At 37.3% G+C, this 144179-nt stretch overlaps 1 long non-coding RNA gene across 1 annotated transcript; it reads left to right on the forward strand.

Annotated features, from left to right (window-relative positions):
• Positions 1-9916: 9916 nt before the first annotated feature.
• Positions 9917-95386, forward strand: LOC144233716 (uncharacterized). Its single transcript, XR_013335736.1, has 3 exons — positions 9917-9966; positions 12386-12485; positions 95324-95386. It is a non-coding gene; the product is annotated as an uncharacterized LOC144233716 (long non-coding RNA).
• Positions 95387-144179: the final 48793 nt, after the last annotated feature.

The raw sequence follows: 144179 nt of genomic DNA on the forward strand, positions 1-144179 counted from the left end.
CAATAGGTCATGCTCCTGCTTTCCTCTCCAGCTCCTCTCTGCATATTTTCCTCTACCTGAACACACCTGCTGAACTTTACCTCCTGGGTAATTCCAAATTTTCCTTCAGGTTTCAGCTTTGACATACCTCACTTTAGAAAGTATTCCCTGAGTACATGCTAAGATGCCTCAAACACAGCACATGCCACATTAAATATGATGATTCCTTGTTTATCTGTCTTCCATTAGCCTCAAAGCTCATTAGATCTCTATGCTAGATCTTGTTCATAGTTAAATTTTCAGTGCCCATCAAGTTACTTAGGACACAAGAGGGAATAAATAGTTATTTAACAGATGAATGAATAAGTAAGTGTACCTCCCAACAGCCTAAGAATATCAAAAATTGATACAATGTGTCAGCCTGATGCTAAAGAAATCAGTCATGATAGAGATAAAACAAGATTTGTAGAAATGTTTTACTTTTGAAAGATAATTTATCTTAATTTATGGAAATATTTTGAGAACAATATAAAGAACTTGTATGCACTGAGCCACTCAAGAGTAACTTGTTGATAGAATGCCTCATTACCTCCCAACATTTTATTGTGTATTTAAAAAAAAAAAAAAAAAAAGGGATTTTCCAACATAACACATTATAGAGAACTAGAAAATTAATTCAGATTACTATCTAATCCTCAGGCCCCATTGAAGTTTCACCAATTAATCAATAGCTTTCTTTACAGAAAATGGTCTAGTCCAGTATCACAGGTTTCATTTAGTCATTATAGCTCCTTAATCACCTTCAATCTGGAGCAGTTTTTCAGTCTTTCTTCTATTTCCATGATCTTGATAATTCCAAAGATTTATGGGTCAGTTATTTTGGGAGGGTAACGAGGGGTTAGTATAATATCCTCCATTCTGGATATGTGAGATGTTTTTCATGATTAAGATTAGATTAGATTGACAGGAATATCACAGAAACAATATTGAATTCTTATATTTGTGTTTTATCAGATGACACATGATTTTAATTTGTCCCATTATCGGTGATGTTAGTGCTCATTACTTAACCAAGGTAGCATCGGCTAGGCTTCTCTACTATAAAGTTACTTCTTTCCCCCTACCTTGTAATTAAGAAGAAACTTTTGAAAAGGTATTTTGAAACAATGTAATATCTTGTTTCTCAACAAAATTTCCATGTATCTATGTATGCATGTATGCCAGTCTGTATAGGTTTCTATATTCTGTTATGGGTTAAACCTTACTACTATCATTATTTATTTTGCTGCACAAACTGGCCCCTATTATCCAACTTAAACTTCTTTATCTGAATTTTTTTTTTCACATTCAAAGGAACCTTTGAGTGGTTCCTTACTTTTGGGCACAATAAGATATTCCAAGCTCATTTTATACTTTCCTTGCTATAGCCCTGGAGTTATTCATTTCTCTGTGGAGTCCTGTTTCATTTTAATGGTGAATGGTATTTATGATATTTTGATCATTATGCTGGTGTGGTATCATTTATGCAAATTGTGTTCATTGTCATTGGATACTGCTGTTCCCATACCCTCTCACTGGATGGATCTAAGGAGTTTATAAAAATTACACTTATATCTACATTTATTTATGCGTATATTTATATTATTGAAAATCATGATTTCAGGGCACCTGGGTAGCTCAGTTGGTTAATGTCTGGTTTCAGCTTAGGTCATGATCTCACAGGTTCATGGAGTCAAACCTGATGTTGGGCTCTGTGCTGACAGCTCAGAGCCTGGAGCCTGCTTTACATTCTGTGTCTCCCTCTCTTTCTGCTTCTCCCCTGCTTTCTCTCTCTCTCTCTCTCTCTCTCTCTCAACATTAAAAAAATTTAAAAACAAAGCAAAACAAAACCCCATGAGTTCACAGTGATATTTTCAATCCAACACCATAAAGTTAGATGATTCTTCTTTTCCAGATTAATAACTCCCTTTTACAACACTGAGAATCCTGGCTCCCATGATACTAAACATGTTTACTTAATTCCTCAGTTTTTCCTGTATAGAACTTAAATTCTTTCTCTGACAACACACTCCTCCTGTACAGACCCTTCCTTACTTTTCTTGGGCTCTGACATCACTTGACTTACCACTAATGCTGTTTCCTCCTGTATTGTGTCAGGATTGGTCAGTGTAATCAACAGAATATGTGACAGGTGATGGTATGTCACTTACATGGCCAGATCATAAAAACAAAGAAGCAAACTCCAATATTGTGGCTTCTGTCTCTTTCTTTTGGCTCATTTGTGCTGGGGGAAAGCTGGTATCACATCATGAAAAGAGGTCCATGTAGTGAAGAACTGAGGCCTCATACTAGTGAACCATTTTCAAAATGACTCTTTAAGTTCCAGTTAACCTTCAGATGGCTGCAGCACTGGCCATAAGCTTGACAGCAATATCATGAGAAAACCTGAACCAGAACCACCTGATCCTGAATTCTTAACCCTCAGAAACTGTGAGAGTTAATACCTGTTGTTTTAAGCCACTATGTTTTGGTATAATTTATACACAGTGATTGATAACAAATACAATGTTAGTAGGGTGACTAAATCATCTTGCTTCCCTCCTAATGTTCTGGGCTTAATACTGAAAGTCCCATAACTTAGAAAATCCCTCAGTCCTGGGCAAACCAGGACCATTGATTATTCTACATGTTAGCTACAATATAAAGTATATGTACACTGTAGATTCATGAATTAAAGCACATAGCAAATAGCAGCAACTTAATAACCAGTGTAGTTGATATCATCTTTAAAATGAAATAATTAAAACAGATGATTCTTAAATTCTTTCTCAGCTCTAAATTAATCTTATGACTTAAGTTTTTGGGTAGCAGCTATAAAAATAATGCCGAAAACTGGTAGGCTGAAGCTATTAAGTATATTTTAATGCAAGTATTAAAGATGTATCATTGCAATAAGGGGATGTCTTGAATCAATTCATGGCTCATGAAAGAATCTCTGAAACCATGGAATTTTTAATTTAACTCCTGCCTGGCTGAAAAAATTTTAGGTTCTCATCTTAGTGTTTGATCTTTTTCTTCCTTTGTTGTCCATGTGAAATTTTCCAAAAAACACAAGTTAACAATCCCAGGCACCTATCATTTAAACAAAAGACATCATTCTTTTCCCCCTCAAAGAACAAATTATTACCTAGCTCGGCAAAGTGTAAAATTCCCCATCTCCCTTTTAACTCCTGAGATATGTTACTATTATGGACCTCATAAGCTCTTTAGTATGGAAAATGAAACTTATTTTCTCCTGGAAATCTCAGGAACTTAAAAATCAGATAGAGGCTGAGTTTCCAAGGGAGAACAGAGGGCACCTCCAGAATCTGTGGACACTAGGTCCTTGGAGGAAAAAGACTGTATGAGGGAAAAAGAGGATGGAGAAACTTGTGAGGAGCCTGTTGAATCATAATTAATGTGGAGGGAATGGAGTTATGACAAAGTCATTTTTGCTGAAGGTAGCTATGTAGAAACCTGGGGCAATGAGATGATGCTGTGGATGGTCCAGTGTTTTCAGTCTGATATCCAACAGTGGTTCTACACAGCCTGGAGGAGCAGAGACAACCATCCCAGTAGCCAGGGAGGTACCAGAGTTTCTCCCAATTTGGAATACAACTTTACTGGACTTCTTGTTTGTACTGCATTGAGTCCTTTTGAGGTACCATGTGATGTCAGGGACTTTAAGGCAGGCAAACAAGAGGTAAAAATGGATCTTCTGATGTGGGAGTTTAAAAATATGTCAATAAGTTATCCAACACTACTCCATGTAAAAGGTAGAACTTAATTTCCCTTATCTTGGGTGTGAGCTATCTTTAGTGATTTGCTTCTCATGAATAAAGTATGGTGGAAATGATGTTGTGTGAGTTTTGACATTATGTCATAATAGGCATTGTGGCCTGCTTCTTGCTTTCTCTCTTGGATCACTAGTTCTTGAGCTGTGAGGATATTCAAACAGCCTTGCAGAAAGGTCCATATAACAAGGAACTAAGCCTATGTGCCAGTAGTCAGCAAGGAGTGGAACTGAGGCATCCTGCCAATAACCATGTGAATGAGCCACCATGGAAGCAGATCCTCTAGTTCCAGTGAAGGCTTCAGATGACTACAGCTCTGATCAGCATCTTGACTGCAACCTCATGAGAGGTGCTGATGCAGAATCATGTAGCTAAGCAACTCAAATTCCTGACCCAAGAAAACTATGAAGTAATAAATGTTTAAAAGTTTTGTAACAATGAAATTTTATTTTATTTGTTTTATTTTGTTTTGTTTTATTTTATTTTTTTTACTATTTTAGAGAGAGAGAGAGCATGCAAATAAAGAAGAAGGGCAGAGGGAGAGAAAGAATCTTAGGCAGGCTTCATGCTGAGCTCATTACTGGGCTCAATCTCACAACCTTGGGATCACAACCCGAGCCAAAATCAAGAGTTGAACGCTTAACCAACTGAGCCACCCAGCACCCTAGTAACCACTAGGTTTTGAATGAGTAGTAAACATATCTGTCAACCCAGAGATGAAATCTCAAGCTTGTTTTATGAAAATTTAGTGATATAAAGGAATATCACTCTATTTATCCTCTGAGTAGTATGTTGCAAATCATGTGGATCTAGTATGATAGGAACGCTATACACAATGGGAGATGATAACATACTTCCCAATTTATGGACTCGGTAGGCCACTAGGACCTTTCCAAGCATTTCCTCTTCTGCCCTACTCCATCATCATAGGGAGTCTTGTCTCTGGAGACTAGTATTCTGATGTCAGTAAACCCTGGAACCATCATCTAGTTTCTGGACCCATGATTATATTCAATTAGAATAAACCAATATGAGAAAGTTAGTCTATGGAGACAAGCAGGAACAGAGAGAATGAGAAATGGTGGTGGGGGGGAGTACCTAAAGACCTTAGTTTTTAAAAGGGCCCAACTCTATTTTCTACATTTGGGTTCTGTGAGATTCCACTGTATTCTTTCAATTGTTCCATTTATATTTGAGCTAATTTGAATGGTTCCCTTTTCCTTGCAACCAAATGGTCTCTAATTATTGACAGGTATGTACTCATTGCCTTGGTGGGATGGCCAGAGGTGAAGTAGCTGTGGATCAGGGAAGTCCCAGGGCTCTCCATGCAGAGGCCTCATGCCCCAGGAGGACAGTTGAAGTGGAAGTGGGTGCCAGCCTGGGGGTTTTGGGGCTCTCCATGTAGGGGGCACCCTGGCAGGACAATTAAAGCTGAAGTGGGTGCAAGTTGAGATTCCAGGGTGCTTTCTGCAGAGGGTGACCTAGTAGGGCAGCTGGAGCCCAGCTGGAATCCAAAGCTGGGGGTCCCTGGGCTTGCTATGTAGGGGGTGCTCTAGCAGGGTGGCTTGAGTTGGGATGAGGGCCTGGGGTTTCTGGGGCACTTCGTGCAGTGAGCACCATGACGGGGTGGGAAGAGTCAAAGCGGTGTGAGCCTGGACTGTTCTGGGATGATTTGCACCTGTGTCACCTTGGCAAGACACCTAGCTGTAGTAAGAACTGACCAGGGATGTCCCAGTGTGTGTCATACTGAGACTGGCTTGGTGGGAAGACTTTGACTGGTCTGGGCTAAGGGCCCAGGGCCCACTAGGATGCCTGAACCTTGCTTTGGCCTGCACATCAAGGTGAAGGGGAAACATAAACTATAATGTTCTCTGGCCCCTCTGACCCAGAGAGTTCGAGCAGCTCCTCTGTTGTTTGGCTCTGTTCTAGGGCTGTTTCTTTTATATTCTAGTTGCTATTTTAAACCATGGCTTTTTTTTTTCTGTGCCCTAAGGCAGACAAATTTGTTCCTGGTCCCTCAGTATTATCCCTCTTCACTGCAATTCCTAGTATAGGAGTAGTGTTTCCCTTCCTTATCATGTCTCTGTTTCTTTTGTTGTTCTGTATGTGGTCTTTTTGTACAGAAGCTGTTCAGTCAGGCCTCAGTTCTTCTTCAGGCAGGCTTCAGTTCTTATTCTATAGAATATCTGCTCTATAAATAGGTATAGATTTGGTATGTCAGTGGAGAAGGTGAATTCAAGGTCTATATCAAATGATCCCTGTAAGACAGCATCCCAGGGCCTTGTTGCTGATCCCTCTTTTCTACTCCATAACAGCATCTGTGGAACAGAAACAAATGTCCATGGGTTCACATTTCAGCAAGGCTAGTTCTTGCAACACAAGATTGTACTACATGCATGGATCTATTCTTAACTCAAGACTTCTTCTTATGGCAAGATAACCCCTAACAAGCAAGTCATTCCTGGAAAGCTTCAAAGGATAAGTCCAAGGTGAAGAGCACTTATTAAATAGCTGAGTTAAAAAAAAAAAAATAGAAATATGCTCTGTTTTTGAGTAAAATGTGTTCTAAACATTCTTATATTCTGTGGGAAATAAATTATTTCAACCAAAAATGATTCAAAACTATATATTTCTGAATAATCAAAAGGTCTCTAAGGTTTTTCATCTGAATTTCCATAAATGGTAAATATTTGAGAAAGATCATATGAAGTACCCATAAAAATTTCAAGAATTTAATTTAAAATTAAAAATAAAATGCAAGAAAACAACAACAAAAAAAGAAAATCAAATGCTTTAGTCTCAGAATAAAAAGCCTGTGAATAGTTTCCCTGGGAACTGAAAGCCCTGTGAGCCTCTCAGAGGTGCTGCATTGATTCCTAGCTGTTAGGTGGGGGAATGCCATTTTACAAATGCAAAGTATATTAGACAAACATTTACTGGCAAGTTTCCAGAAAAAAGCACCCCTTGCATGGAGGAAATTCAACATAGCTGAGATTACTGTTGAAAATAAGGAGTAATTTTTACAGGAGGAAAAACCTTGCCTGTGCCACCCACATTCCAAACCATGCTGTTGATTTCACAAAGGGTTTGTTTACTGGTTCAATTGTGACCTGATTTAGGCCCCCAAGGATTGCCTGTTGGCAATTCTAGTTGATAATTCAATTAAAAATTTTTTAATGTTTATTTATTTTTGAGAGACAGAGAAAGACAAAGCTTGAGCGAGGGAAGGGCAGAGAAAGAGAGAGGGAGAGAGAGGGAATGCCAGGCAGGCTCCATGCTGTCAGCACAGATCCCAACATGGAGCTCGAAGTCACAAACTGTGAGATCATGATCTGAGCTGAAGCCAAGAGTTGGATGTTAACTAACTGAGCCACCCAGGTGCCCCACAAATTTAATTTTAGTTCAGAGGTGATTTAAATAAAAGCCAATTGTTTAGGTTGTCAGTACTATGAAAACATATAGAAGGAAACACACATGCACACAATATTCCAATAGGAAGACATTACTACATTTTCACAGAGTTTATTTAAAAGTAATTTTTCTGCTCAAAATTTCTTCTTCTAAAGACTCAAAATAATTTCACAGCACACCTAGTGAACAATTTTTTTAAGAAATTTGAGATGGAGATCTTGGAGATCAGAGCAGAAATGGGAAGTAAAAGACCATTCAATCAAACAATTTTTTTCTTAAAATGTTAAGGAATCTCTTTGGAGGCTCTAAAAGAAGCAGTTTGGTTTCCCATCAAATTTGGAATGCTGAGTAGATGTATTAGTTTTGCACTTTTGGAGAACTTGGTGGGATGGAAGAACACAGTGGCATTTGGGGTTTGGCAAAACCTCTCAAATTATTTTTCAAACACTTTTGGTTTGGCAAAGGCAGATTGGATTTTGCCAAATGTCTTTTTCCCTACTTTGGAACTCAAGTGTACTTCAAGGAAAATTTAATCCATATGCTTCTGATTTACTTACTCTTAAGTCATCAAATTATTATCTTGAAACAATTGATTAATGCTCAAGAAAATCTTAACTATTTAATAAAATTGTTATAAAGCCTCTTTGCACTCCATTCCTTCTCCTTTGCCCTGAATGTTGAAGTCATCTGATGTCAGCATTAAATCAAGCCAAAAGTCTGGAAAATTTACTTTGTGCTTTCTATTTAGAGTCCTGTGAGTATGCAGTGGTTATAAGATTAGCCAGAAATATAGCCTATTGTTAGCAGATGATATGATTACAGGGTCATACAATTTTTGAGTTTAATCTTTTCTCCAGTACAAGAGTTCCATTTTCCATCCTTCTGAGCAATCAATCATGCACCTTCCATATCAACACACAGCAGGAAATGGGCCCTTCCATTATTGGATAACTCTAAATGTAGGTTTTTCTTTAACTTGTGATTAAAGTTCACAGTAGGTAAAGTGGTTATTATTCAGGGAGATTATGCAATGGTTACCTGGGAAATGTCAGCCTTCCCTGGTGTTATGTCTCTAGGCTTATGGTTAGGCTCTTTTGCCGGTGTGGGAGTCATAGTGACACTGCAGGTCCTCAGTGCTGTGAACTGATGTCATTTATGCATCCAAATCTACTTTTTATTCCTATCTTTTTAGCTCAAAGATACAAAGCCTACCCCCAACCTTGTGTAGCCAAAAGACTCACTCATTCCTTCAGCGTTTACTGACTACTACTCTGGTTAGCAAATGAAAGGTATTGAAGCCAAAAAGACAGGAAGAAGTAAAATGGATATTGAATGCATATATCAAGTTATGTGATGTTCTGAGCTTAAATGGTAAAGTGAGATTGGTCAGTGCTATGTGGTGGAAGTGCTTTCTGGTGATTTCTGGCTAAGCAGAGGCAGAGAATGGCCATAGTAAGAATCCCTTCATAAGAGAGGTATCAAGATTATGATGATTGCATGTTCTCAACTGACCCAGAAGCTTCTAGGAAGCATAAAGTCCTTGCACTATATATGGCAATGACCTCGCCCACAAGAAAGTGACTTTTGTGTAGGGGCATAATTGAGAGTTGTAGGGAGACTGACTTGAGGTGCGGACAGCAGTCTAACTTAGGGGCTGGCACAAGGTGTGGGGCAGTGAATGGATAACCTAAGTAAAGAACACCAGGACATGCAGCTGATTCACATCCTAGTTATGCAGAAGAGATAGTTCCAGTTTTGCTGTATGCTTGCCTTGAGCATACAGTTCTTAAATAAAGCTGTCTTCATGTTTGTGTTTAAGAGTTTCCTATTATCTCCATAATGCCCAGATATATGGACCAAACACTATGCTGTAGAGTCTTGGTGATAAAAACTATGTGCCAGGAGTGTATATTTTTATAATTTTCCTTATAACATTCAAGGAAAAGATGATATAATAAGTTCTATGATAGGACAGAGTATAAAGGGTGCTTCTGGCAGAGGCAATTGAGATTACTGAGTAGATGTAGATGATAAAGGACAGAGAAAAGCCAAAAGTACCCCTCGAGTTTCTGTAACTGAGGTAGTGATGGTTCCACTTACTGTAAGGGGTAATTCAGTAAAAGGGTACATTTCAGGGGGAAGGTAGTGAGTTCAATTGTGGACATCCTATGTCTATGGAACAGCCAAATGGAAACATCCAGATATAGGTCTATAGTTCAGAAAACAGACATAAATCAGGGAATTGTCAAAATATGGGACACTTTTTGATTATTGAAGCAAATGTCCTTTTTCTGAAAGTATATATACAGTGGAAAGAGGGGTAAAGACAGAATCTAATAGAAGGGCTTCCTGTCTGATGTAAAGCGGTACTGATTTCCATGAGATAATAATCCCCTCAAATTTAGAGAAGCTGATTGGGATTAGCAGTGTCCAGAGTCCCCGGGATGTTTACATCCGGATGTTGTAGCCATTCAGTGGAATGTTTGGCCATACTATTTCTAGTAATTTATATCGCATTCCTTGAAGTTGGCTAACGTGGTAAGAGTCTTCTGTCAGTTTCATTGTTGCGAAACTCAAAATATAGTCAAGGATATAATCCACCATCTCAACACTTACTTTACTTTGAACTTCTTTTTTTTTTTTTTTTTCTAGAATGGAAGTGGCCAACTGTGGTGTTCCTGGGGGAACTGATGGTCCAGGTATCCAAGAAGCACTGGGTGCGGCCAGTTGAGTGAGATGGAAGGTAGGAAGGTGGTAGGAAAGGCAGGAAGAGTAGGTGCAATTCAGGTGGTGGTTTTACATCTTTGATTTCACATAAAATCAATAAATTTGTCAGTTTGTGGTCAGTGTGGAATCCAGACTACCTATAATACCGCAAGTACTTCAGATGGGAATCACCATTTTGAAATCTTTGATATGAAAAAGTTCAATGAAATTAGAAATTTATATTTTCACAAGAAATGTTAACATTACATTTGTCAATGAAAGAAAAGACAGAGCTGTTAGACTCAGGAAATGTAATGTCAATGCTTGTAAACATTTGAATATTTGCCAAAATTAAGGAAATATTTTTATTATCTATATGTGACAACAAAGATTTTTGTTGATTGTGACTATCAGGAATATGAAGAAATCATCACTATAAAGTGTTGACAAGTAATTGTGCGTAGCATTTCAAAATTTAAAAATTAATATTTTTGAATTTTAAACAAATTCAGTTCTAGTTTAATACCTCTTCTAGTTATTTTTATTTTATTTTCTTATAAATTATGCAATGTATAGAGAAGGCAACTGATTTTTTTCACAAATACCATTTAGACACTTCCAATCAGTTTCCAATTTATCCTAGTACGTTATATAAATAGTTTTATTATCCATGTGGTTTATTAGGTAAAAAAGATTAGAAGGCACTGATCTGTGGATACCAACATTTAAGAGGAGAGTAGAAAAAGAGTAGCTCCTGAAGGAAGTTGACAAAGATTAACTAGAGAGTAGGTATCAGATAAGCAGAAAGTAACATCACGGAAATCAAGGGAGTTAGAGGATATGAATAACAGTATCATAAAGCATGGAGACATTGGATAAAATGACTCTGACTACCCTTCTCTACTTAGCAAAGAGGGGATTATTGATGATTTTAATGAGAACAGTGTCAGTGGGGTTCCCATGGCAGATTGTGGTTTGCAACAGGTTAAGGAGTAGAGAGAAGTTAGGATGTGGAGGTGATAAATATATATCTACTCTTTCAGGATGCTCTACTTTGAAGGAATGGAAAAGATTGCAACCAGAGTGAGAACCATTAAAATTGATAAAAATTGTAATGTTTTCCTCACAGAACTGGAAAAGAGTACATTCATGAGTTGACATAACACAACCAGTTGAGAGAGAGTATTTATAGTTATAGGAAGAAAGGGGAGATAAATAATGGAGCAGTCTCTTGAGGGAGTAGGAAGAAAGAACAGAGTACAGGGAAATGGGTTAGCCTTAAAGGGACACCCCCTTCTTGGAGCTTATAGGGACAGAGATGAGTATAAGGTTCTGATACCAACATATAACAATGTGGCTACAAATAGTTGCAGGCATATGAACCACATAGTTTTTATTTTTTCTCAGTCTATTAAGAGGTCAAATTAATCTAGGAGAAGAGAGCTTGAGAAGAGTGTTAAAGTCTGAAGTTTGGTGAAACGGACTAAAGACCTTGGTTTTATAATGTTTATAATCTAAAAAGATGGGTGATTTTCTCCAGACATATTTATCACATATGAGAGTGGAGAAGACAGACAAGATTGAGAATTACAGAGTAGCCTCAGGGCAGAAGTGGCTTGGAGAGTGAGAGTGCTGTAAGACTGTTTGAAGAGACAGACCGTAGGGTTCACATAACAAGGGATGGAAGTGAAGCTGCTGGATCTCTCCAAGGTAATAGAGGGACTAGGAATGAACTAAGTGTCAGAGTTGTCGAAGAATGAAGGAACAGAAGACAAATTTTGTGCAACGTTTGACAAAGTTAGGGGGCTTTTATTTACAATGAAATGATTCTGTAGATACAAGAGAAAGGCTGGGAGAAATGAAGGGCAATGGAAAGAAGACTCAGGAGAGAGGAAGCACAGGGCAATAAGAGGAGAGATGAGATGATCCCCAAGGCTTGCATTTTAGATAGAGTTATAGGGGTTCTACAGCTGCAGTAACAAGAGGAATCCATGAGGTCAACAGGACTTACTTATCCAAAGAGGATGGAGGCTGGGCTGCAGTTGGGGAAGGGAGGCTGGCCATGGACTCAGGGTTCTCAAAAAAATATGGTGAGGAAGTGTTTAGCTCCATAAGAGGTGGAGGTGGACGTGGGGAAGATGAGGACAATTCAGCCTTAGAGATGGCACTGCTCAGTGGATTACTCATGCTTCAAGTCCTCCAGGATGCCTTCTCTGACACCTATAGGTAGTAAGAAAACATTTTGTCAGAAAGGGACCAGGCAAAAAAATATGACACATCAATTGCTAGATTGGGAAGTAGTTTTGTGTCATCTCAGCTTCACTTTTTGGGAAGCGTTCTGGACAGAAGGCTCATGAATCACAGTCAGCAGGTCAGGCTAGAGCTCTATACAACACTGGGAACATTGCCACGTGCAAACCCAATGAAACTCTCAGAGTACAATCTTTTGCCTCCAGGCCAGTCCAACTAAAACAATTCTGGCTCAAAAGAAAAAGACATGTTACCAACCAACTTTGGGACTTGAAATGGAACTGGAAAAATATCCTCAGAACAGAGGTAGGTCTTGATTCATCCTTTTTTTTCTGAAAGAATTAAGGTTTGATTAAATATTTATTTCTGTCCTCCTAAATCTGCTACAATAGAGACCATATATGATTTTTAATCATATGATTATTTTCAGTTCTGCTGCTATATGTATCATTGATTTTGCCGCACATATCTGAGGTGTTTAAATGAAGAGGAAGTGCTCATTTGTTGGGGAGCGCTATATGAAACATCTTTCCCATAATGGCATTATGAAGTACTTTTATTTTTATTTATTTATTTTTTTTATTTCTAGGAGAGAGAGAGAGACAGCATGAGCAGGGGAGGGTCAGAGAGAGAGGGAGACACAGACTCTGAAACAGGCTCCAGGCTCTGAGCTGGCAGTCAGCACAGAGCCCGACGCGGGGCTCGAACCCACGAACCGCGAGATCATGACCTAAGCGAAAGTCGGACGCTTAACCGACTAAGCCACCCAGGCGCCCCTATGAAGTACTTTTAAAAGCTATCAGGCATAAGTAGAACAAAATATAAGTATAATATCTATTTTTAGTTATACATCTTTAAAATATTTTATATAAAAATGGAATTTTGTTTTTGTCAGATGCTTTTCTTATCTTCTTTTCAACTGTTGACTGCACTAGGAAAATGATAGGGAGAAAATAAGGAAAGAAACAAAGTAAGTATTCGTGCAATATTATGTATTTAAATAATAGCTCTACTAAATGCTTGAATCCATCTCCTTGACTCCGCCCAGTCTCCTACTCATCATTGTTCTTGTTCCTTTCTTTACATTCCAGAGGGCAGACAGAAAACATACCTGGTGTTTCACGGTAATCTTTTTCTACACACTACGAAAGACAGAGGCCTTCTCCTTGGGAGAATACTCATGTGCACACACACACACTTACACACACACACACTCACACACACAGGCACACATACACAGTTTTGAGAAATTCATGCCTTCTGGCTCTATTCACCCCCTTGAATCCCATTCTTCGGCTCCCAAATTAAGTTCCCCTACTCTATCCAATGGGAATTCAGTACAGAATGCCATTTATTGCCTGGGACTATGATAGTGATCTCTGCATCCTTGCAGTGCCTACTGTCTTGCCTGGCATAGAGAAATCATGTTTGATATGCTACACTGTAAGAAAGACATGCCATTTTAATTAGGGGCGCATAGAGAAGAGTTGTTAGGTGAGTGCTGAGGTGAGGTGAAGCTGTTGGAGCAAAGGCAGGGTGATTACAGATTGAAGTTTACTAGTTGTTTTCTCTTAGATCGCAGCCAGCTGACTAGAAAGACTGAAAAAGAAGGAGTCTTTGGTTAAAGAAAGGATTCCTAAATTTTTGAATCTGGACTCTGCTGATTGCAGGAAAATATTGGATAACCTCAGAAACCAAAGAAGCTTTTGAAGAGTGATGTGGGTAAAAGAAATACTTAAAGGAGTATTGAGACAGAGTAAATTACAGAGGTACCAGTGTGAGGACTACTGTCCTCAAAGTTTTTCAGCTGAAGGTTGGCCTCCTCATGGTTTTATACAGCAAGACAAGGCTTCCAAAGTAGTGGGCTCAGAATAGTCACTGCCTGTATTGTTCCCTCCCAAACAATCATTGATTCCACGACCCTGTCCCGTATCCCCTGAAGGAACAGAAAACATGCTGCATTGGGGACTTTTCCACCCAGAGTTTTTGACCAGTCACTGTCATTGTCATAGGAAAGCTTTGGCCTGCTTTCTCTGCAGCCAGTCTCAACTGGAGCGGGTGTGCTCAGCTCCTGCCAGAAATGAATTCCTTATGTAGATGACTAAAATAAAACTGCTTGTGAAAAGCTAGTTTATACATTAATACAGAGACATAGTTTTAGCTACAATTGTATTTACAGGGAAAAAATAAACAATAGAAGAAATCATCAAATAACACTCTCCTCTTCTTTCTTCCTGACCCAGCTTTCCTTCCCTTTTGTGCTACACCCACAATCTCTTTCTGCACAGTTTATTTGACCAAAGAAGCTGTTTAATCAGCTTGGAATATGTTAGCTGAAAACAAATTTATTTGATCAGGAGAGGAGTGTCAGGAATCCTTTGTCTTTAATCTGAAAAAATGGGGACTAGAATGATGTTTACCACAGAGACAGAAGAAAGACATCATAATTTGATGTTTTCCATCACTTTTCGCTTGTGTTCCATTTAAAACAAGGTCAGACCCTGATCCTTACACCAGCTGAAAGCCAAAAATCACTCCAAAATTTGTTTTTGTTTTTGTTTTGCTGTTTCCCAAATATACCCATGATATGTCAATTTAAGAAAACAGAGGGTCAGACCTTCCTATAGACCTTTCCATCTAGGAGAATTTGAAGGAGAAATCTGTTTTGTGACTTTATATGTAGTTAGGGGACACATGATACTGATCTACTGGAGCTTAGAGGAAAATAGCTATAAACTCTCCACCTCAATTTGCTGGATTATTTCACCCTCTGTCATGATATAAATATCTATGACATTAGAGAAAGAAGCTTGATCTGAGATATTATACTCATCAAATATGTGCTAATTATTATTGAGTCACAGATTGATAAAATATGATCTAAATAGTTGTTAGTAATCAGGATTTAGTTTTCCTTTGGCTTACTTTTTCCCATCTGGTTTTGGTTTTGTGATTGCCTTTCTGGTCCTGAGCAAATGTAGTAAAAAAAAAAAAAAGATTAAGAAAATAAAAACACAATATGATTTGTGCATCTCATCCTTTCCACCCCTCTAAATATAGGAAATCCAGACTGAGTAAGATATTACACTAGAGACTCCTGTATTAAATACCCCAACCAGACATAAAATAACATATTTCATTCTTGAATGCCACATTCGACAGAGAAAAATTATTTCACCCCACCTAGATATTCTGTGAAAATGACATGGAGAGCAAGAAAGAATAAAAGAGAGACAGAGAGAGAGAGAGAGAGAAATCCAGCAATGAGAAAAAGCACAAAAATGTATTGGTTAGCATGGCCAAGAGATTGGAGCTACATTCTTGGGGTAATCATCAATTTTCTTATCTCAGAGGACTCTCGTTGACACAATAAAAGCAAACACTCTCTGTGCATTCTTGGTTGCCTCCAACTTGAGCCCATGGAATCCATTCCAGGTCTCTTGGTCATGACATGAAAGTAGTAATAGTAATAACGATAGTTCACACACACTATGTGCCAACTGTTGCATCGAGTACATTAAGACATTATCTTTGGTCCTCCCAATAATCCTCTATGATAGCTTGTATTTTTATTATTACAGGTTTTATTGAGGGGGAAATCAAAGCTTGGAGAGGCTAAAAGATTTGCGTAAGGTCGTAGAATTAGTAAGAGTGTAGAACAGGATTGGAAACCATGTTTGTGTGTCAGCAGTTATCCTTTAGCCTAGGTCTCCATAGTCAGAGGAATGTATCTATCAGAAAAAGAAAACTACCTAGAGAGGCTGGAGCTCTCCCTCCTTCTGATTCCCAGTTTGTGCTACACATGTCCCAGCAGCACGCTAATCATTGTAGTCCACCTCATCTGTCTTCTTGTCTATCTCGTCCACTAGATGGAGCTCCTTGACAGTGAATCCAGAACTGATAATGCCTGACACCTAGTAGGTACTTTAAACAATGTTGTTGGGTGTAAAATGCTAATAATGATTATATGCTGGAGATTTCTAATAGTTAGGACCAGTTGTGCCTAGCTAATTTTGCATTCTTTTCCAGATATTTAATAATTTTGTTTGTAATTGCATACCAACTTTTGAAAAGTAGGCAGGTGCAGTTGAAAATACAATCTGATGCATAATTGCCATTACTATAGTTGGCATTTGCAAATTTAATTCTAATTACAGAATTAGCTGTTGTGTTGAAATGAAAAGAAAGCGTTTGAAGTTAACACTTTAATAGGAAGTTTATGCATATTTACTAACTTAATTATAGAACTATCATCAAGTAGTTTTTGAATATCTAAGTCACAAATACAATTAGCTTTTTTTATGGAAAATTTAGTCTTACTTTAATAGAGGCTTGTTTCATTCACAGCATCCCATTGTACTAAGCTCAGTCCTCAGATGCCCTCTAGTGGTGATAAATAGTAACTAAAAAATAAAATAAGTGAAAACAGTGGATTTATCCAGTAGTGGCTTTTTTACAATCAATAACCACATCTGTTCTAATTATTATATAGATCAGATATGATGAAAAAAAGAATTATGCCTTTTATTTTTAAGTGTAACATCCTTCTAAAATGTGGTATGAAAAATAATAGTAAGGGGTACCGGGGTGGCTCAGTCGGTTAGGCATCTGACTTCGGTTCAGGTCTTGATTTCATGGTTCGTGGGTTCAAGCTCCGCGTAGGGCTCGAGCTCCGCGTAGGGCTCTGTGCTGGCAGCTTAGAGCCTGGAGCCTGTTTCAGGTTCTGTGTCTCTCTCTCTCTCTGACCCTCCTCTGCTCACGCTCTCTGTCTCTCTGAAAAGTAAATAAAACATTAAAAAAAAAAAAGAAATAGAAAAGGAAAAGAAAGATAGTAGACAAAAAATTAATTTTTTAAATTTAAAAGTCCAATGTTTTTCCATAATGCCATACTACTTCCTAAGAAGCAGAAGAAGAAAACTCATAGCCATGTGAATAAAATCAACCCTCAGCCTCATGAACAAATATGCTCCAGCCAGCTGATCAAACCAGTAGTTTTTACTAAGAAAAAAAGCTTTCATAATGCTCTGCACATAGTGAGCACTCAATAAATAATTAATTATTTATTTTGTACTCTGTAAACAATCTTCTAATAAATCTTGATTGAGTCTTTTAAAAGTTATACTGGGGAAATCTGAATTTCTATCATGGAGAAAATTATTATTTATCTGCTTTCAATTAATTTATTTCAAAATCATTCCCAGAGGAAATTGTTTCGTTCATATGCTAAAAACAGAAACAACAATGACTATTTTAAAGGTCTACTGATTTAAGTTTCTTGCAATATTGTTGTAAGAATCACTTCTCACAACTTATTAATTTAGACTACTTATGATTCAGAGATACTTATTATTTTTCAACATACTGGAAATTGATACCAACCCTGCTATCTTAAATTTGTATAGGACCAAACTATATTTCAGTAGTCAATACTCAAACTGTATCTGATGACAGTTTCCACTTTGGAGATAGAGAAAGTAGTTTGGAAATACTTAGGAACATACAGATGTAATTCAACATGCCTTTTCCACAAGATGTCACTATGGTACCTATGAAATATAGTCATAGATGTATTTATCTGTATGTGACCTTATTTTTAAAAAACAATAAAAAAAGACTTATATTTAGGTGCATGATCCTGAAATGAAGCACACATAGGAGATGACTGAATTTACAGATATCTAATATATACTATATATGTATTAAAGCAAACATACTTGTTTGGATGTATATTGAAATCTTAGTAATATATATCCAAAGGAAAGTATAAAACTGATTTTATATATATATATAGATATATATATGTGTGTGTGTATTCAGGATTATTCATTTTTAGACAAATACTCTAAAAGTACATGGCATGTCACTTACATTGTGACTCTTCTCACCAAGGATATGATACATTCATGGACGGTTACAGATTGAGGTTATATATTTAATGTACATGTGTAATGGTTAAAGGATGAATATTGAGTGACTTTTGAGTGATGAACAACTGGCAAATTAGTGTCTGTCTTTTGTTTTTTATTTAAGTAAGTTTGAGGTTAAGAGCCAAGAAATCGTTCAGAGCAGAGTTCAAAATCCAGTTCAGCCACCTGTATAACCTCTAGCAAGTTAATTAACCTCTTGAGCCTGCTTTTTTATATATAAAATGGGGGTAGTAATATCTATCTCACTGTAGTTGCTTTGAGAGTAAATTGAGACAATGCATGTAAAGCACCTAGCACAGAAGAGATTACTTAATAAATAACAGTAGTTATTATTAATTTCAAGAGGGAAATGTTAATTAGAATCAGATTTTATGCTTTGATCACAGGCCTTTGCATATGAAAGATGAGTGTGGTTCACAAATGTGGAAATCTTATTTAATCAAATTCAAACACATCTATAAAAATTTAAATACTTGTAATAGCTGATATTCTAATGGTCTTTAATGAAGGTTTTGTTTACTAACCTCAACCTTCTGCTTGAAGTGTAATCAGAGTTCTGGCCTTGCTTTTAGGAATGATTCTCTCCTGCTAGCGACAGGAGCTGAAATTTGTTTTAAATCAGGCAGCTGCATGGAGTTAATCATCGTTTGATTAATTATTAGGCACACTGTGGGATTTCTTTTTGTCCGTTAGTGTTAGTCCTGCCTCGGACCATTGTATGATCCCCTGTCTCTAAGTCTTCAATAGCTCCCCAAGGCTCTGAGTACAAAGTGCAAACATGGCAGATATCTTCAGCTTGCCCAGCCAATGGAGTTAGCCTCAGATGTTGCACCCCAGGTATAGTCACCACTGGCTGATCAGCCACACTTTACAAATGAGGGATCTGAATGCCTGAAGGCTGAAATAACTTGCCCAAAGTAATACTGCTCCTAAAAGACTGAGCTGAGACTAAAAACCAAGTGTCCTATTGGCACCATCTCTGGACAAGAAGGGTTCCTAATCCCAGAAAGCCTGGATTATCTTTTTCAACCTAAGTGCTGTTAAAGACATAGACCAGGCTGGGACAATGAAGTCCAGCATACTCACTCATCCAAAGCAGTCAGTTTGTACCCAGGTGTATGAAGAAAAATATTTCAAGGGCTTTAAGAAATACACTTTTTGTTTATTAAACAAAAACTTTAAGAAATAAACTTCTTGTTTATTAACAAAAGAATAAACTTTTTGTTAGGTATCTTTATTTTTGTTTTATTTCTAAATACAATGATTTTTTAAAATTTTATTTTATTTATTTTTAATTTATTTTAAAATTTAAAAAATTGTATTTCTAAGTACAATAAATATTACAATATTGCTAATCTTTTCTGTAAGGAAAACTGACCTGTTGGCTATTCTGTGGTTCAGAGAGTACCCTGCAGGTGGTGACTCTGAGCTGTGCTAAAAACAGCCCAGGTTATGTTGTAGTAAATCTTTGCTACTCAAAAATGTGGTCTTCAGTTCAGCAGCCTTCAAAACACGTGGGGACTTGTTTGAAATGTAGACTCCCATAACCGCCTTAGATCTTTTGAATTGGAATCTACATTTTAACCAGGTTCCCAAATGACTAGTATAGACACTAAAATTTGAGTAGCATCATCTTAATCTTATATGAAAGAGCCTCATGGAAGCAGTTTTCTGTTTAGATTCCTTTCTAATGCTCTGGCTGGTTTGACTATGGGAAAAACAGGTGAAATCCTTGGCATAGTTATTGACACTTTTTTGTAATTCCACAAGTGATACTTTCCTTCTTCCTTCTTTAGATTTTATTGAGTTTAGGCTGTCTGGCAAGGAATTCGTTAAAAGAAAAAACTAGACAAAAATGTTTGGTTTTCTCTCTTTTTTTAATAGTAAAAAGAACATTTATTCATTAGAGGAAATTTGAATGCTATATGTATAAAGAAGACAATAAAACATTTGTAAATATAGAGCAATAGCTGCTATTTTCCACCTTGGCTTATTGTCTTCTAATATATATAAAAATTTATTTAATAAATATTATTCAATAAAATATANAGCATTTTGCCCATTTCTGTGCACCATTTGCTCAGTTCCACTTGCAATCCCAAAAGATAACTACTCTTATTAATATTTTATGTATCCCTCAGGAGATATTTTTATGTTTAATCAATTAAATAGGAATATATGTACTTTCTCCATTTTAAAAAATGTTTCATTTATTTTTGAGAGAGAGAGAGCGCAAGAGAGAGAGCACACAAGCAGAGGCAGAGGATCCAAAGTGGGCTCTACGCTGACAGCAGTGAGCCGGATGCAGGACTTGAACTCACCAACTATGAGATCATGACCTGCTCCAAAGTAGGACACTCAACCGACTGAGCCACCCAAGCATCCCTGTACTTTCCCCATTTTAACACAAATTATAGCTTTATTCTGCATAGTTTTACACTTTATGCATATGTGTTTACAGTGAATGTCCACCGTTATGATACATTTGTAAATTGTGTTTCACTTTATTCTACCATAAGCATTTTCATGTTTTTACAGAGTTTTCATAAATGTCATTTGAAATGACCACACTATGTTTTATACATATATTTGCAATAACTTACTTAACTAGTAGAGGTTACTGTGCACATTTTGCTTCCCCCATCAAGTGCAGATACCTTTGTGATGAAATTCTTTGTGCATAGCATTTCTCCTACCTGGTAGATATTGGGAGGAGCTTAGATAGACATACAACAACTAACTGCTGCTAAGATCCCAGAGAAGCTCAAGTCTTGGTTGTTCAATTCTTTTTCCATATTGTGGAATACTCTATAATGTACTAAAATATGAAACATAAAGAAGAATTTAAGCTTGCAGCAAATAAGTCTTAATTAATTCACACATAAAACAATGGGAAGAGAAGTGGATACTTCCATCCAGCAAAGGATTAATTCATATTTGGTAGAAGGAAAAGGATTACCTATGAGTCAAGTAAAAGTGAAAAACAAAACCTACCTAAGACTGAGAAAATGGCAAAGGCACATCCGTAGGAAATGAACACCATAGGGGAGTCCATTCTTGCTACAGGAGGAAAAAAGATTAGAAAAGGAAAAGTGCTTCACTGAGAAAATGTCTCAAAGTCTGGAGAACTCAAATGGCTGAGAAAACACCTTTCATCTCTGAAGCAATAGACTTAGAAAGTATCTAACAGAAATAGTTCTTGGTCAGAAACTATGAGACAGATTCACTAACCAGAGCAAAGGCAGAGTGCCATAGCTTATATCTCAGCAAACGCTAGAGCAGGAAGCAGCTGACCATTGAGAGAAAAGATTGTTTTCAGTTTGAGTTGTGGAAACACACAGAGAAAAACATGATTTTGGAACTGTTGGGGAAATGCCCATTCTTCTGGTGAGATGGTTAAGGGTAGCCAGAGCCAATGGAGAGATGGAGTGGGGAAGGTAATGCCATTCAATCCAATCCCATTTTAAATTCAGCCCCAGAGAGCCAGTCAACCAGGGATTAGAGGAAAATTGAAGCCTTAATTATTTGTGATAGATTCCAAAGGGAAGAAGTTCTTAGAAAAGACATGGAAATTGGAGAAGGATATATGTATATCTATCACCTAGCATGCTGAAATAGCAGAAATTGTCAGATGCAATCATGAAGAAATTAGAACGATGTTCTCTCATTCTCTCACATGACCCCTAGGAAATCTGCAATTTTGACCCTTTGTAAGTGGAAGTTCACTTATCCCCAAAATGTTTCCAGAGACTGCACTGCTATAGGTTAATCCAATCAGCATCTCACTCTTTAGATTTCTCAGTCATGAATAGGGTACCAATACACCAAGTCTACCAAATTCTAGGAGACATACTTAGTTCCAGAAGCCATTCTGCCCTGGGCTGCAGGGAAGTAAGTACTTGATCCCTTCCATGGGTAGATATTAGATGAAAGTTCTCTTTTGTCATGTCCACCTCTTGGCCAAATGATCCCAACTCTTTTTATAGGATGAAGGTGAGCTAAGGGATGTAAAACTGGTTCTTGACCAGTCTTGAATGCTTTGCATTCAAAGTTTGATGCTCTTGCACTAACACTTTCATATGTGGTGTGATCAAAGCATAACTTTTGTTATTTTCAATAATTGATAGGCACATGCCTATGTAATTAGTTGATATTCAAATTCACATCAGTTCTAGAGCTGCTTTTTAGTGTCTAAAATAATGAAAAGCTTGTATGAAATGTTAGTCTAAGAATAATACCGTTTAGAAAGTTCTTGAATTTCCTTGAATTTTATTTTTATGTCAAAGAGCTTGTGTGTTCTTGAAGACTTAAGTTTTGAGACTGGAAATAAATTTTATTTTCTAGAAGAAAACATCTATACCATTTTCTAGAGGAATAAGGAAATGAAATCCCACAGTGAGAAAACAATTTACGTTGGGGGTTGTATATGTATGCGTAAGTTTCTGGATGTCTATGACATAAATCTATGTGGGAAAATGTCGTTTTGGGATTACATTTTTATGTTATGAGACAGTAGGATGGAGAGAAATGAGTTGACCTTCAGCATTCTCAGATTCCACTGCTTTCTCCTGCTTGTGGATAACATGCCTAAAAACTAAATGTGCACACTAAAGCTGCTTCTTGGCAGATATGGATTATATTCTAAAGGGATACATAGAAAGACCATTGCTCAAATCACTTATTTATCCTGCATATCTCAGTGCACTTCCAAATTATTATCATATACAGGTTTACATAGTTCTCTGTAATTGCCCTTTTGCTGTTTCAGTCCTAGATGAACTTCACTTTGAAAAAACTCTTAATACAATTCAGCATGAGTAAATTAGTAAATTGGGGTTGGGGTCTTACTTGTCTGATATAAAATAACTTTTTGCTTTATAGAAGAGTCACTATGAATTTTTTCTAATATCAAATATTTTTCAGGGTAGTTTTAAAAATTAAATTTACACAAAATTGGTCCAAACAACACATTTTTAGTAGCCTGAATTTCCTTAGGGGACACTAGGGTATATGCAGTATTGAGGTGCTCCAATTGTCTTATGGGTAGTGGAGAAAGCCAGACGGGGAGAACATAGGCAGGTTTATTCCTGAACAAATATGAGACTAGTCCTGTCTTTGAGGGTTTACATAAGTAGCTTTGGTAACTTTAGAGTTCTCATGTGAGCAGGTAGAAAATATGAATAAAATGCTTACTTGTTAATGCTCATATACTCTCACTTGTCCCCACAGATGGACCTGAGTGTGGAGTAGGAACTGAAGATATTTAGGATATGCATCTTATAGGGTTTCTTCTCCTTTGGGTCCTCATCCTCTACCAGGATCACTTACTTTTTTTTTTTTTTAATTTTTTAATGTTTTATTTATTTCTGAGAGAGAGAGAGACAGCGTGAGCAGGGGAGGGTCAGAGAGAGAGAGGGAGTCACAGACTGAAACAGGCTCCAGGCTCTGAGCTGGCAGTCAGCACAGAGCCCGATGCGGGGCTCGAACCCACGAACCGCGAGATCATGACCTAAGCGAAAGTCGGACGCTTAACCGACTAAGCCACCCAGGCGCCCCAAGGATCACTTACTTTTAAAAGCATGTTGAGATCTGGCAGCTTATCAGGATCTAATAGCATTATATAAATAAATAAGCAAGATGAGACTGGCACATGAAGCCCCATTAAAGCAAGCCAAGTCTTGTTCTAGCATGAAAAGTAGGGAAAAACCAAATGTTCCTTTGCTCTCCTTGAAAACAGGGCTCCTCAAAGATGGGCATTCAATAAATTGTGCTTAATAAAAGAACGACTTTATCAAATGGTGCACAGTGAGTCTGATACAACATTAGTCCGGTCTCTAAAGCATAGCATCAATATCTCAAAACACGAGTACTTGGAGGGCAGAACCCACCCTTGCATGATTTTTAGCCTATCCTTCTCTTCGCTGTCTCTGGTGTCTCTCTACTACCTTCAAGTATATAGGAAGGATTATATATCCACTTTGAGGTTAATAAATGATTGTCTATGATGATCAGATTAGAGTCATTTATTTGTAACATCATAAATGTCTGAGAAATTTTGGTGGTGCCATTTTGCTTTTGAATTTTAAGAATTACATATGACATAGATGTACAATTTAGAAAAGACTAGAAAACAGATATGTTAAAAATAAGATTATTCACTATGGCACTCATTAGATATAGAAGATAGATATCTCTTTGTACAGAAATGAGATCACACCATATATATTGTCTTGTTTTTTCCTTTGTTACAAACTATGAACATCTTTTTTTGTGGCGTGATTTTAGAAGTGTCCTATTAACATACTCTCTGTCTCTTATGCTCTACACTAACAAAGATTAATCTACAGATTTTTTAAAAACTAAACTTGGTAGTTCTTTCTTGCTCCTAATAAATCACTACCATTTATTATGCCTCTGGGATCCAGCAAACAGTGTCACTTCTGCATGTGATGTAGAAAAGAAATGGGTTCACCTAAAGAGGGAAGTTAAGTTTTAAAATCCAGCTAAAAGTACATACATAAAACAGTAGCAAAACCTCAAGGGAAAGCTGAGTTTCAGCAAGAGCATGAGGCATCATGAAGAACATGGCACAGCCACCACCTTCCCCCTGCTCCAAGCCCTTGTACAGGTGCAGAGGGAGGCCTGGAGTTTGCTTTCTCTTCATACGGAGAAAGATACAAAGAGTAGGAAAGAGGCAGCTACTCCTATCGGTGACATTCATTCAAAGAGATTATTTGGATTTCAACAAATTTGTGACTGTGGTCCTAACAGTAAGCTCTGGTGTAAGTTTATGAAATTAGTGCCCAGGAGAGACCCTGACTGTATCAAGCACTGTGCTGCTGGAGGCAGAGTTGCTCCTCAGAGACCTCTGGCCAGGGACTTTGTTTTTTCCCCTCCAACTCCATTGAGGAAGTGACCTCAGTGATCAGACTTTGCTTCAATAAACAGAGAATCTGATTTATTTTTAAGTATGCATCTCTGTGGTTTTCAGTGTGTTCATGGGCTGTGCAATCATCACCACTATCTAATTATAGGACATTTTCATCACTCCGGAAACACCCAATAGCTGGAACTCTCCATTCCCTTCTCTTCCTATCTAATCTCATTTCTGTCTCCATGGATTTGCCTTTTCTGGGCATTTCATATAAATGGAATAATAAAATTTGTGGCATTCTGTGTCTGGCTTCTTTCACTTAGCAAAATGTTTTTAAGACTCATTCAGTATTATAGCATGTATCAGAACTTTATTCCTTTTTATGGCTGAACAATTTGCCATTGATATACCACATTTTGCTTTTCCATTCATTAGTTGATGGACATTTGGGTAGTTACCACTTTTTAGCTATAATCAATCATGGCGTTATGCATCCTTGTGTACACCTTTTTATGTAAACATACAGTTTCAATTCTCTGGGAGAATCTGATATATTTATCATTTTTAAACAAACACACAAAGATTTGGGAACTTTTTGTTTTCAATTTTTATGTAAACCCAAGACTGCTCTAAAAATAGAGTCTACTGCACACCTGGTTGGCTCAGGTCATGATCTCGTAGTCTGTGGGTTTGAGCCCAGCATGGGGCTCTTTGCTGACAGCTTGGAGCCTGGAGCTTGCTTCGCATTCTGTGTCTCCCTCTCTCTCTGCCCCTCCCCCACTTGCTCGGGCGCGCTCTCTCTCTCTCTCTCTCAAAAATAAATAAACATTAAAAAAATAAAGTCTCCTGATAAAACATGGATTATTAGTTCTTAGTGTCAGTGACATTACATCTGTGTGTGAATGAGCAAATGGCATACCAAGAATTTGGTTGTTTTCTTTTCATCCCCAGCTTTATTGAGGTAGAGTTGACAGATGAAAGTGTATACATTTAAAGTGTACAATGTGATGATGTGTCATAGATGTATATATTGTGAAATGATTACCTCAATCAAGTCAAATCAACATATTGACACCTCACATTGTTACCCCCTTTTATGGTTAGAATCTTAAGATCTGCTCTCTGAACATATATAACACAATATTATAAACTCTAGTCACCATGCTGTATATTAGATCCTCAGAATTTATTCATCTTATAACTGAAACTTTGTACTCCTTCATCAACATCTCTCCATTCCTTCCACCCCCACATCCAGGCTTTGGCAATAACCATCCCACACTTTCTTTCTGTGAATTTTATTTCCTCTTCCCCCTCCTCCTCCTCTTCTCCTTTTTTTAAATATTCCACATTCAAATGATACTATATAATATTTGTCTTACTGTCTGTCTTATTTCACTTAGAATAATGCCTTACAGTTTCATTCATGTTGTCATAAATAGCAGGATTTCTTTCCTTTTTTGCTGTTAAATAACATTCCAAAATATATATACATCATATTTTCCTTACCCATTCATCTACTGAGAGACACTTGAGTTGTTTATATTTTTGGCTACTGTGAATAATGGTACTGTGAGTATGGGAGTGCAGATATACTGATTTTGTTTCCTTCACAATACTGAATTTTTTTCCTATGAGATATGTACACACGGATATGATCTTGTAGATCATATTGTAGCTCTACTTTTAGCTTTTTTTTTTTCTTGAGGAATCTGGAAATTGTGTTTCATAGTGACTGTACTCATTTGCATTCCCAACAGTATACGGGTTTCCCTTTTCTCAACATCCATGCCAACACTTATTATCTCCTGTCTTTTTGATAGTAGAAATTTGACTATTTTCTCCGTGCTAATCAGAGTGACCAATAGTCCCATGAAGAAACTAGACATGAGGAAAAAGCTAGGCCAAGAATTATTGCATTTTTCCCCAGCTCTGTGTGGTTTTGTTAAGTTTGTATTATTGGCTAAATAAAATTGAACATATAGTAAGCATAGGACAGTATGTATCCCTTCCCACATCCGGCAACCTAGAATGCTGCCTGTGATATTTTTTCCTTTAAAATACGAAATATTATGATACAACACTAGTTGGCCTGAGTAAGTTAGGAAACAGAGATGAGCATAAAAAAGAAGTTAATTTATTTTCACATAAATTAGATAGCATTGTTGATATTTCTTTTTACAAAACATGGAATCATATATAGCACAGTTTTTGTTCTGCTTTTTTTCCTAAGCAATGAAATGTGTATATTTCAGATGCATTTGGTTAGAATTATCTACTAATACAGTACTGTTTTTCTTTATGCTTTGCTGTAACCAAATTTAATAGTATTAAGGCTTTGTTTTCCCATGGAAGCAAAATTAGGGGAACAATTCTCTTTCTAGTTCAAAGCAGGCACTTCCACTTGTTTTATCTCAGGGTCAAACAGTGCTAGCCTTACATGAGGCGAACAGGATGAGGTCTGTCTTAAAGGAACATGCTGACATTTAAAAATAAGATCAGACTTGTCTGGAAATGGTAAGCGAAAATCAGGAGGAAATGCGAAACCAGGAGAAGAGTCTGGTTTTGTTATAGGATAAAAAGAGTTGGTGAAAGGAAGTCTGTGGTTTCACTGTGGTGGTAGAAGTTACCTGAAGCCTGGAAAATCTGAAAGCTGAGAAAAAGGGAATCCATTGGAGCTTATGGTATGGAACTCCCAGGCCCTGCTACCATAACAACAACAAGACCCTGGCACCCAGGTCTTGCCAGCAACCTAAGGTTAATGGATGCTTGATGGTGGTCATCTGTTCAACAGACAATTTATTTGTCATTGTGATTTTAACCAGATGCGATATGGTCTATTTCAAAGATGATATTTTACCATAAAAGATATAAAACCATCTATAATACATATTTATCCGAGAATAATTAAAAACATCCGTAATCAGAATGATAATAAATTCATTCATATGTCTCTTTGCTTGAAGAAGTGTGAAAGTATCTCTTTTTACAAAAATGGAATGACAAATTCTTGCTATTGGTGTCCTGGTTTTTCCCATATTACTAATCTATGGATATGTTTTCTGTGGCATAGTTTTGGGGAAGTACACCATGAATTTGGTGATGTCTCCTCTTAGCTGTCAATTCCAACCTCAGCTAATTGAATTAAGACATTTTCTGGATAGAAACAACAGTTCCCCATCATGCTTCTGGTCAGTCACTACCATATGACGTGTCTTCAAATGCAATAAAGAGCACTGGTTCTGCATAGTTAAAGGAAGAATGCGACCACCTAAAGGGGCATATGGAAGCTAGAAGAAACCAAACTCCAGCTGTAACTACAAGAAACTGTGGAAGAATACCGAAGAGCATTGAATACTTGAAAGGAGAGTTGGGGTGGGGAGTAGAACTTGCTCATTAGGAAAGAGAAATAGAAGGGAACAGGGTTTTCTGTTTAGTACTGAAGTCACGAGAATTTTTAAAAATGAGGATGGTAAGAGAGTTTATATGAAGAGCTGGCAAAGGGTGATTCTTCATGTTTTGCCCCACTCCCCACAGCTACTGGTGTAGATGGTTCTGTGCATGTTCTGAAGCAGGGCATACTTTCTAAGCACTATGAAGACAGACATATATTTAATAAGATTACTTAGCAATAACCAGTGTTTGTTAATAGCAGGGTTGATATCAAGTTCACTTTTGAAAGTATGATTTTACCTTCTAGATATTCAAAATGGCAGAAGGAATATGGGTTTATTTAAGAAAAAATAGAAAACACAGACAGGCAACAAGTAATAATTACACATTATGTTGTCACATAAACGTATAGGTATTTACCTATGGGAGATCATACTGTGATCTAGATTTGGATTTTTCCAAAATGAGAACCTGTAAGCATGTGGTTGATGACCTCATTTTTGAGGCACACAACTATTGCAGTGGTATTTTTTCCCTGCTATTAATTATACTTTTCAAGTTTTTTTCTGAATTGGACAGGTAGATGTATTTTCACTTCTTTCCCCCAGCCAATCACTACAATTCACTTATCATCATTTGTCACAAGTCATTCCAGCTGTGTGTATAGTAAAGAAAAGACTTCTCTATCTTCCAGGATCATGCTGATATTTTAAAGCCCAATTAGATCCTCTAAACAGGTAGAAGAACACTACTGTGAATAGAACACTGGAAAAAAGAGTCTGGTCAAGAAATATGGTAAGTAAGGGGAATTCTGGGCTTTCACTGAGAAAGCTTTCACTTTTCACTTAAAGACTAAAACCCCTGGAAGCTGAAGAAAGAGCAGGTTGTGGAGTGGTGCATGGCAAAGTCATCATCCCATCCCGTTTTACCTAGCACAAAGTTGTGGACATACTCTGAGATTAATGGAATACTTACATTGGCTAGGATAATGGTAGTTTTAAGGTATTAGCTAGCACTGAAGTTAAGATATTAGTTAAGACATGTTAGATAAAAGTTAAGATATTATATATGTTTATAAATGGCCATAATGAACTTTAGGGAGCTGTTGGACTCAGTTTCAGTGTTACTAGAGGAAATGGATTTCTCAAACGCATCCTGAGACCAAACTAATGATCAGAATCACATCAAGTGTGGCAGTGGCACAGCAAGAATTTAACTTTTTATTTTTCCCACAGTTGTGTTAAGATTCTGTCTGGCCAGCAAGTGTTGGGACCCAGGTGTATACCCTGTAGGGAACCTAGGAGTAGGGAGAAGCCAAGCCAAGTTCAGCTGCATCTGTGCAGTTATCTCACTTCCACTGTTTCTGAATTTTTGGCTGGTAACCTGAGAAAATACAACAGGGTGTTTACATGTATGCAGTCTCTTCCTGCCAATGTACAATCCACCTGAAGTCATCATTTGCCTTTTTAATGTTTATAATAACACAAAAAACGGGTTTACTTAAGGAAAAGAAAAGGTAAACCAGGAAATACTGATTAGCAAAAATAAAAACTTACTTATGATGACCCAAATGAAAGATAGTAATATAAATATATTTTCACAAATAGAATCATCTTGTACATACTGTTTATATTATGCTTTTCCTCAAAAATGGACTGGTAATATTGTTTCCCTGGCATTATTTGAATTGCACTCAAAACTGAGTGCTGTTTCTTCTTTATCCCATTCTTTAATGAATATTACCCACTGTAAGGTTTAATTTTCCTGTTAAGGCAGTCCTAATTCCCTTTCCCACCCTATGAAAGGCAATAAACCCCACTGGCATAACATCCAACAAAATGATGTTAGAGAAGAAATTCTGACCTCTAGAACTGAGTTCTTGTGAAAACTGCCACAGAAAGAATAGCAGAATAATGGACAGGAAATAGAACGCTAAAAGACTCCATTCTTCTTGCAGCAGGAAAGAGGGGCAAAGAAAAGGGACAGGACTTTTCCTTTGGTAGTGAAATTCATTCAAATTTCAGACAATGCAAAAGCTACAGAGAGTGAGTGCATCACAGAGGAGCACAAGGCACAGGTTTTCCTCTGTCTAGGAAAATATTGGGTCATCAGCCAAAAGTTAACAAACACTTATGGATGGTTATGATGAACAATGTGTTCAGTAGGCCATCTATTCTTTTTAAAAATTTTGTTTGTTGTTTACATCCAAGTTAGTTAGCATATAGTGCAATAAAGATTTCAGGAGTAGACCCCAGTGATTCATCCCCTATGTATAACACACAGTGCTCATCTCAACAAGTGTCTTCCTTAATGTCCCTTACCCACTACCCCTCTAGTAACCCTCATTATGTTCTCTGTATTTAAGAGTCTCTTTTGGGGTGCCTGGGTGGTTCAGTCGGTTAAGCGTCCGACTTCAGCTCTGGTCATGATCTCACAGTTCATGGGTTCAAGCCCTGCATCAGGCTCTGTGCTGACAGCCAGCTCAGAGCCTGGAGCCTGTTTCAGATTCTGTATCTCCCTCTCTCTCTGACCCTCCCCTGCTCATGCTGTCTCTTTCTCTCTCTCTCAGAAAGAAATAAAACATTAAAAAAAATTAAGTCTCTTTTATGTTTTGTCCCCTCCTTGTTTTTATATTATTTTTGCTTACATTATTTTTTCTTCCCTCCCCTTACAATAATCTGTTTTGTATCTTAAATTCCACATATGAGTGAAGTCATATATTTGTCTTTCTCTAATTTTGCTTAGCATAATACCCTCTAGTTCCATCCATGTAGTTGCAAATGACAAGATTTCATTCCTTTTGAATGCTGAGTAATACTCCATTTTATCTTTTTGGCTCACATATTTGGGCTCTTTCCATACTTTGGCTATTGTCAATAGCATGGCTATAAACATTGGAACCCCTTGAAACAGCATACACGTATTCCTTGGATAAATACCTAGTAATGCAGTTGCTGGGTCATAAGTTAGTTCTATTTTTAATTTTTTGAGGAACCTCCATACAGTTTTCCAGAGTGGCTGTACCAGTTTGCATTCCCACCAGCAGTGCATAAAAGAGAGGATCTCTCTTTCTCTACATCCTCGCCAACATCTGTTGTTGCCTGAGTTGTTAATTTTAGCCATTCTACCTGGTGTGAGGTGGTATCTCATTGTGGTTTTGACTTGTATTTCCCTAATGATGAGTGATCTTAAACATCTTTTCATGTGTCTGTTAGCCATCTGAATGTCCTCTTTGGTAAATTGTCTATTCATGTCTTTTGTCCATATCTTCACTGGATTATTTGTTTTTTGGATGTTGAGTTTGATACATTCTTTATAGATTTTGGATACTAATGCTTTATCTGATATGTTATTTGCAAATATCTTCTCCCATTCCATCAGTTGACTTTTAGTTCTGCTAATTGTTTCCTTTATCTTGCAGAAGTTTTTATCTGGATGAGGTCCCAATAGTTCATTTTTGCTTTTGTTTCCCTTGCCTCCGGAGATGTGTCAAGTAAGAAGTTGCTTCAGCCAAGGTTAAAAGAGGTTTTTGCCTGCTTTCTCCTCGAAGATTTTGATGACTTTCTGTCTTACATTTAGATCTTTCATCCATTTTGAGTTTATTTTTGTGTATGGTGTAGAAATGGTCCAGGTTCACTTAGGATTGTTTGTTCTAGCTATGAAGAATGTTGGTGTTTTTTTTTTGTTTTGTTTTGTTTTTAATAATCTCAATTTTTTTTTTAATGTTTTATTTATTTCTAGGAGAGAGAGAGAGAGACAGCGTGAGCAGGGGAGGGTCAGAGANATTTTTCCATTTTTTCATGTATCTTCTTCAGTTTCTTTCATAATCTTTCTATAGTTTTCAGTGTATAGATTTTTCACCTCTGATTAAGTTTATTCCTAGGTATTTCATGACCATTATAAATGTGATCGATTCCTTGATTTCTCTTTCTGTTGATTCATTATTGGTATGTAGAAATGCAACCAATTTCTCTGCACTGATTTTATATCCTGAGACTTTGCTGAATTAATTGATCAGTTCTAGCTGTTTTTTGGTGGAATCTTTGGGTTTTCCATATACAGTATCATATCATCTGCAAAGAGTTAAAGTTTGACTTCCTCCTTGCCAAATTGGATGTCTTTTATTCCTTTGTGTTATCTGATTCCTGAGGCTAGGATTTCCAATAGTATGTTGAGTGACAATGGTGAGAGTGGACATTCCTGTCATGTTCCTGACCTTAGGAGGAAAGCTCTCAGTTTTTCCCCATTGAGGATGATATTAGTGGTGGATCTTTCATATATGGCTTTTAAGATCTTGAAGTATGGTATTTCTATCCTTACTTTCTTGAGGGTTTTTATCAAGAAAAGATGCTGTGTTTTATCAAATGCTTTCTCTGCATCTATTGGGAGATGTAGTTCTTGTCTTTTATTTATTTTAAAAAATGTTTAATAGTTTTTATTTTATTTTTGAGACAGAGACAGAGCATTAACAGGGGAGGAGCAGAGAGAGAGGGAGACACAGAATCTGAAACACGCTTCAGGCTCTGTGGTGCCAGCATAGAACCCCATGTGGGACTCAAACCCACAAACCGCAAGTTCATGACCTGAGCAGAAGTCGGACACTTAACCGACTGAGCCACCCAGGCGTCCCTTGTCCTTTCTTTTATTGATGTGATGTATTACATTGATCGATTTGTAGGTATCGAACTAGCCCTGCATCCCAGGTATAAATCCCACTTGGTCATGGTGAATAATTCTTTTAATGTATTGTTGGATCTGGTTTGCTAGTATCTTGTTGAGGACTTTTGTATGCATGTTCATCAGGGAAATTGGTCTGTAGTTCTCCTTTTTAGTGAGGTCTTTGGTTTTGGAATCAAGGTAATGCTGGGTTCATAGAATGAATTTGGAAGTTTTCCTTCCATTTCTATTTTTTGGAACAGCTTCAAAAGAATAGGTGTTAACTCTTCTTCAAATGTTTGGTAGAATTACCCTGGAAAACCATTTGGCCTTGGACTCTTGTTTTTTTTTAAGTTTATTTATTTTCAAGAGAGGGACAAAGTGTGAGTGGGGGTGGGGCAGAGAAAGAGGGAGACAGAATTTGAAGCAGACTACAGGCTCCAGGGTGTCAGCACAGAGCCTGATGCAGGGCTTGAAATCACAAATGGTGAGATCACGACCTGAGCCGAAGTTGGACACTTAATCAACTGAGCCAACCAGGTACCCGAGAGATTTTTCATTACTATTTCCATTTCTCTACTGATTATTGGTCTGTTCAAATTTTCTATTTCTAGGGCGCCTGGGTGGCTCAATCAGTTAAGTGTCTGACTTCGGCTCAAGCCAGGATCTCACAGTCAGTGGAGATCTGCATCAGGCTCTGTGCTGACAGCTCAGAGCCTGGAGCCTGCTTCATATCTTGTGTCTCCCTCTCTCTCTGCTCCTCCCCAGCTCTCACTCTGTCTTTCTCTCTCTCAAAAATAAATCAACATTCAAATATTTTTAAAAATTATTTTCTTTTCTTTTTGTTTCAGTTTTGATAGTTTGTGTTTTAGGAATTTGTCCATTTTTTCCAGATTACCCAATTTATTGGCGTATAATTGCTCATAATATTCTCTTATTATTGTTTGTATTTCTGCAGTAGTGGTTGTGATTTCTCCTCTTTCATTCTTGATTTTAATTGTTTGGGTCCTTTTATTTTTCTTTTTGATCAAACTGGCTAGAGGTGTATCAATTTTGTTAATTCTTTTAAAGAACCAGTTCCTGGTTTCATTGATATGTTTTACTGTTTTTTTGTTTGTTTTTGTTTTTGTTTTTTTGTTTTGTTTTGTTTTGTTTTAAGAGCACTCATTTCTGCTCTAATCTTTATTATTTTCTGTCTTCTGCTGGCTTTTGGGTTTTATTTACTTGTTCTTTTTCCAGTTCTTTAAGGTGTAAGTTTAGGTTGTGTATCTAAGACCTTTCTTTCTTCTTTAGGAAGGCCTGGATTGCTATCTACTTCCCTCTTAAGCTGCCTTTGCTGCAACCAGAGGTTTTGGCCTGAGGTGCTATAATTTTCATTGACTTCCATGTACTTTTTAATTTCTTCTTTAACTTCTTGGTTAGCTCATTCATTCTTTAGTAGCATGTTCTTTAGTTTCCAAGTTTTTTCTTGTGGTTGATTTCAAATTTCATAGCATTGTGGTCTGAAAATATTCACAGTATAATCTCAATCTTTTTATACTTGTTGAGGGCTGAGTTATGTTCCAGTATGTGATCTATTTTGGAGAATGTTCCATGTGCACTAAAGAAGAATGTGTATTCTGCTGCTTTAGGATGAAATGTTCTGAATATCTCTGTTAAATCTATTCAGTCCAGTTTCTCATTCAAAGCCATTGTTTCCCTGTTGATTTTCTGTTTAGATGAGCTGTCCATTGCTGTAAGTGGGCTGTTGAAGTCTCTTACTATTACGGTGTTATTATCAATGAGTTTCTGTATGTTTTTTATTAATTGATTTATATATTTTGATTCCTCCATGTTTGGAGCATAAATGTTTACAATTGTTAGATCTTTCTTGTGCATAGATCCCTTAATCATTACCCTTCTCATCTCTTGTTACCATCTTTATTTAAAATCTAGATTGTCTGATATAAGTATGGCTGCTCCAGCTTTCTTTTGGCGAGTAGGTCATTTATTTTTAATCCCACAATGAAGAGATATTTTATTTTCAGATTTCTAAGATTATGCAAAAATACATATTATTTTGAGAATAAGTGTAATGAAGGAAATTATTACTCTATATGCTGTTCACTTAAGTAACACTGTCCCTTATTTCCTTTTCAAAACTGGGTTCATTGTATATTTCAGTTTTTAGCTTGTTTTCTCCTCTTATCAATACATCTTTTTCAGTTACACAGTGACTTGTTTTTCTATTTGACCCGAAACATGGTAATTGAGAGAAGGTCCATACCCTCCAGCTGCTACAACACCTCCAGTTGCCCTTGTTCCTTGATTTACTGTCTTGATTGTTCAATTCTTCCTTCAATTTTGTGAGATACTCTGGGATCCTTTCAATAAAATCTTCCTTCTATTTAAGTTAGGGAGTATTTAAGCAGAATACATAAGTATTATGGGAAATATGAAGAAAAACAGGAAGACACTCTGATCTAGTAAAAGGTGTTGCTCTCCAAGGGGCTAGATGAAGTTTAAAAAAAAAACAAAAACAAAACCCTTCATTTGAAACTGCATGAACAAGAGAGAGAAACTTACAGAGAAATAGAATGCCATCAAACAGAGAATTATGACTTGCTGTAGCAAGAAAAGATATTAGAAACTATGGACTTGGCAATTTCATTAACTTAATAAGTATTATTCAGGGCTTGGAAATATTTCAAACAAACAAACATAAAAGATGAGATTGTGGGGATGAGTATATTATCTAGGACTCAGTCATTTTGGTGTAAGAAGAACCAAGAATCAAACAACAGTAACCCTAGATTAAAAACTCTCTGAGGATTTTCCAGCTGGAAAAACCTACAATTTGGGACATTTATTGGATTAAATGCCAGGGAAGAGGCAGGACACTGGCCAATATAGTAAGAAAGAAGACAACATTGAGAATTGTTTCCTCAAAAAAGATTTCTTAACCTTTCTGTAATTTGCAAATATTCTAAATTAACCATGAAAAGTACACACTTTTGGGATCCCTGAGTGGCTCAGTCAGTTGTGTGTCTGACTCTTGATATCAGCTTACATCATGATCTAGCGGTTATGAGATGGAGCCCTGTGTCAGGCTCTATGGTGAGTGCAGAGCCTGCTTGTAATTCTCTCTCTCTCTGTCTCTCCCTTTGTCCCTGTCACCCACTCGCATGCTCTCTCTCACTCAAAATAAAAAAATAAACATTAAAAACAATACCCACTTTTTATTAAGATTTAAAAGCTCACTAAAAAATTAGTTAGCAGTTGCCACTTCAGAAGGAAGAGCGTGTAAGCATACCAGCTTTTTGTAAATGACTTGTCATATTTTTCACTTAATTTTTTTTTACTCACTCAATTTGTTAAAGAAATAAGAAGACCATTTTGAATTAAACTAATATTTATAGGTAAATAAAAGTGAATGCATTAAGTCTCTAGGATGAGTCCATTTTCTATTAAGACACACAAAAAATTTCCAGGAGAAAAAGGACCATATGTAAATCCTTTTACATTTTGTATATGGCTGTGAACTTAAATTTACCCATTTAAGTGCCCTCAAATTCAAGTGTGACTGCCTGTGATTGGTCTGTGTCCTATTACATCAAGTTTTAAGCTTGCTACTATATTTACTGCCAATAAGTGTTCAGAGTTTACTAGGGCACTAATGGATTTTTTAATGTTTATTTACTTCTGAGTAGGAGAGAGAGACAGAGAGAGAGAGAAAGAGAGACAGAGTGTGAGTGGGGGAGGGGCAGAGAGAGACGGAGACACAGAATTTGAAGCAGGCTCAAGGCTCCAAGCTGTCAGCACAGAACCCAACGTGGGGCTCAAACTGATGAACCATGAGATCATGACCTGAGCCAAAGTGGGAAGCTCAGCTGACAAGCCACCCAGGCGCCACAGGGCACTAATGAATCTTGATCAGTGATCTCAATTCTCTGAACTCTTCAACCATTGTGTTGTGTACTTTTAGAAATATATTTTCATCTCTTCTAGTTGGCATAAAGGTCAGTACATTCATGGGCAATAAGAAGTCATCAAGAAGTTTAGATAGACTTCTGTCAGTCTGCTTTTCAGAAGCAATTACCATTATTGGGCCCAATTCCATTGGTAGTCTAGTTACATTAGTTTTAGAATAGCAGTTGAATAGTTACGTGTTTGTGGAGTTTGCATACCTCTGCTTTTGCTCTAATACATTCATAAAGAGTAATGAATCTAGTGACTTCCTTTGAATGTATTAACTATGAAATGGAGGCAAGAGAGTTGAATGGTCACTGAAGCCTCTTTGAAACTTCATGCTAGGGTAAAGGGATAGGAGGTATAAAAAGGAGGTATAAAAAGGAGGTAAAAAAAGGTATAAAAAGGAGAAGTATAACTATGGAGAAAAGCTGATTTATTTTATTTTTTTAGGCAGGGTTCCCCAGAAAAGCCTGAGAAAATGGAAAAGGGACTTTCATTCCCAAGAGCAATATTATTTGTAGCTTAAGTTAATTAAAGCCATATCAAAAATTCTCTATTCTTTATAAATGTTCTTTGGTGTGGCTTTGTGGATTTTCTTTTACTTTACAATTTATGTTCCATTTGAAAAGTTACAACCTTGTCTTGGCTGAGCTGAAAGGAAAGGCTGACTTTCTTTCCTTCAAGCTTCATGATTTTAAACAGCGTAGGTCAAATCTGCCAGCAGATTCAAGGGCCTCATTTAGGAAACAGAGGTAAAGAGAAAAACTCAGAGATTAGGTTGTTTAATGCAAGAACAGATTTTAAGGCAAGAAGCAAGATGGAAATTGAGTAAAAGGATCAATTTTTCATGAAAATAATGTTGGGGTACCCAGAACTCCTTTTTATCAAGTACTAAAGTCCAATTGACTGTGTTCTGTTGTGTGCAAAATTACTTTTAGAGCAGATTTATGGCCTTGCGTGAAGTTGCTTCTGTGGATCATCTCTGGCAAGAAGCAGTATAGTCCATATCTTTATTTAGCTCCACAGCTTTAATGAGGTCAACTCCACCCCCAACACAGTTAATTCTTAGTATACTTTGCTCTATACCTAATTGACATTTAAAAAATTCTACCTCAAGTGCTGCTCAAGGAATATGCTTAAACACATAGTTGCCAAGTAGCTAACAAAATCTCTGGGGAGCACCAGAAGGACGTGCTCTACATATATGGAGAAGCTTAAAATCCTTCTCTGCATTATCATTGCATCAAATAATAGTTTCCTAGATCATTATAACTGGCTTCCTATAGAAATGCTTTTATTGAATTAACTGTTTTCCTTAAGTATGTGTAGTGTGTATGTTGGCATAATCAGATCAGATGTCTTCTTTCTGAGTGAAAGATAAAAACTGGTTAGTTTGATTGATTCAGACCCCTTGGCTCAATCTTTTTTGCCATGCGAGGAAAGGGGTACTGAATCAAGCTTTTTCTGGCACAAGAACATTGGGTTGACATCACTTCAAACTCTTTCCAAGTACGTACACTTTTCTCTGGGTTTAGGACGCAGACTGTTCTTTACGAACCATAGATATGCAGTACTTTCCCTCTTCAGCAATCTCGGGTTCCCAGGCAAAGAAGCCTGCTTTTCAAGAAAAGCTATAAAAACTTGGAAATAGAAAACTGTTGACTATATGTCATTTCATTATCATTCTGGAATGTCATCTAACAGGCTTACTGAAGAATTATCTAATTCTCTCGAGAAATATACCTTTGGTTTACTATTTGCTATTAATTAGAGCCTGAACTCTGTATAGTTAGAAAACTGATAGATTACAAATAATTTTTACTAGTAGAAATGTAATGTGTTGTTTTCAGTAGGAGAAAAAACCACCCAGAGATTATGGTTTTATTGCCCTCTAGGACATCAACCAGTTTTCAAAAATCTAATTTATCAGACTTGTTTCATCACTACTTTCCTGACTGACTGTATAAACCTCTGTTCTGCATGTGCTCTTTGAACCAGCTTCTCCACCCTGCTGGTTCCGTGATTCATGAGTTAAATTTTTGACACATGGTCTTTTTAGTCTCTTTTCTAAGGAGCTCTCTTCTTGGATCTCTGTAAGCCATATTTTTGCTTCTGATGATTTTTATGAAAGGCAAAATGGTGTCATGGGCAGATAATCAGTTTTAGAGTCAGATTTAAGCTGGAATCAGAGCTTTCTCTGACATATTAGCATTGCAATATTGAACAGATCACTTAACTTCTCTGGTCATATTTTCCTCTAAGATAAAATGAATCACATGTGTTGCAACAATTAAATTTTTCAGTTTCTTCTTCAATGTCCTCTTCAGTTCTAAAATTCTCTGATTGCAACATTTAAGAGCTTCTTATTCCCAATTAACTTTTAACTCATAAATTTAAGTGCACAAAATTATTTTCTCCTAGTTCACTGCTTGGTTATAGAAAAGCAACATTCGGTTGAGCTGAAAAACAAAACAAAACAAAAACCAACTCAAATACCTTTCACAAAGCAGGTTCATGAACCCCCTGGATGCCAGGTCACCAGGCAATCTTCAAGTCACTTTCAGTTCCACTGGAAGTATCCATTGCTTCACTACAGTTTAAACCTAAGTATCTAACAATTCAGGGGTTTGACACTTAACTTTAAGATAAAGATAGCTTACAGGTGAAAAACTTATTACAACTTGTGCCAACGTCCACTGAAAAAATACCAGATGAGGTTAACTGATTCCTGGGGCTGTGATATCATCTTCAAGGACAGGCATTGGCAGATGGTGTTGTCCTAAGAAGTTATACAAAAATGAGATTTTCTAATAAGAAATTATTTTTCTCTGTTTCTATGGACTAAAAAAACTGATTTTAAAGTTTCCTTATATAAAATTCCCCAAATAGGGGATAATTCATCCCTACTTAAGCTCATGTTTGTGAGCTTAAAAGTCTGTTCCTACTTAAAAATTTTTTACATTAACACCAAAATGTATTTTAATAATGCTCTTTTATAGATATTGGCATAGTGTTATCCTGATAACATTTCTAGCTTTAGTTTATGTGTTTTCACTTTCTTGAGTAATTTAAAAGTTAAGGTGCAAAGTAGAATACTATTAATAACTGAAACATTTCCAAAGACTTCTTTATACTATGATGCACTTAAGACATATATGGAAGATGTGTCCATTTTTATGTTTTACTAGTTTGTTTTAGCTAGACAGAAGTTAGAATCTTATGCAACAAAATCAGTTGTAAAATAAGTGACAAGTCCTACTCATAGTCAAGGGGAAAGGATTAAACGGGCATGAATGAGGTGGGGATTACTCGGGGCCATTTTAGAATTTGCTCACTAATATTCATAAATGAAAAGTGTCACAAAGTATTTAACCTATGATTAAATACAGAGATGTAATATTTTTCAATGAAATTCTTGCGTCTAAAATTTAAGAATTTCTTTTTTGGTATTTCAACTTAACTCAGCAACTATGTTAACTTAGATTTTATTGTTTTTCCTATATATAAGTGATTTCTTTAAGCTGTAAATATCATTGGAAATAACTAGTTTTTATTACAAAATTTTAGCTGGAGATTTTAAAAATCGCTCCATTTTTCCAGGGGCAGTAGCTTTATATAGATGTATTAACTCTCATTTATTAGTATCAACTCATCTCTACCCAGTTTTTGCCAATGAAAATACTACTCTCAGATTTGTTCTTTTTTTTTTTCTTTTTTTTTTCTGATTTGTTCTACCATGGATTTCTTTCCTCCCAAAGATAAATTAAATATCTATTTCACTGTGCTTACTTTTAAAAGCTATCTTCAGGATTTTACATTTCATGAAGTCCTCATGTATATGGTTAAGTTGGTTCATTTATGATGGCATTTGAATCAATTGTTGCATAAAAGATTCTGTCTTATACTATTGTTACCAAGAATATGATTTACATGTAAGTGATGTATCACTAAATTCTACTCCTGAAACCAATATTACCTTATATGTTAACTAACTAGAATTTAAATAAAAACTTGAAGAAAGAAAAAAGAAAATGATTTACATAGAGAAGAGACTGGAATTTTAACAGGACAGTCCTCAGTCTTTATTCCTTCTTATTTAATCACATAATAAAACTAAATGTTTTAATGTTAGTACAGTGTACTATAGACTGGGGACAGTAGCCATGGTAACTTGGGAGCTTCGATTGTGTACGCCAAAAGTGCAGGAGCGCCTGAGCAGAATCATGATCTACATTACAAATACGTCACAATAGAGACAGAATTGTGGAATCAAGAAAGCACAGAGTGTCACAGCTGAAAACTTTTGGGTCTTCTAACCCAACCTTGAGTTTTTGATTCAAAATTTTATGTGAACAATTCGACATCTAATTGCTCACTGTAGAAGATCCACTGAAATTTATTTATTATATTAGTAAGTCAAATTTGTTAACCTTCAATCAAAAGAATTGTGTGCATTTTTTTTAAGAAATGGTAAGATTTTAGCCACTTTACAATCATATCTTGTTTTGTTACTAGATGACTTCCACTTGGTTATGCCAGTAGCATGTAACATTTAAATAAGAGCTTTAAGTGTTACACTTAAACCAGAAATCATGTAATCAATCACACCATATTAAAAATAGCTATTATAAACTATTTATTTCAACTATCCGCCTATTTCTTAGTTTCCAAACAGTTTCTAAAAAAATTACATTAGTTAAGTGTAGTATACAGATATAACTAGCATAGCTTGTAATATATATACATATATATTCACTTTTTTTAAGGTTTTTATTTTTTTATTTTTTACNGTAGAATTCACATCTACAGAATGGACTCGTTGATGTTTAAGCAAGCTGGCGACCAGAGTTAGTCAGGTCAGTGTTCTGGGGAAAAAAGAGAGAAAAGAGAAAGAAGGAAAAAAGAAAAGGGAGGAGGCAGCTCTCAGGCTGGAATGGGCGTGGCGTGATCCAATGCCTCAGGTGGGAGTTCTGCCTTGGCGGTTGTGGGGAGGAGAGTGACGGTGCTCCAGTCCCTTCTTGAACCAAGCGCTGCACCTCGCTTTTTTGGGCGTGTAAACTCCCAGTACCGGTGGCGCAGACAAAGTTGGTTGCACTCTTCAACCCAGGCCAGTTCCAATCTCCAAATCCCAGTCTGTGCGACCTGCTTATATGGCCTTAGACACAGCTTCCCAGGCAACCCCCTCGGGCAATTCCAGGCCCCCTGCTGAGCTCTGGGTGGAGTCAGAATCGCTGCTTCCTTCTCTGGGTTGGGCTGGCGAGTATGGGCGGGGGCTTGCCTGCCGGGTTCACCGAGCCCGCTGGAGTGAGGAAAACCAGGTCCCTCTATGGCTCGTCACCCGAAACACGAACTTACAGTCAAATTTCTCAGTTTTTAGCTCTTCCCTTCCCTCTGGAGCCCCAGCCAGCCAGGAGTGCAGACGCCCGGTGTTCGCGCGGCCCTTTCAGGGGCCCAAGCCGCCCGGGAGCTACAATGGCGGCAGGCGCGCAGCTCCTCTGAAGTCCAGCTGCCAGGAGCCAGCACAAAGAAGCAGTTTGTGTGCTCAGCCCCCCCGGGACCAGTTGGCGTGAGGGGACCTGGTGTGTACGTATTTGGCAAGTACGGTCTTTCTATGCCCCGAGTGGAGGTTTTTCTGTTTCAGACTCTCTCTTTTTCCCCTCACTCCCTGCAGTGGGGGACCGCCTTCTACCCTGGAGTCTCCAATCCCCGCCTGATTTTATCTTCCCCGGTTCGCACTCACGTTAGAAGTCTTTCTCAGTGGATTCTGCGTCCTTTTTCTCCCAATCTCTCAGGTTTTGTAAGGTTTCCAATGGCTTCAGATCTTTTCTGTGTGATGTATGGGTGCGAGTGCAAGTAAGGAGCTCCTTACTTCTCCGCCATCTTGCCCCCTCCCCCTATATATTCACTTTTATAGCATCTACCTCAAGGAATATAGTTCCTTCTCACTTCTTTCGAAGAGTTTCATGCAAAGTAGGGGGAAACAGTGTATTATTCCAGATTCTATAGTCTGGAGAGGACTACAAAGAAGCGCATCAGAAGAATACAGATCTTTGGAGTTTTTAAATTTAGTTTTGCTGATTTTTAAAAATTACAATCATAATCATTATCATAAGTTCATGTACATAGGTACAATGATAATATAGGTACATTTTAAAAAATTGAGTATTATTTAACTTTGCACAATTAAATGGTAATTCCCTCCTCCCCCTATTCTCCCCTCTAACACTGTAAGCAGCCTGGCATGTATCTTCCTAGTCATTTTATGTGCATATACATATATGTGAAATGTTATAAAAATTAGGTCATTTTTAAAAAATATTCCATGCCTTTTCCCCCCCAAATTCAATAATATATCTTGTTGGTAGATTAACAGCTCTCTCATTCTTTGAAATGATGACATGGTAATCTGTAGTTTGGGTATATAATAATTTAACTCTTTTTCTAACTCATTGATGATCGATATTCAGGATCTCAGGTTTTCCTTATTATCTTATATGTGTTTCTTTTTATTTAATGTAATGTGCATTACAAGTTATTCAAGAGTATTCAGTGTGTAACTTCACATTACTCTGGTTGAAAATAAATTAATTTGTTAAGAAAATATTCCTTTAGTAGCTGCCATATTCTGAGAAAACATTGCTAAGTACTTAGGGATCAAAGAAGTGTGAAATAGAGGTTTACCCTTAAAGGCCTTATAATATAACAGAGTGCTGTAAAGAGTGATGGATCCAAGATCTTGAGCCTAATTATTCTAATCTCATGTTTTGATTTAGAAGTGCTATACAGTGCTGTCTCCCTGAAAAGATTATTTAACTAGATAAAAATTAATCATCCTATGATTATTGGTTTTCTATTGTTATTTATTACATTACCACAAATTTACCAACTTAAAACACATTTATGATATAATGAGGGATAGAAACAGAAAAATGTCCACCGTTAGCACAGAAAGCCGACCGATAGTCTGCATTGTTTCAATAGAGATTAAATATGTGCTGGTCCTACAATCTTAAAGAGTCTTATGACTGACTGACATCTTGCTGATAGTTAATGTTGAGCTGAATGATAAGCACCAGAGAAATCTTGTGAAAGTAGTTTTATGAGTTGAAATTCGAAGAAAACCTTTATGATCTAATACTTCCTGCTTGTCTCCTTCCCCTTAAACACCAAGCATATAACTACCCACTTCTTATGGCAAAAGTGCATCTTTTTCTACCTTGGGTCTGATCCCCTTGCTTATTATAATAAAAGCACCTTTTTTGCACCAAAAATGTCTCAAGAATTCTTTCTTGATTATTCACTTGAGACCCCACATCATTATACACATTCTACAGGTCAGGAACTTGCACATGGCTTACCTTGGTCTTCAGTTTTGAGGTCTCTCATGAGGCTCCAATCAAGATCTTCACCCGGGGTCTTACCTGAAGCTTGTATGAGAAAGGATCTGATTCTAAGCTCATATGTTTGTTAGTGGAATTCAGTTCCCTGTCAACTGTCAGACTGAGGGACTACTCTTTTCCAGAGGTTGTTTGGAGGTAACCCTCAGTTCCTTGTCACACTGTCCTCTCCTTTTTGTGGCTAATGAAGGGGAGCAAAAATATGCACACATACACCCCTCATCCCATCGTATGCCATGTTAGCATAAGGATTATTCTGAGCTGAAGGCAATTGTGAAGGATATATAAGAAAAGCTTTACGCCATCCCCCATTTGCCTAAAAGAAGGCCATAAATTTGTAAAGTTGTCCTCTCTTCTCTCTACCAAAAGGTTAGAAGTGAATTACCAGAAAGAACTCTAGACCTTTATCAACTCAAAGGTGGCATCAGAGAAACCTACATAACAAATTCTGCTAACTCTTTTCTTCCAGTACTTCCTCCATGTATTTACCTTCCGACAATTTGCCACCTCTAGAAACTCAAATTCCTATCTTTAGAGTCATTTCTCTAAAAAGAATATTATTATTTTGTTAAAATTTATATAAGCCCAAATTCTAACCACTCCCTTGAGTGTCTTATCAGCGTGCTCCCATGTGTATGTACAATACATGTTAATAGACTTCTGTTTGTTTTTCTCTTGTTAATCTGTCTTTTGTCAGTGTAATTTATAGGGCTCCAGCTGGGAAACCTAGGAGAATGGAGAGAATTTTTTTTTCTTTTCTCTACGCTTATTTCATCAAAGCTGGCATGGGAGAATCAATAAAGAATGTCTACTAGCAGAACAGAAATTATAATCTTATGTAATGAAATCACAAAATGATATTGTTATCTTTGCCACATACCAGTGGTTAGAAACAAGGTCCTGCTCTTACTCAAAAGAAGGGAATTACACAGAGGCATGAGCACTAGGAACAGGGGATCACAGCTGTTGGGCAGGAAGGGGGAGGCTGATGCATTTTAGAGCCTGATCACCACAATTCACAAACAAAAATTGTCACAAAGTTTTATCTGTAATTAAATTCTAGAAGTACAGATAACGGATACTAGAGAAATCAATGTACCAAGACAGATGAAAAACTATTTGTGTTACTTAGCCTAAATTGCTTATTATGAATTTATTTCCATATCTGTAAAACAAATAATGGACTAGAGGACACCTAAGGTCCTAAACCTCTATGGTTGTCAGATTACTTTAGTGAGTCTCAGAGTTCATAGCTATAACATTAATTTATGATTATTATCTTTCTGGGTAAATTCAGTCACAGAGTCTGCAAATAGAAGGAATTCATCAACTTTGAGATATTCTTATTCCCAAAAGCTATTAAAAATATTCACAATATGGCTAACAGTAATTTTTTTGTTTGGCATATGTAGAATGCTGATTTACAGTCATGTTTCAGAAAGTATCTCCCACTCTTTGTAAAACACAAACACAGAACTCTGGGCAATGGAAAACCAGTTCAGTGCAGGCTGTTGGCCTGTGTCTATGAGCACTGTTTAATAAGAGCTCTGGGTCAACTGAGAGTAAAGGGAAAAAAGTAATTATTTCCTGTTTCACTCAGAAAAAAGGAACCACGCTCTGATACAGATACTTCCTAGATACTCCCAAACTAAAGATACAGAAAATGGATCCCAGTGAAACTTAAGGGGCCATACATAAGTGGAATCATAACCAGGAGATTCACTAGACACCATTATAAAGCCACAGCATTTGAATTAAAAAGGTGGCAAAGACAAAAAGCATGCTTTGCATTGGCAAGTTCTGAAAAGCGAGAAACATTAGATTCTATCAAAACAATAGAAGACACTGCTTGCACAGTGTCTGAATAAGCAAGTGGAACAAAGTCTACCTAAAAAGAGAGCAAAAACAAATTGAAATTATCCCACTGTGGTATAAATCCCACTGTGCATTCTTTTATTTTTATGTTTTATTTATTTCTGAGAGAGAGAGAGAGAGAGAGAGCATGAGCAGGAAGGGGTCAGACAGAGAAGGAGATACAGAATCCAAAGAAGGCTCCAGGTTCTGAGCTAGCTGTCAGCACAGAACCTGATGCGGGGCTGGAACCCAGGAACCGTGAGATCATGACCTGAGCTGAAGTCAGGTGCTTAACCAACTGAGCCACCCAGGCACTCCTGTGCATTCTTTTTGGATGCATTCTTAACTGGTGGAAAAGAATGCATAAAAGTAATTTCTAAGAAACAAATTCAACTTTCAAATCATCACTCTTTTACAAATTTAAAATTTTACTATTTTCTTTTACAATTGTATGTCACTTTCTGGAAAGTCAGGCTGACTTTGCCATCATGTCAATCAAAGTAATTCTATCTTGAATTTTAGATTTGATTGCAATCTCCTTATTATGTTTCCTTAGTCATACCTCTGGATAATAAATCTGCAATCTCTGGATGTGTGTGATATTTGAACTTCCTTTCTCTTGTTCCCTTGAGTTTTGCCATTCTGATTTATTGAAAGGTATTTGAAATGACACCTTGAACTTTTGCAGTTGAAGAATGATTCTGCTGGAGTCTTCTCTAGGTGTCGGGAGAAGCCCATTCTCCCTGTGGGACTGAATAAGTAGTAAAGAGACCAGAAGGGAACTTCTTTAGCCTGGCTCCCACAGCCCTCCCCAGACTGAACCTGTAGAGGGGAAACGTTTTGTATAAGTCAGCAGCTGGTGCAGACAGTGACTCTCATGCTATCTTCATGTCTCCAAATCTAAGGCAGCTCTATTGAATTGGGAAGCTGTAATGAACCAGAATTCCCATGGGAAGTTTCACGACTCTGAACAGCTCCAGACAAGTGCCTCTCACAGAACAGGTGGCTTTTAACCTGTACAGGTACACCTGGGGTCACTAGTGTCATATTTTGGCGCTTCATGAGTATGCTTCCCAAGATACAATCAATCGGTTTTGGAAATGTCAACGACAATGTTTAAGACGCTAATTTAAAATGAGGGGAAAAACCACAGAATTTTAGATTTAGAACAGAGCTTTGGAGTTCAGTGCTTCTTAGATTTTCCATGCGTGTTGCTAAAAGATAAACTGAGGCATGTTAAAAATGTTAGGATTTTATTTGAGCCTAAATTAATTCCAATCAGGCAGTGCCAAAACTGGATGTGTTTAGGCATGTTCTACCAAAAAGAGCTTGAAGAAGGACTTTTGTAGAGAAAAGGTGGAAGCAAAGTAAGGAAATTATTGATTGGCTATAGCAAAGACCGCTGTTTTTGATTGGTTGTCCTTAGCCTTTTGATTTAGAAACTTTGAGGTCACCACAGCATTAGAGTTACATTGGTCTAAAGACCTCCTGATTTAATTAATTTAGCCAAGAGAATTACTTTGGATCTTGTTAATATGCAGATTCTAATACAGCGGGTCTGAGTGAGGTCCAAGGTTCTTCGGTATGTCTGGTAGGATTTAGGCTGACCACACTTGGACTAACAAGGGCCTAGTTTAACCCTTCGTTTATAGGTGTTTAAGGATTGCTTAGAATCAGATAGATAGTTGGCAATAGAACCAAGACTAAAGGCCAGATTTACTGTTTTTCTTTGCCAAATATTTAATAACCTTCTTTCTCTCTTTGTCATATCCTCAAAATTTAACATTATTAAGTCTCAATATATGTAGATTATAAAGGTATCCAATTTACTACCTATGCTAGAGGGTGTGAATTATAATCATTGGAGAATTTTACTTCATTAACGTTTTTTCTTAGAAGATAGAACTGAGCTTTCATATTTTCCTTAACTAAAAGGTGCTTGATTATTTCTGAATGCCTTAATTAATAGGAATCATAGGAAAAAATTGAGAAATTACAAATTTCAACCACATACGTGAGATCTTAGGCAAACCACATACCTGGGAAAAAACCCATATTTTATAATTAAGTGTCCTTCTTCTACATGAACATTAATACATAAACACATAAAGAAAAAACAGTGAAATGAGAACAATGAGAAAGAGAGGAATGGAAAGATACAAGCAATGTTGTGAACTAGAATACTGCTCTCTCCATCACAGAAGCAAATGAACACACAGAGAGAGTTTGAAAAGTGTATTTCAATAATGCCAGATCTAAAGCAGAAAGAAGGAAAGAGAACACAGAGCTCCATATCCCAGTGTGGAATCACAGATCGACTCTGAAACAACCGAGTTGATTTAAATTATTTGGCTTGAGTGTATCTGTTGTCTAGAAGTCCAGCAATTTAATCATTTGAATATCGAACATCACCTAAAAGCAGGGCTGAAAATTCTTTCAGAAAGGGAGGTCTCTTTACCCCTCAGGGCCCAGTATAATTCTCACAAGAGTGCACATGGAGAAAGTGTTGGAAGTTATTTTCTGGGTCAAGCTCTGCATTACAACAAATATGGATTCAACCAGAAAAGTAAGCCTTAAATTGCTTATTTAAAAAAAAAATGTAACCACAGTTCTTTTGCTGCTGCTTACATTGTTACACAAACAAATAAGTCCTTTTAATTGGCCCACCCCCAGGGCAAACAGCTCACCCCAGTAAGTAATCATGTGGAAGAGTGGAGTCTGTGGAGGTGGGGTGCATCCTGCTGAACAATCTTTGCTTTTATTTTACCAACTGATTTTAAAAGGCAGCATTGTAACTTGGTATTAAATATTTACGAATTATATTAAGGTAAGATTGATTCATTTAACAGACATAATGGAGTGGGGAAGCCGCATGGAGTGACTAAAGGGCTTCACAGTGGGAAATCCTTGCTAGCAGGCATCAATCCGCACCTGGTAATGGCCATGAATAGGCTCGCAGTCTTGCTATTTAAATAAATTGATGTGCAATTCATCTGCTGTTTAGAGCCATTGGAAATGCACTGCACTAACTCTATTCCTTGGCAAGCATCCCAATTAAGTGCCTGGGTCATTTATTAGAGTGCCAAGTTCAGTTCAAGTTGCTACCCAGTTTTTACCATTTACGAAAATGGCAATTTTTTCTGAAAGGGGTTATAGGGGGTGCGGATGGGGGGTGGAGCAGCAAGTGTAGTAGAAATAAAACCTGGACTCAGATGGGTGCAGTTCAAATTCTGACTTCACCACTAGAAGCATATGTCATTGAATCTCCCCAAAGCTTTTTTTTTTAATCTCTGTAAAGGAAAGAATAATATGCCTGCATTACCTGCTTGTGAGGCACAAAACAAGATAATAAAAGTGAAAGCACATTTCAGTTTAAAAAGTGCTATTCAAAATTTTGACTTATCACTACAAGCATAATTCTTGCAAGGGTACCATAAGTGCCTTCCATTCATTTCCCCTAGTGTTCTACATTCTTCCCTCCCCTCCCTTTTCTGTCTTGATCAGACAGTCTCAGAACTGAGAGGAGAATAAAAGTGTCAACCTTTTAAAAAGCTTACGTCTTATGATGTAAAACATAGGCTTGTATTTCTTCCTGCTAAAATGTTCATACTAGTCTTGTACTTTTATTAGCCACTTCTTGGTGATACATAAATCACTAAGAGAGCATTTTAAAAGTACGTAAAATTGGTATGATCGTACAGAGCTGCTAGTTAATTTGAAATTTTTATTTATTTCATAATCACTTTTAATAGATTTCTGTTGATTCCAGTTATTTTGAAATGTACCATTCTTTCTTCCATCTTGCCCAATTGGAGGTGTTTGGTGAATTGGTTGTGAAATATAGAAATGTGATTTATGTGTTTTAATTTTAGAGAAATATAACTTAAAACAAATTAAATCCATGTTTGTAATTGAAAAATAAGTTCTAAAACACAAATTGCTTCATGAATTGTCTCCTATTGAAAAGTTTGAAATAAGCAATACTATGAGCTATAACCCTTTGAGGTCCACATTTCTCTACTGATTCAATTAAAGTGCATAGTAGCCCACTAAAATGCTATTGATAGAAATGTATATTAGGAATTGTATTGATTTAGGTTATTTACTATTCTAATCTCTTTGTTGTTTCCTTTTTTAATTATCTTGTGCACATTATTAAAAATAATTAATAAGATGGTTGAATATGGTTTGCTGAATGTTACTTACTCATTACTATCTAATACTCTTTAGCATCCTTTGTGACTAAATCTGATGTCCACCGTAGCCAAATTAAGATATTTCCATTGAAAGCAACCAGTGTGATTATAATTCAACTACATTCAGTGAGACCCCAAGCAATGTTACCTTCTATATAGCAAAGTGATATTTTCTAAAATTTTCACTATAGTCGGGCGACTGCCATTATACGAACTATAACTCATCTGTCTACTCAGCCTTCCTCTACTGATTTTTATCTTTCTTGGCTAACTATCACCAGAATAATGGTTTCTACAAGAGTCTAGTTGGTATCAAGTTCTTTTTGCTTGGGAATTAGCACATGCAAAGAAGTATTGGTTATACTGATAAGGTTTAGTGGAAAAATAGCTGGCCACTCTTCCCAGTTTTAGTTGGAACAGAGTTTCCAATATTTCTCAACTCAACATACTTCATAGGATAATAAGACGTAGTGGTAGAGGCTGATTGGGGGATAGCAGGATACTGCTAAAACAGACTGCTGCCTATCCGGATTTTTGAAATTAATAGATGCTCAAGTCTCTGGTTAATTTTTTAATGTAATAAAAATCCAACAGAACTCACAAATCTCTTCTTTAACTCCTCCACCTCTCCCTACAGTACTATAATTCTGTGGTTATATTTTTGTTAAAATATAGTCCTCAGGGGTGCCTGGGTGACTCATTCGGTTAAGCATCTGATTGTGGCTCAGGTTATGATCTCTCGGTTTGAGAATTTAAGTCCTGTGTTGTCCTCTGTGCTGATGGCTCAGAGTCTGGAGCCTGCTTCAGATTTTGTCTCCCTTCTGCTCTCTGCCCCTCCCCCATTTACACTCTGCCTCTCTCTCTCAAAAATAGATGAACATAAAAAATTTTAAAAAACCCACATAGTCTTCAAAATGTAAAAAATCATGCTACTTATACAAATATAAAATGAACACATGCCAAGATTTTATTAAACTTATTAATTAATGAGGGAACCATTAAAATGTTATAACTTATTCAAAGGAGAAGCTGACAAACAGACCTCTATAGGCAATCTGGAGTGATGAAATTAATTTGCTAACAAAAGCAAAACTGATCATCCTATGGGCACTAAGGTCATGTTTGGAACCATTTTTGCTATAGGGTTGATATTCATTCTATTCCTTACCAGACAAAATATAATCGCATTTTTCAGGACAAGAATTATTTGTATTATCATCAAGTTTCTACAACTTAAAGAATTATAAAAAATAGCCTTGTCAAAGACAATAAAAAAGGAAGACCCTTAGAGCATCAGATACCTCTAAAGGATTTGTAAGACCATACTCAGCATTTCATTATAAGGACATTCAGTAATTGTTTGCCCATTTCAAAGTCTTTCATAATTTGTCCTAACATTTGTAACTGGATGATACTATTGTAATCATATCAAGATTCTCCAGCTCCATTTCTACTAAAGGGTCAAGCTCCTTGACCACTAGAAGCCATTACCAAGGCTGTGAGTCCTTTTTCTATATTTCCTCTTACTGCTCTCATATCTATGGTCCTCTTACTAGCCACATCCCACTTCATTTCCCATAAATGCATGAGCAATCACTCCTGGAACTATAGTCTGTAATGCAAACATTTTACTAATGTTACTAATACAACATCATGAATAGAAAAGAAAGAATCTCTAAAAGAGCTCAAACAATGGCTTTATCCTTAGAGTATCTCTAAGTTTGAGAAAGAGAAAAGAGAGAAATGCATTCCTACTAAAAATAGAACACCACATGGATGGAGGTTCACTCTCTTTCTATACTCCAGCCTTATGAATATGTAATGTAGTCTGTTTTCCTTAATAACATTCTTCCACCAGATATCTGTCTGCCTCTGTTCCAGAATGTTCTACTCTCACTCCTTCTTTCTTGCAAACATTTTCTGGAAAGGGGGGACCTCAACCCAATCAATTCTGACTACATCCTGGAAAATTTATTTGGCCAGATAGATCCCAAACAAGCCCAGCCTTACTCATACTGCCATAATCAGACTCAACACATTGAAACCTATTGGATTTGGAAAACCAGTGCTGAGAGTTCAGGTGTCAGAAGTCTATACATAGAGCACACTTAGGGATCATTTATAAAACTACCTGCCCTAGGGCCTTGAGCCTGGAATGCCAGTTTATAATAGAGATTTGCCCTGGGCAGATAACCAGAAGTAGTAACGGAAACATGGGCTAAAGATGACTTGGATCACTTGAGGGCCAATAGCCATGTTATTTTAGTCACGAAGATGAATCCCAGGCTAACTCCTACATGAGAAATAGCCCATGGAAGATCCAGCAACAGAGACTGAGGAGTATTCCAAAAAGCCAAGACATATGAAGGGAATGTGGACAATTGACTGGAGGCCAGAGGCCAAAGGCCAGAGTGAGACAGTAACCCTGACCTAAAACTAAAAGGCTTGTCTGTTTGTATGTTACTCTGGGTCATGGGTTGGCTCCATTGCATGCAGTATGTATATGGAGGAGGGTGATTTTCTGCATGGTTAATATGATGTTTTTCTGTATTACAGATATGTAGGATTGGTAAACACTAAAGAGGAGTCAAGCAGCTTGTAAGAAATATTGTCTCCGAGATAACTTATAATTTCTGTAACAAAAAATTACCAAAGAGAAATGACATTTGGAAGCATAATTACTTGCCACTGAGGTTTTGAGTGTATAGTGCAGAGTCTATTGTGAAGTTCTACCCTCAGATATAGGACCTCTTATGATTCCAGGTGATTAGTGAACCCACTGCCAAATATCTGTACCTATCATGAAGCTTTTCTGGATTCATAAATGATGAAAAACATTGTCTTAAATTTTGACTTTATTTTCCCTCACAGAACAACGAAGTCAATAAAAGTATGATTCATTTATCCTTAAATAATTAGGATCTTGGTTTTTAATAGCTACTAGATTTTGAGAGTCAATTGATTCCATTTTTTTTTCTTTCATAGCTTATTTTCAAATTGGTTTCCATATAACACCCAGTGCTCATCCCAACAAGTGCCCTCCTCCATGCCCATCACTCTCCTTCCCCTCTACCTCACCCCCCATCAGCCTTCAGTTTGTTCTCAGCATTCAAGAGTATCTCATGGTTTTCCTCCCTCTCTCTCCACAATGATTTTTCCCCTTCTCCTCCCCCATGGTCCTCTGTTAAGTTTCTCCTAATCAAGCTAAAAAGTGAAAACATATGGTATCTGTCTTTCTCTGACTGACTTATTTCGCTTAGCATAACACCCTCAAGTGCCATCCACATGGCTACAAATGGCCAGATTTCATTCTTTCTCATTGCCATGTAGTATTCCATTGTATAGATAAACCACATCTTCTAGATCCATTTGTCAGTTGATGGACATTTAGGCTCTTTCCATGATTTNTTCCTGTCTCACATTCAGGTCCTTTTTCCATTTTGAGTTTATTTTTGTGTATGGTGTGAGAAAATGATCTAGTTTCATTCTTCTATAGGTTGCTGTCCAGTTCTTCCAGCATCATCTGTTAAAAAGGCTGTTTTTTAACAGATACTCTTTCCCACTTGGTCAAAGATTAGTTGGCCATTCATTTGTGGGCCCAATTCTGAGTTCTCTCTTCTATTCTACTGGTCTATGTGTCTGTTTTTTGCCAAGAGCATACTGTCTTGATGAATACAGCTTTGTAGTAGAGGCTAAAGTCTGGGATTGATATGCCTCCCATTTTGGTTTTCTTCTTCATTATTACCTTGGATATTCAGGGTCTTATGTGGTTCCATACAAATGGAATGTTAGAATTGTTTGTTCTACCTTTGAGAAGAATGCTGGTGCAATTTTGATTGGGATTGCATTGACTGTGTAGATTGCTTTGGGGAGTAATGACATTTTAACTGTATTTATTCTTCCAATCCATGAGCATGAAATGTTTTTCCATTTCTTTTTCTCTTCTTCAATTTCCTTCATAAGTTTTCTCTAGTTTTCATCATCTTATATCTTTGGTTAGGTTTATTCCTAGGTATGTTATGGCTTTTTGTGCAATTGTGAATGGGATCAGCNCCATTGAGGAGGATGTTAGCTGAAGGTTTCTCATGAATGGTTTTTATGATGTTTAAGTAAGTTCCTTCTATCCTGACTTTCTCGATGGTCTTTATTAAGAAGAGATGCTGTATTTTGTCAAATGCTTTTTCTGCATCTATCGACAGGATCATATGGTTTTTATCTTTTCTTTTGTTAATGTGATGTATCACATCGGTTGATCTGCGAATATGGAACCAGCCCTAGACCCCAGGAATGAATCCCAGTTGAACATGGTGGATAATTCTTTTTATGTGCTGTTGAATTCGATTTGTAAGTATCTTGTTGAGGATATTTGCATCCGTATTCATCAAGGATGTTGGCCTGTAGTTCTCTTTTTTTGCTGGGTCTCTGTCTTACTTGAGAATCAAAGTGATGCTGGCTTCATAGATGAGTCCAGAAGTTTTCCTTCCATTTTTATTTTTTGGAATAGCTTGAAAAGAAAGGGTATTAGCTCTGATTTAAATGTCTGTTAGGATTCCCTGGGGAATTCCTCTGGCCCAGGGCTCTTATTTGTTGGGAGACTTTTGATAACTGATTCAATTTCTTCACTAGTTATGGGTCTGTTCAGATTTTCTATCTCTTCCAGTGTGAATTTTGGTAGTGAGTGTGCGTTTATGAATTTGTCCATTTCTTCTAAGTTGTCCAGTTTGTTGACATATAATTTTTCATAGTATTCCTTGATAATTGCTTGTATTTTATAAGGATTGGTTGTAATAAGTCCATTTTCATTCATGATTTTGTCTCTTTGGGTGCTCTCTCTCTTCTTTTTGAGAAGCCTGGCTAGAGGTTTGTCAATTTTGTTTATTTTTTCAAAAAACCAACTCTTGGTTTCATTGATCTGTTCACCTGTTCGTTTTCAGATTCTATATTGTTTATTTCTGCCTTGATCTTTATTATTTTTCTTCTTTTACTAGGTTTGGGGTGCTCTTGTTGCTCTCCTTCTATTTCCTTTAGGTGTGTTGTGAGATTTTGTACTTGAGCTTTTTCTAATTTTTGAAATAGACCTGGACTGCAATGCACTTTCCTCTTAGCAGTGCCTTTCCTGCATCTGAAAGAGTTTGGATTGTTGTATATTCATTTTCATTTGTTTTCGTATATTTTTAATTTCTTCTCTAATTTCTTTAGTGGCCCATTCGTTCTTTAGTAGGGTGTTCTTTAACCTCCATGTTTTTGGAGGTTTTCCAGACTTCTTTCTGTGATTGATTTCAAGTTTCATAGCATTGATCTGAAAGTGTGCATGGTATGATCTCAATTTTTTTATATTTATTGAGGGCTGCTTTATTTCCCAGTATGTGATCTATCTTGGAGAATGTGCCAGGCGCTCTTGAGAAGAAAGTTAATTTCATGGCCTCAGGATGTAGAGTTCTAAATACATCATTTCAATCCATCTGGTCCAATGTGTCATTCAAGTCCATTGTTTCTTTAATGATTTTCTGTCTAGTTGATCTATCCAGTGATATAAGTAGAGTACTAAAGTCCCCTGCTATTAGCACATTCTTATCGATAGGAGTGTTTCTGTTTGTGATTAATTGTTTTATGTATTTGGGTCTTCCATGTTTGGTGTGTAAACATTTATAATTCTTAACTCTTCCTGATGGATAGACCCTGTAATTATTATATAATGCCCTTCTTCAACCCTTGTTACTGCCTTTACTTTAAAGTCCAGTTTGTCTGATATAAGCATGGCTACTCCAATTTTCTTTTGACTTCCAGTAGCATGATACATATTTCTCCATCCCCTTACTTTCAATCTGAAGGTGTCTTTAGGTCTAAAATGAGTCTCTTGTAGACAGCAAATAGATAGATCTTGATTTTTATCCATTCTGCTACCCTATGTCTTTTGATTGGAGCATTTAGTCCATTTACATTCAGTGTTTTATAGAAAAATATGAGTTTAGAGTCATTGGGTTCTCTGTAGGATTCATGCTTGTAGTGGTGTCTCTGGTACCTTGTGTTCTTTGCAACATTTCCGTCATAGAATCCCTTTTAGGATGTCTTGTAGGGCTGGTTTAGTGGTGACGAATTCTTTCCATTTTTGTTTATTTAGGAAGACTTTTATCTCTCCTTCTATTCTGAGTGACAGGTTTTCTGGATAGAGGATTCTTGGCGGCATATTTTTTTCTGTTCATCACATTGAAGATGTCTTGCCATTCCTTTCCAGCCTGCCAAGTTTCAGTAGATAGGTCTGTAACTACTCTGATAGGTCTCCCTTTGTATGTTAGGGTCTTTCAATCATTAGCTGCTTTCAGAATTTTCTCCTTGTTCTTATTTTTGCCAGTTTCATTATAATATGTTGTGCTGAAGATCGATTCAAGTTACATCGGAGGGGAGTTCTCTGTGCCTCCTGGATTTCAATGTCTGTTTCCTTCCCCAATTTGGGGAAATTCTCAGCTATAATTTGTTTACAGACTCTTTCAGCGCCTTTCCCCCTCTTCCTCTTCTGGAATTACTATGATAGGGATATTATTCCATTTGACTATATCACTCAGTTCCAGAATTCTCCATTTGTGTTCCTGCATCAGTTTATCTCTCTTTTTCACAGCTTCCTCTTTTGCTATAATTGTGTGTTATAATTCACCTATTCTCCTCTCTGCCTCTTCAATCCATGCTTTGGATGCCTCCATTTATTATGCACCTCATTTATAGCTTTTTTTTCATTCATCACAGCTATTTTTAATCTCCATAGTCTTTGTAGCAATAGCTTCTCTGATGTCTTCCATGCCTTTTTCAAGCCTAGTGATTAATTTTATAACTATTGTCCTAAATTCTTATTCAGTTTTGTTGCTTATATCTGTTTTGAGCAGTTCTTTAGCTGTCATTTCTTCCTTGAATTTCTTTATAGGAGAGTTCTTCCGGTNAGGAAGACTTTTATCTCTCCTTCTATTCTGAGTGACAGGTTTTCTGGATAGAGGATTCTTGGCGGCATATTTTTTTCTGTTCATCACATTGAAGATGTCTTGCCATTCCTTTCCAGCCTGCCAAGTTTCAGTAGATAGGTCTGTAACTACTCTGATAGGTCTCCCTTTGTATGTTAGGGTCTTTCAATCATTAGCTGCTTTCAGAATTTTCTCCTTGTTCTTATTTTTGCCAGTTTCATTATAATATGTTGTGCTGAAGATCGATTCAAGTTACATCGGAGGGGAGTTCTCTGTGCCTCCTGGATTTCAATGTCTGTTTCCTTCCCCAATTTGGGGAAATTCTCAGCTATAATTTGTTTACAGACTCTTTCAGCGCCTTTCCCCCTCTTCCTCTTCTGGAATTACTATGATAGGGATATTATTCCATTTGACTATATCACTCAGTTCCAGAATTCTCCATTTGTGTTCCTGCATCAGTTTATCTCTCTTTTTCACAGCTTCCTCTTTTGCTATAATTGTGTGTTATAATTCACCTATTCTCCTCTCTGCCTCTTCAATCCATGCTTTGGATGCCTCCATTTATTATGCACCTCATTTATAGCTTTTTTTTCATTCATCACAGCTATTTTTAATCTCCATAGTCTTTGTAGCAATAGCTTCTCTGATGTCTTCCATGCCTTTTTCAAGCCTAGTGATTAATTTTATAACTATTGTCCTAAATTCTTATTCAGTTTTGTTGCTTATATCTGTTTTGAGCAGTTCTTTAGCTGTCATTTCTTCCTTGAATTTCTTTATAGGAGAGTTCTTCCGGTTCATCATTTTGGCTAGCTTTCTGTCTCTTGTTAGTTTTCAAAGCTTGTTATGTGCTCTGCACCTGCAAGGACTGCTGTATTAAAGAAGGCTCATTGACTGTCCAGGGCCTGTCCATTCAGGAAGTGTTTTTTGAATGGTGTCTCTTGGTATCTCTTGTTGAGACTTTGGTTATTTTATTTCCCTACTTGTAGTGGCATTTGGGACTCTCCACCATGTATGCTTTGGCTTGTTTTTTGAGGTAACCCTGGAAAAGAAAACAGACAGACAAACACACAGGGAACAAAGGCACGCAAACGCACAGACAAATCCAAAAAACATGCAAACCGAAAGGGAAAAAGAAAAAGAAGAAACAGAGAAAAGAAAAGAGAAAAACTCAAAAGATAAAGAACAGTCTAAAAGCATAAAACCAGAATTCCCCGCTACAAATAAAGAGCAGGGTGTATGCAGTGCTGATGGAAGAGCATATAGAAAGAGAGAAACGACAGGGCATGGAGAAAGTGAAATTGGACAATGACCAGGCAGAGAGACTAAGAGGCTTAATTCAGAGAGAGAAAGAGGAGAATATGGTAGGAGGCGAGGAGAAAGAAACGAAGATAATGTTACTCAGAGAAACTATATAGTCTGGTGACTCCAGAGAGAGAGATTGAAAGATAGTGGTGGAGGTGTAGAATATACATCTAGAGTATGTATTAAATGTGACTGTTTAAGCAAACCAATGACCAAAGTGTCCATGTCAGCAGAGGGGAGGGATACGAACGAGACAGGGAAAATATACTGAATAGAAAGAATTGATCTAGAATTAATCACGGCAGTGCATCCATGTTGGTCTTACCCCAGGCTTCAGTAAAAAAAGAAAAAAAATATCTCTCTAGCGGGGATGGGTGTGGTTCGGTGTAGGCCTTTAGCCTCCACTGTGGTCCCACTGGGTGCTCCCTGAGGTCCCGCATTGGTGGTTGTGAGGAGAAAAATGGCGGCACCCCAGTCCCTTCTCGAACGAAGCATTGAAAATCACTCTTTTGGGTCAGATCTCACTGTGCTGTAGGTGTAGCCAAGGTGGGCCGTGTTCTATGTCCCAAGCCCAGCTTCGTTTCCAGGTGTTAGTCTGCATGTTTTATTGATACTGCCCGAAATATAATCCTGCAGGCTGGGCCACTTTCCAGCTGGGGAGATTGAGCCGGGAGAGAAGGGGAGTAGTTTCTCCTGGCCCTGCCTGGGACCAGGGCACCCAGCCCAAAGTCAGCGCCACAGCTAGAAATAAGATCACTCTCCATCCCGAGCCTAGGTTTTCTCTTCCTCAGGGACAGTTCTATTAGCAGTTTCAGCCACTCTTTCTCCTCCCCTCGACTCTCCGCGGCTCCCCACAAAGGGGGTTCCCTCCCCTCCCTCTGTGTCTCTGGGTCCTAGCCCATTTTTATCTTCTCCAGTTCGCACTTACATACCTATGAGGTTGTCTTCTCAGTGGACTCTGTCTCTTTTCCTCCCAGACTCCTGCGGTTCAGTGTCCTATGACTCCAGGCCTTCTCTGTTTGAAAATAGGGGCAAGCGAAATGTATGGGGCTCCCTACTTCTCCATCATCTTGCCTGCCTCTTGAATCCATTTTTTAAAGTGCATTAAAACCTCCATTTTTACAAAATAAAAGGTACTTGAGCTGCTTGAAGGCAAAAATTCTGTGTCAGATGTTTAGACTAAGTCCACCCTATAATTTCTGATCATTTGTTGCTTGACATAGCATTTACAGCATATTTATATACATTTTTAAGCAGACACATACAGCAAATCCTTCTATTATAATTTTCAAGAACTAATGATATAGTATGAGCACCTTAAATTAAGCTCAATTCTTAGGTCCTTTATGCTATCTCTGAAGCTGGGTTTTGTGAAGGAAAGACTTCTAAAGTGATGATCTTTCCCAGTAAACAGAGGTGTAAGGAAGTGGAAGTCTTAGAATTTGGAGAATGTCTGTTGGAATCAGTATTGTAATCTTCTAACCTTAACTAGTACCATTATAAAAGCTTTAAGGGAGCACTGACATGTTGAGTACAGAAACTTCAAACTTGCATTACCTTGCCTTGCTTTCTAAATTTAAAAATAAATTTATTAATTTGTTAATGTTTTATTTATTTCTGAGAGAGAGAGAGAGAGAGAGGAAGCATAAGCAGGGGAGGGTCAGAGGGAGAGAGGGAGACACAGAATCCGAGAAGCATAAGCAGGGGAGGGTCAGAGAGAGAGAGGGAGACACAGAATCCGAAGCAGGCTCCAGGCTCTGAGCCAGCTGTCAGCACAGAGCCCGGTGTGGGGCTTGAAGCCACGAACCATGAGATCATGACCTGAGCCAAAGTTGGACACTTAACTGACTGAGCCACCCAGGCGCCCCTAAAAATAGATTTTAAATGGCTTAAAGTTTATCAAAATATTTCTTAGCCCATGGAACAAAATAAGACAATTCTGTATTAAGTCATCTATGTTAATGGAATCATTTGTTTTTTTGTGCAAGACTTTTATAAAAAGCTTATAATTTGGGCAATCTGTTACTTATAACACTCAATATTGAAAATTAAAAAAAAATTGTTTCCCAATGATTGAATGAATTCATATAGTGTATAAAGGAAATAATTTTTGGTGAAAATTTATTATTTTGACACGTGTCACCTAAAATTATCATTAAAGAAAATTAGAACTTCCCTTTTCTGTGACATGACCAAGATGATGGAGTAGCATAGAAGTTCTCCACTTCTCTTATCCCTGAAATGCAGCTAGATCAGCACCAAGCCATTTTGAACACCTAGGAAACTGATCTAAGGATTAACACAAGCTACATAAGTTGATCCACAACTTGGCAACTACATGGTGCAGAGAGGTGAACCTGGGGAGAGAGAAACCACAGAAGGTAGGGAGCTGTTTTTGCAGAAAGAGGGTAGAGAAGGTGGGGGGGGAGTGCAGTACATCTGGAGAGCAGGAAAAGCATTCCCCCAAAAGTAGCTGGAGAGAAAGAGAAAGAGTGGAAACACTCACAAGGGACTGAATCAGAAGTCTGTTCCCCAAAATCATTGATGGGGAGAAAGGAGAAGTACTATTAAAATTCTATAAACTTGGGAGTGCACAGATGGAAATCCTGGAGCTCAATACCTGGTGTTGCTCTGGTTGGGAGGAAGGGAAAATCCCTTGGAGCAGGCACTGAGGTCCAAGGGGCTGATGGGCCACACAGGGAGAAGCAATTCCCCTGCTTGGAGGGCATTTGGTATAGGTCGTATCACCTCTCCATAGGCAAAGGTTCTTGTGTTCTCTGGAGAGCAGCCACGTTTGCTGGTATTGGTACAAAGATGCCAGATTGTGGTGAAATCTGGTGCTAGCTGTGTGTTCTGATTTGCCATAATCTCTGAATCTCTGTAGCTGTTCAATCATGCAAATATTTTCTGGGTCAAGCCAGCACCTGGCCATTGCTCAGCCAGACTCTTCCCCAGATGATTGGAACAAGTCCAAACTGCAGGGTTCTCTAAAGTCAGGGACAGTTTAGAAACACAACACCATCTGAGATGAAATTTGGGAGAAGGTGCCACCTGGCAGGCTGATGGCTTGGACACATACAGTGTATAAGTAGGGAATGGATGGAAGCCTGAGATAAAGGAGGGGTGCTTGATTGTGGGTCAGTGAGAGCACAGAGTTCCCCTGTGCCCGAGACTAGGAAGCTGGGTGAAGCCATCTTCACGTCTTCTGTGCATTCACATACACATGCATGGACACATAAGTCACACTGATAAGCATTAAGCTAAGCAGTGCCACCTGGTGGAGAATGGAGCCATTACATCAAGCCCTGCCCAACTGCACCTTCCAAGCACATGCCCTAGAGGACACCACAGATCTCTTGACATGCTTAGTGTCTATATGTGCTTTATAGTTTCAGTCCTGGGTGAAATTGGATATAACTTCATTCGGGTTTCATTATGTTTGCTGGTCCATCTGTTCTTTGTTCTTTTTCCTTCCCTCTTCTCCTTTCTTGGATACAGAAAGATAAAACTATATTTTTATTTTCCTTTTTTTTAAATTAAAATCTATTTACTATGTTTGTTATTTTTTGGTAAATTTTAAGTTCTATTTCACTTTCTTCATTTTGTTTTATTCTATATTATTATGTACTTTTTTATTTTTAAACTTTTCTTTATTTCTTTTCTTTTTTTTTTCTCCTTTTCTATCAAATTCTTTCAACAACTAGAACAAAACATACCTAGGATCTAGCTTCTTTTATTTGATTCTTTGTATTGTTTTTAATTTTTTAATTTTAAATTTAATTTTATTAGTTTTTTTCCTCCAAAATGACAAAATGAAGGAATTAACCCCAAAAGAATAGAGAAATGACAGCCAGGGGCTTAATCAACACAGATAAAAGTAAGATGTTTGAACTAGAATTTAGAATCAGGATAATAACAATACTACGTGGTGTTGAAAAAAGATAAAATCTCTTTCTGAGAAGATAAAAGAAGTGAAATCTAGTCAGGGCAAAATTTAAAATGCTATAACTGAGATGCAATCTTGAATGGATGCTACAGCAGCAAGGACGGACAAAGCAGAGCAGCGAATTAGTGATATAGAAGACAAAATTATGGGGAATAATGAAGCAGAAAAAAAGAGGGAAGCTAAGGCAAAAGAGAATTATATAAGAATTAGAGAACTCAGTAACTCATTATAAAGGAATAGCATCTGAAGATAAAGAGAGAGAAAAAGGGGTAGAAGCATTATGTGAGCAAATAATAGCAAAAAACTTTCCCAACTTGGGGAAAGACACAGACATCAAAATCCAGGAAACACAAAAATCTCCCATTAGATTCAATAAAAACCGACAATCAACAAGGCATATCATAGTCAAATTCACACACAAAAAACACAAAAACAAAAAACAGACAAGGAAAGAATTATGAAAGTAAGAAGGGAAAGATAAGTCCTTAACCTATAAGGGAAGACAGATCAGGGTTACAGCATACCTATCTACAGAAACTTGCCAGCCCAGAAAGGAGTGGCAGAATATATTCAATGTGTTGAATTGGAAAAATGTGCAGCCAAGAATTATTTATCCAGCAAGGCTGTCATTTAAAATAGAAGGAAAGATAAAGAGTTTCCCAGACAAATAAAAACTAAAGGAGTTTGTGACCACTAAACCAGCCCTGCAAGAAATTTTAAGGGGACTCTCTGAGTGGAGAAAAGATGAAACAAAACAAAAAAGATCAAAAGCAATAAAGGCTAGAAAGTACTAGAGAATATCACCAGAAACTCCCAACTCTAAAGGCAATACAATAGCAATAAATTCATATCTTTCAGTACTCACTCTAAAAATCAATGGACTAAATTCTCCAATCAAAAGACATAGGGTATCAGAATGAATAAGAAAACAAGATCCATCTATATGCTGTTTACAAGAGACTCATTTTTGACATAAAGACACCTTCAGATCGAAGTAAGGGGATGGAGAATTATCGATCATGCTAATGGTAGTCAAAAGAAAGCCAGAGTAACCATATTTATATCAGACAAACTAGATTTTAAAATAGTAACAAGAGATGAAGAAAGAAATTATATCATAATTAAGGGGTTTATCCACCAAGAAGACCTAACAACTGTAAACATTTATGCCTCCAAGGTGATACACCAAATTATATAAATCAATTAATCATAAACACAAGGAAACTCATTGATAATAATACTATAATAGTAGGAGACTTCAACAGCCCACTTACCGCAATGGATAGCTCATCTAAACAGAAAACCAACAAGGAAACAATGGCTTTGAATGACACACTGAACCGGATGGACTTAACAGATATATTGAGAACATTCCATCCTAAAGCAGCAGAATACACATTCTTCTCTAGTGCACATGGAACATTCTCCAGAACTGATCACACACTGGGACACAAATCAACCCTTAACAACCACAAAAAGATCAAGATCATATTGTGCATATTTTCAAAACACAACACTATGAAACTCGAAATAAACCCAAGAAAAAACTTGGAAAGACCTTGGAGTCTAAAACTTGGAAAATACTTGGAGACTAAAGAGCATCCTGCTAAAGAATGAATAGGTTAACCAAAAAATTAAAGAGGAAATTAAAAAGCACATGGAAGCCAATAAAAATGATTCTATGACAGCCCAAAATCTCTGGGATATGGCAAAGGTGGTCATAAGAGGGAAGTATATAGCAATCCAGGCCTTCCTAAAGAAGAAACAAAGNCTGATCACACACTGGGACACAAATCAACCCTTAACAACCACAAAAAGATCAAGATCATATTGTGCATATTTTCAAAACACAACACTATGAAACTCGAAATAAACCCAAGAAAAAACTTGGAAAGACCATGAATACTTGGAGACTAAAGAGCATCCTGCTAAAGAATGAATGGGTTAACCAAAAAATTAAAGAGGAAATTAAAAAGNGCCCCCAAACAGTAGAAGATGGGAAATAATAAGGATTAGAGCATAAATCAATAATCTTGAAATTAAAAAACAGAACAGATCAAGAAAACCAGGAGCTGGTTCTTTGAAAGAATTAACAAAATTGATAAACCTCTTGCCAAAATGATCAAAAAGAAAAAAAGAAAAAGACTCAAATAAATGAAAACAAGAATGAAAGAAGAGAGACCACAACCAANTTGGAGTCTAAAACTTGGAAAATACTTGGAGACTAAAGAGCATCCTGCTAAAGAATGAATAGGTTAACCAAAAAATTAAAGAGGAAATTAAAAAGCACATGGAAGCCAATAAAAATGATTCTATGACAGCCCAAAATCTCNTGCCAAAATGATCAAAAAGAAAAAAAGAAAAAGACTCAAATAAATGAAAACAAGAATGAAAGAAGAGAGACCACAACCAAACACTGCAGAAATACAAACAAAATAAGAGACTATTATGAACAATTTTATGCCAATAAATTGGGTATTCTGTAAAGATGGACAAATTCCTAAAACACATAAACTACCAAAACTGAAACACGAAGATAGAAAATTTGACCAGACCCATAACCAGTAAAGGAATCGAATTAGTAATACAAAATCTACAAAAAACAAGATTCCAGGGCCAAATGGCTTTCCAGGGGAATTCTACCAAACATTTACTTTTTTTTCCTTTTTTTTAATGTTTTATTTATTTCATAAAGACAGAGAGAGAGATAGCGTGAGCAGGGGAGGGTCAGAGAGAGAGGGAGATACAGAATCTGAAGCAGGCTCCAGGTTCTGAGCTAGCTGTCAGCACACGAACCCACGAACAGTTGAGATTATGACCGGAGCCAAATTCGGACGCTTAACCGACGAGCCACCCAGGCACCCCTCTACCAAACATTTAAAGAAATGTTAACACCTATTTTTTTGAAGCTTCAAAAAATAGAAATAGAATAGAATAGAATAGAAACAGAAGAATAGAATAGAATTAACATTTAATTAACATTTAATTAACATTTAAAGAAATGTTAACACCTATTTTTTTTGAAGCTTCAAAAAATAGAAATAGAATAAAATAGAATAGAAACAGAAGAAAAACTTCCAAACTGATTCTATGAGGCCATTATTACCTTAATTCCAAAACCAAAGACCCCCACTAAAAAGAACTACAGACCAATTTCCCTGAAGCACATGGAGGCAAAAATTCTCGACAAGATACTATCCAACCAGATCCAACAATATATTAAAAGACTTATTCACCACAACCAAGTGGAATGCAGGGTTGGTTCAATATCTGCAAATCAACCTATGTGACACATCATAATAATAAAAGAAAGAATAAGAACCACATGATCCGCTCAATAGATGCCAAGAAAGCATTTGATAAAATACCCCATCCTTTCTTCATAAAAATCCCTCAAGAAAGTAGGGATAGAAGGATCATACCTCAATATTATAAAAGTCATATATGAAAGACCCACTGCTAATATCATCCTCAATGGTGAAAAACAGAGTTTCCTCTTATGGTCAGGAACATGACAAGGATGTTCACTCTCACCACCATTATTCAACATAGTGTTGAAAGTCCTAGCCTTAGCAATCAGACAACACAAAGAAATATAAGGCATCCAGATCGGAAAGGAGGAAGTCAAACTTTCACTCTTTGCAGATGACTTGATACATTATGTGAAAAACCCAAAAGATTCCACCAGAAAGCTTCTAGAACTGATCCAGAAATTCAACAAACTCACAGGACATAAAATCAATGCACAGAAATCAGTTACATTTCTATATACCAATAATGAAACAACAGAAAGAGAAATCAAGGAAATGGTCCCATTTATAATTGCACCAAAACCCATAAGATACCTAGGAATAAACATAACCAAAGAAGTGAAAAATGCATACACTGAAAACTGTAAAAAGTTTATGAAAAAAATTGAAGAAGACACACACACACACACACACACAAATGGAAAAACACTTCATGCTCGTGGATTGGAAGAACAGATATTGTTAAAAATATTTATAGTACTCAAAACAATCTACATATTTCAATACCATCCCTATAAAATAACACCAACATTCTTCACAGCTAGAACAAACAATCCTAAAATTTGTATGGACTCAGAACAGACCCCAAATAGTTAAAGCAATCCTGAAAAAAAGAAACCAAAGCTGGAGACAGCATAATCTCAGATTTCGAGATTCATTACAAAGCTGTAATCAACAAGACAGTATGGTACTGGCAGAAAAACAGACACATAGATCAATGGAACAGAATAGAGAACCCAGAGGAGTGCCTGAGTGGCTCAGTCAGTTAAGCATTCAAATTCAACTCAGGTCATGATCTTGCAGTTCACGAATTTGAACCCGACATCAGGCTTTGTTGCTGGAGGCCGGCTCCAGCTGGGTCCAGGGATCCCTGAAGGATGGACAGTGTCTGCAAGGGAGGGATGAAAGAGTCACGAGAATCTTTCTGGTCACCAGGCAGGCATCTCTGCTCTGACTGGGGCTCAACTTTATTTTATAATTGTTTGGGGGATGGCACAGAAGTGACATTTGCCTTAGACAATGATTTCTAATGACAAATTTCTTTGATATGTAAGAATTTCCCAGAACATAGATTTGTAGAAGACTCATGCATAGCCTTTATCAATAGTGATTGAGATAGGGGATTTAGATGCTTATCCTATGGGGAAGGTAGGTATCTTCAGCACACAAGACAATGTTTTTAGCATAAAAAGGGTGAAGTTAGTTCTTTGTGAGCAGGGGTCAATAGCTTGTTTGCTTAAGGAGAAGTATTAAGAAAAACAGGTCTTTCAGGAAGCACAATGTTTGTTCCCATAATCACAAAAGAAGAAGTTCCTACAATAGGTTCCTTCACAGGGTGCAATCAGCATATTCAAGGCCAGAATAAGTCACACCGAGGACTGATCGCAAATGCCTTGGGGGTCGGTGCTCCAAGCAGAAACAATTGGGTGGGGGTGGATGTCTGTCCTTAACTCTAAATTAGGCTCTTGTCTCAGGGCCAGGCTCAATTGTAACTCTTCTGTTCTTAGCCCCCTTTATTATCTAAGTCTTGGATCTGCAAGACCCATCGGAAGAACCTTTTGACAATCATCCACAGTGCTTTCATCTGAAATCTCTTTTGAAAAGGCAGGACTATGCTTTTCCTTATGAGGAATCTGTGTGGGGAATATCGGTCTAATTTGGAAAATTGTGAGGCCTGGTTAATACCAGCAGGCTCATTTCCAACATGAGCCAGTAGTAGCAAAAGGAGATACCAGTTTTTGTTTTTTATGGCAGGAACTGTGCAAACACTGCCATTTCCTCACTGTGACTGTCATCCAGCGAGGCAGGTGTGGCTCCCAGCACTTTGTGCTGGTAGATCAGAGCCCATAGCCTATTTCCAATTCCATGTCTCCCTTTCTCTCTGCCCTTTCCCTACTCATGCTCTGCTTCTCCTCTCTCTCAAAAGCAAATAAGCATTAAAATTTTTAAAAAAGAATAGAGAACCCAGAAATGGACCCACAAATATGTCGCCAACTAGTCTTTGACAAAGCAGGAAAGAATATTCAATGGAATAAAGACAGTCTCTTCAGCAAATGGTGTTGGGAAAACTGGACAGCGACATGTGGAAGAATGAACCTGGACCAGTTTCTTAGATCATACACAAAAACAAACACAAAATGGATGAAAGTCCTAAGTGTAAGACAGGAAGCCATAAAAATCCTAGAGTAGAAAGCAGGTAAATACCTCTTTGACCTTGGCTGCAGCAACTTCTTACCCAATGTGTCTTGGAGGCAAGGGAAACAAACGCAAAAATGAAGTATTGAGACTTCATCAAGATAAAACCTTCTGCATGCATGTTGAAGGAAATAATCAACAAAGCTAAAAGAGAACCAATGGAATGGGAGAAGATATTTGCAAATCACATATCAGATAAAACATTATTATGCAAAATCTATAAAGCACTTATCAAACTCAACACCCAAAAAAGAAATAATGCAGTGAAGAAATGGGCAAAAGATATGAATAGTCACTTTTCTAAAGAAGACATCCAGATGGCTAACAGATGCATAAAAAGATGCTTAACATTACTCATTATCAGGGAAATACAAATCAAAACCACACTGAGATATCACCTCACACCAGTCAGAATGGCTAAAATTAACACCACAAGAAACAGCAGGTGTTGGTGAGGATGCAGAGAAAGGGGAACCCATTGTTCATGGGAATACAAACATGGCACAGCCATCCTGGAAAAGAGTACAGAGGCTCCTCAAAAAATTAAAAATAGAACTACCTTACAACCCAGCAATTGCACCACTAGGTATTTATCCAAAGGATACAGGTGTACTGTTTTGAAGGGGCATATACACCCCAACGTTTATCACAGTGTTATCAACAATAGCCAAAGTATGGAAAGAGCCCAAATGTCAGATGATGAATGGATAAAGAAGATGTGGTATATATATATACACAATGGAATATTACTTGGCTGTCAGAGAGAATGAAATCCTGCCATTTGAACAATATGGCTAGAACTTTAGGGTATAATCCTAAGTGAGATTAGAGAAAGACAAATACATGACTTCATTCATATGTGGAATTTAAGATACAAAACAAATGAACATAAGGGAAGTGAAGCAAAAAATAATATAAAAACAGGGAAGGGGACAAAACATAAGAGACTCCTAATACAGAGAACAAACTGAGGGTTGCTTAAATGGCATTTAAGGAGAACATTTATTTTGATGAGCACTGGGTGTCAAATGTAGGTGATGAATCACTATATTCTACTCCTGAAATCATTATTGCACTATATGCTAACTAACTTGGATGTAAATTAAAAAAAATAAAATTGGAAAAACAAAAAGAAAACAGGAAGAGTTTATAATCTTCAGGCAAGGACAATATAGTAGACTGAATTTTTTTTCTTTCTTTCAACTTATAATGAAAGTAATGCATATGATTTTTAGAACTATATATGCACAAAATAAGAAAATAAAATTAATATTAGTTATGTAATAAAAAAGAAACTTCCTTTTTCTGCCTCCTTCTGCCTATAAAAGCCCTCCATTCTGTACGGTTCCCAGAGTTTCTTTCTACTTGCTAGTCGAAATCCCCTTGATTCAAGAATCTTTGAATAAATCCAATTAGATCTTCAAAAAAAGGGAAATAAACCTACAGTCTGTGTATACAACATTGTTAACACAGATATTTTCAGCCTAGATATTTGCAATGTGATGAATTTGATAAAAATATAATATTATATAGGGGTGCCTGGGTGGCTCAGTCAGTTAAGCATCTGAAGTTGGCTCAGTTCATGATTTCATGGTTCATGAGCTTGAGCACTCTGCTGGGTTCTGTGCTGACAGCTCAGAGCCTGGAGCCTGCTTCAGATTCTGTATCTCCTTCTCTCTCTGCCCCTCCCTCTCTCTCTCAAAAATAAATGAGCATTAAAAAAATAACAAATGAGTTCTGTTGTTTTCATTACTTATTCCATACAAACAGATGACTGAGGAGACCTGGTTAAGTAGGTTAATTATTAAATATTAATAATTGTATACACAGGTTACAAAGCAATTGAAGTCAGTAATACCTTCTACAGAGTCCCTGTTACTTAAGCTTTCTGTGTACCTTAGTTTCTTCATTCATAATAATGGATTTTATCATTGGACTGTTTTGAGGATTAAATAAATCAATACATGGAAAATTTAGGTACTGGCATATATACAATGCTCAATAAATAATGCTTATTATAACATAAATAATGTTTACTATTATATAATTATTTGTATTATTGGCTGCTCTGTTCAAGTCCACTTGTGCACTGGCTTCACCTAGATTGTGCTTATTCCTTCACATTTTCCTTCTTCATCTGTCTATGAAATAGTTATCTTCCTTTCAGTTTTCTTTTCTGAGTTGTGAAATCTTCCTTGAGCCAAAACTGTTCTGTTCTGTTCTGCAGGTTGCACTTTGAGCAACTCCAGGAGCACCATTTTCCTATGGTCATCATATTCAGAGTGTTATTATGATAATCTGGCAGCTATCACAAAGTGTCTTGGAAAAAGTTGTTTGTAATAATTTGTACAAAGTCAACTTTTGGGCTAGTGGAGGTGCAATTACTCATCATCATTGAGCTTTCACTAATATCCTAGTGTAAATGAGGTAGACAGAAAGCTAGACTTAATCTGTATTCTCATTGAGGATGGGGAAGTAGGTGGATGAGAAATATTTAAGTGAATAAGATTAATGACCTTTAATATAAGAACAAAGTTGCATCAATTTTGGTATGAATGTTAGGATAGGAGACCTTACAATCCTGTTGGTTGTATTGCTCAAAGCTGTTCTTGAGAACTTGATCTGCAGCCACTGTAATTAAATAGCCTTCACAAAATAATTGGACTTTATACTATTCTTTTGAATGTCAACAGTCTAATTTTAAAATTGAGCTAAGCACTTGTCGTCAATGTTTAATTCTGAAAATCACAAAAGCTCATATTTGGGAAAGAAACTCACAAATATAAAAACATTATTATAATTTTTTCCACATATTTTGTAAGAAATTCTCCTGATTTCTTTTTTTATAGTACTTTGCTTTTATCTGTTTTCTTTCTACTCTCTTCTTGAAAGCCTACATGGGGCATGATTAAGCAAATGGCAGCCCTAGCTTTCAGTTTGTGGTGTCAAAGCACCGGTTAAAAACTATATCTCAAGGGGCAGCTGGGAGGCTCAGTTGGTTAAATGCCCAACTTTGGTTCAGGTCATGATCTCATGGTTCACCGGGTAGAGCCCCGCATGGAGCTCTATGCTGACAGCTCAGAGCCTGGCCCTGCCTTGCATTCTGTGTCTCCCTCTCTCTCTGCCTCTTTCCCACTAGTGCTCTGTCTCTGTCTCTCAAAAAATAAACATTTAAAAAAATCTCCATCTCAGGAAAGAATTCGATTTGATTTCCAGTTTAATGAAACCCGCTGAAAGGAGGCTTGGGGTATATGAAACAGAATCTTTACAAGAAAGTATATTTGAAAAGGTTAATGGGAAGTGGACCTTGAAGTGATTCTTGAGCCAAAGAGTCACCTGTGGCAAACATTTTTCTGGTTTATTTTGCTGTTCCTGTGACTCCAGACCTATGTGTACTGGGAGCTCTTGGAGGCATAGCCCTGAGTGCACACAATCCAAGTGCTTTAAGATCATGGGCACTAAAATTCAAACTGACACTTGAAGAATCTGAACATTTGGTTCTTGGATTAAAAGAGACAGCTTGTTCCTTTCCACGAACACATGGTATCCTAGCCTAAAGACTGAGCAACCCTGAATTTAGTAAGCAAGGCTTAAGTGGAACATAAGTTGATGCTTTAATAGAATGAGAACGGATGCTCCCAGTTCTCATAAACATTTTTTCCCAGCTCATGTGCACCTTTTCTTGGGGATGAAATCAATCTTTTTGAAATGAGGAAATGAACTGTGTCACTAGCCCTCAGAGTTATGAGTGAAAAATATGGTGGATATTCAGCCTCACATAGTTGCAGCAAATAATTCAGCATATGGGAAAAGTTATGTCAGCCCCTACAATGCTTTTAGCCTGTATTTACAAAAAAATTACTAAATTTCAATTCTTTAAGATTTCAACATATCCTACCTATTTCTAAAATTCTCTTTTTAAAAATGTGAGAATAGCCAGTGATTTTTATCACTCTTTTCTTTTAGAAAAAGAAAAATCCTAGATCTTTATAGCCAGAAAGGAACTTAGACATCGTGTAGTCAAATACTTATTTGTTTTTTTAAGGTTTATTTATTTATTTTGAAAGAGAGAGAGAATGCAAGCAGCAGAAGGTCAGAGAGAGGAAGAGAGAGAGAATACCAATGAGGGTCTGCATCATAATCAGCACCATCAATGTGGAGAATGACATGGGACTCAAACCCACTAACTGTAAGATCATGACTTGAGCTGAAGCCAAGGGTTGGTTGCTTAACCAGGTGCCCTGTAGTCAAATACTTTAAAGATGAGCTAGTGAGGTTCAGAGAGGAGGTATGATTGCCCAAGGTCACAGAGCAGAAAGTTGTGGAGCTGGGACTCTAATCAAGATTTCCTTCTTCTCTTTCCTCTCCACTACACTATTTTAAAAAAATAGAAAAGGAATAAATAAGGCAGTTTCTTCCCATAAGTGTCAATATAAAGTTTTGGTAAAAGATTTCGTGGAATTGAGCTGCATGTAATATAATGTTAGGGGCATGGGTTAACATCTGACCTTGGCTGCATTCCAGCTCTTTTATCCCTGTGACTTTGGCAAATTACTTAAACATTCTAAGTTTCAGTTTCCTCATTCATAAAAAGTGGAAAATAATAGTACATATATCACTTAAACCACACAACTAAGTGATGAATTATAAGCCAGACACATAGTGATTGCTTAATAAGTATAAACTATTATTTTTATGTTTACATCTGAAAAACCAAAATTTTTTGAGGACACTTTTTGTGGTTAGAGCCTTCTGCAGTGGAAAAATGTTACAATCAATAGTTCTAAGTAATTCTGGAGTCCTGATGAGCTAATTGAGATGTTCAAAAATCAAACATTCCATTTACATAGCTTTCCATTTTCTTTAGGGTGATCTGACATCATAGGATATTTTATGCTGGACAATCAATTTCAGCTATTTTGCAGTTTAAATAGCAAATATAAGAGCTTTACGAAAGGGGAGAAACCAGTCAAGTCAGCTTCCCTGCATTTGCCTATAATGTTCCCTCAATTTGGAATGCTCTTCTCTTTTCCTGTCACTCCGAATTTGACTCCTCTTTTATAGCCTTGGCTCAGATGCAGTAGGGACTGTGTACTAGCCACCTGTGTTTGTTTCTTAAAAAGAATTTGTCGCTATTATTAACAAGTTGCAGTGTGTACGTTGCTTCTCTCAGGTAGTCTTTAACACCCTACACACTCATAGATTAGGTCCCATCTTTCTGTACCACACCAACCTGTACTTCTCCTACCATATAAGTTGGAGAACTGATGTGACATCATGGCTGGGGCATAGGCCCTGCCACTACATTGCCTGAGTTCAAATTTTGGCCCTGCAATTTCCTAGATATTTGATTTTGAACAGGTTACACATCCTCTCTGTTCTTATTTTCCCCTTACTGAAATGGGGTTTTAAATAGTACCTATCTCAGGTGATCAGTATGGAGTATTAAATGGGCTAATCATTTAAGCACAAAATAAATGTTAGTTAGCTGTTATTATAATCTCCTAGTATCAGGACTGCCGTTTTATTTGTCAGTATATTCTTTCAGATCATAAACTCTGTGGTCTGTATTCCTGATAATCTCATCATAACATTTTTTAAGGACACACAAAAATATTCACTGATAGAATGGAAATGGAGCCATGAGATCTCTAAGGCTTGTGTACACAGTGCCTAATAGAGGCCTAATAGAGGCCTGGCTCATTGATACTCAATACATGTTTCATTGATGAATGAATGAATGCATATTATTCCTAAAGCCTTCTCCAAAACTTCCTGTCTTCCAAGCATGGGAATCAATTGCTAATTCCTTTGTGTTCTTGGATTCTCACAGTACTTAACTGTTTCCTTTCCCATAGCACTTATGCATGACCTCCCTGCATTATACTTGTTTGCATTTCTTTTCCCTGACCAGTTTTTGAACTCTTGAAGATGAAGCCCATGTTCATACATTACTCCTTCAGTGCTTAGCATAATGTAAGTGCTGAAGGTATGTATGTTGCAAAATGAAACTAAAAAACAATGACTTTGGTCAAGTGTGATCTGGAGCATGTTGACAATCTTAATTGATCACTGATTCTCTGCTTCCATCGTGATTTCACTTGAAAAAGATTTTTAAAATAAGCTTCCTTAAAAGAAAAAAAAACCCAAAAACAAAAAACAGAGATTTATTTTAAGAAAGTGCCAAGTAGCCATTATGAGAAAAAATTCCAGAAGTTTTTCCTACTATTCTATTTATTATTTAGAATTTCATATTTTATTTGTTTTTTGTTTTTAATTTTCTCCTTCACACTGTGTTATCTGTTGGATCTTATTTAAAAGAAAACTTCATCTTAATTTAAGATACTGAACTTTCATACTATTCTCTGGAGGCACCAGGCCAGCTTGCTATAACACAGACATTGAGATCAAGTTGAATCAGCAACATCCCAGAAATGCAATTTGTAGCTGAACACGGCATCCAGTGTTGTCTGTGTTTTTATTTCAATAGCACTCATGTCAGGGCTAGAGCACACATTCTTTCTTTGGTTTGTTAATTCTGCCAAAATGTCATTCTTGTCAAAGTGTCTACAGAGGCCCACAGTAGATGCTAAAAATGTAGCCTCATGGAAAATTGCTGTTAATATGATTTAGTTTTTGAAGTCAAGATGCTTTTTTCTATAAGCACGTAGGTTTTTGTCATACCTCAGCATGAATAGTTCTATGTGTGTTAGCCTTTCATAAAGGAACTAATTTGTTGAAATATCATCATACAACCAGTAATTAGGCATTAAGATTATCCCCAAATTCTGCCAGGGCAGTAGGGGTCACACAGGTTTATAGACACCTAGCTAATGAGTCAGACTCATTTTAAAAAATTCATTTGTCATGCTTATTAGAATGAACCTATATTCTTTTATTACCCAGTACAAATCCTTTGCACATCAAGTCCAGAGCATAAAATTAAAATTGCATGAAACTTTGATCTCCTTTTTCATTAATCACACTAGATAACTATACACAGGTGTCAGCCTCTGTATAATGGCAGATGCTTTCTGACCCCCACAATAATGCTGAAAATTTGCTGTGTATACTTAAAAGAGTACTGAGATGTATATAATACAAACCATACTCCTTTAATTATATCATGAGTTGAAATTCTACCTGCATTATACTTAAGGATAAATTTAATAAGGAACATCTAACAGCTAATCCAAGGATAATGAATTTTAAAGGCTTAAGTGAACAAAGGATAAAAAGTGTAAAGATAGATCAAATTAATTTTTAAATTAAATTAAATAGCTTGCAGATAGTGTTTCAAGACCTTCATTTGAATTTCTTTGTTTAGCTTACCTAATATGTTACCTGAAATAAATAATCAACTAGTGATCATTCTATAATTATATAATCACACAGTATTACATCTAGTAAAATATACAGTGCACAATGCCATTTGAAAAGTGTAACGTAGTGACCATTAATAAAGTCCTGTACAATCAAGGACAGTCTGATATGAGGATGTCTTCAATCCATTGGACTTCCCTTTAGTATAAATTTAAATGTCTTTTCTCATTACTTTTCAATCAATCAGCTGCCCCTCAAAGGGGTAAGATTCTACTAAGGTATAGTATAACATGTAAGTTATGCTTATATGTGTTTTACTTACTGTATTCCATTTCAGACTGTAAGTCTGAAAGAATAATTTAATTCAACTTGAGAACACTGGAGGAATGGAGTTTCAGAAAGAGGGAACAGCATGGATTAAGGCAGGAAGACTTGGAATAGAATAGCACATTCTTGCCTGGTTATAGCTTTGGGGTAGAGTATGTGTTGAGGAGTAGCAAGAGATGAGGCTGGATGAGAATTGATCATAAAGAGTCTCATGTTTGAATTAATTCCTCAAAGGAACTCAGGGGCTCTGAACCATTTGAGACAGGCTAGTCAACATGGTGCTATTTGATTTTTTGTGTTAGAAATCCCACTCTGATAACAGTGATAAAATTAGACCAAAGAGGCCCAACCAAGTGGTTTTTGTAGTATTTCAGATAAGAAATGATACAGTCTTGAACCAACATTGTGATAATAAAATGAAAAAGAGGGAAGAAATTAAAAATAATAAGAATCAACAGAACTTAACTATATGCACATATATTAGTCAAAATTTGACCAAGTCAGATTGGGTCAATATGTGAGACAATTTTCCCTTTGTATCTCTTTCTCCTTGTCTCTTGTTTCCCATCAAGCAGGTTTGTTATGTCCCAATTGCTTCAATGGGATATGGGGCAAGGAGAATAGATGTAGCCAACACATTATTTTTGATTGTTGGTTTCCAAAGGCTGGAGGTTTAGGAGGATTTGGGAGAATTTGCAGAGTTGTTAAAAAGGAGTCCGATGCATGGGAATAACAGCTCACTATTAAAAGCAAGCTGGCTTGAAAAGAGATTCTCCTTTTACAGAAAGGGAGAAATATGAAGAATTTAGCTAAGTAATTACGGCTCTGAATCCCTCATGAGATGGCAGTCAAGATGTCGGTCAGCACTACAGTCATGATAGCTTGACTGAGGTGGAAGATTTGCTTCTATGTTCCCTGCTTATGGTGGTAGCAAGACTGGAGAAGTGTCACAGGGTGCATTTTGGCAGATAAAACCAATAGCAATCTTGAGGCAAGATGCCTGTACTCCAGGTGAGGCCCCCTGGGTCTGAGGAGATTGTGTGGACAGGGACAGCAAATGTTCTAGCAGAAACGGTTAAACTGATGTTCCAATAATTGGAAGATACCTCCCCACTGTTTGACAATGCTTACCCCTTAGTCACCTTGAGATGATCTTGAGAGAAATCCCAAAAACAAGTAAGGCTAAGTTTACTACAAGCTCTTGTGGTTTTGTTTTTAATCCTCAAAGTCATTTATGAAGATTTCATTTTGTCTGTGATACTCCCAATGACACTGCTAAGGGTAACGTCTTAGTTCTGAAATGTCTATAAACTGGCAGCTTTGGTTGTACTCTTTATAGAGAAGGTCTGGGAGACAGCCAGGCTGGTTGACACCCACATGTATTGAGCATCTTATTCATAAGAATTAAGGCACATGGACTGCTTCTTCAAACAATTTTAGGAAAACTCTGCATGTTTAAATGCAGCCGTTCTGTCCACACTTGTTACATGATCCCATCTTCTCATTACATCATTATCTTTGTTTGAAAACTCTACTTGCATCCATATAGGAGCATATGACAAACAACAATAAAATATTTTTCAGTTAGTTTGAAATGCAAATTCACTATTAATTCAGATTTTATGGTTGATGAAAACCTTTTACAACTTTACAGGCTTTTAAAGAACATAGTTTGTCTAACCTATCTGTGTTTTGAGCTTCTTCAGAGGTTTTTACAGATTTCTCTGCAGAATTCTCAAGTTTCATCTGAAGATCCTGAGTGCCAACTTTAAAGAAGAAAGATATGGTTATTCATTCATCTTATGAATGAATATTTATTGAGACTATCCTGTGTGTCAGGTGCTCTTGTAGAAATCTAGGATACATCCTGAACAAAGTAGGCCAGGTTCATGCTCCTTGGAACTTACATTGTTATGAGTGGGAAAGACAATATAGAATGGGTTCAAATTATATAATGCATGTAAAGCACTCATCACATGGCCTGGCACATAATAAGTGCTCAAAAAATTACTGTTATTATTACTTACTATGTTGTTATTAGTTGGATGCAGTTGGACTCTTTGGGCATTTACTATGTTGCCTTTGGGGTCAGACTCCCTTTAGTTGCTGTACTTTTAGATAAGGTCACTTATTTCATCAGCCTCAGAAACTGTTTTGGTATCTGGTATCAGGAGAATCTCTTTTGGAGGAAGTTCTGACCTGCCTATATGTCCTGAGTCTAAACTGAAGGAGATATTGCCAGTAATCACTTCCCATTGCCCTGAAGCTACATTTCAATCATCTAGAATGCATCATTAAAATTTTTTTTCTTCACTGTTTCCCTTCATCATTAGTGTGCTATGTCAAAACAAGATGCAGCATACCAATCATTTCTTGGAGGAATTTGATAGCAATTTTGTGAGTAATGAAAATGATTACCAGGTTGATAGCAAGTGTACTGTTGACAATCTGATATGACAGTTGTCTTACATGTATAAGTGTTAAATGAACCTGAAAAGAAAACTGGGATGCCAGTATAAGTAGCAATGGAGAGCTGAAGTTTGCTCATAAAACTGTAACATATGATCAAACATTTCTTATCCTGGTGAGTATTTAAGGACCTAGATGGGAAAATATCAACTAAGACTTTCTAGAACAAAGACTAGAACATACAGTCTAATCTCTTACTCATGGATATTAATATTAATAATAAGATACCCAGTTGGCCTTATCTGATATCTCAACCTTCATTCTATTTTACTTTCAATTCTATTAAGTTAAAAGTCCTTTCTGTCATTAAAATCTTTAATTTTAGAAACAAAATTTTTATATAGTCAAGAAGGAATATTTAAGCTTTTAAAAATCAATTACTGGGGCGCCTGGGTGGCTCAGTCGGTTAAGCGACCGACTTCGTCGCAGGTCATGATCTCATTGTTCATGGGTTCGAGCCCCGCCTTGGGCTCTGTGCTGTCAGCTAGCTCAGAGCCTGGAGCCTGTTTCGGATTCTGTGTCTCCCTCTCTCTCTGACCCTCCTCTGCTCACACTGTCTCTCTCTCTCAGAAATAAATTTTAAAAACATTAAAAAATTGTTTTAAATCTATTATTATCATCATTTAATAAAAGAAAGGGCATTCTAAATACCAAAAAGGCAGGAAGGGCATAATCTCAGAATAAAGGACAGTTCTACAAATGAATAAACTTAATTTTATTAAAAAAAAAAAAAAACTCTCCGAGCGCCTGGATGGCTCATTCAGTCGGTTAGGCGGCCGACTTCAGCTCAGGTCATGATCTCGCAGTCTGTGAGTTAGAATCCAGCGTTAGGCTCTGTGCTCACAGCTCAGAGCCTGGAGCCTGCTTCAGATTCCGTGTCTCCCTCTCTTTCTGCCCCTCCCCTGCTCAAGTTCTGTCTCTCTCTGTCTCAAAAATAAATGTTAAAAAAAAATTTTTTTAAATAAAAAAACTCTCCACACTGTTTTCTCATTTTCTAGCCACCCACCCTGGGACAAGCTGTTAGTAGCCAAATATTATGCTTTTGTGATTTTATGTAAACTTACTACGCCTTCCTAGTATACCTTGTGAGGGCCAATACCAGAGCAAATTCTTCTCGTTCTTCTTTGCCAGTGCCCACTTGCACTGGACTCAGAGAGAAGGCTCAATGAGATTGTAATAGATTATACTTCACTACAGGAAAATTCTACTAATGACAACTGTGTGAATTGGAAAGGATCACATGTGTGTCAATATGTTGTATGTCATTAGAGATCGTCAAGCAGAGACTGAATGACTTGCCAGGAAGTACTGAAAGGACATTTTTCCTAACTGAATCTTAATCTAGAAAACAGACCTTGAGTAAAGAGTTAAAGCGTTAATACTTTATTTGGGAGATGCCAAACTAGGGCAGAGAGTGAGGAAAAAGATAAATGAGGTAAGGAGGTTTGTGAAGCAATGAAAGATCAGGTACAATTTCACAAGAGACCTCAAAGAGACACAGTCGGGTGCTTACCAGTGAGTCTTTTTTTGTGTGAGAAAATTTTAAGATAAACTTTAAAGAGAAACTGTGCCTAGATTAGTTTCTGGGAACAAAAAAATTGAGGACTTATAGGTCAAAATTTGCTCTGTGGGTTAACTCCCCTGCACTTGTAGGTTTTATCATCTAGCATCTCCAAAAGCTGCTCTATGTAAGATTGCATGCCTTGTGTGTGAGGTTTGTCTAAATCTGGAAGTGGTGGAGTCAGTAACTCCACGTGTGGGGTTGGTCAGCCATGTTGCTTTGAGATGGCCTAAGGTGGGAAGCAGCTAGGACCTCTGAGCATGTGACTTGTTGGTCTTGGGTAGAAGGATCTTGTGGGCACAAGCAGTGATGGCTGAAGTAGATCAACCAGCTGAGTGTCTAAGAAACAGGTGTCTCCAAATGAACCTGGGAAGTTATGTAAAATATGTGTCTGATACAGTTTACACATATAGAGATTTGAACTAGACCCATATTTTACAATGTCTATTATAAGTGCCACTTGTTGCACACATGATAATTTTAGGTTGATTGTGAATGAATAAATCTTAAATGCTAAGTGTTTGCTTTAATGTGTATTAGGATAAAATAACTAGTACTTTAACATAATATTATATGTTATGTTCAAAACAAAAATGTAAGTTTTTCTCTTGAATGTAAACTTTTTAAAAAAAAATTTATATTTTATTTATTTCTGAGAGAGAGAGACAGCATGAGCAAGGGAGGGTCAGAGAGAGAGGGAAATACAGAATCTGAAACAGGCTCCAGGCTCTGAGCTAGCTATCAGCACAGAACCTGATGCGGGGCTTGAACCCACAAACCGTGAGATCATGACCTGAGCCAAAGTCAGATGCTTAACCAACTGAGCAACCCAGGCGCCCCATGACCATAAACTTTTAAAGACAAAAATTAGGGTCAATTTAAGATAAAATATTATGTAAATCAGAATATTTATTATATGCAGATATGACAAAAGTTGCTGTAGAATACAAGGCCAGATGATTCTTCCAACTTCAGTGTCCATAATTTGATGAATGCCTATAAACTTTGCCCTAGTGGTAATAAGAGCTACAAAGATATTGAAAACACCGGGCCCCTGTTCACCAGTGTGTGAATTGCTTTGGCTTGTATTTGATATTAGAACCCAATACTTTTTCTCAATAAAGCTCTGCTAGCTTCCCAGTTTGGTTTTATAGAGCCCCATTTTCTTCTTTCATTAAATATTTATTTTCTTCAGTCCCTTAAAGTGGGGGAGAGAAAAGTAAGTCTAATAGTCATTTGTAGTGGTGCTTACTTTGGCTCTCTATGCTGAAGCATTACCACTAACCAAGTTAATTCATCTTCATCCTTCATTAGAGTGTGTTATTCACTGAAGTAGTTTATGACCAAATAGAGTTGCTGGCCTTGCAGATTCTGTTTGGGGTGGTACTGAATCAAATGTGTTCTTGATGTTTAGATAAATCATGCCTTAGATTTTCTTGGCTGAATTTGTGTTAATTTCCAACTGGCAAAAGAGATGAAACCTTACTTAAAAAAAAATGCTAGTATTTAGACACTCTGATTCAGATGGTTTATCATTAAATACATCTTGCTTTAAAGACATGCTTAAATGAATAATTAAAACCTTTTATTCTTGTCAACAAAACTAAAAGCCAAAATGTATGAAAAGATGAGGGGATATCTTTGATGACTGTAGTTTTAAAATTCTTATAGGAATGTAAAATGGGGACAGAAAAGCACTGCCAATATAGGAACTATTAAAAATAAAACAGAACTGGATCTGGGACTTTTTTTTTGTCAAGCTGTGCCCTCCCGACAGACCGCATGCAGCCCTTTTGATAACATTTTAAAATTGATTTCAGGGATCCTGTCCCAGTTTCTTTACAGGTGATTTTCATTCATTCCTTAATGAAATTTTGACAGTGTGTTCTCTTGATGACAATGCTGTAAGTGTAGCAATAATAGAAGATATTATTTATTAAAACACCCACATACTATATGTCAGTAGTACACACATTGTATGCATTATATTATTTAGTTCTCATAATAACACCATGAAATGGGTATTCATATTTTTCCATTTGAGTCTTTCTCAAAGACTCAATAGGACTAATTAACTTGTCTAAGATGGCACAGTTGGGACTTGATTTTTGTTGGTTTGAAAACCTGTACTTTTCATCAGTATACTGTTCTACAAATACTATAGCCAGAGAAAGCAAGAGTTGACTAGATCAACCTGAGATTTATCACTCTGGTCATTGCCTAAAGTGAGTAAGAGATTGGAAAAGTGAGTAAGAAGTAAATAAAATTATGAAAAAAATGGATATTGCCAATCCAGAGTGATCTTCCCTTTGAAAGATGACTTGAACGATAATTCTTGGGTTTGAGTAGCTTTTCCCTTTCTCCTCATATTTGTCTTCTTGGGTTGGAATGAATAGGTAAGGAATCACTAACATCTCACTCATAATTTCTCACTTTCTGTTTTAAATATTCAAATCTGTCATGATGGATGAAACATCAGGAAGATATAGCTCTGAAGAAACTCTGGATTCAGAAATAAAGATAGACCCTATCTTTCTTTGCTCAGGAATGTATAAATAAATTGAGCTACTAAGATTTTTGAGAATGAATGGAGATTATTCAATTTTGACAAAAGATATAAGATCAGAGTCCTAGGAAGGAGAGATGGAAAGAACAGTTACTTTATGAGTGACCAAGAAAAGGTGGTAATATTAACAGACCTAAATTAAGATCAGTAGACCCTGATATTTCAGATCCTTGGTAGTAATAATGGGAAGGGTGAATTGCAGTAATTAACCATGTAGGCTGGAACTGGAGACACTTACGTGTTCTGGGGAAAGTAAATTGGAAAATAAAAGGTGGAGATATATAATTATAATTCTGTTTTTATATCTTGGATTTAGTTGGCTTACTTGAAGCTCTAATCACAGTAGCCTGTGAATGGGAAGATGAATAATAAATAATAATGTACAACTTTGACACTGGAATTTCTCCATCTGAGAAGGTAACTCTATTATCAGGTCAGAAGAAACATGGTTATAGAAATCAGAGGAGATGTGGGATTATTCTGATGCTCAAGTAGGCTCCATTCTTCTAGGAAAGTCATAGGCTTAATTTGGGCACTGCAGCTGGGACTTCACTGCATCTGTCTTCTGGAGGTTAAATGTAAGGTTATGGAGGAAGCCTCATGGATTCTGTTAACAGGATGCCAGAAACTTTATTTGTTCAGTACTATGTTATAGCTAATCCATAGGCTTGGGCTTACTGAATGCACTGTTTCCCAAAGTATGTATGATCCCTGGCCCAACTGTACCCAAACCTCTTGGGGTGTTTATTAAAATTATAGATTTCTTGATCCTAGGTTTGGAAGTTTGGGCAGAAATTTGCAGTTTTAGGTGTGTCATAGGTCAGATTCCCCAGGAAACAGACTAAGAAAAGTTTTGGGTTTGAAATTTTACTGGGGGATTGCTCTCAGATATAGCACTTGTAAGGGAGTGAGAGGAACAGAATTGGATACAGTAACAGAAACCTCAGGCAACTCTACAGAAAAGTTTGGAGCTAGGGTCCTTTAGATTTGCCAGGAACTGAGGCAAAGGGACCAGATCTTTGTATTTTCACATTGAACAATTATTGAATATGGGCTAGGGAGGGAGTTCAACTTTGGGTGGAGCAGTTTCCTTTAGCAAAGAACAGTTGTAATCATCTACGTCAGTAACCAATATTCCTGGCTTCTGGAGGTTTGAATGCCTCAGTCCACAGCAGCCACTATAGTTTATCCCTTGCACTACTTAGATAGACTAGTAAGTCATCCCGTTTGGTAAAACTTCCCCCAGGATTCTGGTTTGTCTGTTTTCTGGGGAAATTTATAAGAGGAAGTTTAGTGAGATGAATTATAGCTTTACCTGCTGAAACTACCCTTGAGACTGCAGCAAATACACGTTATCTCCCTCTTCAACCTTCTATTCTACATTCCCATCACCTTCACATCTCTATCAGGCTAGGGAGATTACCTGGTGGTGTGACTTAGACTCTCATCCCTGAGGAGTCTGAGTCTCTGGTCACTATATTCTTCTCAGGTTGTGATTGTTGTCCTGGTACATTTACCAGCAAAATTAGTAAAAGAAACACCAGCAGATTCCCTGATGGATTAACTAGCTGCCAAATAATTCTTCTCTGCCCCCACTGTGTAATAGCAGTTCTACCTTTTCCTGAGGGAGGGTCACAGGCAATTATAGCTACAGCTGCATCTTCAAAAAGTCCTTCTGCTATCTCATGCTGAAAGCTATGAGTAGTGTGACAAGTGAAGGAACCAGTAGTCTGCATCATCATATGCCCATTGCTACAGATCTTTGCTTTAAAGTGGGTCTCTTGGTTTGAGGCAATATTTTGCAGTCAAGTGTGTTGAAACCTGAAGATAGTGATACTGGCTGAGGTCCTGATCGCAGGATAGGCAAACTCATACCTGAAAGAAGGGGTTCAATATAATCAACTTGCCATCAAGTGGCCAGCTGATCTCTGTAGGGTGTTGTGCTATATCAGGGATCTGTATTGTATTGGTGCTGTATTTGTGCTGAATCGGTCCCTGCTTCTCAAAGGCTGGATATTCAGCAGTGGCTACAGCTAGATAAGCCTTAGTGACAGGGAAATTCTGCTACTGGGCTCACAGTTTCCATTCCTTTAACAATGACAGTGGGTTGATGATAGAGCCTGACTGATGTTAACTGGTTGAGTCAGTTGGTCTATTTGATTATTTTTTTTTAAAGGTGGTTGCTCTTCAGGAGGAATTACAATGCAATACAATGATAATCACATTTTTGTGTCCACTTTTCTAGATTCTTCCATAAGCTCTTTCCTACACCTTATATCTCTGATCCTCAAATCTTTCTCCTTTGAGCCCTGACCAACCAGTAAAGCCATTCACAATTGTCCATGAGTTCATGTATACTCTTACCTTGGCCACTTGTATTCCAACAAAGTGGTTGACTAGATACATACCTACATCTTTACCCATTGAAAATATTTTCCTCATTACTATCTTTTGGTCACCTCTCAGTGAGGCTATAATGCAACAATCCTGTACCTTCAGTTTGCATATACGTACTGAGAAGACAGATTTTCTTTCTGATCACCCCTGAATGGGGCTATAATACAACAGCAATCCACCTTCAGTTTTCTTACAAATACTGAGAAGACCTAGTTCAGTTTTTTCCTTCATCATCTGGTAATGAAGGCACCTTTCCCACCTCCCCCCCATTGTCATTAGTATGAACTGTTAGAAAGGCACAAATAGAATAGTGGTTGATGACATGGAAGTCTGGACCACTGTTTGTGTATTTATTTACACCTTCTGGCCTTACCCATGTTCAATATGCTCTCTAGATTTGTTGTTACCCCTTATGATATATTGCTATTGTGTCTACTTATGACTTGGTATATCTGAATGTATGCAACTTATGATAGACAGCTCTAGTTCCATGGCCTTTTGATCTTCCAAGATCAGAGAGTACATTTTCCCTAGAGTTCAGCAGCATGCCAGATGTTTTAAAAGATGTATAGATCTTTGCTGAAGATGACACGGCAAGATTCCTAGAAGATTTATATTGTGATTGTCCTATTGGAGATTGCTATAAGCTTCACAAAGCATCTTTTCCCACTATAGATGCCTCTTGTCCCACAGGATCTGCCAAGAACTGTGGCAAGAATAGCAGAACTGTTTGTATGATAGCCTGGACTTAATGCAGAGCTGTTTCTCGCTCTGCGCCAAATCCAGAGCTGTATACCTCTGTAGTACTTGGAAAATGGATTAAAACAGTATTTCTAAGTGTGGAATATGCTCTTCCTAGAACATTCAAAGGCCTGACAGATGATTGAGTTTCTTATCTGGTGATGGAAGTTCTGAGGTATAATAATTTTTCCTTTATTCTTTTTTTCAAAGTTCATTTATTTATTTTTGAGAGAGATAGAGAGAACAGGAGAGAGAAAGAGAATCCCAAGCAGTCTCTGTGCTGTCAGCACAGAGCCCAACATGGGGCTGGAGCTCACAAACTGTAAGATCATGACCTGAGCCAAAATCAAGTCAATATTTAACTAACTGAGCTACCCAAGGACCCCAGTTTTTCATTTATCCTTGAGGCAATGTATCAGCATGCCCAAGAACACTGGAATTCCCCCCATGCCCCCAATATCAAGGATGTGGGCCCCTAAATCTTCATAGAGTTTATCTTTCTTATCTTGAAGTGCATGATTCTTACCAATACCTCTATTATACTTCCCACTTCTTGGTCATCTGGTTTCATTACCATGATCTCCTGACTGTAGCGTACCAATTAAACATTCTGTGGAATGTTCAAATGATCCAGGAGTCTTTAAATTGTATCATGGCAGAGAGTGGTAGAATTAACATGACCTTTGGGCACTACTATAAATGTGTTTCATTGTTCATCTCATGAGAATATAGAGTGCTTCTGATCCTTCTTTTGGATGGGAATGGAAAATAGCATTGGTCAGATCAAGGACAACATACAATGCCCATGGGGCTATGCTCATCTGCTGAAGCAGAAATACCACATTTGGCAAAGCAGCTCAGTTGAAACTACCACTTTTTGAGATTGCATTAGCTTATTGCCATTTGCTAACATTCAAGGATATAACCTTGAGTCAGCCAACTGACACCTGGAGAGAGACTCAGCTGTCAATTATCAACAGCCAATACTCCTAGCAGCCGGAAGTATGAGTGCATCTATCCAGAAGGTGGAATCTGGGCAACACACCACAGCATACACTACAAATAGGCTTTTTTGATGATTCTTATACATAATAAGGTTTGAATACTCTGTTCAGGGAGGGCTCTCTATGTTTTCAGCTGTGAATTTAAAATCTTTTTCCTGGGGCACCAAGGTGGCTCAGTCAGTTAAACGTCTGACTTCTGCTCAGGTCATGATTTTGTGGTTCATGTGTTTGATTCCCACATCGGGCTCTGTGTTAATGGCTTAGAGCCTGGAGCCTGCTTCAGATTCTGTGTCTACCTCTCTCTTTGCCCCTCCCCTGCTCACTCTCTCTCTCTCAAAAATAAACATAAAAAATAAAATATTTTTCCTTAGTATAATTGGAAAATGTCTAGTTTTGATTTATATTTCCATTTCAGTTTATTTTAGCAACCTGTTTCTGTCTTCGTGTTTTTTGAAAAGTTTTTTTAAGCTATTTTCTTTGTTTCAAATTTCAGTCATAGTTTTGTTCAGTAAATTGTCCAGGGGTTAAAAGTGAGTACAATTGAAATATGAATTCCAAAAAGAAAAATTGGTATTTCCTATTTTACCCATAAGTATAGTAATTCTCACCTTAACACACATGCACACACATACACACACACACACATTCCATATACACTACACACACTTCTCCCTGCATACAATATATACAGACATATCTTACATACCACACATTCCCACACACACATCTAGATAAGAATGCTTCATGTTCCATCCCACTATATTTACATTTCATTGTTTTTGCGAAACACACATAATCCGGATAAAAGAAAATGAGAAGGTTTAAAAAAGCTCTTTCTGATTGTGAATAGCTAGTTATTATTGTATGTAATGTTGCAGATTTAGATCTTATCACCCAGTACCCGTGGGAAGGGCAATTCTGCACAGCATAGTGGTTGCTAGCAAGCACATTAGATCCAGCAAACACAATTAGATTCTTGGGTTATGGTTGCTAGCTATAGCTCCACCTTTTTCTTTCTTTTCCACTGAAAATAGCTTTTTATAGGCAAGTAAGAAAGAAAAGGAAGAAAAAGAAAAAAGAAAAAGACATTATTTTGGAAATAACTTTGAGTCAGTTCTAATTTAAGTATTAAAATATCAACTATAAACTTCTTAGATTGTTATTAGTAACACATTAATTGTGATATACTACACATGCCCAATTATGACACACCAAAGTGAGGGAAAAACACAGTTGAAAAACCATTGCTTTAGTGCAAACTTTCCAAATTTGGCTGTACATTACAAACATTTGGAGTGCTTAAACAGTTCAGATTCAACACCCTTCCTTTCCCATGAAGTCAAGATATAGAATAGTTTTTTTCACTCTCAAATTTTCCCATGTCCTTTTATAGTTAACTTCACCCCACATACCTAACTTCTGGCAACCACTGATTTATTGTTTGTCCCTATAGTTTTGCCTCTTCCAGAATGTCATATAAAAGAAATAATAAATACATAGCCTGGTTTCTTTCACTTAACATAATGTACTTGTGATTTATCCATTTTGTGGCATGTATTAGTAGTTCATTCTTTCTTACTGCTGTGTTGTATTCTATTCATCAAGTTGAAGGTGTTTCCAGTTTTTGGTGATTGTGAGTAAAGGTGCTGTAAGCATTTCTGTATGGAACTTTGTGTGAACATAAGTTTTATTTAGTTGGGTAAATACTTAGGGATGAAACTGCTGGGTCTAAATGTAGATTTAACATTATAAAAATATGCCCAACTATTTTCTGAATTGGCTGTGCCATTTTTCACCCTTCCTTTGGCCCCAGCAACATGTAAGAGTTTTAGTTGTCCTATGTCCTTGCCATCACTTGGTACTGTCCCTATTTAAAATTTGTTTTCAATTCTAATAGGTGTGTAGTGGCATCTCCCTATGGTTTTAATTTGTATTTCTCCTGCAGTTAATGTTTTAATGCACAGTTAGGTTTGAGGATATGTCTCTGAATCTCTGTTCTGCCACTTTCCAGTTAGGTCACCTTCAATAGGTTATCCAGTCTTTCAAAACTTCAGTTTTCTTAAATAGACAAAAAATTCTCTATTTCACACAAGTGATATGCTGTTAAATGTGAGAATTACATAAAGGACTACATAATGTCTGGTATATAATAGATATTCAATAAGTGTGTTCATTAATTTTCTTAACTAATTCTGTTCTCAAAATTCAATCTTTTAAAAACCACTTCAGACACTGTAAAACACACCTGGACCCAGGTAGACCCAAACAGCCATTTGGTAATATCCTAACAAGTGTTTCAGGCCCTACTTACATAGGTACATGTTGCCCAATAGACTCCCAAAATCTCGCCCCTGACAAAAGGCACTTGCAGCCAATATGACTTAGTTTGTGTTTTACCTTAAGCATTATATGTTCTCTGTTCTTGTCTTGCTAGATAATGAAAGATGCATTAACAGTACCAATTACAAGGTGTGAATTTGATTTATAGCTCTCTGTTACTTTCTTTTCTAGTCACCAAGCAATAGGAAAATCCACACACAGCAATCTAAAGACAATTTAGATTGAAATGGTTCTGTGCAATTTAGGCATTTAATTAGGGCTTTAAAGCTTAATTAAAAAGTTAAATCATTTGTCTTTATTTCTGAAACAATGCTATTGTAGATGGTTCAATTATGTAAAATAAAACACAATAAGATATGTATTTCCTTGTCTGAAGTTATAGCATCATTCACACATAACAGAACAGTTCCATAAAATGTATTTGAGAGGATAGAACAAAATTGAAATATGGACCCATTAAATAGGTATTGAAAGTAAGTTCTTGTCTATGGAGTTGTTTTTCTCTCCCTTGTTTCATGGTCCTTGCAACATATGAATCTTTCCTTCAAAAATGAAAATGATGAGAAAAAAGATTGTAAGTGTGTTAGCTACGATTCCATCTAAAATGCACACAGAAAAATAGAAAGAAACTTCTCAATCTTCAGTTATTTAGCACTAGGGAAGAAACTGTTTATAATCTGAAACACCCATAAGGTATACAAATGCACTTTCTAATTTAAAAAAAAAAGTTTATTTATTTATTTTGAGACAGAGAGAGCACAAGTTGGGGAGAGGCAGAGAGAGAAAGAGAGAGAATTCCAAGCAGACTCTAAGCTCAGAGTGGAGCTTGATGTGGCACTCACTCTCATGACTGTGAGATCATGACCTGAGCGGAAATCAGGAGTTAGACACTCAACTGACTTTGCCACTCAGGTGAACTCTAACTGGGGTTCCCACTTACCTAGTCCCTGGACCTTTCAATTTCTGCAGATTCTTGGTTCATCCCTCCCTTTTTCACCTGCTCTATTTTGCCTCACTGTCTTCCAAGTCATCCTGGAAAGGAGCCTCAGAATTGTAATTAGTTACTTCCTTTCCTTTGTACTAAGTGGCAAGACTTTGGAATGAGTTTTAAATTCAAATGCCTTTTCTAACTGTCCGACTTATCCTTATAATAAGTGCTTCATTAAGAGATCAAGATGGAGGGATAAACCCAGTATCAGTGGTCTAGAATGGCCAAAGACTAAAAACTTTAATTTTTAAGTAGAATTAATTATATGGTCACCAAAGTACAAGTTTCCTTACCACTCTGAATTCTTGGAGGATGTAATCTTATTTACTTTGTTTATGGGTATCTGTATGTCTATTATCTCCAGTATCCTACTATCTCCAATGTCCTGAACTCTGCCAAATAAATCTTTCCTAGTGAAAGCAGTAAGTATTCGTTGGGGAGTTTTTGAACAAAGCAGTGACATGGTCAGATGTATACTTGGAAAGTTAATCTGTTGGTTGTATTTAGGTTGGAGTGTGGTGGGAAGTGACTGAAGCTGGAAATTAGAGGAACCAGAGAATGAACGGAGAAAATGGGAATACATGATCTTATTAGAGGGGTTTGACTTTGGATGTATGAAGAAAATGCTGTCATTTTTGTGTTGCTGGTGGTAGTAGAACTTGTATAAGATAGGGGAGATTCATATATGTTTGAAACCATTGGGGAAATTGCTTAAATACATATAAGAGTGAGATTGAAGATAGAGAAGAGAATGGGGGACAAGTATAAAGTGAGTTCCTGAAGGAGTCTTGAAAATGAATAGGCATGTGTTCTGTGAAAAGGAGAAAGTGTAAGTTAGGTTAGGAAAAATGTTGAGGTGTGTGTGTGTGTGTGTGTGTGTGTGTGTGTAGACTAGGGGGAGCTGTTAGAAGTTGAGATAATTGGTGTCAAATGGCCTAGATCATTGGCTGCACATTAGAATCACTTGGGGAGTTAAAAAAAATACTGATATGTAGATTCCATGTTAGGCCAATTAAATCACGGCCTCTAAGGGGTATAACCCAGACCCCAGTATTTTTAAACACTCCCAAGTTGAGCCGAATGTGCAGCCACAGTTGAAAGCTGCTGGCCTATATTTTCTTAGTAACATGGCAACAATGCTTCCTGCTGTGAGCAAGGGAAGTAGTGTAAGAATAAGACACAGCTTAGAAGAAGGAAAATTAACTGACTGGGAAAACTTAAAAGGGAAGTCAATAAACTATACTGAAAATGTTTTGAGGAGTCAGAAGGCCCAAATTTCATTAAGTGGTTTGAGGCATCGGGGCACCTGGGTGGCTCAGTTGGTTAAGTGTCCAACTTCGGCTTATGATCTGAGCTTGTGAGCTTGAGCCCTGCATTGGGCTCAGTGCTAACAGCTCAGAATCTGGAGCCTGCTTTGGATTCTGTGTCTCTCTCTCTCTCTGCCCCTCCCATGCTCATGCTCTGTCTCTCTCTGTCTCTCAATAATGATAAACATTAAAAAAAATTAAGTGGTTTGACGCATAGAAGATCCAACCAGTGTGGCATTGTGATGCTCTGTTGAAATGCTACACAGCTAAGAAGATGGAAAAATGACCATTAGAGTCATTGTGGTTAGAGAATTGTTAATAGCTCCCAAATCATGCTTGGCATAAGAATAACATGAGGATCTTTAGAAAAATCCAAATTCCAGGACCTTACCCCTCACTGAGCTTCTTTCGGTGGATCAGTAAATCTGGATTGGGATTGGCAATCTGCATTCTTAAGCAGCATTCCTGGTAATTGTGGCATGCAGAACAACTGGAGTTGGGAACAACTAAAATAGAGGGTAGACAGAATGTCAAAGAAGAGGGAATGTCAAGGGAAACTGCAATTATAGTGCATGCATGCCTGAAATAATAGACCCTGAGATTTAGCTGGGTAAGGAGGCAAGCAGAGTCAGAAAAGCATAGAAAAATAATGATCTGTGGAGAAGGTACAGAGGTAAGTCACAGTAGGATACTGCAATGGATTAAATGCTTGAGTACCCATAAAATTCATATGTTGAAATCCTAATGTCAGTGTGATGGTGTTAGGAGGTAAAGCCTTTGCAAAGCAATTAGGTCATGAGAATGAAGCCCTCATGAATGGGTTAGTGCCCTTATAAATAAAAAGGCCCCAAAGAACTTCCTTGTCATCTGCCCATCATCTGAGGGTCTAATGAGAAGTCAGCAGTTTGCAACCTGGGAGGTAGCTCTCATCAGAACCTGACCATACTGGCACACTCTGACCTCAAACTTCCTGCCTCCAGAACTGTAAGAAATACATTTCTGTTTATAAGCCACTCAGTATTTTGTTATAGAAGCCCAAACTGACTAAGACAGCCACAGAAGGGGATTTCTTGCAGCAGGTTAAGTGAAAAGGAGGATCTAGACACAATGAGGTATTCTTGCAAAAATAGTGTTTTAAGACTGTTGTTGGAAAATTTTGAAAGTGTCTGATCTTGGATTTTATCTTAAATCTCCTTGTTTCAAACCTTTCCCTCCTGCCCGAGATAGAAAAAAAATAACCCAATAAAACTGAGGAGACACTGCATTAGTTTGCCAGGGCTATTGTAACAGATGCCAAGAATGGGAGACTTGAACAGCAGACATTTATTTCTCACAGTTCCAGAGGCTGGAAGCCGAAGATCAAGGTGCTACCCACATAGATTTCTGGTGAGAGATCTCCACCTGGCTTGTAGATGGCTACCTTCTCACTGTGTCCTCACTGGGTTGGAGCAGGGGTGGAGGCGGGAGAGAGCAAGGGTATTCTCTGGGTCTCTTTTTATAAAGACACCAATCTTATCACTTTAAGGATCCTCCCTCATGGCCTCATTTAGCTTTAATTACTTCCTTAGAGGCCCCATATGCAAATATAGCCACATTGAGAGTTAGGGCTTCAACATATGAATTTTGGAAGGACACAAACATTTAGTCCATAACATAAGGAGGCACAATTCAGTCTATAACAGGCACCAAAGCTAGGTATATAATGCCTAACTTTCTGCTGAAAGAAAAGAAAAACACAAATATGTTTTTCTTTGGCTGTTTAGAAATCAAGGCAAATTTTCTAATAGTCTCACAGCTCAAGCCTAGGTTAGAGATGGTGGGTATGTGTGGAACAAGGATACCAAGCAATTCTACCATGATTGCTAGTCCTTGGCTTGGGATATTAGGTCCTTCTGTAGCAGGGATTGCTGTCAGTGTGCACTGCCTCTTAACTGCATTAGGAATGATGGATCTGGATTGATGGTGCAAACCAATTTCCTTTTTGAACCTTCATGGGAAAACAAGTTTGGGTCACTAGCATCATAATATTTAGAATCTGAATGAGAATTTTTATAGATAAATTAAAACTTATATTGTTTTGATTGAATATTCTTTTTTAAAAATTTTTACATGTTTTTTATTTGTTTCTGAGAGAGACAGACAGCATGAGCAGGGGAGGGTCAGAGAGAGGGGGAGATACAGAATCTGAAACAGGCTCCAGGCTCTGAGCTACCTGTCAGCACGGGGCTGACGCGGGGCTCGAACCCAGGAACCGTGAGATCATGACCCGAGCTGAAGTCGGACGCTTAACCGACTGAGCCACCCAGGCGCCCCAATTGAATATTCTTTTTAAAATGTTTACTTTAGGGGCACCTGGGTGGCTTAGTCGGTTAAGCGTCCGACTTCAGCTCGGGTCATGATCTCACGGTTCCTGGGTTCGAGCCCCGCGTCAGCCCCGTGCTGACAGGTAGCTCAGAGCCTGGAGCCTGTTTCAGAGTCTGTGACTCCCTCTCTCTCTGACCCTCCCCTGCTCACGCTGTCTCTCTCTCTCCTAAAAATAAATAAAACATTTAAAAAAAAATAAAATGTTTACTTTATTATTTTGAGAGAGAGAGAGCTCATGTGGACAAGAGCAGGGGAGGGGCAGAGAGAGAGAGGAAAGAGAGAATCTTAAACAGGCTCATCCTTGTCAGTGCAGAACCTGAGGTGGGGCCCAAACTCATGAATCTTGGCATCATGACCTGAGCCAAATTCAAGAGTCAGATGCTTAACCCATTGAGCCACCCAGGTGCCCTTATTAATTGGATATTTTTTATCAAAAAAGAAGGAAAAGAGATTTTAGGGATATGAGCTATTGATGGTATTTTAGTGACTTGAATTAGATATTAGTTAGTCTCCTGAATGTTGGAGGAAAAGAATAGTCTCAATATCATTTCTCATACTTTAGCTTAGAAACTTCCTGGAACCACAGCTGTGTAGAAATTTGATGTAGGCCCAGAGGCGTCATGGTTTATCTTAAAAGCTTCTTTAAAAAAAAAGCTCTATTGAGGTATAATCTGCATGCCATAAAATTCACTCATTTGGAGTGTACAATTGAATGATTTTGAATTAGTAATTTTACTGTGTTGTTCAGTCATGAGCATTTAAAACATTTCCATCACTCCAATAAGATCCTTCCTCCCTTTAACAGGAATCCCCATTCCCACTCCAGTCCTAGAAAGCCACCTATCTTTATTCTGTTCCTATAGATTTACCTAAAGGCAGGTGCTATCGTTCCTTCTTAGCTCCTCTAGTTGCATGCTATAATAACTAAAGGCTAATTTACCCTAGAACTGTCTCATGGCCTGCCAAGATTGTCTCTTAAGCTTAGCATGTGTCTTCTATTTCAAGCAAGACACTATAGAGGATACATGCGGTACAGATGTCCCTCCTATATTGAGTCCAAACTGTTTTTCCATTGCAATTCTGACAGATTTGATGGGGGCAGGCCTGCCAGGCATCTTCTGCAATAAATTAAAACTCATCCTAAGGAAAAAGAGATTCTGTGGCCAATACAGATTTAGCCTCTCACATTTGTTTTTTGCCTCAGTTTCCCCATGTAGCAATCTAAAATAAGTATCTGAATTATTTAAATAATATAAGGGAGATTATTAACATAAAATTATGAACACTACATTCTATTTAACACTCCTTATTCCCTTACTTTGTTATGTGCTGTGCAATTTAAAAATTTTTACTTACTGATATACATCAATAAGATACAAGCTAACGTGATGACTTTTTCTTCAAATCTCCTAAGTTAGGTTTCTAGATTAATTCTAGTTGTAACAATTTTAAAGTGAATCTAGTCATCAGGTCAATTTAATAATATTGGGGAAAAGCTTAATAGTAAACTTTGTTCTGATGTATTCCTTCTTTTGCTAAAGGTTATGCATTTACTTAACCTAGTAACTTGTCTATTGTTTTATAGATAATCATTACTTTAGAGGTTCTTGCTGCAGTCAAGACTGTCAGAAGATGTAAAGAAAGTGTGGTGAGTCTACTTGTTAGAAGTGAATTATCACTTCTTATTTCTAAGGACTGACAACCTTTTATTATTTCTAACGTCTACAATGGAGCAAGTGGGTAGTCTAGGAAAATTGATTTTATTACTTTGGAAATGGAAGCCTATTATTTTCATTTCAGTAATTTCACCAAATGGTCATCACATTTAATTTTTTTTTCTAAGTGGGTCCTTTCCATCTATCTTTTATGTTCTTCACTGTAACTGAAAGATGTAGTTTATTGCAAATATGATATACAAGAAGGCAGAGGAAATGCTGTGGTTCAAAACGACATGAACTTTTCTAAACTGTATAACTGAAACAAGAAATAGTAAACATAAATTATACAATTAATTGTATGCTGTCAAAATGAGACTGAATATGTTATATAAAATATTCATTTAGCTATGTTCAAAGCACTTTTAAGGAACTGAGGCCACACACAATTTATAATCTTTTTCTTTTTCTACTTTTTACACAAGATAACTTTATTCACATACTTTTCCCACATTGTTTATTTGAATGTTTCTGATTATACCAACCCACATCAGCATTCATAGTTCACAAATCCAAGATAAGTACAATGCTTAAACATGAACAACAATGACAAAATCATGTGAAAATGCAAGCAGAAAATGGGGTGATGCATCTATAAGCCAAGGAACACCAAAGATTGCCAGCAAATGACCAGAAGGCAGGAGAGAGGTATGGGTTAGAGTTATCCTCACAACCCTCAAAAGGAACCAATCCTTCTGACACCTTGATTTCGAACTTTAGCCTCCAGGACTGTGAGACACTAAATTTCTGTTAAGCCATCTAGTTGTGGTGGTTTCTTATGGCAGCCCTAGAAAATTAATACACAAGGCTGTCTATGCCTCTGTTTCCTCATATATAAAGTGATAGTGATAATGATATTTACTTTTAAGTTTTTATGAAGACTAAGTGAGTTAATGAGTATAAAGTGCTAAGAAGTATACCTGCCACATAGAGGCATAGGGGAGACATTACTAGTTGGTTGAGTGAACAACTGTTCCCATTCCCTTCTCTTTTGCTAAATATTAAATAGCATCCTGTTTGTAAGATGGATCTTTGGCTTATTTGAAGATCAGTAATTTCCTACTGATATAAGGGGAACAGAAATCAGATTTTTTTTGGCTTAGCATGGTGGAAGTCCTTAGGTTATAATAATGAAGATAAATCAAAGTGGCTAGTTTCAGAAAGCTAAAGTTCCCTGCCCCCCCCACCCCAGGAGATTAGAGTTTTAAAAGAAGGAATAGTGATTCAAAGTGCTTAAGAGGCCAAATGTTAATACTTTTAGAAGAAGAGAGCAGAGTTGTTAGACACATAGGTATGAATCAAAGGATAGAATGTTTTCAGATACCTTCCCATCCTTCATCCCCTATGATCATGTTGCCAGTGTCTTCATATAGCTGTTTTAAATGGAAATGTTAAATTACTGTGCTCTAACTATTTCTGAATCAGTATACTAGTTTATCTTGTTATCACAAAGTTGAGTAGGATGGGAAGCAATGAGATACTACTTAGGCTCATTTTGGCCAGAGGGAGATTAGTGATCAAGATTATAGGAGGAATAAGTGTCAAAATTATTTCTTTTTTGGTAGGAGTGGGGGATGGATTAGACAATCTGGGGGAGAACTTGGTAGTTGAGGGTTAGAGGTATAGTGAGGGCATGAGGGCTGGAAGAAAGGCGAAAGGGTCAAAAAACATTATATAATACAGTATATTCCTCTCATGAGTTCTGTTATTTAAGATAAGTTAATTTTTTTGAGCCTGAGTGTAATAGTTTCCAAAGGCTGCCATAAACTAGGTAGCATAAAACAAGGGAAATTATTTTCTCACAGTTCTAGAGATCAGAAGTCTGAAATCAAGATGTGGGCAGGACCATGCTCTCTCTGAAGGCTCTAAGGAGGGTTTTTCCTTATCTTTACTTAGCTTCTGGTAGGCCCAGCAATCCTTGTATTCCTTGGCTTGCAGACAGATCATTCCAATCATTGCTCCCATTATCACATGGCAGACACCCACTCTGTGTGTCTGAATCCACATTTCTTCCTTCTTGTAAGGACACCAATCATTGGATTAGAGACCACCCTAATCCAGTGTGACCTTATCCAAACTTGATTACATCTAAAAGACTTTATTTCCAAATAAAGTCATATGCACATATTCTGGGTACATATGAATTTTGGGGGGATACCACTTACCCTAATACTGTCAGTTTATTTTCTATAAGAATAAAACATTATGATTTATATTCATGCCTCAGTTTCCTCATCTTTAAAATGGGGATGATAATAGTTTCCCTGAAAGTCATTATGAGATGTTTGTTGTTCTTTGACTTCTCACTTTATTTTCCTTGCAATACCCTGATTTATTCTGAAGGAATTACTACTTCCTCAGTGAATTGAGTTTAGGTTCTTGATAATCATGGGCCTCCTCTTCCTTAGGTGATGGGCATGTATGTGACCCAATGAATACCAGCTAGACGGGCCCTTTGGAAGCTAATCTTGACCACAAGAATAAAAAGACTAAAATGGATGGAATCTGTATGATGGTGATTAAGGGCACAGATTTTAGAGACAAGTGTTCTATATCTGAATCCTGAATCTATCACTTACCAACTTTCTCTTGGGATATATTTAGCTTGCCTCTGCCTCAGTTTCCTTATGTATGAGATGAGAATGATAATGGTACCTATTTCATCTAGTGCCAGCTACTGTGCTTGGTATTAGGTATGTATCAGTTAACAAAACATTGTTTCTGCCTTCATGGAGATTTCACACTTTGAGAGAGAGATACCAAACAGAGAAAAATGATATTTATTATAAATCGTGATATTTGCGTATGTGTTATGTAAAATAATGGCATTTGGTACATAGTTAGCAACATGCCAGCATAAGCATTTACTCATTTATTTTGGTATCAGTGTTATGACCACAAATTATTGCTGTAGTTTTTTATTCCTAGCTTTCTAGAAATATCTCAGCTTCTGCTCATTTCTGAGCTTGGATTTTGTCCTTCCCAATGATGCTGAGAATTTCAGTATACTTTCCCTAAAATTCCTTTTGCTTAATTTAGTCAGAGCTGGTTTCCATTGCTGACAACTTGAGAATTCTGATACAATATTCATAGAGTTGCTGTAAGGATTAATAAGACTATGTATACTAAACAGGTACATTCTCAATCAACGTTAATTCTGGGAGGAATGACCTGAGTATATTGAAAGCAGAAAGTATAGAGTCAGATGAGTGTGAGTTGATAAACAGAAGTAAACAGGAAAAAAAAATTAGCAAATGAATTTAGTGTAAGGGAGACTCAGATGACTGATTTCATGATGTAAGAGGACTTTCACTTATAGGGTAAAAAGTTTGAGTGGTTGACAGGTCAATCTGAGAAACTCAGAGACTTGAATGGAATACATTAAAGGTATTGTTTTACTGTTGACAGTATTGCCTCAAAAGATTTAATCTAGTATATGTAGTCCTATTCAGAAGCAAACCCTTTCTTCTTCTCTTTTTTTTTTCTTGTATTACCTGAGGAAGCATTCTATAAAAACAACCTTTAAAAATGGTCTTTGTTCTTGGCATAAAGGACTACAACAGGGAAACTAATAAAGAATGGTAGAGTCATTTGTTTGACACCAATCCATGTAGACTCATTATTCTAAGGTGCAAAGGTATACATTTGAAAGCCAGGAGGAAAGGTAATATTGTGCTGATGGATGCAATATCATAAGTATGCACATGCATATTCATATGTTGCCAATTACTCTTTTGAAGCTGTGTAAATTATGCATTTAAAAACTAAAAACAGGATACATATTCTAAAGCACTCTGAGATAAAAATTGAATGAAAGAGGATTACTGCAATAGCTAATTTTCCATCATTTTTTCTATTCAATTTTTTAAAATTAATCTTTATTTATTTTTGAAAGGGGGGGGCAGAGAGAGAGGGAGACACAGAATCCAAAGCAGCTCCAGGCTCCAGCTGTCAGCACAGAACCCAACACAGGGTTTGAACTCACAAATCACTAGAACTCACAAACTGTGAGATCATGACCTGACCCGAAATCAGACACTTAACCGATTCCATTTCTAATCAACAAATGTACTCAGTCCCTTTGACTACCCCCATTTCCCAATTATCCTTTAGGCATCACGAAACAGGATTACTCCAGCCCTTATTTGTTCCTAGTGCCAAGCTCAGATATGGATTTTGAAGATTAGTTCCTATCCTGAATTAAAGGGATGACACAATAATCAGCTCCAACATTTTCTATCCTGGCATTAGCTAATCAGCATTCATTTATTTATTTCACAAGTCTTTATGATGTCTATACTATTTTTGCTTGATATTGTCCTTGATGCTGAATAAGCATGGTAAATAAATACAGTTACTGTCTATACAGAGCTTCCAAGCATATCAAGAAGACAGTATGAATTTTTCAGTTGTGGTGTGTGCTATGAAGAATATGAACAGGAAGTGAGTAGAGGTGTAGAGCAAGGGATGGATTGGTGTTAGAGATGGTGGACCTATTTAGAAGGAGTCTATTTGGAGATATAGTCTTTTCTGTAAAGTGAAGAGAAGTTGTGTGTGAGTCCTGGTCCCATGCCTCAGGAAGATCATTCTCGGGCATTGAAAAGGCAATTAGGTTGTCTGTGGCTGGGATGCTGAGGTCAGAGTGTTTGTGTATGTGCAGGCTACCTTTGTGGCACTGGAGCTGAAGCATTTCTTGGGTTGGTGGCTCCTTNNGCTTGAGGCTAGTAGAATCAGGTGAAGTTTGGGACTTAGTTTCTCTAGTCCTCTAATCTTAGGGGAGCTATCCTGACTGGTGAACATGGGGCAATGGTCCTGACCCTCTAAGGGTTTTGGTGCCTCCCTCATCTGTCCTTTCTAGTGTTATTTGTCTTCTGACTCCCCCTTATCTGTCCTGGGACCCAGAAATAACAAACTGTCAGCCTTCCTATGGACTTTCCTTAGGAGGTACAGATACCACCTTCTTATTCCCTGAACTCTCACATCCATTTAATCTCTTCCCCATGCCAGTGTTCTGTTGGCCTTATTTCTCTTCAAAAAATATTAATGAGGTAATATCATTAGGCAGAAAGTGCTAAGTTAGTTATTAATAAAAATTATGGCAGAGGACACAAAAAACACCTCCAGACACTGAAAGGAAAGACTATAATGAATAATTTGATATTTGAGGGTAAGCATTAGGAAGTATTCTCCCAAATATACCCCTATCTTCTGCATCCAGCACTGAAGAATCCTAAATGGTAGGCTTCTCATGCCTGATCTTAGGTCTCTGGCTTGATGCCATAGAACCATGGAGGTTAAAAGTTGGTACATACTTTAAAAATAATTATAATTTCTTACATTGTGTTATGGTGAAAGGGTGTCTCAGTAACTTTACTGTACACTCCCTTACCTTTTGTGCTCTTATTTGAATTAAACTTCATACAGAGATAGATTAGATAGAGGAAAAGGGTCCATTTTCAATGATGCAGCCTAGAGAGAGTAAGGTGTTGCTGTGACCACCTGGACATACACAAGACTGAACCTAGTTAAGATCTTTAGAGAAAATTTTAAGATTTGACTGGTGGGTGTAGACATCTAATCTTGTGGCTGCTCAAGCCTTATTGCTTATTAAACTTGCCACCTACCAGTATGGAGTGGCCTGTCTCTTTCTTCTGCCTCTCTCTGCCCTCTGTGTTATGGGGGCCAGTTTCAGATTTCACTTAGGAAGCTCCTGAGGTTTTGAACCAACAGTTGGCAGCTCAACAGCCAGGAGACTGAAGAAATGGGCATTGGGAAAGAGGCATCTATGGGGAAAATCCCCAGCTGGCCATCAACCTCCATGTGAGGAATGGTGGCCTGTATGTTAGATGCTTGTGGATTGCTGTGTAAGCACAGCAACACTCCCAAAATGCTGACTGGTTAATGCACTTGTTTGAGGGATGTGAATAGTGCACTGTGGCAAAGAAGTGAAATGCATTGCTCCACAGTGGGCTGGCCTCTCCTGTGGGAAGTTCAGTGGGCTGCTAATGCCCAACTAGAGGTTAAAGCTTGGGTTAGAAAGTTAGAAGAGCTGAGTTTGGAGAAGGATGTGAAGGTGTCCATTACTCTGCTAGCTTGAGGCTGGCAGGCAAGGTGGGAGAGCAGGATAAGCTGGAGACTTTAGCATGCCATTTTGACAAGCAAAGAGTGTGCATGCTGCCACAGATTAAGGTTGAAGCACGTGTAACAAAGCCTGATTGGGACATTAACACGTGGAATTCCATGGGGTGCCTGGGTGGCTCAGTCGATTCAGTGTCTCACTCTTGATTTCAGCTCAGGTCATGATCTTGTGGTTTTGTGAGTTCAAGCCCCGCATCGAGTTCTATGCTGGTATATCTACCCTGCTTGGGAATCTCTCTCTCCATCTGCCCTTGCCCCTCCATACTCATGCTGTCTCTGTCTCTCTCAAAATTAATAAATGGACTTAAATTTTTTAAAAAATAAAAGAGGGGGAATCCTGGGAATATAAGAACAAAGAGGAAGATGTTATGGCCATTGACAACAAAACAAACAAAATACCCTGTGCCATCTGACCCCTAATAAGGAAAATAAAATGACAGCAAAATCAATCCTGACCAGCAGACCAGCCCCCAGTTCAGGAAATGTTAATGATGGGAGAATATACTCCCACTAAGTTTATTTATACAGCTGCCAAGTTCCAGTAAAAGACCAGGGACAGTATCCATGCATGGTTGGTACAGCTATGGAAGTGGGATGACATTTCTCTGACCAGGCAGGAAACAGAAAAAATGAGTGACACATCTTGCCTTTCAGCAGCAGCTTCATGGCTTTTGGGGAATTCAAAGTACTCACTCCCTTCCAGATTGGATTATTTTATCCTTCACGGAGGATTGGTCCAATGAGGGGAAACTCCTTGAGCAAGGTATCACTGAGGTCCTTGGAAATCTATAGAGGACATACAATAAATTCTTAAGCAATTAGGAATGAGACAGGCAATCTATGTCCCTGTTTCTGAGGACTCTGTCCAGTCCACATTCACTGCATAAATGAAAGCCAAGGTATTCCAGTGCAACCACAAGACTTGGTAAGGGACACTGATATCCATGCTGAGCCTAGTTGTGGGACATTTATGATGTTTGACAATCTATTGTTGATCTGGGAGAAACTGACAAATCTCAGGGATGAGTATGGGCTATGGGAAAGACCCAAGACAAAGAGAAAATTTAAAAAGCCAAAAGTCTATCCCAATTAGTTGTAAAAAGTCTAGTAAAAATAACTGGAAGCTAATGTGGTTTGATTTCATTGCTGCTGGGACCCTACCTGAAAAGATAAACCATTGCCCAGTGCCGTGTTGGTCTGCTTATGGAAAGCCATAAAACCTGAACAACCATGCAGATATGGCTCATTTACCTCTACCATCCTTGATGCCCTGCCTGATATAACAGAGTATTATTTGGGATGGGTATCTCCTGTGCCCCAGGTATAAGATGCAGGCCAGGATTGTCTCCAGATGAGGGCCATTGGAAGAGATTGGAGACCTTATGCTGAGCTCAGTACTTCTCCAAGAAATAAATATAAAGTAATGGCTTTGATTGATACTGAAGCCAAATGTACTTTGATAAAGCTGGAGCTGTTTTCAAGGATTCAGACTTGAGAGTATAATGTCTTGTGACCATCTGGATAGTATATATTACTGAATCCAGTGAAGGCCTCGATAGAGTTGACCCTTGAACAATGTGGGTTTGAAGTATACAGGTCCAACATATATAAGGATTATTTTCAATAAATATAATATAATACCATAAATGTATTTTCTCTCTTTTATTATTTTCTTAATAACATTTTCCTTTATATAGCTTATTTTGTTGTAAGAATCCAGTATATAATACACATAAAATACAAACTATATGTTAATGACTGTTCATGTTATCAATAAGGCTTCTAGTCAACAGTAAGCTATTAGTAAAGTTCTGGGGAAGTTAAAAGTTATATGTGGGTTTTCCATCGCATTGGTGGTTGACATCCCCAATCTCCATGTTGTTTAAGGGTCAAAACTTTATAAATTCTTAGGATTTGGACCAGATACCTTCTTGTTTTGTGGCTATCCAAGACAAACCTCTTACGTAAGTTCACTTGCGTATTAAACCTGCCACCTATCAATCTGGAGTAGTCTGCCTCTTTCTTTGGTCTTTCTTTCCCTACTGTGTACAAGGGCCAGATTATATCTGGGAAGCTCTTGAGGTTTTAAGGCAACAAATATCAAGTCTATTCCCACTACATTTAAACTTAAGGTCTTATTTCTAAAGCTTCAGTAAAGAGGAAGCACCCAGGTAGAAGTAGATGGATGGGCAACAATGGAACACGAAAAGAAAAGTGCTCTCTGGGGAATGTTGCCCTACACCAAGAACTTCGTTTGTCCTTTTCTGTGGTGGGTAAATCTGTAAAGTGAGAAGGGGCCAAAAACATTCCTACTCTAATTCTACCCATAAATATCGTCCTTGCTTAACCAACTCCCTTACTCTGATTCTATGCTCACCAAGCAACCAGATGACTATAACTTAATTTGCAAATAGATCTGCCTGTGGTGAGAGAATGCTTTGTCATACCGACATATACATTCCAGATGAATGTCACAGTTATGTTTCTTACTTAAAATGAATAAATTGGGTCCCCCTTTGTAAAGCAGTCAGTTGTGAGTTTGGTTTACTGGAGTCGTTTTCCCTGTACCTAATCAACTTTATAACAAGGTTGTAATACTGCATTTTCAAACTAGGATTAGAACTGTAGCCATGGTAATCTCCCCCAGTTTCTCTGATTTCCTTATAGTGCAACTCTTTTCAATTTTAACACATAGATGTTCAGAAGATGATGGAGAAGTCTTTGAATCTTTGAGTATTTGTGGTGGAAATAGAAGTTTCCTTTGATCTTTGTGAGTGTGCATGTAAGGGAAAAACTCCAGGCTCATAGAGGATGGTAAGGTGTAAACCTGCTGCCACTCCATATATGTTTAGGCAATGGATAAGAGCAAGACAGCTGAAATATCATAGCAAAAGAAAGAAGCATCCTGTTCCTCCCTGCCTTTAAGTCCCATAGGGACAGGCAATGGGCCCAGATGAATGTTATGCATGTTGTAAGTTGCATTGTCCTTGAAGTTTGGCACACTCAGCAATAATAAGCATGGACTCTCAGTGCCTGTGGAAGACTCCCTTTTCCTGACAGAGCATGCTCCAAAGAAACAGGAGACAAAGGAATTCTAAGAAGAGTAAAATGTGTGCAAATCCTGTGAAGTAGAGTTACCATCTGCCAGTTTTACTGAAGTAGAGGGTTACTCAGAGAAGTCAGAAAGACACAGCCAGAAAACAAGCTTGCAATCAGATTCTAAGGGATTATAGCCAGCTAAAAGGTTCTACCTTTCCAAAGAATGCTAGAATATCGTTCTATAGAGTCTTAAAAGAGATTTTAGTGATCTTATACTCCAATCTCCTTAATATATAAAGAGCAAATTGGTACAGGGGGATGCCTGTTATTGCTATGATCATATAGTCAATCACTTAGTGGCAGAATAGGAAATAATCAGGAAGTAATTGTAATTTCTGAATGATATTTGGTTAATTCATACTAGTATTATAATTTATAATATTCTTTTTAACAACACAATTTTTCCAAAACGAGTGTCTAAAGTCCACCTAGTTGAAGATTTGAGAATCTACAGAGGTTCTGGGAAATGGAGATGTTTCTTCTCCTCCTCTTTAACTCTACTCCTAAGTTCCCAGACTGGCTACATATCTCTCCTGAGATAAGCAGAATTCAGAGTTGCAGTGATTTTGTGTGGCTAAAGCTTTGAGCTATGTTGAAGACCTTGTATAGAATTGGATAGGCTTCCCCAACCCCAGTTGGGGCCACAGGAACATTGAAAGCAATGATGGAGCTTAGAGATGAGGATGCTGGGTTTCCTAACCCCAAGAGACGGATGACAGTTTATACTATTGGCTCATGAGATAAGAAGCCACCTTGTCAGACCTCTGTAAGATTCCAACACCAGACTTGACTCCTAATGAGAAAAATGCCTGCTCATCCCAACCAGTGGGTGCTGAATTAGAGTCAACAATTAAAACATGTGCTAGTGAAATAGGACTACAGGGAATGAAAAGAGAATAAGGAGCTCAGAGACATGATCTTCTAGTATTCTCTTTATATATACTAGGATATGAATGAGCAATCTGATCTATGGAACAATCTGATCTATCTATATATATGTATACCACAACTTCTTTACCCATTTATCCATCTCTGGATACTTAGCTTATTTCTGTGTCTTGGCTATTGTAAATAATGCTATTATGAACACCAGGGTGCAGGTATGTTTTGGTTTTATTTCTTTTGGATAAATTCCCAGAAGTGAAATTGCTGTATTTGGTTATTCTATTTTAATTTTTTGAGGATCCTTCATACTGTCTTCCACAATGGCTGTCACAGTGTGCATTCCCACCAACAGTGCACAAGGGTCCTCCTTTCTCCACATTCTCACTAGCATTTATTATCTCTTGTCTTTGTTATAATGGCCATTCTAGCAGGTTAGCAGGGTGAGGTGATATCTCATTATGTGTTTTTTTATAAGTTTATTTATTTTTTTAGTGATCTCCAAACCCAATATGGGCCTCAAACTGACAACCTAGAGATCAAGAGTCACACACTCTACCAGATGAACCAACCAGGCACCCCTCATTGAGGTTTTAACTTGCGTATCTGTAATAATTGGTGATTTTGAGCACCTTTTACATACTTGCTGGACATTTGTATATATTTTTTGGAAGACTGTTCATTCAGGCCTTCTGCCCATTTTTGGATTGGATTATTATTATTATTATTATTATTAGCCATTAAGTGTAAGAGTTCTTTATATATTTTGGTTATTAACCTCTTATTAGATATATGATATAATTTTTTCCTGATTCTATAGCTTTTTTTTCATTTTGCTGATTTTTTTTTCTGTTTGGGACTTTTAGTTTGATGTAGTGCTACTTGTTTATTTATTTTTATTTTGATGTTTGTACTTTAGGTGTCATATCCAAAAATTATTGCCAAGACCCCTGTCATGGAGTTTTTCTCCTAAGTTTTTTCTAGGAATTTCATTGTTTTAGGTTGTACATTTAAGTTATTAACCCATTTTTAGTTAATTTTTGTGAGTCTACCACTTTTTCATGCCAATACTTTTTGTTGCCTTTTGTGTCCTGAATTTCATTTAAAACACCCACATCCTATCCTGTGAGAGCTTGTTCTCCTTCTATAGTGAATTTTCTTAGAAAAATAATTCTATCTTTAGAGTTTACTGCTGTACTTCATGGTTCCTTAAACAAACTCCAAGGAACATTGACAAAATTTGTACTAAAACCACTACTCAACCTGGATGCTCCAAGGTTATTTTTCTTGCAGAGGGGATTAAAGCTTGGTATGAAATCTCCATTACAAATGAACCCAGTTTGGCCAGAGGGACCTAAAAAGCCCAGGAGGACCCATACAATTTTTTTTTAAGTTTAGTTGTCATGTCTATTTTCTAAGCAGACAAGACATACAGACATTGAGTAATTTCTCAACATGCTTCTGAAAGGGCAGAATATAGTCCAGTTTGATAAGATCAATAATCACATTTAAAGTTATCTAGAAAATCAGCATTTGGTTTCAAGGCAAAATGTTAAGAACAAACTAAATGTTAGCTTTCGAGAAAGAAATGAGAAATAAATAGACATATAGGCCTTGGCAGTCAGAACCTTAGATGTTTAAGTAGCAACATGTATCTCTGTCAACTTTATCACTCTTATGATATTCCTTTCTTTCACCATGATTTCATCCTTTTTGAGGGACCTGATTCTCCATTACTGTTGTTTTGATTTAGCCACAATCTATATTTAAGTTCTTTATGAACTATAATTTAAAGTCAGAGTGAATAAAAGTACACTGGGGATTAGTTTTTGGAACAATTTCAGAATGTGAGATTTAGATCCATCTAGTATTTATTGAGTATCTATTAGGTGCAAGACAACTGCTTAGAACTGAGAATAAAAGGATCAAAGAGATACACATGATCCTGCTCTCCCAGAATTTCTAATTTAGTAAGAATAAGACACACAAATACCCAATGACACACTGTACTATGGTCTCTGACAGTGAAAGTTGCCTTGGAGCATAGGGAAGACAGCCTAGAGAACATAGGTTATGAATAAAAGATGTGGAGGATTTAGGTGAAGGAAGAGGGATATATGTGGGGCAGGAGCATTAAGGGAGACATCATGTGCAAAAATGCAAAGGAAAAAGTGGCACATTTGGGGTATGGATCCAAGAGGTTGGGTGGTTAGCCCACCATGTGAGATTATGCACCTTAGGCTCTTTATAAAAACATCAGATGGGGGTGGATGTAGAAGTCCAGCTCACACTTTTCTCACCAAGTCTTTCACTGTGGCATGAGGCTACATCTGCTCTGAGAAAGGGATCTTTTCTAATTTGCACTGAAGTATCATTTAGGCAAACTGTGGTCCTATGAAGTGGGAAGTTGGAGCCAGATTATGAAGGATTTTGTAAATTTGGGAACTAAGTACGTCCTAAGAGCAGTGGTGGGGGTAAAAGAGGGATTCACTCCATCAAGTGAGAGAGTAACAGATTAGATATGCATTTTATTTTTTATTTTTTAAATTTTTTTTTGTTTTAATTTTTAATGCTCATTTATTTTTGAGAGAGAGAGACAAAGACAGTGTGAGCAATGGAGAGAGAGAGGGAGACACAGAATCTTAAACAGGCTTCAGGCTCAGAGCTGTCAACACAGAGCCCAACTTGGGACTTGAACCCATGAACTGTGAGATCATGACCTGAGCAGAAGTCAGGCACTTCTGCCACCCAAGTGTCCCTAGATATGCATTTTAGAAAGATCACTAATTGTCCTCCTTGAGGGCAAGTCAGATGGGAGGAAGAGAGATGAGTGGGGAGACAGTAATAACCCAAAGAGGAAAGGAGGACCTAAACTTGGCAAAGGTGGTGTGGAGTGAAGTGATTGGTGTTTGATTGGGATTTGGAGGCCTGGAGAAGGTGAAAGAATAGGAACTATGTCCAGGATAGAGTCTTGAACAACTGAATTCACTATGCTGTTTCTGGAGATAACAGAGCATTTGAATGGAGTTACACTGACTTCAGTTTTGGACATAATTAAATTTTAGGTCTCCATGATGCATCCAAGTAGAGAGGCTCACCAGTATTTGGATATGTGCATCAGCAGCTCAGGAAAAGACTGGCTACAGATAAACATTAGGGTGTTATAAAAATAATAGATAGGATTACCTGGGGAAAAGGTATAGAGTTCAAAGAGAAGTGGGAGCTGAATGCAATCCTGAAAGATCCTAGTGTTTAAAAGATAGATAGAGGAAAATTGATGTAAAGGATACTGAAAAATAGCAGAGACTTCCAGGACAGGTGTGTTGTCCCTGAAGTTAAGGTATTGCAAGGTTTAAAGGGAGAGAGTTTAATTAGATAAAGACCAATATCTGTTTATAACAGTTTTTTTTTTCCAGTGGAATTTTGGAAAGAGGGATAAGTGGAATAGATTGGAATGGGAAGATGAGAGGCAGGGTAAGACAGAGGTAGCACTGAAAATGTAGTGCAATGGGATATGAAACATCAATCTATTTCAATATGGAAACTTAGTCATTGGATTATTTTCCTTTTTCTTCTACATTAGAAAGACAAAAAGGCTTCCAAACCATTGAAAGGAAAAGGTAAACCATTTCTTCCAAAATAATGGAATGAAACTATTTTTTCCCCAAAGAACTTTTGAAGAATGACCTTCTTGTCCTCAAAGAAAAAGGAAATATTTGGTTTCTTCTTTTCCCCCATATTTTTATTCAAATTTCAGTTGGTTAAAATACAGTGTAAATTAGTTTCAGTGTAGAATATAGTGATTCATTACTTACATATAATACTCAGTGCTCATCACAAGTACCCTCCTTAACCCATCATCCATTTAACCCAACCCCCACCTACCTCTCCTCCAGTAACCCTCAGTTTGTTCCTCATAGTCTGTTTCTTGGTTTGCCTCTCTCTCTCTCTCTCTCTATCTCTCTTTTCATATGTTCACATCTGTTTTGTTTCTTAAATTCCACATATGAGTGAAGTCATATGGTATTTATCTTTCTCTGACTTATTTTGCTTAGTATAATATTCTCTAGATTCATCCATGTCATTGTAAATGTCAAGATTTTGATGGGTAGCTAATATTACATTTTATATATATATATACACCACACTTTCTTTATCCATTTCATCAGTTGAAGGACATTTAGGGTCTTTCCCTACTTTGGCTATTGTAGATAATGCTGCTATAAACATTGGGGTTCATGTATCCCTTTGCATTGATACTTTTGTATTCTTTGTGTAAATACCTAGTAGTGCAGTGGCTGGATTATAGGGTACTTCTATTTTTAACTTTTTGAAGAACATCCATACTGTTTCCAGAATGGCTGCACCAGTTTGCATTCCCATCAACAGCAATAAGAGGGTTCCTGTTTCTCTGCATCTTTGCCAATACCGTTATTTTCTGTGTTGTTCATTTCAGCCATTCTGACAGGTGTGAAGTGATATCTCACTGTAGTTTTGATTTGTATTTCCCTGATGGTGAGTAAGGTTGAGCATCTTTTCATGTGTCTGTTAGCCATCTGGATGCCTTCTTTGGAAAAGTGTGTATTCATGTCTTCTGCCCATCTCCTCACTGGATTATTTGTTTTTCCAGTGTTGAGTTTGGTAAGTTTAAATAGATGTGTTTTGAAAACAGCTTTCAAATCTTGATCTTGATTCTTTTTAAATTTTTTCTTTAATGTTTATTTATATTTACTTGAGAGAGAGCGTGCAAACAGGGGAGGGGAAAAGAGAGAGGGAGACACAGAATCTGAAGCAGGCTCTAGGCTCTGAGCTGTCAGCATAGAGCCCAACACAGGGCTCAGACTCATGAGTGATGAGATCATGACCTGAACCAAAGTCGGACGCTCAACTGACTGAGCCACCAGGTGCCTCAACTCTGATTCTTTATATTGTTACTACAGTGAGAGTAGCTTTTTTGTCCATCTCTACTCCTCATGGATGCTCGATTTTGTGCAGGTATCTATGCCATGTGCTTTGTGGGGAGCTAAGTGGAACCCTGCTCTAGAGGTTGGACTGGTTGGTCTAAGGGGGCAATCTTACTGCCTTTGCTAGTAAATGGTTTATTGCTAGAGAAATGTGACCTCATTCAGGCTTAGACTTGAGGAGAGATCTGGCTTTTCAAGAGCCAGGAAATAATAATAATTAAAAAATCATGAAAAAAATAGAGCACAGAACAGCACTTGGCAAAAATTGTAAATGACAATGTATAAAAATCTTTTTTTTTAATGTGCTTATTATGGATTATATTTTTATCTAATATCTTTTAATAAAATAAGTTACTGGTACCATTTATAAATTAAAATTGACTTGATGAATATGAATCAATTATAAAAAATAATTCCAAACTTTGCCATTAGTTGGGAATTTTTTTAAAATTTTCTCCTTGTAATGAGAGTTTGTTGAAAGGTTATGGTAAGTCCTTCCTTCCTCATCTCAGCTGGACTGTGTTCTCAGCTTTTACATCAAGAATGGCCAGTGTGGGCCCCCTAGTTATAAATGAAAACTTTTTTGTCAGAGGTAAACTGTCTTCTGGTCCAGGAAATAATAACTGTGAGGGCTCTGTTAATAAAGTTTCTAGTTTAGCCCTTTATTGCAGAATGATGTTTTCATGGGGTACTTATTTTCAGCATTCAAGAAATCAGTAACATTGTCATTTTAATAGCTTCTTTTTATGGCAGATACCATAAGCATATTTCCTTCCCTTCTAGCACACTGCCTATTATGCAGATACAACTTTAACCAAGCAAAGTTGTAAGAGGTATAAATAAATAATTTTGCATTTTCCTCACAGGACAAATGACTAAATGCTAATTTGGAACCTGGCAAACTTGGCTTGCTTGTTAGAAAATTTTAGAATAATGGGCCCCTTACTGCAATTCATGCCATATATTCTATTTTATATGGCAAATCCCCAAATGAATAAATGAATTGTGCTTCTCCTAATGTTATTTTCTGGAAGACAGGAAACTTATGCATGGCACAGGCAGAAATTTAGTGTTGCTTTCACTGACCGAATCCTATTTTTCATTTATATATTCCTAGGTTTCATTTATACCATCCTAGTTAGAAATGATGTTATTTCTATGAGTCTGTATGATGACCCAAGATATCACCTCTGATGTTTCATGAGCCACTTTATTTCATGAGATTTAAAGTGCCTGTATTTTAGCAAGTACAGATAGACCTGGATATTGGTAGTTGCTGAGGAATTTTATGCATACTAGCATACCTGCATTAAATTTACTCTTTTCCAAAGTGAATGAGATTATGTTATTTTCTGATTAATTTAAAATTATTTCAAATACTGAAGGACTAATTCACATTCAAAAGCTAAATAGCACAAAGTGGAAATCTGGTAATTCTACCTCTAAAATTGCTACTTTTGGTCCAAAATTATTTTTCAACAAAGATTTACTGAACACCAATTATGTGTCAGGAACTCCTCTAGGCACTGGGATAACAACAGTGGAAAGAACAAAGCACATGTTCTCATGTAGCTTATATCCTAGTTAGAGGAGGAAGGTGATATATTAGTAAAATCATAAATATATTACATGTCATATGTGCTTTGGAAAAGGTAAGCTATTAGAAAGTGGCAATTTGTGGACATGTGTTGTTAATTTATATGAACTAGTCATAGAAATCCTCTCTAGTAACAGGACATATAAAATGAGCAACAAGAAGTAGATTTGGCAACTGAGAGCCAGGTGACTGGAGTAAGTATCTATATTGGGACTTACAGCAAGTATACACCTGTGTAGCAGTACCAGGTTTTTACTGCTGATTGGTCTCTGTTCTATACTTGTTAATTATTTTGAAATTCTTTCCTGTTCATGATGGTATTAAAAAAGGGAGCAAAAAGTATTAAAATTTTTGATAAGAGTATTTCTTTAGAAGGACACAGTGAGCAAGTTGTTAAATTCTTCAAGGAACAAGAAGAATGAGTTGGAGGCATGGGCATGAATGCAACAGAGAAGGACAATGGTGACATGGTTAATTGGTTGAACTACAAAATACCTAGAGTATTTTAGGGAGGAGTCAGAGATAACTATTCTTAAGTGGCAATGAGGGGATAAAATAGCCTCACCACCTCTAGACCCAGTGAAACAAGAAGTGTGAGAAAGAAAAATGCCAATTGTGTTGACTACATGCAAAAAAAGCATTCTTAGAGAACAGCAGATTTCTGTTAGGATTGGAGGGAATATTTTGAGATGAAATTAAGGATAAAAGATGTTTTGTCAATGACAGGTAGAGAGCCTTACAGAGTATAGTACATAATTAGAGAGGTTAGTGAGTGGTAGACCCTTCTGTTGGATTAAGGAGATATACATATCCATGTGAATAAGAGCCCAGATAATGTGACATCTATTAAGGAATGCACAGGGTGGAGTGTGATGTTTTTGAAAACTTATGACAGTGAAAGTAAGGAAAATGGAAAATGGTACCTTTCTAGGCTAAGCATAGCTTCTGGGTTCCTGGCTCAGTTATAATAATGGTGGAATGGAAGCAACATTCGCACTGTGGCATCTGTAGGATGAGTGATTCTGTGGGCCACTCTCTCTGAACTATATTTAACGCCATATAATGGGCATCCCTTAACCAATTAGTCAAGTAAGTTCCATATCTCTGCTTCAACTATTCACATAATACCAAAATATCTGAATCAAAATGGAAAACTTTAACTAATTATCCAGATGGTTTTGAAATATTCAGGTAGTTTCATTATTTTGGACAAATCCTTTGTAAACATATTTTTTGAAATCTAATGTGCTTGATATGTTAACGACCTCCCTTTGTCTGTTTTGGCTGACATCCATATCTCTAATATTCTATAGATATTAAATCACCACTTTAAAAAGGAAGAGAGACAGATTCTATATGAACTTAATTTCTGGATGTGGTTAAATCCTTCAATCTATATAAACTTATTCAGGGGAGGAGCCAAGATGACAGAACAGCATGTTAGCTTTTGTTGCATCTTGTGTCCATGAAATACAGCCAGATCAACACTAAACCATACTGCACACCTAGAAAACCGATTTGAGGATTAACACAACAATCTGCACAACCTGAACCACAGAACTCAGCAGGTACATGGTGTGGAGAGGTGAGCTGGGGGAGAGAGAAGCCATGGAGGGCAGGGAGCTGTTTCTGCTTGTGGAGAGAGGACAGAGATGGGGGGAGAGTATGGGAAAAGCATCCCCCCCAAAAGCAGCTAGAGAGTAAGTGGAGAAGGAAACAGCCACAGGGACTGAACTAAAAAGGGAGAAAGGAGAGGTTTGAATTCTGTTAAGACTCTATAAACAAGGAGATTGCAGGGTCTGATACTCCACAGCTCGATAACTGGCAGTGCTCTGGTGGGAAGGGAGAATCCCCAGGAGCAGAGTGAAGTCTGGGGGGTCCTTGGGCCACATGGAGAGAGGCAGTTCCCCTGCTGGGAGGACATTTAGTAGAGGTGGTGTAGCCATCCCACACACAAAGATCCCAGTGAACCCCAGAGAACAACCACATTTGCTGGTGCTGGAACAAGGTCATAAAGTGTGAAGCCTGGTGCCAGATGAATGTTGTGATTTTCCATAATCCCTGAAATGCTGCTACTACAAGATTGTATGAACTTTTTTCTGGGGTGCTATCTCTGGGCATCAGCAGTAGCATGGACGTGCGAACATTCCTGGGTGCAGCTGGCACCTGGGCATTGCTCAGCAGAGGGACAGAATGGATCAGAGCCACAGTTCCTCAGAAGTAAGGAAACACAGCGACATCTGAGATAAAAGTCAGTAGAGAGGTGCTGCCTGGAAACCTGATGGATTGGTCACAGTGTAAAAGCAGGGAGTGGACAGAAGCCAAAGACAAAGGATGGGTGTGGTATTGCCAGTAGGGGAGAGCACAGGGTTTGAATACTAGAGACTGAGTAGCTGGGTGATGCCATTTTTACCCCTCCCATACATGTACATACACAGCTACAAGTAACAATCCACACCAGTAAACTAAGCAGTGCCATCTAGTGGAGAATGGAGCCCTAAGCCCTGCCCAACTGGGCCAACCTTGCTCTTGAGGAACACCACAAGCCTCTTTGCCTGCTTAGTTTACAGACTATAAAGTGCTTCAGAGTTTGACTTCTAGGGGAAAATGATGTAATTTCAATCATATTTCAGTCTGTTCACTGGTCTATCTATTCAATTTTCTTTTTCTTTGTTCTTTTCTTTTTCTTGACTATAGAAAGAGAAAAATTATTTTTATGTTCAATTTTTATTAAAATTATTTTTCTTTAAATTTTTCTTTACTATATATTTTTTTACTTTTTTGTACATTTTTCAAATTCTAGTATACTACCATCATTTCATTTTTTTTCTATTTCATTGTATTCATTTTTTTCCCAATTTTCAAACGTTTTCCTCCCCCCTCTTTTTTCTCTAATCTATCAAGCTCCGTTCAACACCCAGACCAAAATACACCTAGAATCTAGCATCATTTATTTCATTTGTGTGTGTCGTTTTTAATTTTTTACCTTATTAATTACTTTTCTTCCTTCAAAATGATGAAACAAAGGAATTCACCCCAAAAGAAAGAGCGGGAACAAACGACAGCCAGGGACTTAATAAACACAGATACAAGCAAGATATATGAACCAGAATTTAGAATTATGATGATAAGAATACTAGCTGGGGCCAAAAATTGTTTAAAACCCCTTTCTATGGAGATAAAAGAAGTAAAAGCTAGTCAAGATGAAATAAAACAAACGCTATAATGGAGCTGCAATATTGAATGGTTGCCAGAGCAGCAAGGATTGATGAGGCAGAGCAACAAGTCAGTGATATATAGGACAAACTTATGGAGAACAAAAGAAAGAGAGAGACTAAAGCAAAAGAGAACGATTTAAGAATAAGAGAAATCAGTGACTCATTAAAAAGGAACAACATCAGAATCGTAAGGGTCCTAGAAGATGAAAAGAGAGAAAAAGAGGTAGAAAGGTGATGTAAGCAAATCATAGGGGAAAATTTTCCTAACTTGGGGAAAGAGACAGATATCCAAATCCAAGAAACACAGACGACTTCTTTAGATTCAACAAAACCCGATCATCAACAAGGCATATCCTAGTCAAATTCTCAAAATACTCGGGCAAGGAAAGAATAATGAAAGCATCAAGGAAAAAAAGTCCTTAACCTACAAGGGAGGACGGATCAGGTTTGAAACAGACCTATCCACAGAAAACTTAACAGGCCAGAGGGAGTGGCAAGATATATTCAATGTGCTGAATCAGAAAAATATGGATAATAATTCTTTATCCAGCAAGGTTATTATTCAAAATAGAAGGAGAGATTAAAAGTTTCCCAGACAAACAAATGACCATTAAACCAGCCCTGCAAGAAATTTTAAGGGGAACTCTCTCTTAAAGGGGAGAAAAGACGTTAAAAGACATTGTGAAGAAGAAGAAGAAGAAGAAGAAGAAGAAGGCGATGACAACTAAAAGCAACAAAGACTGGAAAGGACCAGAGAGCACCACTAGAAACTCCAACTCTACAGGCAACATAATGGCAATAAATTCATATCTTTCAATACTTACCCTAAATGTCAATGGACTAAATACTCCAATCAAAAGACATAGGGTAACAGAATGGATAAGAAAACAAGATCCATCTATATGTTGTTTACAAGAGAGCCACTCCAGACCTAAAGGCACCTTCAGCTTGAAAATAAGGGGATGGAGAACCATCTGTCATGCTAATAATTGACAAAAGAAAGCTGAAGTAGCCATACTTCTATCAGGCAATCTAGACTTTAAAATAAAGACTGTAACAAGAGAAGAAGGGCATTATATCATAATTAAGTGGTCTGTCCACCAAGAAGATCTAATAATTGTAAACATTTATTTTCCAAATGTGAAAGATTTCAAATATATAAATCAATTAATCACAAACATAAAGAAACTCATTAATAATACCATACTAGTAGAGGACTTCAAAACCTCACTTAAAGCAATGAACAGATCATCTAAACAGAAAATCAACAAGGAAAACAATGGCTTTGAATGACACATTGGACCAGTTGAACTTAACTGATATAATCAGAACATTTCATCCTAAAACATCAGAATATGCATTCTTCTCCAGTGCACATGGAACATTCTCCAAAATGGATCACTTACTGGAACACAAATCAACCCTCAACAAGTACAAAATGGTTGAGATCATACCATGCATATTTTCAAACCACAATGCTATGAAACTGAAAATCAACCACAAGAAAAAATGTGGAAAGGTAACAAATACTTGGAGACTAAAGAGCATCCTACTAAAGAATGAATGGGCTAATCAAGAAGTTAAACAGGAAATTAAAAAGTACATGGAGGACAATGAAAATGATAACACCACAGCCCAAAACCTCTGGGATGTAGCAAGGGTGGTCATAAGAGGAAACTATAAAGCAATCCAGGCCTTCCTAAAGAAGGAAGAAAGGTCTCAGATATACAACCTAACCTTACACCTTAAAGAGCTGGAAAAAGAACTGCAAATAAAACCCCAAATCAGCAGAAGACAGGAAATGATAAAGATTAGAGCAGAAATTAATGCTATCAAGACCAAATAAATAAATAAATAAAACAAATCTAACAAACAAACAAAAAAAACCCCAGTAGAACAGGTCAATGAAACCTGTTCTTTGAAAGAATTAACAAAATTGATAAACCCCTAGCCAGTTTGATAAAAAAAAAAAGAAGGAAGGTACCCAAATAAATAAAATCAAGAATGAAAGAGGAGAGATCACAGCCAACAGAGCAGAAATAAAAAAATAATAAGAGAATACTATGAACAATTATACACCAATAAAATGGGCAATCTGGAAGAAATGGACAAGTTCCTAGAAATATATGAACTATCACAACTGAAACAGGAAGAAATAGAAAATTTTAACAGACACTTATCCAGCAAAGAAATTGAATTAGTAATAAGAAACCTCCCAAGAAACAAAATTCCAGGCCCAGATGGCTTTCCAGGGGAATTCTACCAAATATTTAAAGAAGAGTTAACACCTGTTCTCTTGAAGCTGTTCCAAAAAGATAGAAATGGAAGAAAAACCCAAACTCATTCTATGAAGCCACCATTACATTGATTCCAAAACCAGACAAAGAGCCCACTAAAAAGAACTATTGACCAAATTCCCTGATGAACATGGATGCAAAAATCCTCAACAAGATATTAGCCAACCGATTCCAACAAAACATTAAAAATATTATTCACCACGACCAAGTGGGATTTATACCTGGGATGCAAAGCTGGTTCTACACCACAAACCAATCAGTGTGATTCATAACATCAATAAAATAAAGGACAAGAACCACGTGATCCTCTCAATAGATGCAGAGAAAGCATTTAACAAAATACAGCCTCCTTTTTTGATGAAAACCCACAAGAACGTGGTGATAGAAGGATCACACCTCGAGATCATAAAAGCCATATATTAAAGACCCGACACTAATATAATTCTCATTGGGGAAAAACTGACAGCCTTCCCCCAAGTTCAGGAACAAGACAGAGATGCCCACTCTCGTCACTGTTATTCAACATAGTATTGAAAATCTTAACCTTAGCAATCAGACAACAAAGAAATATAAGGCATCCAAATCGGACAGGAGGAAGTCAAACGTTCACTCTTTACAGATGACATTATACTCTATTGGAAAACCAAAAGATTCCACCAAAAACCTGCTAGAACTAATCCATGAATTCAGCAAAGTTGCAGGATATGAAATCAATTCACAGAAACTCAGTTGGATTCCTATACACCAACAATGAAGTAACAGAAAGAGAAATCAAGGAATCTGTCCCATTTACAATTGCACCAAAGCCCATAAAATACCTAGGAATAAATCTAACCAAAGAGGTGAATAATCTATACACTGAGAACTGTAAAAAGCTTAGGAAAGAAATTGAAGAAGACACACACACACAAAAGGAAAAAATTTCCATGCTCCTGCATAGGAAAAACAAATATTGGCAAAATGGCACTATCAAAAGCAATCTACATATTCAATGCAATACCTATCAAAATAACACCAGCATTCTTCACAGAGCTAGAACAAACAATCCTAAAGTTTGTATGGAACCAGAAAAGTCCCCAAATATCCTAACCAATTTTGGAAAAAGAAAACCAAAGCAGGAGGTGTACCAATCCCAGACTTCAAGCTGTACTTCAAAGCTGTAATCATCAAGACGGTATGGTACTGGCACCAAAACAGACACTCAGATCAATGGAACAGAATAGAGAACAGAGAAATGGATCCACAAACGTATGGCCAACTAATCTTTGACAAAGCAGGAAAGAATATCCAATGGAATAAAGACAGTATCTTCACCAAGTGGTGCTGGAAAAACTGGACAGCAACATGGATAAAAATGAACTTGAACCACTTTTTAACACCATACACAAAAATAAACTCAAAATGGATGAAAGACCTAAATGTAAGACAGGAAGCCATCAAAATCCTTGAGGAGAAAGCCAGCAAAAACCTCTTTGACCTTGGCCACAGCAACTTCTTATTCAACACATGTCTGGAGGCAGGGGAAACAAAAACAAAAGTGAACTATTGGGACCTCATCAAAATAAAAAGCTTCTGTGCAGCAAAGGAAACAATCAGCAAAACTTGAAGACAACCGACAGAATGGGAGAAAATATTTGCAAATGATGTATCAGATAAAGGGTTAGTATCCAAAATCTGTAAAGAAAGTATCAAATTCAACACCCAAGCAACAAATAATCTGGTGAATAAATGGGCAAAATACATGAATAGACACTTCTACAAAGAAGACATCTAGATGGCCAACCAACATGAAAAAATGCTCAACATCACTCATCATCAGGGAAATATGGATCAAAACCACAATGAGATACCACCTCATACCTGTCAGAAGGGTAAACATTAACAACTCAGGCCACAAGAGATGTTGGAGAGGATGTGTGCAAACTGGTGCAGCCACTCTAGAAAACAGTATGGAGATTCCTCAAAAAAATTGAAAATAGAACTATCCTAAAACCTAGCAATTGCACTACTAGGTATTTATCCAAGGGATACAGGTATGCTGTTTTGAAGGGGCACATACATCCCAATGATTATAGCAGCACTATCAACAATAGACAAAGTGCGGAAAGAGCCCAAATGTCCATCAACAGATGAATGGATAAAGAACATATATATATATATTATATTATATANAGAATGCAATTTTGCCATTTGTATCTAAGTGGATGGAACTAGAGGGTATTATGCTATGTGAAATTACTCAGTCAGAGAAAGACAATTATCATATGAATTCACTCATATGAGGACTTTAAAATACAAAACAGATGAATATAAGGGAAGGGAAGCAAAAGTAATATAAAAACAGGGAGGGGGCAAAACATAAGAGATTCTTAAATATGGAGAACAAATAGAGTGTTACTGGAGGAGTTGTGGGAGAGGAGATGGGCTAAATGGGTAAAGGGCATTAAGGAACCTACTCCTGAAATCATTGTTGTACTATATGCTAACTAACTTGGGTGTAAATTAACAAATAAGCTGAAAAAAAGAAGCTTGTTCAGATGGATCAACAGAAATTCTGAAAGAGATGGTCAGGAAGAACTACCCTTTCTGGACAAGTGAAGTTAATCATCTATAACCTTTATACATCAAGTTCAAGATCATTTGGGGAAAGTAATAAAGGGAGTCAGTGGAATACATTTTAATCCCAATGTTGTAGGGCAATGGTTTCTTGGGTTTACCAATGATTGAACAGATGAAGAAACAGATGTGGCCAAGGCCACAGATCACATAGTAGCTCACATGGGACCAGATGCTGGAGTCTTGGGATCTTGAGTTTTGTGTTCCTTTGGCATCCAGAGTAACAATGTCTCTAAAGCTTTGTCAAATATATTCCATTTGCCTGTTAGCTTGCAACCCTGGGAATTTCCCTGGTGAAATTTGAACTGGCCCCTGATGTGAAATTCAAGGAGAGACTGAGGAAAGAAGCAGAGCACTCCAGATTGGTAGGTTGCAGGTTCAATAATCAAGGGAACTTACGAGACAGTCTTAGGTGCCTACAAGACAAGTAGATCGCTGCACCCACCTATCAGAAACTTAAAAGCTGACATAGAGGCCTTAACTGTGTTCATTCATGTATACTATCCAGATGGCCCAGAACATACTGCTCTCTCAAGGCTGCATCTCACTTCCCACTGCAGGAAGTATGAGTGGAACATATATTCCAAGGACAGGAGATAGGGTGAGGAGGTTCTAATTCCCTATGTCATTTACCAGGTCAATTGGAGGTTATGTCCTCTTGATGACCTTCTCCAACATTGCCTTCAAACTATTTCTATTACCACGGGAGGATAAAACCACAGAGGTTGAGAAGACAAAGACTCAGGGTGTTCTATGGGGAGCCTGTCAACAGATTTGAGTCCCTTTTCTAACAAACTCTGTTCTGAGCACTGGGATGAAAGTCAGCAAATTGAGGATTAAGTTAATATTTGCTTAGTAGATACTATATTTCTTTCCTTCCTAGTCTCCTCAAGTGCCAAATAAATGGATAGAAGCAGATAGTCTCCAAGGCTTCCTTAGTCTGAACTGTAGATAACCCTATGAAAATCTTGCCAGTCCAGGAAAAGGTCTTAAGCCTTGCAGATGAAGGACCAATAAACATCTCTAAAGTATTTATTGAAAATGGCCTTTAGTTGCAGCCTATGAGAAAAATAAATGTCAAATAGTTACACCCATTTGTTGGAATTTTAATCATACATAGGCATAAACACAACTAGTTCATATGCACCTTAGGAATAAGAAATAACACATCCCCAATGGATTTAACTTTTTTAGTTTTATTCCATGAAGGAGACAAAGGCAGTTTTCTTATTCTGCAATTACCATAGGTGGAAAGCTATCAATAAAACTCTGTGCTTTCCCCAGTGGTTATGTAATCCTAATAATTAAATCTACACATCTGCTAAATAACAGCAGATTCAAAGTCTAGCAATTTACACAGAAGAAAACAGATGTCATTCTGGTATAATCTCTTCACTTTCACCATGAGTGCTGTGAACGCTGCACACCCGCAGTGATTAATCTATCAAAATATCTACTGCATTTACTCCATTTTATTACATCCTGTGTCACAGGAGATGGAGCAGCTGTTTCTGGATAGAAAGCAAAGAACTGATACAAAATAAAGTACCCTCTGAAATAGGTACAGGAAACCAATGTTCTTGAATTATTAGAAAAGAGACATTAAGTGCTTACAGTGGGGTGATTTTCAGAAACTCCAGTGGAACTACTGTCTCATTCAATAGCTTGAGCAGTGAATGGCTGACACAGACAATAGATAGGTGCATTTTTCCCTTCACTAAAATATTTTTCAATGGAATCCCCTCCTTTAAAGTTGAAAACCCAAGTTCATATCCTTTGTTAAGCATAGCAATTTGGTTTAAATACCAGATTCTTTACTAATTAACTTGTCATTAAGCAAAATCCCACCTTAAAGAGATCATCCAAAATTCTGGAAACTTATGTTGAAAGGTTTGGATAAAAAAAGTAGAATTTATTATTCCAGTGAAATTTATTTAGTTATGACAAATATTATGAAATAGAACATTGGAAAATTTGTTGGGATGAGTTGCCAAATGGATTTTCATTGCTGCAAGTGAGATATAGAAAATATAGAAAGTGGACAAATTTTAAAAATTATATATATTTTAAATTTATTCTTAGGATGAAAATAAAACATATTTCACCAGATGAGTAACTCATAAACTTTGTTGGGTGTAAGAATTCCTCGGAATGTTAAAACCCTCAGAGATTCTGATTCACTGAATCTGGGATAAAGTTCAGGCATATAAATTTTTAAGATGCTGCTGGTTAATTCTGATGCAAGTCCTCCTTGTACTATTGTAAGAAACACTGTAGATAATTGTTCAGAAAAACATTTGTCAGTACTATGTATCGTATAGTATATGCACATATGCATATGCTGTAGTATATCAACATATGCTTGCTAAATGTATGGAACAAGTAAGAACTCTATCTTTGAAGTTAGACATCTGTGTTTAGGACCCAGTTCTTTCTTTTGCTAGCTTTTTCTATTTAGGCTGAATCTTTACTCTTCATCAGCCTCAGTTTTCTTATCTATAAAATGAATACACACACACTTACCTTCAAAGGTTGTCTTGAGGGTTTATGATTAATTATTAAATTCCTAGAAATATTTATCGGCACTTGCTTCCTTCAATTCCTTTCCTCTAATTCTCTTTTATTGGGCCATATGTCCCCATTACACTATGAAAATATTCATGTTGGGGTCACAAATGACTCCATATTGCTGAATCTAAAAATCAGGTCTCAGTCTTCATCTTACTTGACCTATTAGAAGAATTTGTACATTTGCTTTGCTTCTTCTCCAGTAGAATTTCTTTACATCTGTTCTAAAAACTACATTTTCATATTTTCCCCCCACCTCATCATTGGTCATCTTCCTTATCTACATTCACTCTCTGGCTTTAGATACCACACCCGATGACTACCAAATTTACATCTTTAGTCTACACTTTTCTCCTGAACATATCAGAATCATATATCAAACTGTCTGACCAAATCATATATCTCCACTTTGATATCTTGTAGACACTTCGAATTTAGCATGACTAAAACTGAATAGCAGATTTCTCCTCCAGTCCTCAAAACCTACTTCATCTATGACCATCATTTCAGACAATGATAACTTTATCTTTACAGTTGCTAAGGACAAAAGCCTTGGAGTCATGCGTGATATCTCTCTTCATTTCAAACCTAAATCCAATCCATTAGGAAATCTGTAAGTTTCTTTTATTTCTTACCATTTCCACTGTTACCATTGTGATGTGAGTGACAATGATCTTTGGCCCCAAATATGACAAAGTCTACCTTTGCCTCCCTCTTTGTCTATTCTTTACAAGATTACCAGAGCAATCCTTTGGTCAAAACCATTCAGTGGCTTCCCATTTTTCATTCAGGGAAAAAGCCAAATTCTCATGATCTGCCAGGCTTTATGATATGGTCTCCATTTCTCCTCTAATCTTATTTTCTCATATCTACTCCCATCCATCCAAACTGGCCTCTTTGTTGTTCCTGAAACTAACATTACTACTCTGACTATTCCATCTACCTGGGACATTCTTCCTTCAGGTAGTCTTATTACTTTCTTCCTTACCTTCTTCAAGTCTTTCCTTAAAAGCCACCTGTTTAATGAGACCTCCCCTGACTACCCCACTTAAAATTACCTCTGCCTTTTCCCTGACTTTCTCTATCCCCCTTCCCATTTTATTTATTTTTTAAAATATTTTGCTCATTTATTAAAATCACATTTTTCTTTTTACATGAAATTTAGAGAATACTTTATATATATATTTAAAACAAGCTCTTTATCAAATATATGATTTGCAAATATTTTCTCTTTCTCCTTGGATTGCATTTTCATCCTCCCAACATTTCTTTTTCCTCTCAACATTTTTAAAGGAGCAAGACATTTCAATTTTTATAAAGTCCAATATAGTGAAAAAAATATGAGTTGTGCTTTTGGTGTGATGGATAAGATCTCTTGACTTAGCCAAGCATTGTATAGAGTTTCTCGTTTGTTTTCTTTAAAAAGTTTTGTAGTTTTAGTTTTGACTTAGATTTATGATCCATTTCAAGTTAATTTTAGTCCACTGCATGAAATATGAATCAAGATCACTTTTTTCAAATGCATATCCAGTTATTCCAGCATTATCTGTTAAAAAGGCTGTGGGGTGCCTGGGTGGCTCAGTTGGTTAAGATTCCAGGCTCTTAAGATTAGGCTCAGGTCATGATCTCACAGTTCGTGGGTTAGAGCCCTGTGTTGGGCTCTGTGCTGACAGCTAGCTCAGAGCCTGGAGCCTGTTTCGGATTCTGTGTCTCCCTCTCTCTCCGACCCTCCCCTGCTCACACTGTCTCTCTCTTTGTCTCTCTCTCTCTCAGAAATAAATTAAACCATTAAAATATTCTTCTTAAAAAGCTGTTTGTTCTCTGTTCTCAATTGAATAACCTTTCTCATTTTCCATATCTGTTGATTATATTGCATAGCTGTACTTCTGGACTCTGTATTCTGTTCCATTGATCTATATATCTATTCTTTATCTAAAAATACACTGTCTTGACCAATATATCTTTATATTAGGCTTAGTAATCATGAAATTGGAGTCTTCCAACTTGTTTTTGGTTTTTCTCACCATTTTTATTGTTTCCTTCTCATGATTTCTTAATAAACTTATTAATTTATACAAAAAATAAGCAGATATTTTATTATAATTGTGTTAAGTCTATAAATTAGTTTGTAGAAACTGACATCTTACCAATACGGAATATTCCAGTCCATGAACATGCTATCCCCTAGATCCCATACTAATTTAGGTCATCTGAGATTTTTTTTTAAATCAATGTTTTACAGTTTTCAGAAAACAGATATTACCTATATTATATGTCTTATATCTAAATAGTTTATGTTTGGGCAGCTGTTGTTTAATTAGGCAGGAGGATCATTAGACTAAACTGGATTAATGCCTTATTAGCTTATATAAGCCAACTAAATTCTAACCCTGAAATGCCTCAAAGTAAAGAAACCAAAATTTAAGGACAACCAATCACAAACCACCAACTAGACTTTCCCAAATAAGGCATCTATCAATTTATGATCAATCAAATAATTTTCTTTCTTTAATCCTGCCTTTTCCTTAGAAAACTCCTGCTCATGGTTCCTGTCTATGAAGTACTCCTAACCACTTCCTGATTGGCACTGGTGTATTGGAATCAATCTTTCCTCAAATAATCAATCTTTTCTTCTTTTTTTTTTGTAACAAATAATATATTGTCAAGTTGGTTTCCATATAACACCCAGTGCTCATCCCCACAAGTGCCCCCCTCCATGCACATCTCACCCCTCCCCCCCACACCCATCAGTCCTCAGTTTGTTCTCAGCATTCAAGAGTCTTTCATGGTTTGCCTCTCTCCCTCTCCCCCACTATTTCCCCCCTTCTTCTCCCCCTTGGTCCTCCGTTAAGTTCCACCTAATCCTCCTCTACGTGCAATCATATGGCATTTGTCTTTCTCTGCCTGACCTATTTCGCTCATAATAACACCCTCAAGGTCCATCCATGTTGCTACACATGGCCAGATTTCATTGTTTCTCATTGCCATGTAGTATTCCATCGTATAGATAAACCACATCTTCTTGATCCATTCATCTATTGATGGACACTTAGGCTCTTTCCATGTTTTGGCTATTGTTGAGACTGCTGCTATCAACATTGGGGTACATGTGCTCCTTTGCATCAGCACTCCTGTATCCCTTGGGTAAATTCCTAGCAGTGCTATTGCTGGGTCATAGGGGAGTTCTATTGTTAACTTTTTAAGGAACCTCCACACTGTTTTCAGAGGGGCTGCACCAGTTTACATTCCCACCAACAGTGTAGTAGCATGCCCATTTCTAAACATCCTCGCCAGCATCTAGAGTTCTCTGATTTGCTCATTTTAGCCACTCTGACTGGTGTGAGGTGGTATCTCAGTGTGGTTTTGATTTGTATTTCCCTGATGAGGAGGGATGCTGAACATCGTTTCATGTGTCTGTTGGCCATCTGAATGTCCTCTTTGGAGAAATGTCTGTTCTTATCTTCTGTCCATTTCTTCGCTGGGTTGTTTGTTTTTCGGCTGTGGAGTTTGGTGAGTTCCTTATAGATTTTGGATATTAGCCCTTTATCTGATATGTCATTTGCATCTTTTCCCATTCCGTTGGTTGCCTATTAGTTTTCTGGGTTGTTTCCTTTGCTGTGCAGAAGCTTTTAATCTTGATGAGGTCCCAATCATTTATTTTTGCTCTTGATTCCCTTGCTTTTGGGGATGTGTCAAGTAAGAAGTTGCTGCGGTGGAGGTCAAGGAGGTTGTTTCCTGCTTTCTCCTCTAGGGTTTTGATTGTTTCCTGTCTCACGTTCAGGTCCTTTATCCAACTTGAGTTTATTTTTATGTATGGTGTGAGAAAATGAACTAGTTTCATTCTTCTGCATGTTGTNGGTTTTATTCTTTAGTATTTGGCTATTTGGGGTCTTTTATGGTTCCATACACATTTGAAGATAGTTTGTTCTAGTTTTGAGAAGTATGCTGGTGCAACTTTTATTGGAATTGCATTGAACGTGTAGAGTGCTTTGGGTAGTAATGACATTTTAACTATATTTATTCTTCCAATCCATGAGCATGGAATGTTTTTTCATTCCTTTTGTCTTCTTCAATTTCCTTCATAAGTTTTCTGTGGTTTTCATCATACAGATCTCTTATCCTTGGTTAGGTTTATTCCTAGGTACTTTATGGTTTTTTGTGCAATTGTGAATGGGAGCAGTTTCTTGATTTCTCTTTCTGTTGCTTCATTGTTGGTGTATAAAAATGCAACTGATTTCTGTACGTTGATTTTGTACCCTGCAACTTCGCTGAATTCTTGAATCAGTTCTAGTAGGCTTCTGGTGGAGTCTGTCGGGTTTTCGATGTAGAGTATCATGTCATCTGCGAAGAGTGAAAGTTTGACTTCTTCTTTGCCAATTCTGATGCCTTTGATTTCCCTTTGTTGTCTGATGGCTGATGCTAGGACTTCCAGCACTATGTTAAACAACAGTGGTGAGAGTGGACATCCCTGTCGTGTTCCAGATCTCAGGGGGAAGGCTCTCAGTTTTTCCCCGTTGAGGATGATGTTAGCTGAAGGCTTCTCATAGATGGCTTTGATGATGTTTAAGTAGGTTCCTTCTATCCCAACTTTCTCTAGAGTCTTTATTAAGAAGGGATGCTGTATTTTGTCAAATGCTTTTTCTGCATCTATTGACAGGATCATATGATTTTTATCTTTTCTTTTATTGATATGATGTATCACATTGATTGTTTTGCGAATGTTGAACCAGCCCTGTAACCCAGGAATGAATCCCACTTGATCATGGTGGATGATTCTTTTCATGTGCTGTTGGATTCGATTTGCAAGGATCTTGTTGAGGATTTTTGCATCCGTATTCATCAAGGATATTGGCCTGTAGTTCTCTTTTTTAGCTGGATCTCAGTTTTCTTGGGAATCAGAGTGATGCTGGCTTCATGAAATGAGTCCGAGACTTTTCCTTCGCTTTCTATTATTTGGAATAGCTTGAGAAGAATTGGTATTAATTCTGTTTTNAAGTATTAAAGTCCCTTGCTATTAGCACATTTTTATCTATAAGCTTGTTTCTGTTTGTGATTAATTGTTTTAAATATTTAGTTGCTCCCATATTCAGTGCGTGGACATTTATGATTATTAGTTCTTCTTGATGGATGGACCCTGTAATTATTATATAATGCCCTTCTTCATCCTGTGTTATTGTCCTTAATTTAAAGTCCAGATTGTCCGATATAAGTATAGCTACTCCAGCTTTCTTTTGACTTCCCGTAGCATGATAAATATTTCTCCATCCCTTTACTTTTAATCTGAAGGTACTTCCAATATAAAATGTATTTCTTGTAGACAGCAAATAGATGGATTTTGTTTTTTTATCCATTCTGCTACCCTATGTCTTTTGATTGGAGCATTCAGCCCATTTACATTCAGTGTTATTATTGAAATATGTGAATTTAGAGTCATTGCGTCCTTTGTGGGGTTCATGCTTGTGGTGGTGTCTCTGGTGTCTTCGTTCCTTGCAATATTTCCCTCAGAGGGTACTCCTCAGGATTTCTTGTAAGGCTGGCTTAGTGGTGACAAATTCTTTCAATTTTTGTTTACTTGGAAAGAGTTTTCTCTCTCCTTCTACGCTGAATGACAGACTTGCTGGATAGAGGATTCTTGGCTGCATATTTTTTCTATTCATCACATTGAAGATCTCCTGCCATTCCTTTCTGGCCTGTCAAGTTTCAGTAGATAGGTCTGTCACCACTCTGATAGGTTTCCCTTTGTAAGTTAGGGACATTTTCTCCCTAGCTGATGTCAAAATTCTCTCTTTGTCCTTATATTTTTCCATTTTCACTATGATATGCCGTGCAGAAGATCGATTCAAATTATGTCTAAGGGGAGTTCTCTGTGCCTCTTGTATTTCAATGTTTACTTCCTTCCCCAAGTTGGGGAAGTTCTCAGCTACAATTTGTTCCAGGACTCCTTCAGCTCCTTTCCCTCTCTCTTCCTCTTCTGGGATTCCTATGATATGGATACTGTTGCGTTTGATTTTATCACTGAGCTCTTGAACTCTTCTTTCATGTTCCTGGATCAGTTAGTCTCTTTTTTTGTCAACATCTTGTTTTTCTATAATGGTGTCTTCTAAATCACTTTTTCTCTTTGAACACCTCCAGTTTATTATGTATTTCATTTCTCGAATTTTTTATTCATCATGCCTATTTTTGTTCTCCATTTGGTTGTAGCCATAGTTTTTTGAGGTCATCTATACTTTTTGCAAGCCCAGCGATTAATTTTACGATTATTGTTCTAAGATCTTGTTCACTTATGCTGCTTATATCTGTTTTGAGGAGTTCATTAGCTTTCAATTCTTCTTGGAATTTCTTTGGAGGAGAGCTATTTCGTTTCATCATTTTGGTTAGCTTTCTGTCTCTTGTTAGTTTTAAAGACTTGTTATGTCCTCTGCACCTGTGAGCGCTGCTGTACCCAAGAAGACTTTGACTGTCCAGGGCCTATCCTTTCAGAAAGTGTTCTTTGAATGGTATCTCTTGGTCTCTCTTGTTGAGACCTTTGTTATTTTAGTTTCCTACTTGTAGTGGTATTTGGGACTCTCCACCATATATACTTTGGCTTGTTTCTTGAGGTCGCCCTGGAGAAGAAAACATACAGACAAACACACAAGGAACAGAGGGACACAAACATACAAACAAATCCAACAATCACGCTAACCAAGAGGGAAAACTAAAAAGTAATGAGAAAAGACGGAGGAGGGAAGGCGAATGATAGAAAATAAAAATACATTAAAAAGTCAAAAAGAAGAAAAGAAAAGGAAGAATGAAGAAAACCAATAGACAAAGATGGGTTTAAAGCATATAACCAGATTTCCCATCTACAATTAAATAGCCGGGTGTATGCAGTGCTTGTTGAAGAGCTAGAGAAAGAGAGAGATGATAGGGCGGAGATGAGGCAAAATTGGAGATAGAATGAACAGGCAGAAGGGATAAGATGTTTTTTTCAAAGAGCTAAAGGGTGGAATATGGTTGGAGAGGTGAGAGAAAGACGGTAGTGTTATCTAGAGAAACTATCTAGATAGTTTACTATCTAGATTACTCCTGAGAGGCTTTGTTATACCGCCATTAACAGTTCTGCTGGTCACTACTTCCCTGTTGCTGGGGGTTGAGTGGAGGGTGGGGGAAGTGTCGCAGCCTCAGATCCGCTGGGGTCAAGCAGCAATACAACCCGAGTGCGTCTGGGGATCGTAGCAACTTCAGGTCCGCAGAGTCCACATTGCCTCAACCCCCCACAACCGCTTTACCGGCCGCTGCCGCTTCAGCGGCAACTTTTGCTCATGCAGCCACCGCTTCACCGGGGGCCTGCGGCACTTCACCAGGTCGCCGCCACCACCACTTCAGTGGGGTGATGTTGTGCGCGCCACTGCCGCTTCACCCGGCGCCAGAACTGCCTCCGCAGGCGTTGCTGCTGGTTCACCGGGCCACCGCCACCATGGATGGTGCCGGGCACACAGCAGTTCAGTTTTGCCTGGCGCCTTCTGGGACCAGAGCACCTAGTTTAAAGTCAGCACCCCAGCCAGAGCTAAAAAACACTGTCTTTCCACACTGAGGTTTTTTCTCTTCTCCAGGGCCGGTTCTATGAGCAATCTCAGCTCTTCTTTCCTTTCCCCTGGACTCGCGGTAGCTCACCACCACTCGCTGGTTAATCACTCACCGCAGCTGCAGGCAAGCCGTGTTCCCTTCCCTCCCTCCCCCATTTTATTTTTATATACAGCATGTATCACTTTATATACTATTTGCTTTACTTATTATTTCTATTATTGATAAAATTTGAAAATAATTTCATATACTATATAAGAGATTTATTTCTTTCTCTCTGATTATCTGTATCTTTGGTTATAATAGGTCATATGTAGAAAGGGGTTGCAATGTGCTAAACTTTGTGCTTTACATATACCACTTTGTTTAATACTTATAAATGACCATAAAGCAAGTATTATAATTATTATCATCCCAACTTTGAGGTGAGAAACATGATGAACAGAGGAGTCAAGTGACTTCCTCAAAACCACACAGTCATTAAGCTTTAGAATGAGGACTCAAGAGCAGGGAGCCTTCTTGCGGGGCCTGGGTGGCTCAGTCGGTTAAGTGTCTGACTTTGCCTCAGGTCATGATCTCAAGGCTCATGGGTTCGAACCCCGCATCAGGCTCTGTGCTGACAGCTAGCTCAAAGCCTGGAGGCTGTCGTCAGATTCTCTCTCTCTCTCTCTCTAACCCTCCCCTGCTCATGCTGTCTCTATCTCTCTCTCAAAAATAAATAAAACATTAAAAAACATTTTTTTAAAGAACAGGGAACCTTCTGCTTTCACAGTGCCATGGAAAAATAATCACTTGAAGTCATACAATCACTCAGTGACTGGTTGTGCTCAAAATACTGGTTGCTTGATGACTTAAAATTACTCTTAAACCCATGTGTGTCAGATGTGATTGGCCCTTGATTCACTTTTCAGATACCTTATCATCTTCCTCTTTTCTTTGTACCTATAATTTATCTCTTAAATTGCTAAGTATTTATCTCTATTTCTTACATTTTTGACTGCTAGAGGCTAATCAAGTGCATGCCCTAGCTGAGAAAAATTGTTATAAGTATGTGTTATAGACCTATTGAGTGCTTCCAGCACTATGGGCTATTGAGTCCGTTTCCTTCTCTTCTATAGAAATAACAGCTTGACATCAAACAAGCTTTCAAGGGGACCCAGATGGTGAATAGTAATTTTAATGGATCCATTGTTCAGTTTTAAACAGATATCAGTCTGGTCATTAATGAAAGTCAGGAAATTGCTTTACTGTAGTGAAGTACTATCAAAAGACCATTTATAAATTGTAAGGATATTACATTTTCAATTAAATTTAAATATGATAATGAATGAAGAGAAAGGTGCACCAGCTCACAATTATAAGAACTTATATAAACACACAGGTGAAAAAAAACCCCTGAAGATGATCAAAGTACTTGTAATTTCTATGAGCAGAAACCTTGAGAGTTCAATGGAAAGGGTCAGTGCTAAATGATTGCCATTATATTTTAACCTAGTTTGCCTGGGTTATTTTTAATCTTTTGACTTATATTGTGGAGGTGTGTTATATACTAGAGATCAAATCTTTTATTGAGTTCAAATTCTGATTGAGGTCATCAGTGATTATGGGAGTACTCATAAATAATATTCCCCATATTCTGGGTTGAGGTTAGGATTTTGAGAGTCCATTAATAATGGTTATTTTTATTATTTTTTATATTCGCTATAGTGGGATAGAATCAAGGTTAAATTGCCCTAAGAAAGATGGGAAAATGCACTGACTTTGGAATAACTTGGAGAAAGTTAACTGAAAGACTATGATCAAAGTACTGAAAACAATGAATTATAATTAACTATATGTATTAATATACTAATATATAATGTATATGAATATACATTATAATTAATTAAATTAATTATATGTATAATTAAGTCTAAAAACTAAAGACTTGTTTTGATTTTTAGCTTAGAACTTATATATGTGACAATGTTTTAGTTTTTAAAACTTATTTTGGATTTTGAAGTTACCTATGTAATGATGTAATTACGCTCTGTTGTGTGATATGTGGTATCTGATGGCTCTTTTCATTGATATATAGGTATATGTAAACTTTTTGGACAGTTATTTTCTATGGATGACTAGTGAACCTCAGAATATGAATTCACAGATAAAACTAGGCTCTAATAAGAGTTACAAAACTACTGTGCAATGGATAATATTGTTGCATATCTGGCATTTATTTATTCCTACTTTTTCTTCTTTCTAATAGCAGCTTAATTTGATGATCCACCTCATTCCTCTAAGATTGGTTTTCATTAGTCCAAGCTATTTAGTATATGATCTTCCTCTGAAGATTATTAATGACTCAGGGGTTGATCCATGACTTATTTGGACGATTCAAGTTATAGAAAAGGATGTATATTTCCCAAGTATGGGAGAGGCCTTTCTGTTTCCAGTTCAAAATAAAGCAGAAAGCATGACGTTTTAATGTTCAAATATAGCCAACTTGGAATTATGAGAGATAATTCAGGATGAAGCTGACATTGTTGATAGTTGAGTAGTGAGAAAGATAGAACCTGTATCTTTGATAACAGAATTGATCTGCCTGATTGAATTGGACAAATAGTATCATACATCTGGGTTTCCATTAATGTAGATAATCAATATCCTAATTGTGTCAACCAGTTTGAGGTTATACTTCATGCTATATTTGCAGCCTGTCTTAGCTTGGGCTGTTATTACAGAACACCACAGACTGGGTGGCTTAAGCAACAGATTATTTATTTGTCTAAGATTAAGGTGCTAGTAGACTCAGTTCTCAAGAAGAGGGCTCTTTGTGGCTAGTAGATGGCTGGCTTATTACTGTATCCTCACATGTTGTCAGAGGAAGCTCTGGTGTCTTTTCTTTTTCTTTTAAGGGTGTTAATCCCATCAAGGGAATCCAATCTTCTTGACTTCATCTAAGCCTACCTACTTCCTGAATGCTCCACACTGGAGTTTAGGGCTTTAACATAAATTTTGGAGGGACACATTTAGTCCATCACATTCTGTCTCTGCCTTCCCAAATTCATGTTCTTCTCGCATACAAAATACATTAATTCCATGTCAATAGCCCTAAAAATCTCAACTTGTTCCAGCATCAACTCTAAAGTCCAAAGTCCGGAGTCTAGAGCCTTATCTAAATAAATCTAAATTAGATATGAGTGCAAGTGGAGGCATGATTCATTCTGAAAGAAAATTACTCTTCAGCCATTTACTTGTGAGACCAGATAGTTATAAACGTTCCAAATACAATGATAATACAGGGATAGGATAGGCATTATAATTTCAAAAGGAAGAAATCAGAAGAAAGAAAGGAATGACAAGTCCCAAGCAAGTCCCAAACCTAACAATGCAAATACTAGAGCTCTACTCTTAAGGATCGAGAGCAATCCTCTTTGGTTCAATGCTCTTCCTTCAGGACCCACTGAAGTAGCAGACTTCCCTGTGCATTTCTGCCTGTGGGGGTTATGCCCCCAAGGCTCTGCCAGGCTGGGTTTAGCCCCCAAGGCTCCTGGCAGCCCTGACCTCACAGCTACAGGGAAGTTGCCTTCTGCCCTATTGAAAGTGAGGTGATAACTCCACACTTAGAAACTGAAGTGGGAGTTTTCATAATTTTTGAATTTGCTTCAAGGGTAATTCTTTCTTTGTCTTCAAGAATAGTGCAAGTTTGCATCTGAATAGCTTGTTATATAACCATAACCTGGTCCTGTAGTGTCTAAAGTCTGATAGCTTTCCTTCATGCTATAGTCTGAATATTTGTGTCTCTTTAAACTGTATGTGTTGAAAACTAATCCCTAGTGTGATGGTATTTGGGGGGGGGGCTTTGGGAGGTGATTAGATCATTAATGTGAAGTCCTCATAATGAGAGTAATGTCTTTATGAAAGAGGTTATCACCTCAGTTTCAATAGGGCAGAAGGCAACTTCCCTGTAGCTGTGAGGTCAGAGCTGCCAGGAGCCTTGGGGGACTAAATCCAGCCTGGCAGACTCCATAGAGAGCTCCCTCACCTCTTTTGCAATGCGAGGTTACAATGAAAAGACAGATGTCTTTCAGCCAGGAAGCAGGTCCTCACCAAATACTGAATCTGTGGGTGACTTGATCTTAGACTTCTGAGCCTCTAGGACTATGAAACAAATTTGTATTGTTTATGACACCCAGACTATGATATTCTGTTCTAGTACCCCATAATGACTAAGACACCTCATTTTGTCCCATTTATGTCTCCTTCAGTTCAAACTGGCAGTGCTTCCATTGGGCTGGCTGAATAGGTCTGTGGTTCACAGCTGTGCTAATCTTCTTATTAAATGGTTGTTCAGCCACACTCTTGGTATTCTTTGAAATATGGATAGACTGAGAATTTTCCAAATCTAAAAGTTCTGGTTTATTTTTTGCTTAACAATTCCTTCTTAGATTCATTTCTTTCTTCTTGAAATGGACTGTAAGCAGTCAGGAAGAAACAAGAGACTCTTTCAACAGTTTGCTTAGAAATGTCCTTAGCTAAATATCTAATTTTATGGATCAAAAGTTCTACCTTCTGCAAAACACTAGAACTTTAACACAATTCAGCCAAATCTTTCATCACTTTATAACAAGGATGGTCTTTTTCTCCATTGTCCAGTAACAATACAGACCTCACCAAGAAATGCTTTCACTATCTATGCTTCTCCCAACATTCTTTTCCTGATGATTTATGTGTTCTCTAAAAAGATGGAAGCTTTCTGTCTAGCCCTCTTCTTTTCCCTCTGAGGTCTCACCAGAGTCACCTGTAACCATCCCTTCACAGCAATCTCTACTTACCATGAATTATCAACTTTAATGAACTTATATAGACTTTAATAAAGTTTTCATAGAAGAGATGGAAAAGGAGGTTACATAGCAGAAATGCTAACAACTTTAACAAATATTTTAGTTTTTGACAAGTAGTTTTTGTCCTTAGGAGAAGTATGGTAATTATGTGCAGGTGTATTGTTTGAGGGTGTGTGTGTGTGTGTGTGTGTGTGTGTGTGAATGCATGTTATTATTAGTGGTTGGTCCAATAGTTACCCACTAGAAAAGACTGGGCAGATTAAACATATTCATATGTGGTTCACTAAGAGTTTGAGAATGTGATCTTATCTGGAGGGTGACTTCCTTCATCAGCTCAGGTTGCCATAACATAACACCATAGATTGCATAGCTTAAACAGCAGACATTTATTCCTCAGAGTTTTAGAGGCTGGGAAGCCCAAGATTCCAAGATACCAGCTGATTCAGTTCTTGGCAAGAGCACTTTTTTCTGGCTTCTCACTGTATCTTAACATAGTGGAAAGAGAGAGAGCTTTGTTCTCTCTTCATCTTCTTATATGGACACTAACCCCACTCTCATGACGTCATCTAGACCTAAATACCTTATAAAAGGGCCAACCTCCAAACACCATCACATTGGGGATTAGGTCTTTACCACATGAATTTCCTGGGGACATAAATATTCAGTCCATATCAGAGAGCTTATGATTCTATTTGAAAATTGGATTTCCAAAGCCACCCATCATTGTCTGCGTGACCTGAGATGTCATAGCCATCATCAATCATCCAATTGGAAGTCACTACAATCCCCCCCCACCCCCGCCATCTCCCTTGTTATAGACTGCATTGAAAAGACTTGGTGGGGAGGGGACAGGGAATGGAATCTGGAGTGAGAAAAATACTTGCAAGGAACAGAGTTTTCTGGAAGGCAGAAGTAGCTCTGCATGGGGGAAGTTTAGATAAAGGTAACACTTGGAAGCAACAAAAAGCTAGGTGCAGAAAATTGTAAATTTTAGGCTTGCCTAATGTTTTTGCAGAGAATACAAAGGAGAGTGCTGCACAGTGTCTCCTCTAGCTAGTACTTGCAGAGGGGGAATGGTATCCAAACAGGAGGCAGCATCTAAGAGTTCCAGATGAAAAGCAACAGCAGAGAGGTGGTCCATGGCTATGCCAGGAGAAATTGCTGCCCCGAGGAACTTCTGAGTGGATAGCTTGAGACAGACTTAAAGAAAGCTTAACTTTTTAGGGTATTTTGGAGGAAACTGAACCTTGAAATGAGAGGTGTGTGTGGGGATGGATATCAGTGCTTGTACTACATTTTTATGTAACCTGAGTGTGGCAGAATTCCCTCCCAGTTTAGATCTTGAAGCAAAGAATCTTTCTGAACTTACAAAATGTAATTTTTACTGTGACCTACATTCACGGTTTTCTTTGCATCCTTCAAAGAAAGAGAGGAAGGGATACTTTAAGTTATTCTCACCTGTAATGCAAATCTTTATCTTGGAAAACTGCATACTTCCCCATAGGAGGTATTACAAACTTGAGTGCCACCTGAGCTTTGCTGAGAAATACACTGAAGATCTCTACTAGATCAGGGTTCAGTAAACCTTTTTTGGAAAGAACTAAATAGTAAATATTTTAGGTGTATGAGCCATACTCTCTCTGATGTAACTCAACTCTGCTGATGTAGTAGAAAACAGCCATCGACACTACATAAATAAATGAATATGGCTGTGTTCCAATAAAACTTTATTTATGGACACTGACATCTGAATTTCATGTAACTTTCATGTCATATGACATTGTTGTAAAAATAATTTTTTCAATCATTTAGAAGTGTAAAAATTTTTAGCTTGTGTGCCACACAAAAATAGGCTGCAGGCTGGAGTTGGCCCCCAGGCCGTAGCTTGCTGACATAACAAATGACAGAATACAATGGACCTCTCGTGTGAAGAAGGGTGAAAGCCAGTCTCTTAGTACCAGTTCAGCTTCTTCATTTTGGAGAACAGCTTAACTAAATGACCTGTAGAGTACATCCTTCTCACAAAGACAAGGATTAATTTTACTCTGAGAAAACACAGGCTGGTCTGGTAATGAGGAAAGGACATTTTCCCATCAACTTGGGTTTTGTATTTTGTCCTTTGAGAACAACAGACAGCTCTATTATGCTGAGAAGCAGTTTGCTCTTCTTTGCCAGACCTGAAACTTGGCTGAATCACATGAACAACCATGCTAAGCTGTCAATGGCTGTTCTTTTTGGCACCAGGAGGAACGGAGCCAAGTATGATTAAATTATTTTGATTATTGGACTCCCACTGATGGAGACAATGAGAGGTGATTCTTGCCAATTCATCCTACCACGTATAAAATTGTTTTTGTAAAAATAGCATTATATTGAACGTGTTACTTTGTAGTCCGTTTAGAAAAAAAAAAAACACTTGGCAACATAGCAGGCCTTTCTTCATACCACTGATAACATTATTTTAAATGGCTATGCATTTAACTGTAAAATAATTTGTCCACATTCTCCATGTGCAGCTTCGGGGTTAATTTTTTAAGATGAGTTCCCAGAAATGGATTTGGTTGAGTAAGCACATATTGAAATCTTTTGATAAGTGTCACAAAAATACACTCTAAGAAGAGTTACCTCAATCAATTTATATTCTCTTCAGAAATACATGAAAGTATCAATTTCTGTGTATTCTTGTCATTAAAATTTTAATTTTTTGGGAAAGCATAAACACTTAAATAAAACTTCTATTTATATATATTTCTCAATATTGTCAGTATCTAATGGGATAGAGACACTTTCTTCTCGATTGTTTATTTTCAGTTCTTAGCACAATGTCTGGCATATAGTAAATATTTAATAAATACAGGTTGAGTTAGAAAGCAAAGGAAAGAAAACAGACAATATTGCCAGTATCTGGGCATGTATTTTACATCCTTCAATTCTTCAGACAGGTTACTTTGTTACAAAATAGGTCATTAAATTTGTAAGATTTGCTTTTTCAAAGCTATGCTTATTAGTATACTTTTTCTTTTCTTTTTAAAAATTTTAAATATATTTATTTATTTTAGAGAGAAAGAGACAGAGCATGAGAAGGGGAGGGGCAGAGAGAGAGGAAGACACAGAATTTGAAGCAGGCTCCAGGCTCTGAGCTGTCAGCACAGAGCCCGACCTGCGATTCAAATCCACAAACTGTGAGATCATAACCTGAGCCAAAGTCGGATGTTTGACAAACTGAGCCACCAGGGTCCCTACATTATTCTAAATATGGCTTAAAATGTAGAAGAAAAAGGAAATATTTATAGTATATGGTTTTGATTCCATCTTTAGAGAAAATCTTTTGCTTCTGTGATCTTTATGTTAACATTTCTTTTTGTTTAAATTCCGTGATCTTTATGTTAACATTTCTTTTTGTTTAAATTCCAATTATGTAGATTATCGGATTATACACACACACACACACACACACACACACACACATACATATATATCTTTAATTTGGGAATGTGTATATCCAAATAATTAGAAACCTTTTCATTTTTAGATACTTAACACAGGTTGGATAACAGCAAAAATAAATGAGCTTGGACAGATCATAAATGGGAATATCCTTGTTGATTGAGTGCAATTAAGATTTTCCTATTGTAATAGTAGTTGCAACTGTGCATTCAAATGAAGAAATGCCTGCAAGGGGAAGATGTTCTCTTTAGATTGATACCCTACTGCTACTTGATTGTCTCAGTTGACTTATAGACCCTGTAGTGTTGAGTAAAATAATTGTCTATTTACAAAGACAAAGCGGGTTCTGTCTCCAAGGTCACTTACAGTTTGTAGAAAAGAGAAATTTTTGAAGTTTTACAGGAACAGCGCTCATGTGATAGGCATGGGAAAGAATAACAGATTCTCTAGGAAGAATACTTCTATGAAATCCCTCAATTTTGTTATGAGTTTTGTAGCCTTAAGATGTTCATCGCACTAAAGAAGTCATTACTGTTTTGTTAACTGATATACAGTAAGCATGAATAAAAGTGCCTGCTCTCTTCTGACCACAGTGGTATGAAACTAGAATCAATAGTAGAAGGAGAGCTGAAAAAGTTACAAATATATGAAAATTAAACAACACACTCCTGAACAAGTGGGTCAAAGAAGAAATAAAAAGGAAAATTAAAAAAATACCCTGAAACAAATGAAAATAGAAATACAAAATACCAAACTTATGGGATGCTGGAGAAGCAGTACTAAGAGGTGCTGGGAGCCGCACTGGCCTCGCTGGATGACAGTCACAGTGAGGAAATGGCAGCGTTTGCACAGCTCCTGCCATAAAAAACAAAAACTGATATCTCCCTCTGCTACTACTGGATCATGTTGGAAATGAGCCTGCTGGTATTCACCAGGCTTCACAATATTCCAAATCAGACTGATATTCCCCACACAGATTCCTCAAAAGGAAAAGCATATTCCTGCCTTTTCAAAAGAGATTTCAGATGAAAGCACTGTGGATGATTGTCAAAAGGCTCTTCCTATGGGTCTTGTAGATCCAAGTCTTAGATAATAAAGGGAGCTAAGAACACAAGAGTTACAATTGAGCCTGGCCCTGAGACTAAGAGCCTAATTTAGAGTTAAGGACATATATCCACTCCCACCCAATTGTTTCTGCTTGGAGAACCGGCCCCCCAAGGCATCTTGTGATCAGTATTCAGAGTGACTTATTCTGGCCTTGAATATGCTGATTGCACCCTGTGAAGGAACCTATTGAGGAACTTCTTCTTTTGTAATTATAGGAACAAACATTGTGCTTCCTGAAAGACCTGTTTTTCTTAATACTTCTCCTTAAGCAAACAAGCTATTGACCCCTGCTCACAAAGAACTAACTTCGTGCTTTTTATGCTAAAAACATTGTCTTGTGTGCTGAAGATACCTACCTTCCCCATAGGATAAGCATCTAAATCCCCTATCTCAATCACTATTGATAAAGGTTATGCATGAGTCTTCTACAAATCTATGTTCTGGGAAATTCTTACATATCAAAGAAATTTGTCATCAGAAATCATTGTCTAAGGCAAATGCCACTTCTGTGCCATCCCCCAAACACTTAATTATAAAATAAAGTTGAGCCCCATCAGAGCAGAGACACCTGTCTGGTGACCAGAAAGATTCTCGTGCCTCTCTCATCCCTCCCTCGCCAACACCGTCCATCCTTCAGGGACCCTTGGACCCGGCCGGAGCNCATATATCCACTCCCACCCAATTGTTTCTGCTTGGAGAACCGGCCCCCCAAGGCATCTTGTGATCAGTATTCAGAGTGACTTATTCTGGCCTTGAATATGCTGATTGCACCCTGTGAAGGAACCTATTGAGGAACTTCTTCTTTTGTAATTATAGGAACAAACATTGTGCTTCCTGAAAGACCTGTTTTTCTTAATACTTCTCCTTAAGCAAACAAGCTATTGACCCCTGCTCACAAAGAACTAACTTCGTGCTTTTTATGCTAAAAACATTGTCTTGTGTGCTGAAGATACCTACCTTCCCCATAGGATAAGCATCTAAATCCCCTATCTCAATCACTATTGATAAAGGTTATGCATGAGTCTTCTACAAATCTATGTTCTGGGAAATTCTTACATATCAAAGAAATTTGTCATCAGAAATCATTGTCTAAGGCAAATGCCACTTCTGTGCCATCCCCCAAACACTTAATTATAAAATAAAGTTGAGCCCCATCAGAGCAGAGACACCTGTCTGGTGACCAGAAAGATTCTCGTGCCTCTCTCATCCCTCCCTCGCCAACACCGTCCATCCTTCAGGGACCCTTGGACCCGGCCGGAGCCGGCCTCCAGCAAATAGGGAAGTTTATAGCTACACAAGTCTATATTCAGTGATGCCTGAGTGGCTCAGCTGGTTGAACATATGCCCCTTGGTTTTGGCTCAGATCATGGTCCCAGGGTCATGGGATCAAGCCCCACATTGGGTTCTGCACTGATTATGCAACATGCTTAAGATTCTCTCTCTCTCCCACTGCCTGTCTCCTGTACTTGTGCTCTTTCTCTCTCTCTCAAATAATATTTAAAAAGCCTACATTGAGAAAAAAATTTTCAAAAAATCCAATAGCCTATCTTTTTATCTCAAGGACTAGAAATTAAGAAAAACCAAGCCCAAAGTTAACAGAAGGAAAGAAATAACAAAGGCCAGAGTCCACTCTTTCTGTAGCGAGCCTTATTTAGGAAGTTTTATATTCTAATACTGGTCTCCTGGAGGTCATAAATTTTCACTATATCACATTCTTTGGTCTTAGGCTCAAAGAATAAAGGAAAAGGTCCAAAATTCAAATACAAAAACCAAAAGTTTTTTCTTAAGTGTGTAGGAAATTCATTTTATGTCAAATACTCTTTCATTCTCATGTGATAGATTTATAGTTTTTATCATTCTACTTTGTATGAATATTTAAACACTTTGCTATAAAATTGTTAATGTATTTTTTAAAGTTAATTTACTTTGAGGGAGAGAACAGGTGCGTGTGTGTGAGACAGTGAGCAGGGGAGGGGCAGAGAGAGGGAAAGAGAGAATCCCAAGCAAGTTCTCTGCTGTCAGCACAGAGCCTGATGTGGGGCTTGATCTCCTGAACTGTGAAATTATGACCTAAGTGGAAACCAAGAGTTGGACACTTAACGGACTGAGCAACCCAGGTACCTCTTAATGTGTTTGATTATGGGGCCCTCCAGACCCTGTGAGGAATGTTACACAATTATAATAAAAGCAAAAAATTATGTTTCTAATATATGAAGAAATATGAATTCTATAAAGCATGCAATCTCAGGTTTTAGGACTATGATTGGATCTTTGTTGACTTCCTTGGAATATCATTTCTTAGCTTAAATTGCAAGACTGAGAACTAGCATCATAAGAATATAGGAAGATATATATTTCAAGAATAGAAAAGACTTATTTTCTTTCCTACTTTAATTTATTTTCCCATTCTCTATGACAATTGCCCAGATAATAATAATAGGAGTTTTAGAACATATAGTTAGTATTGACTCCTTCTGAACTAAAGCTGTGCTTGACATCAGTTGGAGCTGGGGGAAGTGAGGTTAGGTTTAACTCATCACCCAGAAACAATTCTGTCATTTGAACAAAACACTGCATCTCTGGAGTCTGTCCAAGACTCTTTATGTAGTCTTTTTCTTTTTCTTCTTCCAGAAGCAGCAACATGTTGATTTTTAGTTCATCACCACCAAGGTTATTTAATTTTAAGTCAAGGAAAAATTCCTTGCTTTCATTTACATTGGTGGCCCAGGCATTAGACATGTAGACTCACTCTTGGTTGGCTGAACTATTTTTTAAATAAATGTTTATTTATTTTTGAGAAACAGAGAATGAGGAAGAGAGGAGCAGAGAGAGAGAGAGGGAGACAGAATCCAAAGCAGGCCCCAGGCTCTGACCTATCAGCACAAAGCCTGATGTAGGTGTTGAACTCACAAACAGTGAGATCATGACCTGAGCGACATCAGATGCTCAACCGACTGAGCCACCGAGGTGCCCAGGTTTGCTGAACTATTAATTTAGTTCTAAAAACAAATCTTAAATTAATATTTGGGCAATCTCTAATTCAATGACTCAAAATCATACATGGGAAACATTATCAGCTTAATACTGGGTATTTCAAAGGGATCATGACAACATTCTTTAAATTTTTATTTTGAACTTCAGTTTTGTCATCTATAAATGGTATGAATAATAATAATCTTCCTTCAAGTTGTTGCAAAGATTAAATGAATCAAAATATCAAATGAATTAATATATAGTAATATATTGGAATAATGCCTGGCACATCTGAGTGATGATGAATCACATTTCTTACACCTTCCAAACTTATCAGATTTGTCCTTAAGCTAAATTTGCTTGTACCTTCTCCTTATACCACGGGATATACCCCACCCCTCCATCATTACTATTATGGTTACAATAAATACGTCTTTCCTTTTGTCCAACCAAACTTCCTCTTGTCTTGAGATAATTTTTCGTTGCTTTATCTCAGTTCTGTTATTAGTTCTTGAATTTAAATATACTTACCTTGTCTTTTCCAAGGTGTCCTGGATTCAATCTTATCAAAAAAATTTCAATTTTAATTTTTAATTATAGAATAAAGTTTTTTATTCTTATTTTAAAAATAAAAGATCTTAGCAGCAATTTGTTGATAATATTTTGGTGGAAAAAGTAAGTTTTTTGAAGTCTTATTGTGCCAATGGGTAATGTTGGCTCTGATTAGGAAATTGTACTGTTTTTGACTATTTAACTCCAATGACTCTTCCTTACATTTGTGTACTGATATTTTGTTTACAGGATTTCATATATACAATTACATGTAATTCTTACTGCATGGTAAAATGGATATTGGCATCATCTTTACTTTTCACATTAAGGAATTGAGGCCTGGACATGTTGAGTAATTTGTTGAAACTAAGCCCTTAAGACACAGAATTGGAACCCCCTACCCTTATGACTCCTTGTCCTGGGTCATCCAGCTCTTTCTCAATTTCCTCTTTTCAAAAAAGGATGAATGTTGATAAGTGCTGATTACCTAAAACATAAGGAGGTTGTGGTAACTTGGGTCTTTTAAAGTACCTAAAAACAAGGTACTATGTACCTTGAAATAAAATTCTAAATAATTTCTTAATAATCATCCTTAGTAAATTCTTATATTAGAATTTTATAATAGGGGTGACTGTGTCAGTTAAGCATCTGACTCAATTTCAGCTCAGGTCATGATCTCATGGTTTATAGGATTGAGCCCCATGTTGGGCTCCATGCTGACAGCCTGGAATATTCTCTCTCTCCCTCTCTCTCTCTCTACCCCTCTCCCACTCAGGCACTTTGCTCTCTCCCTCTCAAAATAAACAAATACACATTAAAAAACAACAACAACAACAAGTTATTATGGAGGAAGAGTTAAGATGACAGAGTAGGAGG

Source organism: Crocuta crocuta, unplaced genomic scaffold (assembly GCF_008692635.1).
Source record: "Crocuta crocuta isolate KB4526 unplaced genomic scaffold, BGI_CrCroc_1.0 scaffold105, whole genome shotgun sequence".
In the NCBI taxonomy this organism is placed as follows: Eukaryota; Metazoa; Chordata; class Mammalia; order Carnivora; family Hyaenidae; genus Crocuta; species Crocuta crocuta.